Source organism: Lipophrys pholis, assembly GCF_963383615.2.
Source record: "Lipophrys pholis genome assembly, chromosome: 22".
Lineage (NCBI taxonomy): Eukaryota > Metazoa > Chordata > Actinopteri > Blenniiformes > Blenniidae > Lipophrys > Lipophrys pholis.
The window spans coordinates 2258000-2402178 of NC_137644.1; the positions used below are offsets into that span (position 1 = coordinate 2258000).

General features: G+C 45.1%; 4 protein-coding genes across 8 annotated transcripts; 2 read left to right on the forward strand and 2 right to left on the reverse strand.

The window, feature by feature from the left end:
• The first annotated feature begins 11617 nt into the window (after positions 1-11617).
• LOC308126935 (serine/threonine-protein phosphatase 6 regulatory subunit 2-like) lies at positions 11618-41855 on the forward strand. Of its 5 annotated transcripts, XM_080491636.1 has the most exons (24): positions 11618-11756; positions 13973-14142; positions 14764-15018; positions 16406-16592; positions 16668-16805; positions 16889-16954; positions 17040-17152; positions 17443-17556; positions 21331-21460; positions 21943-22095; positions 23452-23679; positions 23767-23831; positions 29953-30068; positions 30168-30253; positions 30993-31073; positions 32075-32172; positions 32376-32433; positions 32605-32732; positions 34986-35110; positions 35188-35332; positions 36558-36646; positions 36724-36895; positions 38214-38300; positions 40512-41855. In XM_080491636.1, exons 3-24 carry the CDS (start codon positions 14792-14794, stop codon positions 40561-40563), a joined length of 2658 nt encoding a protein of 885 aa, XP_080347762.1. In that variant the 5' UTR covers positions 11618-11756; positions 13973-14142; positions 14764-14791; the 3' UTR covers positions 40564-41855. The 5 variants fall into 5 exon arrangements, with proteins under 5 accessions (XP_080347762.1, XP_080347759.1, XP_080347761.1 ...); XM_080491633.1 differs by lacking the exon at positions 11618-11756 and having other exon boundaries at positions 14005-14142; positions 30135-30253; XM_080491635.1 differs by lacking the exon at positions 11618-11756 and having other exon boundaries at positions 14005-14142; positions 30147-30253.
• Positions 41856-44687: 2832 nt separating this feature from the next.
• On the reverse strand, positions 44688-99883 carry sbf1 (SET binding factor 1). The gene is given in 43 exon segments (XM_080491737.1): positions 44688-44952; positions 45042-45173; positions 45648-45735; positions 45825-46024; positions 46172-46519; positions 46607-46737; positions 46944-47070; positions 47161-47253; positions 47255-47347; positions 47559-47660; positions 47743-47919; positions 49208-49380; positions 50039-50113; positions 50321-50416; positions 50506-50643; positions 50893-51089; positions 51250-51457; positions 52168-52304; positions 52939-53114; positions 53277-53404; positions 53735-53927; positions 54814-54887; positions 54965-55137; positions 56342-56607; positions 56682-56843; positions 56921-56989; positions 57919-58068; positions 58226-58338; positions 58603-58810; positions 58878-58976; positions 59519-59647; positions 59737-59850; positions 60352-60429; positions 66032-66145; positions 68238-68346; positions 68478-68610; positions 69405-69510; positions 71453-71482; positions 75588-75698; positions 75802-75930; positions 77160-77297; positions 78751-78836; positions 99670-99883. Coding segments are annotated over 43 exon segments (5757 nt in total). The 5' UTR covers positions 99725-99883; the 3' UTR covers positions 44688-44853.
• A 22204-nt stretch (positions 99884-122087) lies between these two features.
• LOC308126874 (uncharacterized protein) lies at positions 122088-122372 on the reverse strand (the record flags this gene model as incomplete). The annotated part of the gene is made up of 1 exon (XM_080491564.1): positions 122088-122372. The coding sequence occupies one exon, from the start codon at positions 122370-122372 to the stop codon at positions 122088-122090; it is 285 nt and encodes a 94-aa protein (XP_080347690.1).
• A 772-nt stretch (positions 122373-123144) lies between these two features.
• On the forward strand, positions 123145-137725 carry adm2a (adrenomedullin 2a). The gene is made up of 3 exons (XM_080491869.1): positions 123145-123185; positions 124733-125057; positions 134993-137725. Exons 2-3 carry the CDS (start codon positions 124966-124968, stop codon positions 135408-135410), a joined length of 510 nt encoding a protein of 169 aa, XP_080347995.1. The 5' UTR covers positions 123145-123185; positions 124733-124965; the 3' UTR covers positions 135411-137725.
• Positions 137726-144179: the final 6454 nt, after the last annotated feature.

Consider the following 144179-nt stretch of genomic DNA (forward strand, 5'->3'; position numbering starts at 1 on the left):
AGTGTAAACATCTTTGTTTTCCAGATTGCTGTTGTACACGTTCACGTGAAATATAACCGTTTATTCAAATTCAAAATATGAGGTTTCTATATGTGTTCTGCTTCGTGGACTACCTGTGAGTAGAATTGTGTGTCTGATGACACTTTTTATTGGTACTGAAGATGATTCATTGAAGAATTATTGTCTTCCTCTGTGTGTTTGGTCTTCAGTGGACCTGAACAGTCTGATGTGACTCATTTGGATCAAGTGAGTATGAAAGATTAAACGTTTTGAATTTAGGGGAATTTTAAATATTGGATACAGTAAAGGAATTATAGCGTTCATGAAGATCCAGCATGGAGTTTTGCAGGATCTCCCTGAGGGTCCTCCTGTAATGTATACTGTTTAAATGGTGTACAGTGTTTTCATCCTACAGATTATAGGAGCCGATGTGACCTTTGACCCTGCTTCACCCGGGCTCCGGCCTCCATCAGCAGCTACACACACTGTGGAGGCAGGCCTCGTGCAGCGGTGTGATGGAGGCGGCGCTCCGGATGAGGCGCTGCAGCTTTGTGCACCTCGGTTCTCTCTGCCCAGCGACCTGTGAGCAAGCACATCACTGTGGATACCATCATGCTGCACAGCAGCTGTGAATCTTATTGGGACGTTTAAAGTTTCAATAGTTTCTCGCCTAAAAGATGCAACACATTCTAACAGTCGGCCTCCCTGCTGCTTTTCACTTTGGTCCCCCGGCTCGGTAAACTCCATCCAGGCAGTAGTGAGGTTTTTCACCCACATCACTAAGTGACGTCATAAATTGTTGTGCCGCCATTTTGGACATCCATAGTAGCAATAAACACAAATAAACGCTATCATACAAAAGGATAGACGACCCACATCTGTTCCCTCTTGCTTTGTTTACTGATGTTGTGAAGCGGGATGTAGCTGTGTCTGAGTAGCACCATCTCTACAACTACTCTGGTCATGGGGTGAGAAACCGAGTCCGGTGTGCTGCTTCCTGACTGCTGTGAATCGGGGAGTTAAACCCGAAGCCGAGGACGGCTGCGTTCCAGGAGCAGAAGCTCAGTGCATCACAAACACACGTCTCCAGCAGCACCAAGTTGGGGAAGGAGAAGTAGATTTCTCCTGGACTCCAGCTCGACAGGACTTGAAATTCTTCTTCCTGACGCCACGGGGACTTGAACTCTGGCACGACAATGTTTGTTTGAACAAATTTGTTTAGGATGATAATAAAGTATTTTCTGTTTACCAATAAAACTTTTCCCAAATTCTGATTTAGGTTCAACTGATTAATAAATCAAAGGGAAAAAATGAAAACACTTAAGGTCATGAAAATGAATCCAGATTTTGCATCATAAAGTATCGCACACCACTAGTAGATACTGGTACATCTCAGTATTCCTAAAGTTTCTCTGAGCCGCTCCGGGAGCCGCTAATGCCAGGATGAAGATGTCACCGAAAGTTTCCACTGTCCACGTCCTCATGTCGTCCTCCCGTGTCAGAATGGATAAAGGATAATGTAATATGATGCTGTCTGGTCGGCTCAGCTCAGTTTTTGTGTGTTCCTACGTTAATATCCTTGTAAAGGCGTTGTTTGTTATGTTCTATGGTAGTTTTATAGACAAGATAAGAAGAGGAATCTGCCGTTCACCAGAAGTCGTGAGCCATGAACAGAAGTGAGGGAGAGTTAAAAGTGGGCGGGGCGGAATAAGGTCAATTATTCATATCTTGGCTGGCTGAAATATTATATTGGTCTCCAAAAGAAAACGAAAAACTTGGGGGCTATAGAGTGTTATTATGTAGTTGTTACCAATTTGACGACATAAAATAAAAAAATGAAATAAATGATCAAATGAATGACAGTATAATAACACGTTGGACTAGTATCAGAAAAGCCAGATTCTTTAGGAGCTATACGAACGAGCAACAATAATGAGGCAGACAAAGAAATAACTTTAGCGTAGCCACTCTTATATTGTTACAATGAACCAGGATAATTAACAACTTGGAACAAAACGAAGCACAATTCACCCAGAGTATCAAAATAAAAGGGAAAGAAAAATGTGTGCACACAAAATAAAAATAGTATCGTCCATTGGGCCCTGAAGAAATGAAAATCGTTGAACCTTCACCTGTTTTTAAATGTTCTTGTGTGTACATGTCTTTCTCCTTGTTTATGTCCTTTCTGCCTTTCTTCAAGGTTCCAAGCTCGCCATCAGTCTCATCCGGGACCTCGTCCTGGTCCTTGGACTTTTCTCGTCCGTTCAAAAAAACTGTTCTGTGCTGCTGGAGTTCTTCTGCTCTACCTCTGGGATTCTATTTTATCCAGCTCTATTAGGATCGGCTGGTTTTAATCCACTTCTGTTTTTATGGTGGTTTTGATCCACTTTGGCTCTGATTTATTCATTTTATGTTTGTCCTGCTTTATGCCCTGTTGCCTACACTGTCAGCCTGTCCAGTGGGCAGCCCACATCACCTCGCCACCAGCTCGCATAGGAAACAGTGCAAACAACAGAAAGTGCAAAGGTAATCAGTGCAAATAACGTACTCGACGGACGTCTGCGACGGAGCGCTGCAGGCTCTGCAAAGTCTTGATTCTGATGATAACGGACTGTTTATGAGCTCAATTCTGTTCTGAAGCATCTTTTCACCGCTTCATCAAACCGCCTGCGATGCATTTTGAAGCCGTCACACACGCTGGCATGTGGATGGACGCACTTAGTAAAAAAATACTTTTTTTTTTTTTTTACTTTTTCTGAAGTGCATGAGGTTTTGTTTTTTTTAGCCTTGAAATTTTTTCTTCTAATACTCTAATACTTGCCCTGATACTCCTCCGGAGTGGAGCAGAGCAGGAGAGGTTTCATTTTCATTTCCTCTGTTTCTGTTTCCAACACAAACAACGGACGCTCGGCCATGTCAGGAGATCTATCTTGTTGGGAGAGTCTGGAGGCGGATATTGACTCATTGTTTAAGTTCTTTTATGGCATTTTACCATCTTGATGTTGTTAGATTATCACTCGCCAGCTGAAACTTAGTGTAGCTTCACACAGCTGATCGCTGCAATGCATTATGGGAGTTGGGTTAACGGTGTTCCAGATGTCTTTATTCGGGTTATATTAGGCCTGTTAGTGTTGGTAATGATTGTGTTGGGTTGTGTTTTTGTTGCTTAGTTCACATAGTTAGTTAGTTGATCTAGTTTACTTTAGTTTAGCTTGATGTTCAGCTCCCACCTCCTCACAGAGAGCAGAGAGGACTCTTGTTTTCACTGGTCTGGTCTTTATAAAGTTGACAACACCTACAATGTCAGTCAACCTCACTTCACTCAGAGGAGAGGTGCCTTGATGCCAGTGCTTCTCAGAGTATTACACAGCGTGTCCTCTCAGCATGAGGCCAGACCTTCTTCATGAGGCCCGGAGCCGTCTCCTCATCCCTGCCATGGCCTGTGCACCGTCACTACAAACACCAACGCAGTTCTCCCGCTTCAGCCCCATTCTCAGTCAGGAAGCTGTCCAGCGTTTTGAACAGCTCTTCAGCTGTGGCTCGGTTTCTGACACATTTACAAAAAAGTAGATCCTCACACAGGCGGCGTGTCGTGTCAAAACGTACATGAGCAATAAACAAAGAGTCTCTGCTGCTGGTGAAACGTTTGTCTTTGAGTTCATCTACCAGCTGTTCTAGAAGATCGTTAGCATTGTCATGTAGACGTCGGGCGATGGCGTCATTGGAACGGGGAGAGTTTGTATTTTTGCAGCACTTGTTTCACCCAGCATGACAGAGACCATGTGTGACGCTGCCGGCAGTATCAGCTCCTCTCCTATAGGGCGGGGTTTGTTGCTCTGAGCGAGTTGGTACGCCACTTTATATGATGCTAACTGTGCTAGCTGGTTTACTGACGTAGTTTTCACAAAGCGGGATGATTGTTGTCGATATTCCTCACGTTTTCGCTGAAAGAACCTCGGCGTCGTATCAAGGTGACGTAAAATCTTAATATGTTTGGCTTCATGCTGTCTGCTGCCAACGTTTATAACAGTAAACATAGCGGCCTTTCCTCGTCTCCCACCGTTGTCACGGTGAAGCCTAGCACTACGTACGCTTCGTCGTCTTAGCTTTCGGGAGACTTTGGTTTGTTTCTTTATCTCCGTCTCTCTCTGCCTCTCTTTTCGTCACTGTTAAATATCTTTCCATGTTGTTTCTTTAGGGTTTGTTTATGTAACAGGTCGGTTCTGGGCGTCCGTCTGGATCCGATTCCCGCCAACCAGCTGTCAGCGAGCTCCGTCGGATGCCATCACAATCCGGACGAGGACAGATGGTGATAGTGAAGCGCCACCTCCTTAGCCTATACGTCCTCACCTCGACCGCCGTCAAAAAAATTAGAAAATTTAAATATTCCACGACAACGATAGAAAATTCTTTTTCTTCTTTTCTTCTCTCAGTCAGTCGCAGCCTCTCGCTCGCTCTCCTCTTCCTCTCTCCTGCTCTGTACTGCAGGCTCGCAGGCTTGGTGTAGAAACCCTGCCACCTACTGTAGAAACACCCTGTTCTAGGGGGGCATCACCCCCCCCCCCCCCCCAGAAGGACTGGATTACACAGAATTTTTCACTCACCCAGAGAGTTTTGTGCTTTTCCTGGACTTCTACAAAACATTTGATACCGTTAAACATCCCTTTATAATTGAAACCATAAAATTCTGTGACATTATTAAAATGTTTTATTGAGATATTTACAGCGCTATGTCACTCAACTCTGGAATCTCGCTTCAAAATTTCTGGTGGTATTCATCAAGGATGCCCCTTATCCCCCAAATTGTTTATTTTAACAACACAATTACTTACATTGGTTATTAAACGTGAAGTGTCGTTAAAAGGAATTACAATATTTGACAGTGAATTCAAAATAAGTCTGTTTGCTTTTTTTAACAGGAAGTCTATGGTCAGTATCGCTCCTGGTGATATTTGTGTTTTCTCAAAGGGTTTTCCCTTAATATTAACAAATGTGAATTACTTCCCGTTCACTCCTGTGCAGATAAAGAAATCTCTTCAATTAAAGTTAAAACAGAAGTTAAGGGATTGTGATGTCTAAGATAATATTATTAAACCAACAGTAGAAATGAAAGCATCACTGTTGTGTAGAGACCTTACCATTCCTGGAGGAACTTTTATCAAACGCAGACGGTGTTTCTAAACTAATTCATCCATGTCATTCACTTTATGTTTCAAACAATAATATTAAAGAAGCCAACTCCATTATTTTTGATTTCATGAGGAGGAATAAGACACACAATATTAAAAGATCTCAACTGGTTAAAGATTTTAGAAATGGTGACATGAAAGCTTTAGACTTGGTCGGTAATATTAAAATTAAATGGTTGAAAATATATTTTTCACATCCTGACTCTATGTGGTTCCACATAAAAGAGCTCTTTTTAATTCAATTGGGGGTCTTGAATTTATTTTAAAATGTGATTTTGAAGTCAACAAGATTGTCTAACTTTTATAAACAGATTTTACTTTTTGGGGAAAATGTTATTTTCCCACAATTCTTCACCTCACAGCTCGACTCTGTGGATAAGAGGGTGGTAACGATCAACTGAAAATCAATATTCAAGGAAAAATGGCATGAGTAGGGTCTATACTTTGTGAAGGATTTGCTGGATGAGAAAGGACATTTTATTGATTTCCAAACCTTTATTAAGAAATATAAATTCAACTGTTCCTTGTCAGAACTTATCAAAGTATGTAAAGCAGTTCCATCACCACTGATTCATTTGATTCAAAACTCAAATGTGTTTCCAGTATTACCAGAACTATCAGTTGACGGAAGTAATTTGCAGGCAAACAGATGTAACATCAGGTTTATTAGAGACGTGTTGAAAATAAACATTTATTGCAACTACAAAGACAAATTCATGGACATTTGACGGACCTGGAAACTCCTTCAAAAGTGTTTTGTAAAATGTTCAGTTCCACCAAAGGTAAAGGAAACACATTTTAAAATATATTAGATTTATCCAGTTGGTGAACTCTTAAAAAAAAGATTTGGCTTTGGAGTTTATCCTTGTTCATTTTGAAATGAATCAAATTAATCCTTAGAACATTTCATTTTCTTTTGTCCTCCATCAAAACATTTTGGAGTGATATTAAAGATTGGATTTCTCTCAAGATTAATGATGTTAACAATTTAGACCTCTCTGACATATTGTACTATAAAAAGCATCCAGACCCTGCATTACCTCATGTTATTAATATACTTCTCTAGTTGGGAAAAGATCATCTACACTGTAATAAATGGAGGAATAAGAAACCCTCCGACTGTTTTAAAAATGAGTTTATTCTCTATTTTTCGTCTCTTAAATGTCAAGTGCTGTTTCTAAAAATATACAAAGATATGTCTTTTTCTCTTTTGATTTAATTCCAATATAAAAAGCCCAGAGTAAAATGTTTGAGATTGTTAACCTGTTTTAGTTTATTAATGCACATTTGACTGCTTCTCCCCCCTTGTATTTATGTTTGTTTGTTTGTTTGTTTTTTCTATGTTCTCTTTGTGATGGATGATTGCATGATTAACCACCACTACAGTTTGGAAATGTCGAAGCAGCTTTGTAAAACCTTGGAGCTTCGGTCCCAGCACTGCACTGCAGCGCCCTCTGGTGTACATTTTCTGTCATTACTTTCATCACGTGCCTCAAGTTACGAGCCAGACAATGAAGTATGTCAGCACACTTGATGTTGGTATTAATCCTAATCTCAGAGCTGAAGGTTCGTGGACACAGAAACATCTCAGCTGCAGGATTACGTCCGTCAACAATCCACAAGAAACCGAGGGGAAACAAAAAGAAAGTATCGCACAACACATTCTTTATTTTTAATGGAGGCGTCTGAAAAATTAAAGTGCATTATTATACAATTTTTGCATCCACTTTCATAAAAGGAACAAAAATGGATGGATGGATGGATGGATGAATGGATGGATGGATGGATGGATGGATGGCACTAATACTACTAATAACACTAAATCATTGTCAGCAATGTTCATGTTAATGAAGTTCAAGAGAGAAATATTATGGCTGTAAAACATAAATAACTAATAAATACAAGTATTTTATGATATCAGAGCATTTCTACACATTTAATAATAATAAATATCCAACACTGTATAGTGAGAGAGGTTTGATACGTCTGCCTTCTCATTATATCACGAGTAGTAATGAGATCTGTTGTTCCACCAACTAACGAAACCTATTTTTGTGGCTTGTATTAAGTGAGAGGACGAGTGAAGAACGTTTTCTATTGATTCATGTGTGTTCCGTCAGGTATAACTAGAAACAGAGGTCGGGTACCCGGTAATCCTGTGACTAAATGAATGAGAGCTCGTTGTAGAACAAGTTGAATCCTGAGGAATCTAAAGATGTTTGTTGGCGCCGCTGGGCCGTGGAGCTTTCCTCCAGATACCCCCCCCCCCCCCCCCCCCCCCCCCCCCCCCCCCCCCCCACACACACACACACACACACACTGCAGGTGGGGGGAGGGTCATTGGGGTTAATGTGAGGTTACCTGGTGTGAAGGTGAGTGTGTGTGGTTGTTGGTTTCTCTGTGACGACTGACTGGTCCAGGTTGTGCTCTGCCTTCCCCCGGAGGTCACGACCTCCTATCCCTGCACAGGATAAGGCCGAAGATACTAACTCATTAACTAATCACACTTTATCAGGTCCCTTGAGGAATTTCCTTTTTTCTGCACTGACCAGGTTGGATGTGGACTTGCAGCCACACGGTGGCGCTGATGCTCCATGGAATTCACTTATATAGCCTTTTCAACAGCTTGGGCCGTCCAGGAAGGCTTCACATCCTCAGTCACATTCACCCACTCACACACACATTCACACACCAATGGGGGCAGTCGCCATACGAGGCACCTGATCCAGCTGCAGTGCCTTGCTCAAGGACACTTGGACATGTGGACAGGTGGGGATGATTGGGAGACGACTGTTCTACCAACAGTAGTCCAGGGTCTGGTTCAGGGTCTGGTTCAGGGTCTGGTTCAGGGTCTGGTCCAGGGTCTGGTTCAGGGTCTGGTTCAGGGTATGGTTCAGGGTCTGGTCCAGGGTCTGGTCCAGGGTCTGGTTCAGAGTCTGGTCTAGGGTCTGGTCCAGGGTCTGGTTCAGAGTCTGGTCCAGGGTCTGGTCCAGGGTCTGGTCCAGGGTCTGGTTCAGAGTCTGGTCCAGGGTCTGGTCCAGGGTCTGGTCCAGGGTCTGGTCCAGGGTCTGGTTCAGGGTCTGGTTCAGGGTCTGGTCCAGGGTCTGGTCCAGGGACACACAGTGGTCACCTGACATCCATCCCCAGGATGAATGTATAGACAGAGGTATCACGAACCCCATCGCCTCTCCAGACCAATGGATGCCAACGACATCTAAACATTACTACTACTACTACTATTAAAAATACTACGACTATTATTGTTACTAAAACTACTAATAGTACTACAAATACTGCTATTAATATTGCTATCAATACAATTATAAATGCTGCTAACACAACAAACACTATTAATACTAATAATATAAAAATGTCCCTCTGGGGTTAATAAAATCTTTCTATACCATTCTCTTCATGCTATTGATACTACTACAAATACTACTACTACGAATACCACTGCTAATAGTACAGCTATTAATACTACAAATTCACTGTCCAAATATTGATGCTGGAAAACATAAACAACCAATAATAAGAAGAAGAATTACAAGTCAGCTATAATATCAGAGTACTTTTAATCATCCTCAACGTCCCACGCCTGTGTATTTAGAGAAGTTTAATACTTCTACCTGACGTTACATCACTAAATACGATGGCTGGAGTAAAAAGTGACATAAAGCCACTCGGCTGTACTCATGTTTGACCTCTTCGTTGTGTTTTACTCACGGTTATGTCCACCTCAGTTTTTTACTCTTTTTTCTAACTCCTAAATTATTAGAATACAGGCTGTATATTTTAGTGTACACAATGTACTTTTCTTTTTAAATGTTGTGTGAGAGGGAAATGCTATTTTGGTTCAAAGTTGGTGCCGTGCAGTGGGATATAAACAGTATCGATTAAGTTACATGGAAATAGTAATTAGTTACTGATTACTTCCCTGACAAAGTAACCCAGTGACTTTGCTGATTACCTATTTTCCAAAGTAATTAGTTACTTTACTTGAGTTCCTTTAAGTTGTTATTCACAAACATGATGCCCAGCCTGAATCCGCCATAGAGCCACAGAGCTCCCAGCCTCGTTCTGTTCATCCTGTAGATTCCTTCTTATCAAACATTTCAATCGTTCAGCTTTTTGCACGTTGAATCAAACAGAAGATAAATTAGACGCAACGTCTCTGATTTGTTGGAAGTCGTTAAACATTTAAACCTATTTTCTGCACATTGCACCATTACACCCCCCCCCCCCCATATTCTGTACATGTCCACACTTATAGGCTCTGTGTGCATAATATTTAATATTTATCTATTTCTATTTTATTATATTGTATTTTTTAGTTTCTGCTATGTGTGTTTCTTTTCTTTTTTACTCTCCTGTCTGTTGTACCACTGCAAATGTCTCCACATGTGAGATAAATAAAAGATATCTTATCTTATTTATTATTATTTATAATTATTTCTTCTGTTAACTTGTGGTTTTTCATATTCCACCATCCAAAATAAAACACTATATGTATCTGTACTCCTTCATTTGAATAGATACAGTAAATGAAGGAAATAATTCCAGCGGTAAAATCATTTCAAAGTTTCTCCTGATTGATTTACAAATTATGTAACATGTACATGTGTGTACAGAGTCTCAGCAGAGCGCTGCAGGTCCTTCGCTCTCTCCTGCTCTCTCTCTCTCTGCTCTCTCTCTCCTGCTCTCTCTCTCTCTCTGCTCTCTCTCTCTCTCTGCTCTCCTGCTCTCTCTCTCTCTGCTCTCCTGCTCTCTTCTGCTCTCTCTCTGCTCTCCTGCTCTCTTCTGCTCTCTCTCTGCTCTCCTGCTCTCTCTCTCTCTGCTCTCTCTCTCCTGCTCTCTCTCTCTCTCTGCTCTCTCTCTCTCTCTGCTCTCTGCTCTCTTGCTCTCTCTCTGCTCTCTTCTGCTCTCTCTCTGCTTTCTCTCTGCTCTCTCTCTGCTCTCCTGCTCTCTCTCTCTGCTCTCTCTCTCTCTCTCTCCTGCTCTCTCTCTCTCTCTGCTCTCTCTCTCTGCTCTCCTGCTCTCTCTCTGCTCTCTTCTGCTCTCTCTCTGCTTTCTCTCTGCTCTCTCTCTGCTCTCCTGCTCTCTCTCTCCTGCTCTCTCTCTCTCTCTCTCCTGCTCTCTCTCTCTCTCTGCTCTCTCTCTCTGCTCTCCTGCTCTCTCTCTCCTCTCTCTCCTGCTCTCTCTCTCTCTCTGCTCTCCTGCTCTCTCTCTGCTCTCTTCTGCTCTCTCTCTCTCTCCCCTGCTCTCTCTCTCTCTCTCTCTGCTCTCTTCTGCTCTCTCTCTCTCTCTCTCTGCTCTCTCTCTGCTCTCTCTCTCTCTCTGCTCTCTTCTGCTCTCTCTCTCTCTCTCTGCTCTCTCTCTCTCTCTGCTCTCTCTCTGCTCTCCTGCTCTCTCTCTGCTCTCCTGCTCTCTCATTCATTAAACAAGCCTACTGTTCTTCCCCACAGGCTTCAGGGCCACAATTAAAGTGTTTTCTATGAATTTCCTGGACATTGCATGGACGTCTTGTCTGAAAGTCATTTGAACGTCAATGCACAAAATAACCTCTGAAATACTTTAACACGCAACAAACCAATAACTGACACCAAACACCCATGACCATCAGAATAATAAAAAGAAAGGTCCAGACTACCAGAGCTCCAGTCCTCAGCACCATCAAATACAACACTGTGCTGGATATTAATAACACAGTTTATGGACATTACCTTCCAACAGAAGCCTCCACAGACCTGGACCAGCTCCTGGTGTTGCTCCTCAGAATCCCCCACATTATTTTTATAAGAAAATCCAAAGTTTACCGAGTTTCCCTGTTTGAAATTGAGCGGCTGTCTGATTTAATGTGACGTTTCAGACGAGCGCCCCCACACTTCAATGGTGAGGACAAGAACTGCATGCAGGCCGGCAACTTTATTAAAGTGAAAGAGTGGAGAGTCACCCTCGTGGACAAATAAAAATAAATACAAATAGCTTAATTTTCCACATGATCATAACAAAAGTGAAAACAATATTAAACACGCTCTTCCAGTGTGAACATCACTGCTTCACTAAAAGTTGCGTTTCTTGGAGACGTTTGGCTCCGTGGCACCATCTCGCTCTCCTGGATGTTACGCACACTTCGGCGCGCCGTCTCAAGTCGGCGCTCGTCCCCGGTGCAGGTCCGCTGCGCGCTCCCGTGACCATGTCGCCATTTTGATTGGAAAAATATGACTGAGTTTTTTTTCCTGCTTTGCGTGCTAAACTTCACCCCGCGCCCGAATCACTGAAATCCCGCGCGGCGGATCTGAAATAACACGCACCGCTGCCAGTGTGAGGGAGCCGTGGCTGCGGGGGAGCGTGCGAGCGGGGGGAGGGGGGGGGGGGGGGGGGGGAGGGTGTTCAGAGCCACAGTGGGACTAGCTGAGTTGAGCTAGGCTAACAGTAGCCTGACCCCCTTCTTCAAAACAAATCACTATCCAGGCTACCGCTAACTGCTTAGCTCCTGCTTCGCTGCGGCGCTGAAAACCCACCAACAACCAGACGGCGGGGACAGAGGAGACTTGTGAATCGAAGGTGAGTCGGAAATGAAGGCTCGTATTGAGTTTAAGGTGAACTCCGACAAAGTTGAGAGTAAAGTTGGAAGAGCGGGGTAAGTTAAGCTCACTCCGCGTTAACGGCTCGGAGCTAATTAGCCTTCGTGCTAATCAAGGGAAAGGAGGAACTAACGCTTCTAAGAACCGTCTGCTCACTTATCAAGTTTACAGCCTGAAAATCTACAGAAAGCGGTCAGTAAACCAGCTAACTACAGTAAAATAACGCGTTTAGCGGATAGTTATTCAGCTGGAGTGAACACAGCGGAGTCACCGAGTTTGATTTGTTGAAGATTAACCAGACTTGTTTCCTCACATTTCAACTCGGATCGTGTAGATTGTTCAGAAAAATCAAGCGTTAGGTGTTGAACGTGGAGTCGACTGGCTGAGGCCAACAACAACGGAGCCTTGTTCGAGTGATTTAAGTCCAAACTTCCTCCGCGAGGTGTTGTTTTACAGCGTTTGCACGCTCGTTTCTCGGTGTGTTAAAGAAGGATGTAATCTGGCGTTATTTGGTTTGTGGTGACGCTGCTGGACTCTGAAGTAAACAGAAATCTGAGCTCTTAGCACCAGTCAGTTGATGTGCATTTCTTGCCAAGGCTATGGAGGCTCAGTTTGCGTTTCTTTAGCTTTGACACCAGTGCATCACTCATTGTTACCGATAAATACTCAACTTTATTATAAAATGGTCACATGCCTTGTCTGTAACTTAAGCTGTCACATTCATAATAAACCATTGCAGCTGGTCAAAGTCTCAATTGATGCGCCCGTGAGACGGTTGAAGTCCTTCAAACTGAGCCATCATGGGAGTTAGAGGAACAGAAATTAAACGTTTCAGCCATGAAGGAGTGTTGTTATTGAACTGAAGTAAAACTATCTCTTGTTTTCTCCCCAAAAGAGCCCCCTTTTGTCTGTTCAACTAATTTTACAACTTCCGTGCATCTAAGTGCAAGTAAGCAGCCACAGGATGGGCAAACAGTGCAGCCTGTGTTTGCACGAGATTAGTTAATCATTTGGTGGCGCATGTCACCGGGTTTTGTAGTGCAACATCAGTTTGCTGTCACTCAAAGCAGGGCTCATGCAGACGTGTATTCGCCTCATCTCCCTGCTTTCTCAACTCGTCTAATTACAGACTGTCATCGACTCACAGCATCCACATGTGCGCCATTGTTCCTCTTTTCATCATCCGTTATATGTGCCTGCAGACTGTTTTTGTTGAGGCTGCCTCTGGTGGGTTCTATTTTGGATGTAAAGTCAAGCATTTGCCTTCCTGCTCGGTGTCCACAGGGAGCGTTCAGCGGGTTATTATTGCACTTGTGTACTGTGTAAATGTATGCCAGATGGACCTCGCTGCTCCTGCCGCAGCTGTATGTGCAAGGAAAGGTCCTCCTAGGCAGAAAAGGGGTGGGGCCTTTGAGTTCCCCCTTCAGTTTTACTTCCATGATCAACAGTGGAGAGTGTGTTGCTCAGAGAGACGTCTTCACTTTGACAAAGTCAGCACGTGTAATTGTTCAATGCCACTGCTCGCTGGTGTTGGGTTGTCTAGATTAGCTGCTGCAGTAACCACACAAAGAACTAAACACAGCTCTTTGGCCACGAAGGCATCAAATACATGTCACGATTTAACAGCAATTAAAAGACCTACACAATAATCAATGTTTGCAGTATAAATATCTTTTCCATGCACTGTGCCATGACAGAATTGTAAATAATAGAGAAAAGTACGATTAATCCTGAGCAGTTCACACAAATTCCATTTACCTAGGTTGCAAACTGAAAGAGCACTGGCATATTGAGAAAGAAATGTTTAGGCACAATCACTTTAACATCATCCAATGAAGTGTTTGTATGCATCACAAATCAACATACTTAACAGTATGTTTACCTATTCTTGTGCAATTCTAATTTGAAGTTCTGTATTGTAGTGCTGACATGAGAAACAAAGGCTGAATCATATTCAGTAGGTGATGAAATATGCACATAGCATTCAGCTTAACAGTTACCCATCATGTTCTCTGAGTATTACCCTAATGCTTTATACAAATCTCTCACTCTGACCACACCACGCTGCAAAAAGCCTCTGGGGAAACCTTCATCGTCAGGCTGGATGTGTTTGCAAAGATGTGAAATGTTGTTTCTGCTAAAACCTTGCTGATTAATACCCCCCCCCCCTCATCCACGGTTTTCCATGTGGTGCAGGTTATGGTGAGCCTCTCTGCGTCTCATCTCCTAAACAGGCCTGCGTTTTAAGAGGAGACCCATGCTGATAAATGCCAGGCCTCGCCACACTCTCTGTCGTCTGCACAAACACAAATGCCTGCCCGCCCGTGGGGGAGGTCTGAATAAAGATATCCACATTTCATCCACTGGTATGTCTCACTATTCTCTTTTTTTGCCTCTGAATGTATAAACTTTGACGACATCAATTTGGTTTAATCGTCCAACAATAGTTGTCATTGTCTCTGAAGTCTTGTTATAGACACACACACACACACACACACACACACACACACACACACACACACACACACACACACACACACACACACACACACACACACACACACACACACACAGTTTCTGTTCTGTGAGAGTTAAAGATGAGGTTTACCTTTGTGTGCCTCAACATGCAAATATCTCTCCAGAACATTGGCCATTTATTTCATGAACCGCTGCCTGTGTGAATGTATGCAAGGTTTTACTATGATTTTACAAAGTGTCCCACATTAATGCAACATGGACCCAGTCTGTTTGTTATTGACGGCACAGTTTTCTTCATGTATATCATTTGAAGTCATCCTGCTGTCATAAACTTCTTGTTTGTTTACATCAGTTTTCTCTCCCCTGCTTCCTTCCCCTCCTATGTGCCCCTTTCCTCCCTCTCTCCTTCATTGTCCATGACCACTCTGTGCTCCCTGCTCTTCCTCCGCCTCGCTCTTCCTCTACTTTTTTCCTCTTCTGTCTCTTGTTTCTTGTGTCCCGCGATGCAGGGCTGTGTCCACCGTCCCAGCGGCCACCATGTTTTGGAAGTTCGACTTGCACACCACGTCCCACATCGACCAGCTGCTGGACCGGGAGGACGTGACGCTGCGAGAATTGATGGAGGAGGACGACGTCCTGCAGGAGTGCAAGGCCCAGAACCGCCGCCTGCTCCTCTTCCTCTCCCAGGACCACTGCATGCAGGAGCTGGTCAGCCTCATCACCACAGAGCCATCTGCTGAGCTGGAGGAGAGGAGCCGCTTCAAGTACGACTCCACACACACAACACACACACTTACACTCATTCACTCATTCACACTAAACTGACACATTGAACCATCTCTTGAGTGATGTTTTTTACATAATGTCCAATCCGGGAGGCAACCACAAGAGAAGAGTTGTTTTCCTTCAAACCTCGCTCTGCTGCAGAAGTTGTGATGTCGTCATCTGTGACATCATTAGTAGTGGGACAGAGCGCCACGAGATGAACAAAGGTCAGGTCACAGATCAGCAGAAGCTCCCTTTGTTTCTGCGTCTCTGCCTGCTAGTGGTTGTGAGAGTATTGAGACGTTTGGACTGAGCCATGTTGAGTTGTACAAGATTCCCTTGGATCCTTCCGATGTTTTGAATTTGATTATTTAAATTCAAGGTCATGAAAAGGAAGTTTTGGAATTGCAAAATTGAGACATGGTGTGCAGACTCGTTCCTGCATCTGATTGGCTTAAGTCATGGATTCCGTCATGTCTCAGTCACATTTATATTATGCAAGAAAATGGTGGGGGGAAATGTAAGTTCAGAGGTGTTTGACTCCAGGACAAAAAGTCTGGTGAATGGCTGACTGTCGCAGAGAACAGTTATGAGGTCAGTTGCAAGATGTGCAGAAAAAAACCCTAAACTTGGCACAATGTGGGACAAAAACTGAAGTCTGGATAAGCACCGCTGCACTGCTCTCTGAAGTACAGCACAAGTGTAATGTAACAGAGTGATGGAGCGAGTGATGAGACTTTTAGTGGAAGCTGTTCTTCGTGGAGAAAAGACGATCGACTCACAGGGAACACATTTTCGAAGAGTGGCAGACACCACAGAACACTGACACCCCAGCTGAATTATCGGTGATGCTGCCATGAAAGTGAGCGACGTTGTTGCTATCAAACTAGCCTCAAGGCCATGCTGTCAGTGAGTTTTTAAAAACACCCATAATGCAACAGCTATAGGAGACGTTTTTTGGATGTTTCACTTTATTTAACACCAGAAAGTTTCATTAAAATTGGCTTTATGTTGAGATAGCAGGAATTGTTTGGTTTTGTGAAAATATATACATTTTCATCAAGTATACTCTGAACCACAACAAAGAAAAAGCTTCCATTTAAAGGTTTTTATGGCGCTATTTGTCCGGTCCGGTCCACTCAAGATGTAACTGGGCTGTTTGTAGCCCCTGAAGGCTCATTCCATTTTGGCCAAAGCTCCAAAGTTTGTGAGATTTTCTGGATTTCTTTTAGTTTACTTATCCTCTGTTCTGCTGTATGAAATGATGAAGTCTGACCCTTCTCACAGTGCTTAAAGCTTCATCACCCACAGACTGCACAAAACACGTCAAACGTATTGTGCTCAAAGATGTCTTCTGACGGTTATTCTGTCTTTTTTTTTAATTAGGTTTCCCAATATTGCTTGTGAGCTGCTTACTTCAGACGTGTCCATAATAAATGATAAGCTTGGTGCGGACGACTCGCTCCTGGAGATGCTGTACCACTTCCTGGAGCAGGACCCGCCTCTCAACCCTCTTCTGGCCAGCTTCTTCAGCAAAACCATCGGCAATCTGATTGCCCGGAAAACCGAACAGGTCAGCGATCATCTCAACAAGTGGGACACCTGTTTTCCCTGGGTCAGAGCATTGACCCGGTCTGTGCTTTCACAGGTGATCACATTTCTAAAGAAAAAAGAAGGCTTCATAGGTCTGGTGCTCAAACACATTGACGCCTCTGCCATGATGGACCTGCTGCTTCGCCTCATCAGCTGCGTGGAGCCGGCCCCCTTGAGACAGGAGGTCCTCCATGTAAGCAAGCTGGACACCTGTTGGAAAACGCTGCTCGTCTAAAGGCGTCATAGAATCTAATGTTTGAATTTCTTTGACTACAGTGGCTGAATGAGGAGAGATTGGTACAAAGACTCACAGAACTCATCCATACTGGCAAAGATGAGGAGGTGAATGGAAAGCTACAATCTGCTGTTGGTACTCCATTAGCCGTCTTTTCACTGCAGTTTACTAACCAAGACTTTGCTTTTCCAGAGACAATCAAATGCGTCACAAACGCTTTGCGACATCATCCGCCTTAGTCGAGACCAGGCCAATCAGATGCAGGAGAACATGGAGGCCGACCCGCTGTTGGCTGTGCTGGAGTCGTAAGTTTGCTGTTTGATTCACATCCGGGGAAGGAGTGCATGCTCCTGGTTTTGTCCGATGTTTGTCCCGTCATGTCCTCACAGGTAGAGATTGGAAACACACAGGGCTGAAAGGACTTCTTAAAAAACTATACTGCATGTTGCAGCGTGTACACAGACTTCTGTAGAAAAGCCTGTTTGACGAAGTCTTTCATTCTTTTTTTTATTTGTTGGACTTTTTATGGCCCGCAATAAAATAAGATAAAAAGTGACTCTTCCTGGTTTGTTGAACTGACGCTGGCGTCTTTCAGGCAGGAGAGTGTAGCGGGACTTCTGAAGAACATGTTCGATGGGGAGAAGAGCGAGGCCTCCATCGTTAACGGAACTCAAGTGCTACTTACCTTACTGGAGACCAGGAGGTCTGGGTGAGTTTTTATTGCCAGATTCCACGTTAATCTTGCTCTCTGGGCGTCTTGTTTGCTTTTGGTGCAGTGTCAGGTCTGTAAGTGCATCTTGTATTAGCTCCTTTTGTATTAGAGTGATATTTTCAGTCACTTGCAAACAAACTATGTAAAACCTTTGGAATTTTCAGTTTTTTTGTGATAATGACTCATAACATCTGATCTAGATTTAAGTCACATGTATAGACTAAAACAAACTGCTTAGCACACAAATGATGATGCTATATTATGCTTTTGTTGATCGGTTCTATTAAAACATGCACAGTGTTGATGAAAAATCCTTTGATTAATAAATCAACTTGTTGAATCTCCATTATCAGCAGTGACTTGGACCAAATGATCACAGTAGTTGCTGATGAGCTTTTGAGAAAACACACTGAATTGGTTCAGCTCATCCAGATCCTTATAATATCTGATGTGAATGGTCTTTTTCCGGTTATTCCTCAACATCTATATTACAGTCACATGCAGACTCTTGGCTGGGTCATTCCATAAGGAAGAATTTCTGTTTTTGCAGCCAGATTCGCGCCCATGTTTGGTGTGTGTTGTTGTGCTGTAACACCAGACCTCAGGTCAGGAAAAGCAGCCCAAGCCATGATGCTTCCTCCACTATACTTCCCTGTTGAGATGATGTTCATATATTAGTTTGCGATGCCAGTGTCACACCATCTGTTCATATGCTCCGTTTGCCAAATCAGTCTTAGGCCCCATTTACAGGCCGTTGAAAGTGAAACGGCATCGTTTTTCCGTTTTGCTTTAACAAAGGTTTTACCAAGTTGGATTGTTTCTACAGTGACTCTCAACTCTAAAACCACCAAGTCCCAGGAGAATATGGACTGGGAGTCATGACCTGACGGGGGCAAACGTTGTTATTATTAGGGATGACCCGATCGGATCGATGGACATTTGATCGGTGCCGATATTAGAAAATATTTATTGATCCACTGGATTTACTGGCTGATCACCTCACCGATCTTTTTTATGTCAGCTGCCATCTATTGATCCCCGTTTTCAACCTCCCAGAAACAGACGAGTAGCAATCAGACCGTTGGCAGCATCAACAACCCAGAACAACCCAGAACAACCCAGTGGCTTACATGTCAGCGGTCCAGAAGTATTTTAAGATGGACGACACAAACGGTTAAAGTCTCAATAAAATGTCATTTTGTGTGATGCAGAGAATAAGAAGAAGGCAATGAAGGACAGATGGATGTTGCAGCACTGAGGGGATTGGATTTGCACTTTTTTATCTTATCTCTTAAGACTTCTCTTTTCAAGTCAACCTGTTTAACCCACTTTCAGGTGGAATTGGGTCTTTCTGATCAGTTTCACTGAATACTGTTTCTGTTGTTTATATTTTAGTCAAGCTGTTTCACAAGTGGGATTCATGTTCACAATTTTAATTTCTTCCAACAATTCAGGTGAAGTTTTTTACTCCAGTTTAAGTGGCCCAGAGATTCCAAATGAATACGTTCTCTTCGTTATTACACAGCACAGCATGTAATTGAGATTTAATTTTTTTTATTGTCACTGAGTTAAAATAAACTGTTGCATCATTCTGATAAGGATTTGGATCCTTTGAGTTTTACAGTAATTCTAGTGAAACAAATATCTTCCAATGAAGCTTTTAGCTTTAGACAACTTAGTTTCTGCCACAATATACTTAAAGTATATTTGCAAATATAGCAATAGCAATGTAAGTATCGGATCGGCTGATACTCAAATCTGAAAAATCGGGTCGGCATCCTGGGGCCAAAAAGTGTGATTGAGACATCTGGAGCTGTAATTGTCCATTTACTGAGCATGTGCAGAAGAACTATTTGCTGTGGCCATCAGTTCAGAGAAGTTGAGTTTTCCCTCGTTTCCAGAGTTGGGAGTGTTTTAAAAAGTTCTACCTGGGGGGCCGTTTTCAAAAAGTAGTATTTTCAGTCACTCCGAGCTCTGTTGTCATGTAAAAGTACTGCCAAAAGTTGTGTAAAGCAGTGATGCACGCCACCATCGGGTTCTCCCACAGAGACAGAAGTTCCAAAAAATTAAATTTTTATTAAATTAAACAAAACTCCGACACTGCTCGCTCTTTCAGGCTCTTCTGCATGTCAGTCTAACTCCCGCCTGTCACCCCTGTCTCCGGGCAGAAACTCCTTTATAGGCAGAGAGGTGAGGCACCTGATGTGGATCAGGTGCCTCACCTCTCTGCCACAAGCATGTCTTGGTTTCATCAGTCAACACCAGATTCTCCATGTCGGTATGTGAAGACCGCGGCTGGTATTTCCTTCCCGATTCATGATCTGCATTTTGGACAGTGACGCGCTGCGTCTTACCCGGAAAATATGCATTCTGATTAGATAGCGTCCCGTAATTCCTCGGGATTCCCTCGAATTACGTAGTTGGGAAACTTCTCCTCGTCTGCCGTTTTGAATTTGCATAATAATTATAGGCAAATTCAATATAGATAATTTTTAAACTTATTAAAAACTCCCTCGACTTCAACACATAAAAACAACTTCAATGGATTAAGTGACGCTTTCGAACAGTAAAACCACGTATTTGTTAATATTTTGACTTTCTAATCCTGAAATTTCATAACTTTATTTGGTTCAGAACAAATGTTGACTGAGCAGGAAGAAGAGGAGGAGGAAGAAGAGGAGGAGGAGGAGGAACAGAGACAGGATTTGATTTGTTATTGACCAATACAATAAAAATACATGACACACATTTACCAGGTTATTAAGAAAAACATGTATATAAATAAAAAGTGACTAATACAATAAATATGGTGTGGTAGTAGGTAGTATGTAGTAGTATGGTAGTAGGGTGTGGCAGCGCCAATCTTAATACTGTCAAATTGATTTCAGACCAAGAATAAACTTAAAATATATCTTATTATTTGGTGTCATTTTCTTTGCATATTGTGACATCCTGAACGCAGATGTTCATTAAGTCTTCAGCTCTTCTTTTTGTGTATTTTGAGCATCCTGCATTAACTCCAATGGAATCTAAGTACAGGACATGATTGTTACCATTTGTGGAGGATCTATAGTTTTTGAGATTGCTTCCTAACTTCTGGCTTCATGCAGCTCAAAAGTTCTTGAGTGTAAGTTTTCAGAGCCCTTGTTATCTGCAGCAGGTTCTTCCTGTCGAGGAGATAGCATAGGTGAAAAGTTAAGTGTTTCTATCAGTCGGGGTGATTGTACACAGCACGTGGCCTAGAAAATACTGTACAGAAATGGTTCCATGGTTGCAATTGTTCCGTCAGTACTGTAAAACTGAGTTCATTATAACATGAAAATCATGAAATGTGTGTGTTTTGATCCAGGAAGCTTTATTTGCTCTGTATGTTAAAGTAGTAGTACGAGTTCCTAGACGTTGGTAAATCAAGCTGGTCAGTTTGGCTGTTTAGTAAAAGGTGAAGAGCGTAGGGGGAGTTTTGTGATCCAGCTTTTCCGTGGCTCAATCTTGTTTCTTTGGTTAGATTCAAGGTTTTTGCCAACTCCTGACTCCATTAGTTTTTTTTGTTGTTGTTTGTTTTTCCCCCTAGTCAATGGTCGAGAGGTTTACATGCTTTTTCCACCACAACGCTACATGGCTAACCACTTCGGCTTTGTCTCTACTTGTGACGTAGATGCAGATCAGAGGACGCTAAATGACCATTCACTGCAGAAAATGACTAAATTCATGTAGTTTTTCTTTGCACTTTGTTTTGATAGTCTAACGATTTTTCCTGCTTCTGTGTTCCAGGTTGGAGGTTGGGCTGATGGATCTGTATTCTCAGGGTTACGAAAGGTCTTACACTGTCAACAGCAGTATTTTAAATGCCATTGAGCCCCATTTAAAGGACTTCCAGCAGCTTCTTCTGGATCCCCCCAAGGTATCACCCACAATGCCACAGAGCCAAGTCTCTATCTCACTCACACACACACACACACACACACACACACACACACACACACACACACACACAGTTCCCTTTTTTTCCACTGCCTGTTTGAGAGGTGGTGGTTGTTTTTTTGTTTTTTTTTATTCCTCCTTATTGTTGTCTGAAAGCCACAGTGGTGCAACGTGAGGTTGTTTTTGACTGAGCCATCACCAGAAACAACCACAGAACTATAGCTGCTTTAGCTGCAATTAACAAAAGAAAAAACTGGCACAGGTTATTTTTTATTTTATTTTTTTATTGTATCGCTGCAGAATCCATAAAATATTTTTTGGGTTTTTCCCAAGTTGAAACTTATTTTCTCCACTCTGCAGATACTTTTTCCCCCTCTAATGTATTGTTCATGTATTTTTGACCCTGTCTAATTCAAAGCGTTTTCTGCACAAGTTTATACACGTCTCTTGTTCCTGCCACAGAAAAGTGCAATATTGACGACCGTTGGCGTTCTAGAGGAGCCACTCGGGAACGCCCGCCTTCACGTGGCCCGGCTGGTGGCTTCCCTGCTGCAGACCAATGCTCCCAGTATCTGCCAGGAGCTCTGCAATCTAACCACCATGGACCTACTACTGGTAGGTCCACACCGAACTCCTAACCCTTTCAACTTAAACAATAAAATTTCTTGGGCTAACTTTGCAAACAGATAAATATCCTAAAAACAAACTTCATGGCACGGGTTCCCAAGGACCGTGAAATTTATATGGCACCTTTTAGTGGATCTGCAACACGATTGAACACACATGTCAAATGCATGTTTCAAAAGGCTTTAAACAGTTAATGTGACCAACTCGCCCCGCCACAAAGCTACTATAACACTAGTTTTGTCAGGGAGCAGTGAACAATAATTAGTCTTTCTTAGCGTAGCTTGGCAACCGCTTTAGCATTTGACCAAACTTTAGGACAAACAACAGTGAGGCTGAAATTTCGAAGTTTGAGTTACTTACAGACATTGTCTTAGAAGAGAGCGAGGATAACAGGAGCGCTAACAACAGTTTCAAACAATGGCCACAAGACGTGTGGATGACGCTCACTTCCTGCTTCAATCACTTCCAGTGCGGCGTGACAACTTTGTATATAAAGAACCACAAAAGTGCCTTCCCTACATTTTTAAATAATGGTGAGAACACAACAGGAAATACTTGAAATGAACTGCATGTGCAAAGTAGAAAAAGGTTAACTGGTGTAGCTTGTCTGTTGATTTTGTTTGTGATGAAGTCTCAGGAGTCATCGTCCAAAAAACATATGGAGTCAGTGGATTTACCGTTTTTTCAGATCTTGTCCAATATAGTCATCACTCTCTAAGTACCTGATCTACTCGTGGTACAATTTCTGTTTTTACCCTCCTCTGCTGTTCAAAGCTCCCCTGTTGCCCCCATAAGACAAAAAGCCTGAACATTATCAAAGTGCACTGCTTCATGTGTCGCAGGTGAAGAAACACATTTTTATTTTGTGTTGTCGCTGTGATTTGCTCTGCGGCTGTTCACACGGTCACTCTCTGAGAACAAGTTAAAAATTAAACACACACGTGACGTCAGGATTGAAGCCCAATCTGACTGCAACCTACTGGGAGCAGATGGAAATCCGATTGGTTCAGATGTTTGGAACAATATTACAGCTTCGGCTCTCAGAGGGTTAAGAGTGTGAGAGAAGATGATTCTGGCTCGTTCCATGTATGTACTCTACCTTTAATGTGTTTCGTCACATTTGCCTGGTCATGAAACGGGGGCACCACTGATTATCTTATCACAGCCACTGACCAAAGTGCTGCGTGAGCGGTAAACTTCCTCTGCACAAAGCTGCTGATATGGTGTCATTTGAAAGGTTATCTGCACCGTGGATGAAGGATAAATGGAAGAAAAAGCCTGATAATTGAAGCACTGAATGTCTCCAATGTGCTCACACTCTTCTCCTGTCCTCCATCTGCACAGGATCTATTCTTCAAATACACATGGAATAACTTTTTGCACTTCCAAGTGGAGCTGTGCGTGGCAGCTATTTTGAACCATCCCTCCACAGAAGAGCGGCCCGGCACGGGCCTCCAGAACCACGAGGAGAACCCAGCAGAGTCCAACCCCGAGGCACAAAGCAGCGAGGGAGGGGAGCCAGGCCGGTCCAGTGACCCACAGACCTCAATCCACAACGCCCTTGTGGCACATGTAAGTGCAGCGTGCCAGGACTTTACCAGGGAGTGTTTTCTCTGGATTATCGCCACAGTCATTTAGTGTTTTGTTGGAATCTTGCAGCTCTTCCAGAAGTGTCGACTGGTTCAGAGAATCCTCGACGCCTGGGAGGAGAATGACAAAATCCAGTAAGTCTGCTTCATTTGCATGAATTACTGACTATCCGTCTTTTTATTGATGGAGTTTGCATCTTCTGTGCAGTCGATCTGTGTTGTTGCTTGTCAAACTTGGGCCCCGTTTACATGACGTCTTTCATTGCATTCCGGTTGCCGTTTTCACGGCAACGGTGCCCAGAGCCACTGAAAACACAGCTTTTTGAGAACGGTTCCCAAGGCTGAGCTTTCTGAAAACTGGGGCTCTGTCGTGTAAAAGGGAGAAAGTGCCACTTTGTGGAAAAGCGCATGCTCCGTCTCCATTCTGCTGCCAGAGACGCTGCTACACGGCCAGAGTAAATGGTTCTTCTGCACACGTGCAGGCAGCGAGACATTGATGGCAATATTTGCCTCCAGTGTGTCCAAATTCTCCTGGGACTTGGTAGTTTTATAGTTGAGTCACTTGTAATAGCAATATTGCTAAAGTTGTCTTATCCAGGTCAATTCACACACTTGTGAGTTAAGCAGATGAGAGGAGAGGACTCCGTCTTATCTCTTCACAAACTAAAGTTGTATTATTTTGCACAACGGACGCTTTGTATGATAACATAACAATATAATATTTGTTGTGTTAAAAAGTGAAACATTTCACCTTATAAGGTAATGACTTATATTGTTATAACGAGAGACTTATGTGTGAATGAGGAACCGTGAAGTGATTTGTAATTAGCGATGGTAATACCGTATACCTGGGATATTGAAACTTTTGTGATGCCAAAACACAAATAAAGCTGCAAGCAGCGTTGAATGGGTCCTTGCATGTTGGAATGTGGTGCATGCTGAGGTTTGGTGCACGTCACAGAGTAATGGAAATGTGGGCAAACGTGACATTTAAGTGCCATAATTGTGAAATTTCTGAGGGCGTGTTCACGTTCCCCTATTTGGTCCGACCAAAAACAACTGAAATATGATTTGACAATTTTATTTCTAATGTCTTTCAGGTGTCAGGCATTAAATAAAGAGTGTAAACAGTAGTGGTGTAACAATAAAACACTGTAAGGTGTCATATCTTTACATATGAAATGGCTCCTGTGATCCTCATCGCTCTTTTCCAGTTGTTGCTCAGCGTTTTTGTAAAGAACCTGGCCAAAGCTAGCGTGACGTCAAACACGGTTACGGCGGAGCTAGCATGCGGGTCGAGCTCGTGCTTCTTCTTTAGGTGTTCGTTGTGTTTCCAGAGTATTTTAACTCACACTGACATTGTTTGCATATGGAGTGAGTTTTGTCTGTTGAGCCGTCTTTCCGTTGGAATCCCAAATTCTTCCATACCGCCGATTTATTTCCAAGAAGTGGACATAAGTCGTCCTTTTTTTAGGCTGCTCGCGCTAGCCATGGCGCCGCCGTGCACGTTGTGTGAAGGCGGCAAGAGTGCGCAGGAAATGGTGACGCCGCCGTACAGACGTGCTACGTGAATTTCAAACGGGTTTAAACTCCCTTACCAAAGCAGCAGCGTCTCTGGGCGCAGTACTGTGACTCCAGAGCAGCACGATACCGAGTGGAATAATATTAAGTTACCTGATAACTGATTGAGAAAGTGAAAGTCATTAGTTTTGCTTTGAAAAGCCTAATTTAACGACCACAGAAGTAATTCTGCAGCAAACCGGCAGGTTGCCATGTTGGCTGACCAGGAGCCACCAAAAAGTTTTCAATTATTCAAGTGTTCGTCCTCAAAACAGTTTCTATTCAAGAAAGTGTGCTCATCTTTTCACAACAAACAGAAGATATGTAAAGGTAAACAGGAAACGGCCTGTAAGTACAAGCAGGTGGTCACAATGATCTGCCCTCCAACGGCATGCTGCCACACCAGAACACTTTAACAAAGATATCAAATCCTGTCATCATGCAGTCTCTCTCTCTCTCTCTCGCTCTCTCTCTCTCTCGTTGGTTTTAATGTTGTTGGGGGTTTTTTCCTGACTAAATATAAACGATTGAGAGGTTGTATCTGGCAGCATAAATCACTGATTGATAATAACTGAACAACCCGCTGGACCCGCTACTGAGTCAATGAGCAGACTTTAAAAAAAAAAAAAAAAAATTATGGTGCGTTTAGCCCCAATTAATCCCTAATACCAGGTTGTTTCCTACCTGGAGAAGTTTCTTCAGGTGAGACGTTGACACACTTTGTACAATGCAAATTGTCCCTCCCAGCCGACAGAGAGGTTAAGAACCTTTTTCTCACTTCAAAACAAAATGATGTCGGAGTTTCCAGCCAGAAAATGTGTTTCTTTCTCGGGGAGGAGCTATGACGAGAACAGCTGCCGGCAGTATCCATGGCAACGCGTCGTTTCAGTCAGGTTTAGTGTTGGTCTGCCTGAAAGTGTCGGGAAGCGTCGCAATGCCAGTGGATGGTGCATGTGTCGGCTGCATTTCTAGTTTATGCAATCTGATTTTCTATTGTAATCCCAGCTTTTATCTAATATACCTGTAACCAGATTACACATTTTTTTATGTACTGTAACGAATTACAGTTTAAAAAAAATTTGTATCCAAATTACGTAACACTGTTACATGTAGTCCGTTACTCCCCAACCCTGTATGTATGTATGTATGTATATATATATATATATATATATATATATATATAGGGGATATACCAGTATCGGTTCGATACCAGGCATGAGTACTCGTACTCACAAAAGTGCCACCGATACCACGACCTACCCGATACTGCTTTACGGCAGCGCGCGTGTTGTGTATTTTGACCTACTAGGGCTGCCGTAGTTGAGACGGACAAAAGGGTGTGTGTGTATGTGTGTGTGGACCGCAGCTCCTCCGTGTATGTTCTGTGTGGACATACAGTGGGGCAAAAAAGTATTTAGTCAGCCACCGATTGTGCAAGTTCTCCCACTTAAAATGATGACAGAGGTCTGTAATTTTCATCATAGGTACACTTCAACTGTGAGAGACAGAATGTGAAAAAAAAATCCAGGAATTCACATTGTAGGAATTTTAAAGAATTTATTTGTAAATTATGGTGGAAAATAAGTATTTGGTCACTTCAAACAAGAAAGATCTCTGGCTCTCACAGACCTGTAACTTCTTCTTTAAGAAGCTCTTCTGTCCTCCACTTGTTACCTGTATTAATGGCACCTCTTTGAACTCGTTATCTGTATAAAAGACACCTGTCCACAACCTCAAACAGTCAGACTCCAAACTCCACTATGGCCAAGACCAAAGAGCTGTCGAAGGACACCAGGAAAAGGATTGTAGACCTGCACCAGACTGGGAAGAGTGAATCTACAATAGGCAAGCAGCTTGGTGTGAAAAAATCAACTGTGGGAGCAATTATCAGAAAATGGAAGACATACAAGACCACTGATAATCTCCCTCGATCTGGGGCTCCACGCAAGATCTCATCCCGTGGGGTCAAAATGATCATGAGAACGGTGAGCAAAAATCCCAGAACCACACGGGGGGACCTGGTGAATGACCTGCAGAGAGCTGGGACCAAAGTAACAAAGGTTACCATCAGTAACACACTACGCCGACAGGGAATCAAATCCTGCAGTGCCAGACGTGTCCCCCTGCTTAAGCCAGTGCATGTCCAGGCCCGTCTGAAGTTTGCCAGAGAGCACATGGATGATACAGCAGAGGATTGGGAGAATGTCATGTGGTCAGATGAAACCAAAATAGAACTTTTTGGTATAAACACAACTCGTCGTGTTTGGAGGAAGAAGAATACTGAGTTGCATCCCAAGAACACCATACCTACTGTGAAGCATGGCGGTGGAAACATCATGCTTTGGGGCTGTTTTTCTGCTAAGGGGACAGGACGACTGATCCGTGTTAAGGAAAGAATGAAAGGGGCCATGTATCGTGAGATTTTGAGCCAAAACCTCCTTCCATCAGTGAGAGCTTTGAAGATGAAACGTGGCTGGGTCTTCCAGCATGACAATGATCCCAAACACACCGCCCGGGCAACGAAGGAGTGGCTCCGTAAGAAGCATTTGAAAGTCCTGGAGTGGCCTAGCCAGTCTCCAGACCTCAACCCCATAGAAAATCTGTGGAGGGAGTTGAAAGTCCGTGTTGCTCGGCGACAGCCCCAAAACATGACTGCTCTAGAGGAGCTCTGCATGGAGAAATGGGCCAAAATACCAGCTACTGTGTGTGCAAACCTGGTAAAGACCTATAGTAATCGTTTGACCTCTGTTATTGCCAACAAAGGTTATATTACAAAGTATTGAGTTGAATTTTTGTTATTGACCAAATACTTATTTTCCACCATAATTTACGAATAAATTCCTTAAAAATCCTACAATGTGAATTCCTGGATTTTTTTTTCACATTCTGTTTCTCACAGTTGAAGTGTACCTATGATGAAAATTACAGACCTCTGTCATCATTTTAAGTGGGAGAACTTGCACAATCGGTGGCTGACTAAATACTTTTTTGCCCCACTGTATATTAAAGGTTAATCGGCTACTGGAGTCCACATCCTTGTTATGTAGGGAGATACACTGAAGACATAATAGCGCGGTTTACGGCACGCCGCTGCAAGGCACGGTAAGGAGCGTACATCACGGCGGGCAATGAGGAGCGGTTAACTACCCCGCCTCACACCCGGTGTTAAGCAGGACATAGAACTCAGTTCCTGAGATGAACACTTGTTGTATTTATTGCCAGTTTGTTTTATGTACAGCTTCGTGCTCGACCTGCTCCATAGCACGCTCTCTCTCTCAGGCACAGTGGTCAAGCTAGCAGCGCGTCCGTTAAAGGGCCATGCACGCAATGTTTTCTAATAGTTTAAGTGGCTGTGTCAAAAAAGTCAGTAAATTTAAGTACTCTGTATCGGTCAGTACTCATACAGTACTCATTTTGGAAAAAAAAAGTGGTATCTGTGCATCCCTAATCTCTCTCTCTCTATATATATATATATATATATATATATATATAATCGTGGTTGTTTGCGGTTACCTATTAGCGATGAGCTAATTATCCTAGCCACCAAGGGCTAAAGCGGTGGGATTTCTTCTTCTGGTCTGGATCAATCAGTGAGCCGTGTTTCTTCTTTGCTTGCTCTCTGTTTCGAGCGACAGCGCCCCCAAACCAGCAGCTGTTGTAACTGCATGACGTTTTCCAGGTGGTTTAGTCCGGTTTCTAAAGTGAATGTGAACGCCACAGAACCAAATGGTGTGGGGAAATGGCGGACTTCCTGTTGGGTTTAAAGTGGCGCTACGGAGCCATTTTGCCAGACACATGTGCAATGACCATAAAATATAAAAGATAACGTAATAATAATAATAATACACCCACATCAAACACATCTGCAAGACCTCTTTCTACCACCTCAGGAACATCGCCAAACTCCTCCCAACACTCACTCTGGCTGATGCAGAGAAGCTAGTCCACGCCTTAGTCTCTTCAAGGCTGAACTACTGCAAAGCACCCCTCATGGGGAACTCGGGCAAGAGCCTCCAAAGACTGCAGTACGTCCAGAACAGCAGCCAGGATCCTGATGAAGGTCCGAAAACACGACCACATCACTGGCTCCCTGTCCAGCTCAGAATTGAGTACAAGGTGTCCCTCGTCACCCACCAATGCATCAACCCCCCCCCCCCCCCCCCCCCCCCTTACCTCCAAGAACTTCTCATCCCCCAGAACTGTGATTGTTCCCTCGGCTCCCTCCAAGTCCCCAGAACCAACCTCAGCACGATGGGTGATCGGGCCTTCTCCTCAGTTGCCCCAAAACTCTGTAACGCCCTCCCTGACCACCTGAGGGCTCCACAAATCACTGATGCTTTTAAACAAAAACTAAAAACCTATCTTTTAAAAAAAAAAAAAGCCTTTTTTAATGTTTTATGTGTCCCTTTTAAACTTTAACAGACTTTTCTCGCCCTGACCGACCTTTTCTTTTAACAATCTTTCCTTAAAAAAATGTTTGTATCACTTTGAGATTGTTTAAATATAAAGTGCGTTACAAATACAATTTATTATTATTATTATTATTATTATTATTATTATTATTATTATTATTAACATTTCCTTGCATTCCTATCAGGTGTCACCCAGCTCTGCTCGGGCTCGGACCTTAAAAAGAATGCGTTTTCACTTGAAACGTGGTGTTAACGTGTAAAGTGTGTGTGCTTGTTCATCTCAGGACTGACGGCGGCGCCAGGAGAGGTAATATGGGTCATTTGACCAAAATCGCCAACATGGTGGTGCAGAACCTGGAGAAAGGACCGGTACAGGCCCAGATCGCTGACCTCATCAAAGGTAACGACACACCCCTGCACTCCGAATTTTCCAAGTTTAAATTCTGACTGATTAAGCCTTTAAAAGTTAAAATCCCAGGTGGGGGTTCCCCTGTTGCAGAGCTGCCTGAAGACTGCAGAGGTCGCTGGGAGAGCTTTGTGGACGAGACGCTGAGAGAGACCAACAGGAGGAACACGGTCGAGCTCGTAAGACATTCACTTCAACCAGTCTTAAGAAAAATCGCCAGTTCTTTAACCAGCTTGTTTCCCTTCTTCTCTCCTACCTCCAACCCGATACGCCGTGCAGGGTCAAGCGTGTGACCACACAGCTGAGGTTAATGTCAGAGCAGGATATGTGAGGCGTGTCTTCAGATTCAAATGAAATAAAACTTACAAGCAACTAAAGTCAGATGTGTCAGTTAATTATTAGAACTGCTTGATGTTAACTGTACCCAAACCATATGGATATCCATCTATCCTCTATTCTATATCCTTCCTATATATATATATATATATATATATACACACGTCTCCTCTCCTCCTGAAATAATTTACTGTATGTTTTGTCTCTCCACTTTCTAAAGACTGATGAATTTATAACAAATAACCTGCTTTATAATTGTGAAAACTTAAAAGGAGTTAGTCTTGAAGTGAGTAGGGTTGCTGGGCTCTCCCTGGAATCTGTGGTAGGAAAAGAAAATCCACTTGACGGTTTCTTTTTTACCACTTTATCTTTCTTTGAGCATTGAAAGCGTCCAGTATTCCAGCGAACGTGGCAGCGGCCTCTGGGGTCATGCTCATGGTCTCACAGCAGGAGACGACTCACTGTGTCTTCAGATACATTTACACTGCTGATAAACTTATTTGAAGTAGTGTAAGAGAGTAAAACACGTTATAGAACAGAAGCACACACGTTTGTTGACCAGATGTCCTGTAACATCAACAGGTGAGCACCCACAACATGCACTCGTCCAGTGAGGACGACGACATGGAGAGTCCTTTCCCCAACGACCTGTCTCTGCAGCAGGTAAGATTATCCTCAATGAAAAGTATTTCACTGTCAGATACTCCAGATGGCCGTGTCCAAAAAGAAGCAGAGCCTGTAAATGATTTGAATGTTTTTCCCGATCACTTAAGTCTGTCAGTTTTTTTTAATACGTGGTTCTGTCCTCGTCACATGGTGTCCTCGTCACATGGTGTCCTCGTCACATGGTGTCCTCGTCACATGGTGTCCTCGTCACATGGTGTCCTCGTCAAGGCCTTTTCATATGCCGTCCTGCCGGTTCGTGGAAAAATGCTGCTGCTTGAAATCGAGCCGACCACCGCTTCACATGACAGCGGTGCCCGTAGCCACTGAAAACACTACTTCTTGTAGTGGAACTTTTTAAAAATGCTCTGACTCCGTCTCTATGGAAACGGATTAAAACTCATTCCTCAACATTCTTGAAACGCTGCTACTGCGCATGCGCACCACGGTCGTAGTCAATAGTTCTTCTATCCTGGGGCAATAACAACTATGTTCAGTGTGCGGAGTTGCAGTCTGTCTTGCCACACGAATGTCCATGTACTCACATTGTTTATGTTTAGAAATATAGTTTATAGTTCATGAAACCACACGTGTGGTTTCAAGAACAAACAGCACCTACTAGTGGTCCAAAATGAAAACTACATAATTTTTAGCTTCTCTCCCGTTTCTGTGTAAATAGACATAGTTTACAAAACATTGGCAAACAAATGCAAAACCTTTCTGAAATAAAGATGCAAAAACATTGTTGTGTAAACTGAGCCTGAGGTTGGGGTTAGTTGTACTCGTTGGAGAAACCACTGCTGCTATTAAACCAAACCATTCTCCTGACTTCTGCGTCATCGGCGTGTCAAACATCAGCATCCCACACGTGTTTCAAAAAGGCGTGTAATGCATGTCGTGTCGTGGACGTCACACCCGATCTCCAGGCCACATTCCCATCCCGCTGAACGGTTGGTTATAAACACCGAGAACAACATGAACTTACGAGTTTCCTTCCTCAGGCGTTCTCGGACTACCAGATCCAACAGATGACCGCCAACTTTGTGGATCAGTTTGGGTTCAATGATGAGGAGTTCAGTGAGCATGACGAGAATATCAAGTAAGCATTCGAAGAATTTAGTTTAGACTTTTAAAAACTCGGGTTCAGAACTCAACTCAAGACGGTTTTGTAACAACAATTGGTTAAAGTGATAGTTTATTGGTTCACTTGTAATTGGTTGTGTTGTAGTTAATAGATGTGTTCCATCCTTTTATTGCTGCATGTTGTTTGGTGGTTGATCAGTGTGTCTCCTCTCTTCTCAGCGCCACATTTGACAGAATTGCCGAAATAAACTTCAATCTAGATGCTGATGATAATAGTGTAAGTGTCCAAGAATCCTGAGTTATTCCTCCTTTATTCAGTTCTGATTTACAGTTTTGAATTAGAACAAATAATAAATAATGTGTCCATTGTGGTTAAAAACCATTTATTTATTAATGCTCGTCATGATCCGAGGCGTCATTCAATCCTGAAATGTCTCTCCGCCCTCAGGCCAATGCGGCTGCTTTTGAAGCCTGCTGTAAAGAGAGGATACGCCAATTTGATGATGCTGAAGAAGAGGAGGACATTTGGGAGGAGAAGGAGATCAACTATGCAACACAAGCTAAATCCAGAACGAGGTAATCCTGTAGCCATCAGAAGAACATTCAGTTTCTCTGTGGCAGCGACAAATGAAACTTAAAAAGGGCGAAGCATCCTGGTCAGGTGGTAAGAACCTCAGAGGAGTAAAGGAGTACCTGGAGAGCACCATGAAACCTAGCACATAATTAACATATTCTCCAGGCAAGTCTGTTTTAGTTTGTCTGGTCATGTGACTTATACTACGAAGCCACTTAAAGGCCCCATATTGTACAGTTTTTCAACAATGTCGTGTGTTTTTTGTACAACATTGTGTTCCAAGTGTGTTTCCTCAAACCCCAACTCGGTCCTGAGTTCCAGCCAGTCTGAAAGTCTCTCCTGTGAGCGCCACAGACAACAGGCTGTTTCTGGGTCTCTGAGCTGCGTCGGTCCGTGTGACTCCACGCTCCTCCTGTGTTGCCAGATTGGGCAAGTTTCCCCAAATCCCCTGTATTTCTCTTTCCTTTTTTCTTTATTTATTTCGTGCAGTTTTGTGTTTATGAGTGTGTGTTCTTTAATAACTGTAGGGTTTGACATATGTTTCTCTCGAGGTTGAGATTTGGGCTGGTTTTTATTGAGAGGTATACGTTGTGTTTGAGCTGGCAGCAGTGAGTCAGATCTGGCAACCTCAGAGAAAAAGCCGGCTTCTTGCGATGGTGGTGTGATGCAGTTTACATTGCGACAGTAAAATGGGTGAAAATGAGTTTTGGCAACAGGATCTGGAGACGTAGTTCCAGCACATTGAAGCGTAGTTCCACTTGTGCGGATTACGGTGGATGACACAAAGTACTTTCATGTTGTCATGGCGCTAGATTCATCCACCACTCGCAGGGTGATGGGACTTCTGCGTGACCCACCAGCGTATAAGAAATGCAATGCTCTGAAAACCCAACGTCTTCTGTCCCTCCACGGCTTGGGAGACAGTCGGCCCGCAGGACTGATGGAAAACAAGCTGCACTGCTTGGCTCAGGTGATTCATCGTTTGGTGAAACTGCTGGAAGAGAATAAAAGATGGACTGGACTCCTCCGTCTGTCTTGTCTTTCCTTCTTCCACAGCGGTGTATTCATCGCTATGTCTGAAGCAGAATGTGACCCAGGAGAGGCTCCTGGAGAAGTTCAGACTCTATGCTTCAGTTTGGTTAAAAATATTATGTCTGAATGTCAGTTCTTATGACACTTTCCCAGTAGTTCCTCCTCAGCCCTACTCGCCTCGCCATTGATGTTTTTCCGTAATGTGTTGGAACCTGGTACCGCATCTGGTACCGTACCAGGTACTTTCATGGTTCTTCTTGCCAGTAGACAATGTGATGTCGGCAGACGGCAGCTGCTGATTGGCTGAAGCATTATGACACAGATGAGTCAGTGGGCGGCTCATTCACCCGCCATTTTTTAAACCGGATCACAACAAAAACCTTCACAGAGATAGACGCGCAGAAACGAACCCCGTGGAGCAGCAACGAGCTGCAGACGTTTTTCTGTCTGGTGGCGACCGGAGGATTCAGGAGCTCCACAGAGCGCCACGCTGTCCGAGCTGTGGATACTACCGGTGTTTTGGATTAACTGCTTTCCTTGTCAACTGGTGACCAGCTTCCTCCGGTGTCGCCTTTTCACAGCAGATGTTAAAAACCCCAACAAAATCCGTAGCTGTCCTGATGAATGGTGTTTAACTGCATTTCCATTGAAGTTTAAAGTATCCTACCTTTAGTTTGTCTTATTTTAACATCAGCTGCTGCTCACAGCTGGTGGCAGAAGTCACCAGTTAACAGGGGCACCAGTGAAACCGAAACACCGGACCGTGAAGCATGATTGTAACAATCCACATTCTGTAATATTGTTAATAAATAAATGAAAATATACAGACCCTTTCCAAAAAAGTAGAATATAATGCAAAAGTTGATCTATTTCCATAATGCCATTCAAAAAGGTAAACTTTGATAGATTACAGATTCAGGGCCCACAATTCAAACAATTTCAAGTATTTATTTGTTTATTTTGACATAATTTGGGCTTCCAGCTCATAAAACCCATGAAAACAGATTTGACTGTTAAAAATCCATTACAAGGTGAATTTTGCATAATATGGGACCTTTAAATGTCAAAATATACTGATAAGTGCCACTGGTGACCACGAGATGTCATTGTATGACAACTACAAGCTGCTGCAACACCACAGATAAACTGCCATTACTACTGGATTTGACTGACGGCTTGAAAAGATTTCTGATGTTAATCCCTGAGTGCTCCCTCTCTGCCAGGTTCGGAGTGTCACAGTCCTCAGAGGGAAGCTCTAGAAGCAGCATGGAGAACGGAGGCCGGGAACGGGACCGTAGCTCTGAGTCCGATGAGGACGAAGACTCCGGACAGAACACACCAGAGATAGGTAGAGCAGAGCCCAGCCCGCACGTCACCTCTGACCTGCCAGACAAGAGCTCACCGTCAGACCCGTGTGGTTCACAGGTCCCGGCTGGACGGCGAACTTCAGGGATTCTGGAGGGACTGGGCTGTCTCCGTCCCCAGCAGGCTGGGAGAGCGCAGCGGAGGGCGGAGCAGACACACAGGGAACTGGCTGGGCCAACTTCACAGAGTTCCAGCCGTTCTCCGGGTGAGGAGATGACCGGATGAACAAACGGGCCAGCATGGCATTGGATTAGATTAGATTAGATTAGATTAGAGTTGATGCCTACATGAAATACAATGGAATTCTGTTTGGCTCTCTGACAGCAGCATGACGGTCATGGTGGGCATTGGAAGTCACAAACAAGTTTAGAATATATATAAATAAACAACAAATGACTTGATATGAACATAAGTAGCAGCATGGACGTATAAACCGTGAGGTGGAGCGATGGAGTGTCCATACTCTGAAAACAACTTTTTGAAAACGTTCCATGAAAACTGGGGAAACGCAACTTTTCTGAAATGCTGATTATGCACATGCTCAGTCAATCAGAACAGTTTTTTTCTCCGTGGTGTCATGACTCCCAGTCAGTAATCTCCTGGGACTTGGTACTTTTATTTTGACAGTCACCGTATTAGTAATCTATCTTGGTGGTCTGTCCACTAGAGTGTGAGAGTGAGAGTGTGGTTTCATTACAAAAACAACTAATAGCAGCTTTTCGTGGCCTAACCTGCCAATTACATCATTTTCTTGAGTTTCTGCCGTTTCCATGGAAATGGACATTGTTTTCAAAACATTGCTGTGTAAAGGCCAAACTTTTCTGAAGCAGAAACATAAAAACGAAGTGTTTTCATCGTTGTGTAAACGGGACCTGGTAGTTTGTTAAACTGTGGAAGACTTTTAGTCTCAATTGTTTGTGACGACTAAAGGACTTAAGGATTAACTACCAAATCCTTCGATTAGTTTTGTGCAAGTTACTGAAAACTACCAAGTGATTACTATTGCTACTGCAAAGTGTATTTTAATGTCTTTATGAGAATGTCCATATATTCCAAATGTGCCTGCAGCTTGTGAGGTTTAGCTGTCCTCACAATGGAGACGAGTCTGCAGCTCAAAAAGCCCAACATGACCCGTTAGTCTGTTTAATGTGGAGTGTCTGGGTCTCCACTGTGTCCTGAGCTCAAGGTGCTGAGGCGCCGGAGCTCAAACCAGAGAGCTACAGGAAGGTTCTAGTTTGTTTGTTTGTTTGTTACTGAGATGTGCAGGGGCGGAGTCCCTCAGAGCTCCTGCCTCATCGCAGGGTGTTTTATTACGCTGTTACTTTTCACTTCCTGAATTGAGCTGAAAACAAACCAGATCAGTGAAATCCAGTCAGAAGCTCCGGCTTGTTGGAGCGTTGATTTGAGACGGTCTCCCCTCTGGTCTGCAGTACAGAGAGGAGCCCCCGGTGCAGCTCTCCTGTGGACTCGGGCGGCGCCGGAGGACAGAAACAAGCCAAACCAAACCACGACAGCAGTGGTGAGCCATGTTCTGCTCTCACTTTGTGGCCCAATGTTTCCTCAGGCTTCAGCGCCGCTCTTCTTCCTGTCTGTCAGCAGACGCCGGCGCCCCCTCTGGTCCCCACCCGACTGCAGGAGACGGGACGGAGGCCTCGGACAGCGGCTCCTCGGGGGGGTCGGACAGTGAAGGGGACGACAAAAACAAGGCAGCAGCTTCTCCCGCCGCCTCCGAATCAGCCCCCGAAAGCAAGTCAGCCGACCCCCAGAGGTAGTTACTTTTCCTCTGCTGCTGCTGGACTCAGGAGGAGTTCTGCTTCCTGTGGTCTGGTCTGGTCCGATCGTCTTCGTCAGACTAGATGTTTTCTGGTCTGCAGGGTTTGTTGAGCTTTACAGTTGAGATGTTTACAATCCTGCAGGTAAACGTCCTTCTCAGCCAAACAACAAGTACAGAGTACTACGGAAACTATCACATCAGTTTACAAATGTTTCTCAAAACTGATCAGGGGTCTAGACTACACAGTAACTTCAGGATTAACTCAGGTTTTCTCTTGTCTAGGTAACTTCAGGATTAACTCAGGTTTTCTCTTATCTAGATAACTTCAGGATTAACTCAGGTTTTCTCTTATCTAGGTAACTTCAGGATTAACTCAGGTTTTCTGTACTACGACCCTGGTTCACTTCTTCCCAGGATAAATCACCATGGTAACTGACTCTGAATGTCTAACCTGCTCCGGAGCAGGATACGTTCTAGATAAGATCAGTGAGTGTGAAGCTCCGCCTCCTGACCAATCAGATCTCTTGGAAGATGCCCCGCCCTTTTCTTAAATGATGGTGATTGGTGGGTTCAGCGCTGAGCTGCAGCGGAGAGGAGAAAGAATTCAGAACAATCTTTTTGACAGAATAAAATAAATCCTGGTCTCTGAGCTGAAGGAGGTTCTGGTTCCAGGTCTGTTCATCTGGAATAATGAGGTTCATGATCAGAACTGCAGGAACATGAATTTATAGAACACAGAACTCCTCCTGTCGTCATGGTGATGAATTAATATTCCAACACAAAAAACAAGAGAAACTCAGCCTCCAAACAACCGGAGGGAAAATCTAAAATAAAAGAGGAGTGAGGAAGCTCAGCCTGAAACTTTCAGTAATCTGTAATCTGCTCTGCAGGGTTTCTCCCAGTGTGATTGGTCAGACGCTGTAAGCTCCGCCCCTTTCATGTGAACGTGCACACGTAGGTCTGGGTTGACCCAGCGAGTTGAGAACCTGCTTGGTAGTAAAGGTGATCAGTTAACCAGGAAACATCCTGGAGGTTTATCGCCGCTGGTTCGAGGTCTGGAAAGACTTTTTGTCTCTTAGAGACGACGTCTCACAGAGAACTTCAGTAAACGTGTCAAGTCTGTTTCTTCATAGAAATGATTTTAGTCTGATTGTGTTTAAGCTTCTTTAGAAGCTGCTGTAGTTTGATTCCTCCACCTGCTCTGTCTCTTCAGTGGTGCTGCCACCTGCTGGTGTGTTTGTGTCACTGCTCATAGAGCTGCTTCAGTCGGTGTGGACCGCTCACCTCTGTGTTGTTGTTGTTGTTGTTGCAGTGAGGAGAGTCCGGTGTCCCTGGAGAAACTGTCTCTGTCAGATCCTCCCGAAGACGACTCGCCTGCAAACTCAGCGACGGACAGGAAGTAAGCGCTCACACTGACCGAGGCGCCGCGCCGCCGCGCCGCGCCAACCAACCTTGACATGATAAAGATGTGAAACGAAGACGATGCAGCTCATCGAGTCGTGTTTGTTTAATATTTTAGTGGATTTAGATTTTAATTCTTTTAGGGGTTTTCACTCTGGAAACGTTTTAAATCAAGATACAGGACCTGTTAAAGCAGTGAGCGCTTCATGGAGCCGCTACAGAGGAGCTGAGCAGCCGCAGGCTGAACTCCAGTGACCTGCTGGGGAATCGAACACGGTGTCTGGGGCTGGGGCGTCACACATAAGACCTGCAGACTGAGGGTCCACACCAGAACCGGTTCACGTAAACGAGCCGGTTTTGGCCGATGGTCCACACGAAGCAGTTTTAGAAGCTTGGAAACCTTTTATTTTCTTAACACGGGTCCCAGAGTGGAGACGTGGTGGAACCCAGGCTCGGCTGTGAGGAGTGGCGTTATTCCTGGTTTGTCCACTGGAGGGCGCATTGCAGTGAGATCAGCTGAAATGAAGCAGGATGAAAGGGGACGTCTGCTTAATGTCTCGTGACGGAACAGGAAACCGTCTCCAGGTCCGCCACACGGGGAAGTTCAGTCTCAGAACCTCAGAATCAGTCACACTGATTCTGAGGTTCTGAGTTCCTGGTTCTGCAGGAGGCTTCAGCCACATGTGGAACTCCTCACTGTCCTAAAGCAGAAGAGACAAAGACTTTTCAGTTGAGGTTCCAGTGTCTTCCTGGTGAGGAGCAGCGCCCCCTAGCAATGAGGAGAAAACAGATTATTGCAGACTTGATCAGCACTTTTGTTTCTGTTTTTGGTTGTTTGTGGTTTTATATTTGAGTTAAGTAGTTTTCTGACCCGAGGTCGGGTCCAGGTTGTGATTCAGGTGCAGCCTTGGCTAACGACCAATCAGTCAACATTGATTGTAATTTAGGTGTTTTTCATATAACAACATAAACAAACAACTAGAAGATATTAAAGCCATAAACACTCCAGTGGTCTGATCAAACCTCCATAATATCGTAGTTTAACGCTCCAGTCTGTTCATACCTTTAAATACTGCAGTATTACAGCTCCTCCGTACTTCCTGCAGACCGTAGGGTTTTATCCATACGCCACTAAGAACTCACTTCCCTCTGTGGAGCTTAACGTAGCATAACATTGTGTAGCGTAACGTAGCATAACATTGTGTAGCGTAACGTAGCATAACATTGTGTAGCGTAACGTAGCATAACATTGCGTAGCGTAACTTAACGCAACGTTGCGTAGCGCAGTGTAAGTAAGTAAAGTAAGTAACCTTTATTTATATAGCACCTTTCACAGACAAAAAGCCACAAAGTACTTCACAACACAATTCAAAAACACCAGAAAATACACAGAATATAAAAGGCCGAGACAAAATCCCAGCAGCCCAAAGGGGGTCCATTCAGAGCCCGAGGACAGAGACCAGTCTAGAGTTGGTTCTTGAAGGAGTCAGACAATTGAGCACAAAGAGGGAAGGAGATCATTCCAAAGCCTAATGAGCGTAGCGTGGCGTAACGTAGCGTAGTGTAACGTGGCGTAATGTAGCGTAGTGTAACGTGGCGTAATGTAGCGTAGCGTAGTGTAACGTGGCGTAATGTAGCGTAGCGTAGTGTAACGTGGCGTAATGTAGCGTAGCGTAGTGTAACGTGGCGTAACGTAGCGTAGTGTAACGTGGCGTAACGTAGCGTAGTGTAACGTGGCGTAACGTAGCGTAGTGTAACGTGGCGTAACGTAGCGTAGTGTAACGTAACACAAATAGCTGCACTCCTCCTCTCCTAAAGAAGTTCTTTTCACTGCAGGAGTTCTGACCCTCTGGATCTTTATTTGCCTTGAAGCCGATGGTTCAGACGGAGGTTCTCCTCCCGACACAAAGTACTGAGGTTCCTTTAAGACGGGACCCGTTATTTATCTGGTCCATGGTGGACCCTCCAGACAGTCCCTTGGTTTAATTCTTTTATCTATTTCATTTATTTATAAGTTCTTGACGTTCCAGGTTCAAAGGTAAAAGTGAGAAAGAAGTTTATTACATGTTAAAGAGTAAATTTGCATCATTGTGACACTTTATTACATTAATTAATTAATTAATTAATTAATTTGGTCTCATAAAGACAAACATGGTTTAGGAAGTGTGTTGCTGACTCCTCCCCCCTCCCCCCCTCTGCCCCCCCACAGAGAAGAACCAGTGCAGCCGCCACAGGAGGTGTCGGTCAACGGTCCGGTGTGAGGAGGAGCCCCCCCACCCCCACCCCACCCCCCAGAACCACCGCACTGCAGCTCCAGTGTTTTTACCCGATGGATCACTCTGCCACGTTATTGGACCTGGACACTGCCAATCAACACCAATAATGAGGCAGCGGACTTGTAAAACGACAACAATTGAAAGAGAGGATGAAAAAAGAGGAGTGGAGGGAGGAAGAGTCCCCCCCCCCCCCCCCCCCCCCCGTGTTGCACATCGTCACGTTTTAATGTAGCAGCGACAGAATCCCCGGCTCACGCCATCCTCATCCTTTATTTTTTATGTCTGGAGAGATCCCCCCTCAACCCCCCTTTCTTTTCTGTTTGTATTGGCCCCGCCCACATCAGGACCCCCCCACCCCCACCCCACCCCCCCTCCCCCGAGCGGAGAGCACAGGCTAAATAACGATGCCTCAACAATAAACCTGATTTTGAAAACGTCTTTTCCACCTTCTCTCGTCAAGCTTTGGACAAAAAGCACTTATGCAGCCGTTTTCCTGTCCATTATAGCACAATGTGAGTTTACCCCCCCCCCCCCCAACCCCCCCAAGTTAGGGGAGGGGGGAGGGGGTCCCTGATCAGAGCTCTATAGTATTACTGTCTTTTGCTCATGTGCAATAATGTCCAGTAGCCATTTTATTTAAGGAAACATTGAAATTCAGCCTCTTCAGTAAATCACTCGTCTGGTTTTTATTTAAATTTTTTGGGCAAAAACAAATTTGGATCTAATCTCCTGATGTTTACTTTATTTTAATCTTCTGTCTTTCTTTAGTTTTTCTCTTTAGTGCATGTATAACCGCTTGTGTTGACCGAGCTCGTGAGCTGAGACCTTCTGATTGTATTAAGTTCTTACTTCCCCTCTCAACCAAACATTATCTACCTATATACAAATATTATCCACATTTAAAAGTAATTTTACAGTCTTGAGATTCCTGTTGCTGTCTCTTCTTTTCTCTCTCTCTGTCTCTCTCTCTCTCTCTCTCTCTCTCTCTCTCTCTCTCTCTCTCTCTCTCTCTCTCAGGGCGAGTGGCCTCTGGAGCGACACTGTATGTTTTTGTTTTTCCACCTCCCTGTTTTTTTTTGTTTTTTTTTTCTTTTTAGTTTATTTAATTTTATTTTCTCTGAGCTGCAGGATTGGACGGAGGGCAGGTCTGGACTTCAGGCCTCTGGTGTTCTTACTTAAATCATTTGACAGCCGTCAGGTTCCACCATCATTGTTAAAAAAAAGAATAAAAAACAAAAAAAGTTGAAATTAAAGTGTCGGTTGACCACATTCATACCAAGAAGCTTCCTGCTTTTTTACTCTCTGTGCTCGGAGCGGCGACCCGGCAGGGGGGGGGACGGGGCGGGGCGGAGCGGTGACCCTGTGGGGGGGTGGGGCGGAGCGGCGACCCGGGGGGGCGGAGCGGCGACCCGGGGGGGCGGAGCTAAAGAGGGAGGTTGAAAGAAATCCAGCAAACATCCTGTGAATAAAAAAGCTTTATAGGCGTCATCATAACAAAGGCGACAGACGTCACATGTCTCCTCCAGTCTGTTTTCAGGACGCGTCACTTGTTCTACGTTTTCACTTTCCTCCATCTTCCAGAAAGGTGGAGGCAGCATGTCCGTTTATATCTGGCGTGTTTCAGGTGGAGAAGCAGTGTGTCGTCCTGGTTTTAGTCTTTTGTCTCGTTCTGTCGTCGGGACAGATCCAATATGTTGACATGCAGAGGACGTTTAGCACAGTTCAACACTTAAACCTCAGAACTCAGCGTGAAGTTGAATTAACCCTTGAGCCAAACGTTGCTGCCCTCTAGTGGCGGCTGAGGAGGATGACGGCGTCCTGTTGGGCCTGAACCGGGCCTTTGTTCTCTGCATCCAGGCCGCGGTTCTGACTGAAGCTGTGTGACGTGAAGAACGAGCTCGAGAATCTAAACTGCTGAAGCAGCACAAACGAGACGCACGTCAACATTTAAACCCACAGTTTTTATTTGGATTCTAAAAACTATATTGACATGATTGACAACAACCCGGCTCAGAAGGTCATTTTCTAATAAAAAAAAAAAAAACAAATAAATAAAAAGGATTAAGCAGTATTGTGGTGGTTAATGTAACTTGCAGGGTTACCACAGAGAGATGAGTAAACTGCAGAGAGAAGCTGCGCCGAGGCTGCAGTCCAGACACCAGCGTTCAAACCCCCGGAGGAGGAGGAGGAGTCGATGTGCGGAAATGTTCTGGGACCAGTGGGCGGGGCTAAACGGGCTGGAAACTCGCCTCAAATCCTGATTTTGGAAACCATAAAGTCATTTAATGCTGATTGAAGCGGCATCACAGGTCAACCAGCTACTTCATCAGCTACCGTCAGTAAATCTCCCAGAGTGAAGTAAACAACCTCATTAACATAAGTGCTATGATGTCACAGGTGGGCGTGGCCAGAAGTGTAAACTCAGTTAACGCTGGGACTAACTAGTGAAAAGGAAAGTTTAGTGAGTTTGATGCACTTTACCAACAGTCTAGTTATTATCTACGGAGCCGTGTGAAGCGTCTGCTGTGTTTGGACTGCAGTCTCATCCAGACCCCCACCACCCACACCCCCCCACCCAACAGACCACCGCCCCCCTCATGAACGAGCTGCGTGGGATAAAAAACAGCTGTTTACAAAAAAAAGTCAAACGAGGGTTTAACGTCTTCAAATAAAAGAACATGAAAGCATTAGTCACATTAATACAGAAATAAACAAAATGGCACATTGAATTCCTAATTTCAAAACGAAGTGGTGCTTCAGGAACTGAGGAGACGAGTTAAATAAATTACTACCATAAACGTTACATACAAATCTGGAGTAGTATATATATATACAAGGAGTTATTAGACACAAAGAAAAAAATCTACAATTTCAAATTTTTATGTTCAAATGTTCAAAGACAGCAGTACAACCGTATCTTACAGAGCGGTGGGGGGGTTGTGAGTGTGTGTGTGGGGGGGGGTGACAAGGTGTGTGTGTTTGGGGGGGGGGGGTGACATGGTGTGTGTGTTTGGGGGGGTATTAAGTGTCAGAGTGTTGTGTGGGGGGGCATCATGTTGGAAACCTTCAGGCTGGATGAGCTTTACACACACACACACACACACACACACACACACACACACACACACACACACACACACACACACACACACACACACACACACACACACACACACACACACACACGCGGCTCATTAAGGGTTATTTCTGCTGTTTGCGTTTTAAACGTACTAATTCCTCGTCCATGCAGCAGGCGGCAGCACTGAGTCACTTTACCGGTGACCAGGGGAGATTTGAAGGTGACCAGTTCACCAAGTTGCATATTTTCCACTAGAATGACTCACTTGCACCACCTGGTGGCACAGGATGGAACTACAAATGTTTGTAAACTTGAGTTTAGCGACGCCTGGGAAACGTCTTCACTTTGCTTTGAGCTGAAAATGACGAACTTTAAAAATCTCCTGTAGAGAAACGCGTCTTTATACCGTCGTTTAGTTTTAGAGATGAGAGCGTTAGATAGCGTTCAGTCACCAACAGCAGAATCCTCCTTCATGAGCCCCCCCCACCCCCCCCCCCCCGTGTCCCGGACCCCCTCCATAAATAATCTGTTGTTCAGGACCGTCGCTCTTCTTCCACATGTTTTCTTCAGCTACAAAATAAATCCCTCGTTTCCTTCAGTGGCCCGTCAGTCTGACGCCTCCTAGTGGTTGAATAGAAACTTGTGTGTGTGTGTGTGTGGGTGTGTGGGTGTGTGTGTGTGGGGGGGGGGGGGGGGGGGGGGGGGTGGGTCTGTCCACTTTGTAAACACTCTCAGTGACAGTTCACCGACACTCTCAGATACCTGACGAGTCTTGGCCGGGGGTCAGGCTTTCGCAGTACCCCCCTGGATTTTAGAGGAAATCCTTCATGAACCGTTTGACCCCCCCACCCTACCCCACCCTACCCCCCCCGCACCCCCAGACTCGTCTGCAGCTCCTCCGTCATTCCTCCCGATGAGGTTTAAAGGGCGTTGGCGGCGGTGGAGGTTCTGGAAGGATCTTCGTGCTGCAGGACGTCAGGGAGGCGGTTCTCCGGAACCGAATCTTTTTTTTTTTCTTTCTCTTTTTTTTATAACAAAAACACTGAAACGTTGCGACTCGCAGGTTATTAGTTCAACACTAGTGAACAGATCCGAGCTGAAAGTGGTAAAAAGGCCCCTTCGTCCCGTTCTCCTTCCTCGTGCTGCTCTCCATTAAAAAAAATAAAGAAAAACAAGAAAAGAAGTCCCGCCTCCTCTCAGGCGTCCGACAAGCAGCTCTGCACACTGTCCATCCACACCTGAGCGTTGGCGCTGTCCTGGGCGCAGAAGTTATACACTCGTTTAGTCGTCTTGAGCTGCAGGAGGAGAGGAAGAGAGGGGAGGTGAGCAGAGTTCAGATCAACCCTCGCCGCCGCCGCCGCCGCCGCGTCGCTCCTCCACTCACATCAAAGAAAGCTTTCTCCTCGATGTTCTTGGGCGCCCCCATGGCCGGTGTCCCCGCCGTCACCAACTCCACGTCCGCCAGCTCGATCACTCCTTTACAGTCCTTGTCCTGCCGGCTCTCATAGTACCGCAGCTGTGGCAGAGTGATGGTGTTAGAGGAGGAGGTGGAGGAGGAGGAGGAGGAGGTAGAAGAGGAGGAGGAGGAGGAGGAGGTAGAAGAGGTAGAAGAGGAGGAGGAGGAGGTGGTAGAGGAGTAGGAGGAAGAGGAGGAGGAGGAGGTGGAGGAGGAGGTAGAAGAGGAGGAGGAGGTGGTAGAGGAGTAGGAGGAAGAGGAGGAGGAGGAGGAGGTAGAAGAGGAGGAGGAGGAGGAGGAGGAGGAGGAGGAGGAGGAGGTAGAAGAGGAGGAGGAGGAGGTGGTAGAGGAGTAGGAGGAGGAGGAGGAGGAGGAGATAGAAGAGGAGGAGGAGGTAGAAGAGGAGGAGGAGGAGGTGGTAGAGGAGTAGGAGGAAGAGGAGGAGGAGGAGGAGGTAGAAGAGGAGGAGGAGGAGGAGGAGGTGGAGGAGTAGGAGTAGGAGGAAGAGGAGGAGGAGGCCAGCGCTCCGCTCACCTGATGTTTGGTCTTGTCCAGAACGAACCACCGCGGCTTCCAGGGTTTCAGCAGCGCCCCCTTCTTGAACAGGATGCCCTCGAAGCTCCTGGTGGGAGAAGACGACCAGAGAGTCACCTGGGAGGCGAGGCCCCGCCCCCGCCACCGCCCCCGCCCCCCCCAGGTGTTGGACCTCACCTGTTCTCGCTCTCCGTGCTCTGGAACTGGCTGTACAGGGTGCTGGTGCTGGGCCGGCCCGCCACCGGCGTGGACGTGGCGCTGGCCTCGCAGTCCAGGGCCAGGTTGATGGAGGAGCCGCTCTCCTGCAGGTAGACGCCCTGCGAGCGCCGCTGGTGGCTCAGGTTGGACGACATGAGCAGCGAGCTGGAGAACGACGGCTGGCGAGGGAGAGGAGGAAGATGAGGAAGAGGAGGTCAGTGAAACGCACCAGGGACTTGAGCTGAAGACTTGCAGGTTGCATTCTACTAATTGACCAGCAGAGGGCAGTGCAGCTCCACGCTCCAGGAATCGAACCGCTGGCCCACCTTGCTCTCCAGCTTGGCCTCGGTCCTCTGGGCACTCTTCATCTTGTCCCAGGTGTCCTTCCAGCGGTCGGAGGTCTGCCCAAGCTCCGCCTCCAGGTTCTGCAGGTCCTGCAGCAGCTTGCTGATGGAGTCGGGCACTGCCTTGCTCAGAGGGTCGTAGCACGGCCAGACCACGCGCCGCTGCGACTTGGGCCCGCCGCCGCCGTCCGCCTTCTCCCCCGTGTCGTCGGCGAGGCGCTCCTGCCGGCCCCTCAGCTCCCAGTCATACGACGGTCCCTCGGACAGCGTCTCCTCCGTGTAGAAGTCCCAAACCTTCAGGTTGGAGACGAAGGCGTACGGCCGCAGCACCTGCAACACAAAGCAGCCCGCCGCTGATCCACTGCCGCCATCCAGCTCACGTCTCCCTGCTGATTGGACGAGAGACCAGCCGCTCACCTCCTCGTCCTCCGGAGAAAACATGTAGTTGTAGAAGACGGGCGTCTTTTTGTGCAGCCGGTCGATGTAGTCCCACACCGACTTACACACCTGAGGACTCTTCCTCTCACCCTTCTCCTCGTACAGCACGCCTAACACACACACACACACATCAGCAGGGAGCACCACACACACACACACACACACACACACACACACACACACACACACACACACACACACACACACACACACACACACACACACACACACACACACACACACACACACACACACACACACACACACACACACACACACACACACACACACACACACACACACACACACGGCTCACCCAGCTCGATGCGCTCGTAGTCAGAGTCCAGCAGGAAGGTGCGGAAGCGGTTGGAGACGTAGTGGTAGGCCAGGAACTTCAGGTAGTACTGACTGAACTCAAACTCCATGGGGAACTGCAGGTGGATCTGAGGGGCAGCTTGGGTCAGTGTGTGTGTGTGTGTGTGTGTGTGTGTGTGTGTGTGTGTGTGTGTGTGTGTGTGTGTGTGTGTGTGTACCTGGTGCACACAGTCCAGGAACTGCAGGAAGACGGGTGTGAAGCCGCTGCTCTGGCTCCCCAGCGTCTGGGCGCCACGGTGGCTGAAGCGATGGGCCGAACGACAACCACTCCTTCTCCACCAGCAGCCGGAAGCCGTCCAGCGTCCGGTAGTACGGGTCTGACAGCAGCTGCACCAGAGACACCACCTGCACACACACACACACACACACACACACACACACACACACACACACACACACACACACACACACACACACACACACACACACACACACACACACACACACACACACACACACACACACACACACACACACACACACACACACACACACACAGCGTCATGTGTTGCTCCACTGACTCGTGGACGAGATGCAGCAGGTGTGTGTGTCTCACCTGTGTGGTCACGTCCCAGCCGTCCTCCAGACTGACCATCACCGACGAGCCTGTGTCCAGCAGCTCCACCACCAGGACAGACACCTGCAGCACCCTGTGGAGCTGTCTCACACACACACACACACAGTGAGCACCAGCCACAGCCCGGGCCACCCCCCCCCCACACACACACACACACACTGACCAGGGTCATCCACTCTGAGTCCTCCAGGCAGCGCAGGAAGCTCATGTTGGGGTCAGAGGTCGACGAGCTGGGCACGCAGGCCTTCATCAGCTTCTTGAAGCTGTTCTTCACCTGTCGCACGTCACACACCTCGATGGGAACCACCTCCCACTGCTGGAACGAGTCCTGCTTCCCCCCCTGGAGGAACCACATTCTTCATTAGACCACTGGGACAAATTCACTCCTTTCTCCTCAGTAGAACTCAGACATGATGCTCATGGAAACAGTAGATTTACTGATGAGCGGGTTCCTTTAAATGTCGCCACAAGGAACTGTGGGGGAACATGAGCTGGTCTCCTTTGGTAAAGGAACCATCATTGGTTCCTAGGCTGAAGGAGGTTCTAGAGGAAGCAACGAGCCTCCTTTCCTTTGCTTATTGAGAATCCAGACAGTTCTTATCATGGCCGCCACACAGAACCCTTCCGGGGTGAAGGAGAGGTGGATGGAGAAGAAGTTCTGAAGCCACATCCACACGAGCCAAAATGATCTTTTTTCTCCCCGAGGTTCTCAAAAAGAATTCCGTCCACACCTCACTGTGAGCTCGGCTCCACACGAGGCTTCAGGGCATGTAGTACATACACCAGGCCTTTAGGGGCGCTGTGACTCACCAAACACAACAAAAACGCAGAAGACATGGCGAACAAAGAAATTTAGAAGTAGAATCCTGCTCATAGACTTGATAATGACTGAGTCCTACAGGTCTATGCTCCTGCTCTTCCTGCTGCTCGACTGGAGCCTGCAGGCCGTGATTGTTGTGGATATTAGACGACATCGCAGACCGCGGTGGGGGGTGACGGGGGTGATGACGTCATCGTTTTTCCACAAATGATGGTCTTTGTTCTTAGAATTTCCCCACTCTGGGACTCTGGGAGTTTTTGGGTTTCTAAAACTGCCTCGTATGGATGATCGGCCAAAAACGGCTGGTTTACGTGAACCGGCGCTCTCGTGTGGACGGCCCCTAAATCTCCACTGTGGCCGGAGTTTCCAGGAATAATCGTTTGTGGCGACTCGTAGCTGAGTTTATGTGTAAATGCAAGAAACAGAGAAATATCACCGTTTATTAAAACCCCAGGTACGTGGAAACTCGACCTTAAACTTTAAGACTGAATTTTTACTGTTAAATCCAGAAGAAAATAAACATTCAGGCCTAAAATGAAGAAAAAAAGAAAAGTAAACATGTAAATTTCACTATTGTTCTAAAAAAAATAAAGAAACGCATAAAGATTACATTTTTATACAAAGAGATTAAAATGTGGTTTTAATGGGAGGTAATGAGGACGAGGGTCCTATATTAATATATGTTAATGTGGAAGTGGACATTTGGAGGCGGTTTCCAGGAAATCCTCACTTGGACAGATTCTGAAGTCACTCAGTGTTCTGGTTCTAGTTCCGCCCACACACACTCAGGAACGTTTTCCCGGCTCACCTTGAGCTGCGCCTTGTCCCCGATGATGTAGAGGTAAGCTTTCTGCTGGCGGAGGAACAGCGCCTCACTGGGGCCGCCGTTAGGCTGCGGGGACTCTTTACTGGCCAGACGAGTCCCAACGTCCGGGTTGTAGGCACTGAGACGGCCGCTGCCTCGGATACTGCCCCACTTACCTTCAACACACACACACACACACACACACACACACACACACACACACACACACACACACACACACACACACACACACACACACACACACACACACACACACACACACACACACACACACACACACACACACACACACACACACACACACACACACACACAGAGTCAAGTCTTCAAAAAGGAGTTCCAGTCAGAAGTGTGAATCAAACGATGTTAAAAAGCCACACAAGGATCATCAGTCCAGTTTATTAGGCAGCCACAAGATCCTGTAAGGTGTGTGTGTGTGTGTGTGTGTGTGTGTGTGTGTGTGTGTGTGTGTGTGTGTGTGTGTGTGTGTGTGTGTGTGTGTGTGTGTGTGTGTGTGTGTATGGCCATGCTTGGTACAGACAGGCAGAGATCAGAGTCGCCCCGCTGGCTTGGCTACGTCTAATGGAGCTACGTGATTGGTCGACACTGAGCAGACAGGAATCGAACAGGAGGACGTACGAGACGTCAGCGTGACGTCGGACAGGCGAGCTGCGACAGCATGCGCACGCACACACAGACCCCCTCCCGCCACATACACACATTAGTCCGCACTACCAGGGAGGACGGCGAACACACAAACGTCTGATTGGTTAGAGAGGAGTGGAGGGGGGGTGGGGGCGGGACCTACTGTACCTCTAGGGGGGTTCCTGGCCTTGCCAGACACTTTGGGCTGAGAGAGCGAGATGACTTTCGCCCTTTGACCCAGAGCTGAGGTCAAATGACAGAGACGGGCCGTTAACCAACAACGCCACACACACACACACACACACGCACTCACGCGCACTCACGCACGCACACACAGAGTTCACTCCTCCTCCTCCAGCTCCACGTGTCACACAGTTAGTTGTGGGAGCTAACAGGAGCTGCAGGAGGCGAGGCCTGGCCTGTTGGGGCGTGGCCTGGCGGTCTCCTCACCTCCTCTGCTGAACGTCCCGGGAACGTCTTCCTTGGTTCCCATCACCTGCTTCATCAGAGCGCCGATCTTCGGCTGCCGCAGCTTATCTGACGAGTCTGATGAAGAGGAGAACAGCTCAGTGTGAGAGTGCGTGTGCGTGTGCGTGTGTGTGTGTGTGTGTGTGTGTGTGTGTGTGTGTACCCACCGGAGGTGTTCATGTGTGTGGAGGTGAAGCCGCTCAGCGTGTTCCTGCCGCTGCTCTCGCTGTACGACGGCATGGAGCTGATGATGGCCTGGAGGTACTTCTCCTGCTCCAGACTGGTGGAGTCTGCCTGGGAGGGCACTGGGGGGGGGGGGGCAGCTGAATTTATTCTGACTAATAATAAAGACTAATCGTACAGTATTCAGATTACAATAGTGACACGATTAGAGCAGCTGTGTTGACCAGCCACACTGAACATAACGGTGCAACGCGCTCCAGAACGATGGCTGCTACATCAACATTGTGTGTTTCACTGACGCCTCCTGGTGAAACGTCCAAACAGCTGGACACTTTTCATTTGTAGTTATGAACCCAAAGTGCGTTGTGTACCTGCAGTGGGGGCGTTAGGCGACTTGAAGAAGCCCACCACGCCCTTGGCGTGCAGGCCGGCGGAGCGCAGCAGCACGGCTTTGGTCCGGGAGTTCCTCCAGCACACCACGGGGAAGCGGTTCTGCCGGTAGCAGCGGCAGATCCTCTGGATGGTGGAGTCGGGGATGCTCTGAGGCACGATCAGCAGGCCGGGGTAGCTGCGAGGGCGGGGGGGAGGGGTCAGCACAGTGTGTGTGTGTGTGTGTGTGTGTGTGTGTGTGTGTGTGTGTGTGTGTGTGTGTGTGTGTGTGTGTGTGTGTGTGTGTGTGTGTGTGTGTGTGTGTGTGTGTGTGTGTGTGTGTGTGTGTTGCGTCTCACCTCCTGCAGACGGTGTACATGCGGTTGGCGGTGGAGATCCTGAAGGGCTCGTTCTTGGAGCGGGTCAGACTGTTACTGAGCGTGCCCAGACCGAGGCGCTGGTAGTCGCGGCAACAGGCGCGCTCCACCACGTTGCTCATCGTCTGGCGGTCCGAAGAGCGGATGGTGGAGGACAGAGTGAGCGTGCTCTGGTCCACTTCCTCCGACACTGTGGAGGAGCAGCACAGCGTCATGAACATGATGCTGCTTTTAATGTCAAAGTCTGACAACTTAGAACTGTTTACATTTTATATTTGGACAATCTGCTGTACATTTGATCATTTTCTATTTAAATTCTGCTGAGTACAGACATTTTTCTTGCTCTGTCAGTCAATCTGTCAGTCACTGGAGGTTTTCAATCATAATAATGCATAGGTTTTATATAGAGCTTTCCAGGACACTCAAAGACACTTTACATTCTTCATTCACTCCATGGGGGTAAACTACGTAGGTAGCCACAGCTGCCCTGGGGCAGACTGACGGAGGCGAGGCTGCCATTTTGCGCCTCCGACCACCACCAACTGCATTCACACAGGCAGTTCAGGGTTCAGTGACTTGTCCAAGGACACTTGCCATGTGGGCAGGCAGAGACGGGAATCGAACCTGCAACCTTCCAATTGGGAGACGACCGCTCTACCAACCGAGCCAAGATGTGCCGGCGGCATGAAGCTCGTTAACCCGGAGAAATCCATAAATTAGCTGCACCGTTGTTTAACCCACAGGGTTTGAAGCGTGGGGGAAAAGTAGTGGCTTATAGTCTTGAAACTACGGTAATCCACCTTTTTCTTCTGATACAGAACTTAATACAACAATAAAGGAGCGGGTGCTCTGGGGTTTGTTCTCTCGTCCTCCTGAAGGCGCGGTGCTTCGACAGGCTACCTGAGATCTCGTCTTCGTCCAGCTCCGACTGGAAGCTGCTGCGGTTCTCCCAGGTCGGCGCAGAGTACTTCTTCCTGGTCACGTACTGCCGGCCGATGGTCCTCTTGGCCGTCTTCACCAGGTGTTTGGAAAGCGTCCTGGAAGAACAGAACAAAGTCACCTGTCTCTTTCTCCCTCAACACATCACTCCAGACAGGAAGTGCCCACAGTCACTTCCTGTGAAGCAGTTCCAGAAACAAACAGCCTATTTCTCTCACGAAGCAGGGATTCACTTGTTGTGCTGCTGTTTGGAGACAGACAGACAGACAGACAGACAGACAGACAGACAGACACACTTTGTACATAGTGTTGCTGTTTAGTAGATTAGATCTCCGTGTTAGACGACATTTCATACTTGAATGTGTTGATTTATGAGATGATTTCTGAATTATTTATGAATTAATACATTTTGTTAATAAATGCCAGTTAGCTGAATTGAACGATTCATGGTGATTATTGTGTATTTATTGTTGACAATTCACTGGTCTGTGCTCGGATCTCACACCTTCCCTTTTATTTAAGATTGTTATATTTTACACTCTTTTTTGTTGGAACATGGAGAGAAAATTGCAGAGCTGAAGGTGTAAATTAATGACGGTCAGAAACGGGAGCAGCAGCTGGACAAGCAGTAAATCCAGCTGATGTATCGCGGACGTGTCGGGGGGGTCAGAGGTCAGGGGTTGGGGCTGATTAACAGCCTGTTTGGTGTAAAGGTGTGGGATGCCTCCTCACTTGAGTGACTGGTTCTTGTCCTTGACCTTGTGCTCCACCATCAGCTTGCTGGACTGACCCACGGTGAAGGCGAAGGTTCCCTGGACGTGCTGCGGGTAGCGCAGCTTGTGCATGTGCTTCCTGAACACCTCGGCCAGGTCGGACGCCACCTCCTCGTCAAAGGCGATTTTCATGAACTGCACGCAGAAATAGACAGGTGAGAGGAGGTTTCATCTCCACTGTGTGTGTGTGTGTGTGTGTGTGTGTGTGTGTGTGTGTGTGTGTGTGTGTGTGTGTGTGTGTGTGTGTGTGTGTGTGTGTGTGTGTGTGTGTGTGTGTGTGTGTGTGTGTGTGTGTACCTGGAAGGTGCACGATCGTAGCTGAAGCCCCTCCTGAACAAACTGATCCATGGTCAACATGACGGAGATTCTCTTCTCCTTCGTCAGAGAGGCGATGGGGAACGAGCGAGTAACGATCTGCTCACCGACTGAACACAGACACACAGTGAGAACAGACACTCCTCTGAACCCCCCACACCTCCTCTGATTCCCCCCAATAGGTCCTCTTAACCCCCCATAGGTCCTGTTAACCTCCCCACACATCCTCTGAACCCCCCACACATCCTCTGAACCCCCCTATAGGTCCTCTGTTCCCTCCATAGGTCCTCTTAACCCCCCATAGATCCTCTTAACCCCCCCACACACCTTCTGTTCCCCATATAGGTCCTCTGAACCGCCCCACAGCTCCTCTGAACCCTCCCCCCAGGTCCTCTGAACCCCCCCCCCCCCGCAGATTCTCTGCAGGTTTGACCTCTCACCCAGGGGGTCGGTGGGCGTGCCCTTGAAGATGAGGCGGTAGGTGGTGAGGAAGATGGCGCCCTCTGCAGGCAGGAGAGGCGGACCTCCCATTAGCCCCGTGGCCTCCTCGCGGCCGTCCGGGATGAGGTGGACTCGCATGCCGTCCATCACCAGCTCCTCACCAGGCAGCAGCGTCGGCCTCAGCAGCTTGGGCTGCAGCGAAGAGAAGGTGAGAAGGTTAGAGACACAGCAGAGTCCAACACACTGCTCAGAATTGTTCATCTCATTCATTTCAAAACAAATGTTCCAGGCTCACTGATGCTAGTGTTAAATTACTAAAGTACACGCACTTTTCGAAAGAGATGTTTCTGAAGGATCATTTCAAAGAAAACTGCTCATGAACTTGTGAACTGCTTTAGGTTTATGTGAAAAATCTTGAGTGTAAAGTTTATTCATACTGCATTTACTCATAATGATAGAGTTGCAGGGAACTGCAGTAAACTGTATCTTTGAGAGGTAAAAGAAAAGTAGCACTCCAACTCTCATGCCTCCACAGCCATGCTGATGATCCTCACAGGCCACAAGTTCGTCTGATGTTTGTCATCAAGCCTCTAAATGTCAGGAGACGCAGCTTCGACTTCCAGTCATGCAGATGAGACACAGCTGTGTATCACTGCTTCCTGATGACACAGGGTACCTTTAAAAACTGCATCTAAAACAGTGGGTCACTTTCTCTCTGGTGAACACGGAGCTGCTTTGATTTCCAGGATCTTGTCGTTGACTCTAATTTAAATGTTTCTGCCTTAATGACCTCCTCTCTCTGTTTTGATCATGTGAAACTATTGACGCAGGTTTACTGGCGTGCGTGTTAGGAAGCGTCGGACCGTGACCCCGAGCCCTCTCCGACACACTGCACCCTTCACACTGAAGGCACGCTGCTCCGGAGAGCCATCACCCAGCATGCACTGCTCTTCCTGCCTCCACGTACCTGCCGTGACAGCGTGAGCCTGAGCTGAGGGGATTGGTGGAGAGGGGGGCCGGCGGGCTATCGGGCGAGGCCTTTGTGGTCCAGCTGGATGTAAAAATAGGAATTGGTTACCTTTTGTATGGGAGGAAGTCTTTTACTCTCCCGGTGGACCGCGTCCAAGGTCTCGATGTGCATCTGAACGATGTCTGAGGAGAGCGAGAGCGAGGATGAGGAGCGGAGAACTGGAGGAAGCACGTGTCATTACGACGAGGCGAGTGCGTACCTGGGATCATGGTGTGCAGCGCCTTCAGGTGCTCGTTGGTCACGCCGCTCTCGTTGCACACCTTGTCCACGAAGCGGTTGATGAAGCGCACCACTGAATTGGCCACGTCCGAGCTCTCGGCGTCCTCGAAGCCGCTCTCCGTGTCGTAGCTCTCCGCCATGCTGCCTGCAATACTGACACACACACAAACACATCGCTGTTAACTTAACACACACTGAGAAGGCCACGGCGTCCAGATTGTAAAAGGTGATTAAAATGAATTCAGATGACACAGCGACTGTCGTTATGAGATAAAAGTAGGAATTTGAATCTGACGGCTAAATTTAAAGAGGCCGACACCCAAACGACCAGTCAGATAAACAACCTTCTTTCAAATCTGCGAATCCTATCAATCCCATTTGGAAGTTTTCACATTTATTGGTTGAACTTTTATCCATTGTCTATAAGTTTACCACTTTCTGATGATAGATTTCATTTCAACTGTGAAAAATTATCACAGAATATAACACCATATCTCACCACCCTTAGATTCACAAGTTTAATGTTGTTACACCACGACACCCCTCATGTCCCTCATGTAGCTTCAAATCTCGATGACGACGCTTTTGTTATTTACATTGTTACACTGAAAAAAGCTGGATTGGTTTTAATGATTTTTTTTCCCCTGAACATTATTTCATATTTAGTAAAGCTTGAGAACTAAGCTGTTATATTGTTGGTGGGGGTGTGGGTGGAGGTGGGGGTGTGGATGTGGGTGGGGGAGTGGGTGGGGGAGTGGGTTTCAACACCATTCAACTTATAAGTTACAGCTGCTACACAACACTTTTTCTTTTTCTTTCCAATCTTTGTCTGAAAATCATAATCGGAGTTCAGTAAATAAGTACATTAACACTATATTTTCTCATCGTCTTTTTGTACAGTGTGAAACACCAATTTAAAGTTTTGTAGCTCTGCTAATCAAGGTGCTGGACACAACCAATAACATAATAATGGTGAAAAACATGAACGATGTGACCATTGTCGATGTGATATCGCCAAGAATAAAAGTAATTTTCATGTGACTGAGGCTTTCCCAGTGGCAGCCTAACGGCTGGTCAAACAGAGCTGAAGGGCCACATACATAGAGTAACCTCTTATCTAAATTATAAAGAGAGATTATTCAGTTAAATAGTATCTTAAATTATATTAAACCCTTTCAGTATAATTTCTGGAATTCTGTACAATTCTGCTTTGTTCTCTCTTTTCCAGATGTAACTTGTGCACATCTCAATGTTTCCTGTTAATAAAATCTCCACAGCAGCAGGAGTTGTGCAATAAGCAGTTTACAGGCGACCCTCTCAGATGTCTGGGCCTCCCAGACCCCGGAGCGCCTCCCACCTGTTTGTGACGTAGCTGTTGCTGACGCTCTCCACGTCTCCGAGGCCGGTGCTCCTGAGCAGCCGGTTCTTGCTGGTGTCGAGCGGCAGCAGCAGGTAGCTCATCCTGTTGGCGTAGTGGATGGCCTGGCTGAACACGGTGCTCTCCTCTTTCTGCACGCGCTCTGACTGCAACTCTTTGCTGAGCGTGGGCCACAGCCGGCTCTGCTCCGAGGCCAGCTCCAGGGCGCTGATCTCCCGCCCTCCGCCTGAGCCGTCCTGCTGCTCCTGAGAGGGAACCAGAGGGGTTACAGATCTCGTCGGGCCGAGCTAGAGTCTCCTCCTCCAGATCGGGAGCTCACCTGGTTGTTCTGCTGCTCTCCATCCTCCGTCTCCAGGTACAGCGCTCGGATGTGGTTCTGCACGTCACTGTAGAACATGGCCTCCCAGAACTGCATGTTGGTCCACACCATGTGCTCCTGCACGCAGCTGTAGGCGAACTGAGTGATGCCGGCGCCCAGTTTCTGTCACACAAACACATCCCGTCAAGAATTCACTCCAACCATCTCTAACAAAGTAATCAGAGTATTTCCTGACTCACTCTGCAAAAGGCCGTGACCAGAGGAAGGAGGGCGGCTGCAATCCCGTGTTCATCCATGTGGGAGCAGTCCTGCAGAGAGCGAGCGAACAACAGGTCAACATGGACATGAAGAGCAGCCCAGAGGCCTGGACTATGATGCTGGATTTGCTCTTATCCAGATAACTTTAAGGATTAACCCGAGGTTTTCCATACTACGATGCTCGCTCTCAGGATAAATCACCATGGTAACTGACTCTGAATGTCTAACAGGATACGTTCTGGGTAAGATCACAGTGAGTGTGAAGCTCCGCCTTCTGACCAATCAGATCTCTTGGAAAACGACCTGCCCATTCTTAATTGATGGTGATTGGTGTGCGGGATAAGCACTGAGCTGCAGCTGAACCGGAGAGGAGAAAGACTTTAGAACAATCTTTTTGACATAATAAAATAAATCCTCGTCTCTGAGGCTTTGAAGGACGTTTTTGTTCTTGACTTGTTCCAGGTCTGTTTCGCTCCACGAGGGTTAATCTGGAATAATGAGGTTCATGATCACACCTGACAGAACTGCAGAAATGTGAATTTATAGAACGCAAAGCGACTCGTGTCGTCGCAGTGATGAGTTAATATTCCAACAGTAGCAGTAGTGTTGGTAGTGTTGTTGTCTGTATTGTTGTTTTATTAGTGTCGGTACTGTAATGCTGTTGTTGTTGGAATCATTAGTAGTGTTATTGGTGGTGGCATTGGTGTTGTTATTGTTAGTAGTGTTGTTATTGTCGGTAATGGTATTGTTAGTAGTGTTGTTATTGTCGGTAATGGTATTGTTAGTAGTGTTGTAGTTGGTATTATTAGTAGTGTTGTTTCGGTGGTGGTGTTTTTGTTAGTGGTGTTGTTATTAATGTTGGTAGTGTCGTTGGTGGTGTTGGAGCTGTTGTTAGTATCATTAGTAGAAGTGTTGTTGTTGTGGTGGTGGTTGTTGGTGTTAGTGGTGGTGTTGGAACTGTAGTTGTTGTTGCGCTGACCTGCAGCGTGCAGTTCAGCATGCGGACGATGTAGTCGAACTGCTGGTCGTCCAGCACGGCCCGGTTCTGCAGGACGTGCTGGTTGAGCTCCTGAGTTAAACAAACTCTCGCCGCCCGTCCTTTCAGCGCCCGCAGGACCGCCGGCATCAACTGGAACACAAACCAGGATGTTCAGTACAACAATGGAAACATGGTCCATGTGACACTCCTATCTGATTAGTTTGGTCAGAACTGTGGTTGGACTCGGATCATGTAAACTCTGCCTGAATCATGTGAAGTTTGGAACCATACACGTTTCTGTTTTTACCTTCTTGGCCTCCAGCATCTTGTTCTCAAAGATGTACGTGATGCAGTTCCTGACCACCTCCAGCCTGCGGGCGCTGTTCGCCATCACGTTTCCGTTCCTGTCCACAATGTCTCCTGTGGAGACGGAGGTTGTATGAGACGCTCATCCATCACAGCAGCTTCACTCTCAACAGGATTTTAAACTGACACCACACACAACTCTATCAGTGTGGCAGAATATCTATCGACGTCGTCGTGATAAATCTCTTTAGCTTTTGTATTTGTGCTCTGGCTTTTGTATTGGTCTTGGGGCTTCAGCGCTTTGCCTTCATGTTGTTGTGTGCTGATGAAATGAAGTCTCGTCCAGCAGCTGAGCTCCTCTCGACCCTCCTCACTCACCCAGCGGCGGTCCGGACGGTACCATGCCCTTCAGCTCGGCCTTCACCACAGGAGGTGCAGTCTTGAGTTTGGCGGCTGCGTGATCGATGAAGAGCTGCACAGCGACCTCGTCAAGCGCCGGGAAGGACGTCCGAGTCTGCGCGGCGCTTTGGCTGCTTTCTGACGGCCGCTGCACTTTGTGCATGGCCACGGCGGGGTACGGGTTCTCCTGCGGGGGGCACGAGGGGGTAAGGACGGAGACACGTCTCATCTGTTTCAATAATCTGAGGACGTACGTTTTTAAAGAGCAGCTCCGCCAGCTCCTTCACGTGGTTCATGACTTTGTGTGGACACGCCTCCTCCTGCCGTATCCGCGCCACCTCATTGGCTACGAGCTGCGGGGAAACCAGAAGAAGACACCAGCCTAAGTTCCAAGTCAGAGAAACGGTTCCCAAACACAGAACATCTGATACAGCTAGAGAAATAATAAATACATATTTATTTTAATTCAACTGGCTTTAAACCTGCGCATGCATGTCATGTTGCTGTGTTGATCCACTTGGAATTTTCCTTCCAGAAAGTTGAGATTTTAGTAATTTATACAAATGCTTCAAACAAGGTTTGAACATGTTCTAAATTTTTCTATATTTCTCTGACAGATAAAAAGTCAATGTGTACACAACAGCCAGTAAAACACAGTTACATATAAATTTTTTTAGAAGTCCTCTTTAGAAGTTGTAAAAAAATGCATAAAAGCCAGTTTTACGAGCTCAATAATAGAATAAAAATCTGTTATAAATCTGAATTTATAAGAAGAAATGCATTCAAATCCTGTGTCAGATGAGGGAAACGCACTGGTGTTTTACGACTGAAGAAGTATGTTTATTCAATCTGGTTAAAATGCAGAACGTGCTGTGCTGCTGTGACGATGACTCACGTCATCAAAGAGGTCTGTAGATCTGTACGGAGGACCCCGCTCCGATACGAAGCCAGCGAACGCCATGCCGTCCAGCACCTTCATGAGGAAGTCGTCTTCGGACAGCGCGCGCTGGCCCAGGAAGGCCGCCTGTGGAAGAGCAAGTCAATCCACTGAAACTGGAGCCCGAATCAAATAGCAAGACGCGAGCTCTGCAGAGGCTGCTGATGCTGCTCTACCTTGTGGAAGCGGATGACAGGCTCTGGGTGAATGCGGATGATATGTAAACACCAGCGATAGCCCTGGAAGAGCCGAGCAAAGAGCCACAGGAAGACTCCCCGGATCTCCTTATCCTGAAACAAACACAACGTTCACACAACACATCAGTCGTGGCGTTTACAGTTGGAGTTGGTTCTCTGAGCTGGAAGCCTGACCGACTGACTGACTCTAAGATGTGTGAAGGATTCAAACCAGCACCAGGAATTCCAGTTAGAAGAAATTGTGCAGATCCTAACAAACTCTGTGACATCCTGTGTTTGGCTCCTGCCTCCCTGCTGCATCCACCAAGACCTGCATTTCTATAGCAAACTTAACTAATGGACTACATTAACAAAGTAATGTTACCGGAGTTTGTTTCTGTTGGACCAAATAGGATGAACGTGAACGCACCCTAAAACTGAATGAACAACTGAACCAAGACAGTTAATCCATTGTTAAAAAGATGCAGGTCAGGTCAGGCCATTGAAGCTCACTCGGCTACAATTCATCCATTCACTTTTATCATCTAGTTTGGGTGTAAACATTCACTAAAATAACAAAAAAAACTCAGTGACTTGGTTCGTGTCTTTTCTTACCTGGATCTTGAGTGCAGAGGGTTGGGTGGATTGTGGAGGGAATGCATGATCCGACACCTCCAACTCTGGATCCAAAACCTGAAAGTAAATAAAGCCTGATGGTAACGACTACAGCAAAACTAAATGAGTCAAGAGTGAGTGACCTGGGGCAAGAAGCTTCTTGACTCAAACATTTTGACTTGGTAGGGTCTAGGAGGCATCTGTTGATGTAAACTATGCCTCGAAATGGTGGCAAACAGTTTTACACTCATCTCCAAGACTTCATCAACCCTCACAAATCTGAGCATTTACTAATGTGGCTGTTCTCCATAGAAGTAGATCTGTAGCCACGTTGAGTCCAAAGTTAGAACTTAAGAGAAGTTTAGTGAGGTTAAAAAAAAAAGAAAAGTAAATGTTAAACGTGTGAAGGGATCATTGAAAGAGTATTGACATGAGAACATGATCTCCACATAAAGGCATGGTGGAGGGAGCATCATGAATTTGGCGCTGCTTTGCTTCATCAGGTCCAGGACTTGTTCCAACATTGATAGGAAAAATAGCCTCAAAACAACTGGATAGAAAATATAAACTAAAAGAAGAGCAGTGAGGAAGTTCTGCCTGAAACGTTTCTGTTGTAATAAAGTAAAAGTGAATGATCACAGTGCTGCGCCATCCGTTTTTATTGATTTGAATTTTAATGCATTAATATCCTATAATCTAACAAAGTCACGTATTGACTCGTCAGCAATGTTCTGACTTATGACGCGGCAACAGTGTTGCTTTCTGCCTGGTGGAGGTGTTTTAATTCTTCATATTCTCTGAGAATAATTACTCCTTCAGTAATCTGTAGACTGTTCCACAAGGTTTCTCTGTGTGTGATTGGTCAGACGCGACAAACTCCGCCCCTTTCATGTGCCCTGATCCTGAAGGGAAACCTCTGGGTTGAACTACCGATTTGTTAACCTGCTTTGTGTTACGACTTATCAGGAGCCAGAAGGTCTGGGTAGGTCAACCCAGGAAACAAGAGATACCCTGGTATGTTCATCACGGGTCGTCGTAGCCCAGGTCTGATCAGAAGCTTCGAGAAGAACTTGGTTCAGGTCACTGCTGCCAAAGAAGCTTCAACTCATTAATAATTCAAAGGTTCACCTCTATTTTTTTTGTTGTTTTAATCTAAGCAGTGCCGTGAACCTTTACTGACTGTGTGCAATAAAGACATGAACTATTTGGAAGGTTTGTGTGAGTTTAGGTTATGAACATTGTGTTTGTCTCTGGTTAAGATTTAGATCCAGATCAGATGACCAATTTAATGGTACGATATACAAAATAACAGGCAAGTTGGTGGCATGCAAAGGCATGCAATGTTTTGCAATGTGAACTATCCTGTTGAGTTGGTTAAAAATGTACTGTACTTGAAACTTTTGACTTGACTTCAATGTCACTTCAGCCATTAAACAGATGAAGAAGCAGCTTCTGAATTCTAGGAAACTACAGGGAAAGGCAGCCAAGTGTAAAGAGAGCAGAGCAGCTGAGCTCTGGTTCAGGGTTGATGTCCAACCATCTACAGCAACACTAAACAAATCAAACAATTCCAATCCGACCACACAAACCTCATGAAGTATATTAGAGTTTACATGATTTGAGCTAGTGGCCTGTCCCCCAGTGAACCTACACCAACAAACAGTCTCCAGGTTATAAGTCATAACACAGAGCAGCTGGTGACAGGAAGTCAACAACATGAGGGAGGATTCCTGGATTTCACAACAAAACTTTCCTCATATTGCTCAGATGTGTTTGTTTATAGGCCGATGCCCTCAGGCAGTGGGTCCGAGTTCAACGTCTCACTGAGTGACTCGGACACAATGACCGGTGTGGTGAGAAACTCCTCCACCTCAAAAACACCGGGAACACGTGGGGTTTAATGACTTAGAGGTAAACAAAGGGCATCAGCACAGCGACAACAACACAATTAGAAACACAATCAGATGATGAGATGAGACGGACAGAAAGAGTCGACCGACTCAATCCAAGAGATAACGAACAGGACAAGACGTCAGACGGGCTTGAGGACAAGAGGTGAATTCATTCCCATCAACTTCAGATACTTGCGGTTATTGTCGGTGAGGTTTGGCCTCGCCCACTCCTCATGCTACGTGGACTTTGATTCTATGTCTTTATGGCTTAGGGGACTTGTACTATTATCATTTTCTGGATTAACTTAACCAGACACCAGCAATCCAGATATGCTGTATAATGAAGCTGGTTATCAAATGGCTGAATCAAGCAGGGGGTTTACAATCGAACTCTGGGTGACTCTACATGACAGGAGTTTGATGCATATGACCGATCGCAGCAAGTAAAAATCAATCAGTTTCATACTTCACCATGAAAGTGCAGATCATTATGATTATTATGACCTTCACCCAGTGTAGCAGGGTTTGTTTAGACGACCAAGGTGCCAAAACGATGCCTCTTCACTTGAAACGCTCGTTCCAATAAGTTTGCCCATTTTATACTGCAGCTCCTTCAAGGACAAGCTGTATGCTTCATGAAGGGCTTCACGAATAAAATCAAGAGTACTTCTCTCACTTTTCTACTTCCTCAGGATCCTCAACATATGAACAACCCATATTCCAAGAGGACGAGCTGGACCTTTACGTCTCATCCTGAACAAGTATCAAGTTACTCTGGTGATCTCCCTCGAGAAGAACTTGACCAACGTACTGAAACTCAGAAGTTACCAAGTCAAAATTCCACTTCATAGAACATAGAGTTTCAAATGCCTCCATGATCACACACAATGTCCTCGAGTCTTGTCCAATGGCATTTTGGGATATGAACAGGAGGACATTGGAGGTTGAGTTGCCATCAGGGTGTGGCTGATTGAGTTCTGGAAATGATCATCAAGAACCTGAATAAATAAGGAAGTAACTGGAAAACCGCTGGGGGAAATTCTTTGTAGTGTTTGTAGTGAGTCCATCAACCTGTAACCACAAAGCAATCCCTCTTTTATCAACCACAATCGAGAGAGTGAATCACTGTTTTGAAAGTTCCTGCAATCATGACTGCAGTAACGTAAGCAGACACCAGCGCTGACTCAGCATCACAACACTGCTTTCATCACAGCTCAGAGTGTAAACCAGAGTCCAGAGGGCCCAGTTTACTTTAGGTTTACGATGTTTGTGCTCCAGCAGATGTTTCTTGAGTCTAATGATCTGAGAAAGATCACAGTCATTTCAATAAATCTATGAAATCGTGGTCCTTGTGTCAAATACAGTAGTAATGGAGTTTTTTTCTTTAGCAGTATTCTGTTGTCATACAGTGACACCTAGTGGCCACAAATTGTCATATAGAATAGAACAACTTTATTAATGACAGAGGGAAAATCTTTGTACTGGTATATTTTATACATGAAACCATCCATCCATCTTCTCCCTCTTATCCGTTTCCGGGTGGTGGTGGTGTCAGTCTGAGCACCGTCACCCAGATCACATCGCACCATTAAGAACCTTCCTGCAGGTGGAGAGCCCACAGGAAGGTGGCGCTGGCGTGGGACATGAACCCTCTACCTTGAGATTGCGAGTCTCATGCTCTACCAACTGAGCTGGCCGGGGGTCTTTATACATGAATATATAAGTAAATTCTTATCATAAGTCGTATGATCAGACATACAATTCAAAAAATCAGGACATCTAGTCTGGAAAATACAGTAACCGTTACCCAGTTTCCCTTAAAGACATGACTCAAACTTTCCTATTCAATAAGCTTATATTATTTGGCCGCACGGTGATGCAGTGGTGAGCGCTCTCACCTCACAGCAAGAAGGTTGTGGGTTCAAATACAGGGCCTTTCTGTGTGGAGTTTGCATGTTTGCGTGTGTGTGTGTGTGTGTGTGTGTGTCTGTGTGTGTCTGTGTGTGTGTGTGTGTGTGTGTGTGTGTGTGTGTGTGTGTGTGTGTGTGTGTGTGTGTGTGTGTGTGTGTGTGTGTGTGTCCTCCAGGTACTCCGGTTTCTCCCACAGTCCAAAAAAACATAGCAAGACCCCCCCCCCCCCAGCTCTCCAGGACAAACTTGTAAAATAAATTATTAATCCCAATGTGGTTCTCCTGGCTAAATAAAGGCTATATAAAATTTTAAAAAATATATATAGTTATAACCAGTGCAAAGACCATGATTGATGTACTTGGCCTTCTCTTTCTTATTGTACTATTGGAAATCTGTATCAATCAAGTTCTGTATAGTTTCAACCAGAAAAACTGACAAAGATAAAGAATTAGGAAAAGTCATTCACAATAACGAGACATTCCAGTCACCTTGAGTCAGGTTCAAATTAATGACAATGTGATGATGAAAACATGCTGAGTCATGTAATCCTTGACAAACTGATGAGTATATTATTGGGATTATGTGACATTAAAGGATAAATTCCTAGTTTACAGTTTCATTTCAATGATTCTGCTGTTTCTTCATTTCTGCTTCTTGTTATACTGGAAAACCCACCAGTAATTTTTATTTCACTTGCACACCCTGTTTGAGTCTTTACTCTTAAATCCAAGTCAGAATACTTTTGCCACGTCCACACCGCAAAACAATAAAACCTTCAAAAGCTGTAAATACTTAGTATTTTATGGCTGCTGTATAATCCTATAAAAGAGATAGGAGTAAATTACAAACGGTGTGAGTGTGTGTGGTTTACAGCTCTGCAGCATGTGAGCTGTCAGCAGCAGGAGACGAGGGAAGATTACACTGGAAATCAAAAGCCTGGTTAATACCTGACTGCATGGGGTTTTGTATAACTGGGGTCACAATTTACAGAAAATCCAGTAATACAGTTCCTTGTAACAGTTCCTCTTCCGGCCAGATCAAGACTCCGTGAATGGGTGTGCCTCGTCACGCTGTGTAAACACAGCTTCAGTACACCAGGAGTGAGACATGTAACCTCCTTTCTTGACAAGCGTCCAACAGAACCACATGTGATGCTTCCAGCTTTTGCCCAGTAGGCTGCAGTGCTGTTAAACACACATTTCTTGAAGATTTGAAGTCACTGACACAAAAGTCAAGTCATAAAAAGCAAAAACACAAGGGAGTTCCTTTCCGTCCAGCCCACATGAACCCCTGGGGGTCCCGAGCCTTCAGCCACTCGGTCCCACCAAACATCTGGAACTCTGCAGGTATCGTCATCAGTGATTCACATACACACAGACAGACATAAAGCATTTCTCAGATTGGGCTGAAGTCCTGAAGGAAGCTGCAGCAGCACGATAGGAGTACTGCCATCTATTAAGACATCTCTTACTACAAGCACCAGGGATTCGGTTCAACAAGGTAAAAAAAAAGCCTAAAGTTTGTCGGCACTAGTTTGAGCTTTGAACGACAACCAGTTGCTCTGGAAATGTTTGTGAATTTGGCTTCTGCAGGCAAACTGGTGGATTACAAAACTACAACCCGGCTGTTAATCCCCAGTGAATCGAGTAGCTAAATAAGGTGGTGCATTACGTGCATCAGTCTCAATCAAATTGAATAAAGTAGAATATTCGAATATCCAAAACAGGCAGATTGCCAAGCCAACAGAAGGAAGCAGTGCTTCTGAAAAGCTTCCTGGCACATGAAGCCATAAACGGGTGCCGGGGGATTTATTGCCTGGTAGAAACTGAACCGCTGGGGGATCATGTGATTTCCATTCATGAGGATGTGATACCTACCATGGAGAGAGCGGTGTGGGTCTGCTGGAGGAGCGGCTCCGGCAGCGGGGAGATGTGGACGCACTCAGGGATGGTAACCGTGCCTCCGTCCAGGTCGGCGATGATCACGTCCAACTGAACACAACACACACACACACACACACACACACACACACACACACACACACACACACACACACACACACACACACACACACACACACACACACACACACACACACACACACACACACACACACACACACACACACACACACACACACAGAAAGAGCTCAATCAGCAGAAGCTCATTACACCACTATCAAAACAACAAAACACACCTTTCAGTGCGGGCAGACGGTGACCTCTGACCCCGACTCCAGGCCAGGCTAAACACGGCCAGTCATATATAGCCGAGCATTCATTATGCTCTCATGAGACTTTAATATGATTCCTTTGATTAGGAAATCCAGACACTAATCCTCATTGTAGCTATAATTTATGTTGGAAACGTTTGTGAAGATTATTGTGTCAGAACGTCCTGAATGTGAAGGTATGAGACAGTCACATGGCAGGAGAGACGGTTTAATAAGAAACAGACCAACTTAACGGGAGAGTTGACAAGTAAAAATACCTTCTGTAGATTATAATGTAAGGAGAACTCAGCTATGGTCAGACTGTCTGAACGCAACAAGGTACGTTAAATTGACTGAAGGTTTTCTAGATCTATCAAGTTGTGTGTGACAGTTGAGTGTGTGTGTAAAACCAAGTAAACAAGTGGTTTCATTAGTATTTAAAGTGGTCAGTGGTAGAGTACTGACATAAAAGGTCTCGGGTTTCAATCCCGGTTGCAACAGGAAGTTGATGGTATGAGTACTGCGGAGACCCACTCAAAGAGTCCAGCTACGTTTCATATTTACTTCCCCAACTTCTGAGTAAGCTACTAGGAGTTAGCTTTGTGTTTGTTGGTGTCGACACTAAAAATGAAGATTGAGACAAAGTTTTCTATTAGAAACTAATTCTGTCTTTCTTTTTGGGTACATTACTACTCCGATGGTGGGCCTGCATGGGTGGAAATGGAGAAGCTCTGTTGATTCTGTCACTGGCAGGTAGAGTTGGTGCATCAATTCCACCTACTGAAACACTGGCAAGTCGTTTCCCCATCGTTCATAATTCTATTCAAATTTGCTGACATTTTCAAAAACACTTGAGGATGGAGACGTAGCGACGCGCCTTATACGGCTGTGTTCTCAGTTTGCGAGATGAACAAAGGATCAATCAATCAATCTTTAAAAGATGAGACTGTTCAGTCCAAAAGCATCTCACAAGTCTTTCTCTTTCAATGCAGGATGCCACATTTCATGGGTGGCAGAGATGAGGACTGAAAATTTGTAATTATCTCTTTATTGAGAACCAATTTGTTTCCTTTGAACAGTCTGATAAGTACAATTTGCCAGCTTCTTAATTTTTTTCTGATATTTGCAGGTGAGGTACTTTATTTTGAAGGTCAATGTTGAGAGTTCAACGTTACCTGCTGAGGTGAAACAGCTTAATGCCTTTAGACTTTGTTGGCACGATGCCTGATCCTTCTGAAGTGGAGGGATGCTGCCCGCCCAGTGTCACGCTGGATTAAAGAAGCATTATTTCATCTCAAATTGGAGAAAATCAGGTTCGGCTTGAGAGGTTTTAATTTTGTTTCTCTGTTTGTAGTTTTGCTTTGTTAAAACTTTAATAAATATATGAAAGAGAAAAAAGAAAATAAAATGTATCAGGAGTGTGTCAGGGACATCACCACCGACCTTTATTAGCTTTTGATCATCCACAAGCAATTTCCCATCTGTTGACCTTTCCTGATTAACTCCTCAAAGCATGTCAGTCAGACCCACAGGACACACGTGTTTCTCCTCTTTGTGCCTCTAGAAAACTTAAAATGACTTTATCTTCCAGTTTTATGACTAGAAAAGACAAAGCAGCTCTGTGTAGCTTTATTTCTTATTTTAAATAATGTAAACACTGAAACAAACGGAGTTCTCAGTGGGGCCAGGTTAAGACACAAAGTCAGTTATGATCACTGCACTGCTGTATATTGGAGGAGTTCAGCGGTTTGTCTTTATGACAACAATTCACTTGTTTGGAGGACATTAGGAAAAGTTCCTCTCCCCTGTTGTGCTTCAGTGCATTGCAGCCCAGCAGATAGAAGATGTTTCTGTGCAGTAATCAAACCCACCAGCTCCTGCGTCTCAGAGCGAAAGAAGGAATTGACTCCGATGATGAAGGGCGTGGGCGTGCTCAGGACCTCCAGGAGTTTCCCCGGGAGGATGGGAATGTAGGTGAAGCTGAAATGACACAGACAGGCGGACGGGTCAACACATCGGAGGAGGAGGAGGAGGAGGAGGAGGAGGAGGAGGAGGAGGAGGAGGAGGAGGAGGAGGAGGAGGAGGAGGACGGGGCGACGGCTCGGACTCACCTGTATTTGAGGGGGAACATGATGGCCAGCAGACCCCGGCAGGCGTCCGTCAGCCTCTGGTAGCTGCTGGACAGGAACAGGATCTTGTGCTCAGTGAGGGCGGCGCAGAACAAACAGAGAACATTGATGATACCTGAGAGAGAGAGAGAGAGAGAGAGAGAGAGAGAGAGAGAGAGCGAGAGAGAGAGAGAGAGAGCGAGAGAGCGAGAGAGCGAGAGAGAGAGAGAGAGAGAGAGAGAGAGAACCAAAGCCAGTCAGGGGGTTGAACCCACAACCTAAACTGACCTGATATCACACAGCACATTTCACAGTGGCCGATAACCACATGAGTGAACTCATTATGAGGGAAAAGGCTGAAAAACAAACATTTGACATGTAGAATGAGGTAAAACGTGGAGCTTTGCATCAGCAGGAGCAGGATACATTTGTCTTTTCTCATATGACTCATACATGTGTACTGGACCTCACCTGCCATATTTACAAGATGGTTTTTTTTTTAATGAAAATGTTTAACGAACAAGTTTGATTTGGCAGCATTAACACCTCGTCTTGAAAGGTAAATGGAAAAAAGCTTTTTTTTAGTAACATTCAAACTCAACCAGAATCAAACCACTAAAATAATCTGTTTTAGCGAAAATGTCACAAATCTTTCAGGTTTGCAAACAGAACAACTTTGCTGTTTTGTTTTGTTTCAGCTGTTCAGAGGAGAGATCAGGCATCTGTCTCTTGACACTTTGATCCTCTCATCATTCTTCTGTAATCACTTCAAAATAAAATGCATTTTCATGTGTGGAAATTTAACTATAGGCCTTCATTTGTTACAAATTCCAAATATTGTAATAGTACACATCCCATGGACGTGTAGTAGACATGAGCAGACCCTCGGTGACGATCTAAATGATAAAGCCACCCAGTGGGAAAGCGTACCGAGCTGCCTGAAGAGCTGCGCCACGCTGCTGCCGCTGACAGGCAGCGAGTCGTTGATGGGCGTCTGGATGACTTGGCGGTCGCCGGCACCGAGCGTGATCGTCCTCTGTGGATTAAGAGAGAGGAGAGGAGAGAAAAGACGGATTGGTGAGTCGGTGACAAAAACCAGCAAGCGAACGGGAGGCCGGGGCGGTGTGATTTAATCTGAGCGGAGAGCATCCACAGAGCAGCGTGAGTCAGAGGCGCAGGAACGGAGGATCCCACAAGCTTAGCAGGTACATGACAGATCAAACACAAGCCATTCCAGCTGATTGGGTTCGGGAGGCGCCGGGGAAACCACCGCACTGCAAAACAGCCGGCTCTCAGAGACACGGCAGGTGGGATGGAAAGTCATCAGGGGAGTGCGATAAGTATCGATCTGTGTGCGGTTTGAATAACAAGCGCATCCGGGAGTGGACGCCAATGATTTAAGCTGCAAAATCACAAATCAATGCAACAAAGCACCAACAGTTACAGGACGAGATGAAGCAAGACAGCTCCACCATCACTGACGGCAACAAATAACACAGGATTTCTTCTCTACTTATGAGACTTTGTTGAAATGAAACTCCAGATTTCCTTTGTCAGAAGGGAATCAGGCACTTATGAGTGTTAGTTTGATTGTCTCATGCTCGCAGCAGCAGCCACAGGTGATCTGTTAGTGGTGATCCAACATCTGATCATTCAGTCTTCGGCTCACAAATGTTTGTTTCTGCACATGTGCATTATCTGATTGATGTGGAACAAGCCAGTTTTAATTAGTAAATAAAACAAGTTTGAGACTAATAAATTAAACTAAACTATATCAATCAGGCTGAAGCACGCTGCTTCGGACCAGTCTGGTAACTACTCTTATCATACTTCTCACATCTCTCGAAAAGCTGTGAACTTTGTTTTAGTCAAGCTTCATTCAATGTGAACATTGTGACCTGATAGGTGGCGCTGTAACGCAGCATCAGAAATACACCAAAAAACAGGGAAGAAGCCACGGAGTATAAAAAAACTGAGAAAACGGCAAATCCAGTATTTCGCCTGATCAAAGCAAATAGCATCAGTAGCTTCTGAGGCACGATCAGGAGCATGTGAGCCGCCATAGTTCTCGTTGCTAATGACGTCACGGAGAGGGTCGCGGGGTTACCGGGTCGAGAGGCGGGGCGATGACATCATCGTTTTCAGCAAATGTGTGTCTTGTCCGTCGACACATCACAGCCAAAGCGGCGTTTTAAAATTTATCCACCTTGGAACGTGTTTTCCAAAAAACGCATTTTCAGGTTCCTAAAACGCGGCGCCGTGTGGATGATCAGACAAAAACGATACGGTCACATGAAACAGCGTTGAGGTGTGGACAGGACCGTAGTCAGCATGCCCGGCCAGAAGTTGGCATTATCGTTGCGTCTGCCGAGGAAGTAATAAAATCATCGGTGTATATTTATATTTATCTGTCTGTATGTCTGTTAGCAAGATTACGTCAAAACTACAACGATTTTCCTCCGTCTACATGGAGCTCGAGCGTTTTCGAAAAGTTCCACCCTCTGAGCTGTTTACAAACAGTTGCGTTTTCACTTGATGGTGGCATTGTGTGAAGCACCTTGAATCATCGACACAGAAATGGTAAAAAAAACACTCAAAATTATAATAAAAATACAGAACAATATTTGAATGAATAACTGCTCGTTCTCTTCTTGGATTTCTTCATGTTTATGATTTTGAATTCACAACTCATATAGTTTATATCCATTAGTATGTTTTTGCAGTAGGTGAGTGTTGGTATTGCAGTGATTCCTAAATTTACAAATATAAGCAAAATTGTCAGCAGTGAGTTATCTTTGTTTTCTCATCACATGTGCAGTCTGTAAGAGAATGATCAGTTGTTGGTCACATGTTGAACATTGAAGCGTTCTGATTGGTTGTCGTGCTGCGGGATGCGTGATATGGAGGAAACAGAGTCAAGAAAAGGATAAAAAGGAAAAAAAAAAAAAAAGACTAACGAGCGAGTCGGGCTGGCGTACCAAACTCTCCTCTTTCTCCTCCTGGCCCGGCTACACAAGCACAAAGCAAACACACACACACACACACACACACACACACACACACACACACAAGGGATAAGACATGTTAGAAACGGTGGTTTCTGCTTGGACAATATGACGTTCATGTATCAGCATGGCCACAAAAGCACCATAAACACTGTCCATTCATATGAACTGCTGATGATGACAGACACGCATGCAAAACAAAGTCATTCGGCAGCACAGGAACAATAAGACGTGTTCATTATTTAAACTCAAAATACAGTGATAAAAGAACAATGACTGATCCTTATGCTGTGACAGCAGCGGCAGCGGGAAACCAAGGTAGTGAATGACATAATGACTTTTACAGTGGCTGTTTATTGTAGGTCTCACACACACTCACAAACACTTTGTAGCTTGTAAAAGGGAGTAAAACACAAACTGTGGATCTAATAAAGCCATCAAAAGACCAGTAACTGATGGTTAAACTAACTGTTCCTAACATCTCTCTACTCGAGGAGCGCTTCATTAATATTGAACAGACTCTTCACTCAAGATCATTTATTCATCTATCTAACACAATGCCATTATGGATGAATGCGTCACGTTAGTGGCCTCCAGCAGAGCAGCGTCTCATAGTCTGACAGTAGTTTTCTTTACATTTCCTTTCTCTGTCCAGGTGATTTGGAGAATCAGAGACTGGAATTACTATTTTCCTCTTTATAGAATTTCTTTCATTGACGGATTCACACACGTTCCACTTGAATTTGATCCAAACTAAACAAAAGTCACATGTTTACAGAGGAAATCTCTCACAGAGCGTGACGAGCAGGAGGACGGGTCGAGGCTTCCCTCTCTTTGACCCCCCCCCCCCCCCCCACACACACACACACACACACACACACACCCTCCGTCCTCATGGATCGATTCTTCACACAGCAAACAATTCAAAACGAGTCATTTAACGAGGATCCTAAGTCCACTATTCTGCGTTCAAGCACAAAACGCCACAGTGTCAACAAACAACAAGTACATTTCAGCCGGTAGCTAACCAGGTAACGGTCATCAAGTCGACATAACTTGGCCCAGTCCTGACCGACCTGTGGGTCAACATGTAGGAATAACAAACAAACAGAGCTCAGGTACAGATTGTGTTGTTCATTCTGACCAGGATGGAAGCTTCGACACACAGGGATCCATCTTTTCTCTACATCAACGGGAGCTTTGCTTTAGATCAACACAATGAGGTCTGTGTAAACTACTCAGCTAATCGTAGTAAAAATATCCTCTCCAGCTGAGCTTTAAGTGTTCACAACTGTTTCACAAGTATGACAAGCAGAAACTGAAGTAACTTGGCCACCTGTGCTTTTCTTGTTTGCCTAATTCTGTGTAAAATAGGTAGAAACTGGCTGAGTCAGTCAAGAGAGCAGCCAGAGGTCAGCTCAGACTGAAGTGGGCTGGACGAAGTGTAACATGGTAGTAAATGTTTCAGCTGCTCACAGTGGGCTGTAATGGGGCCGCCTGGGGTTACCAAATCAAACACTGAATAAAAGATTGGAATGTGTGTCTTGTAACTGGAGAGTAAATGGCCACTTTGTTAGGTGAATCACATATTATGACTTCTGACCAGTTCATCTGCTCCAATAGATTACTGCTGTAAGACACAAGCTCGTTTACCATACAGGCCAGCGCTTGCAGCCTATCTTACAGAACCCTTTCCTCAGTTACCACAGACATAAATAAACAACATGAGGAGGAAATACCAGGCAATTCAAAGGAAACATTCACAGTTTTACCTTGTGTCTATACATTACGTGCTTATGAATATCTCAATGTCTGGCTACTGTTTCCAATAATAATATTTGTAATTAGTACTTCTTATCACAACATAATGAGCCCTGGAAAGGTTTGATCAAAGTAATTGGCCAAAAAGTGTGTGTGTGTGTGTGTGTGTGTGTGTGTGTGTGTGTGTGTGTGTGTGTGTGTGTGTGTGTGTGTGTGTGTGTGTGTGTGTGTGTGTGTGTGTGTGTGTGTGTGTGTGTGTGTGTGTGTGTGTGTGTGTGTGTGTGTGTGGCAGCAACATAGCAGAGCTGATTTGTCTCCCACGTGACTGCAGCTGGCATGCTGTGTGTAAAAACACTGTGGTATTGACAGAGTCCTGTGTGATTACAGGCTCACAGGAATGTGTGTAAGTGTGTGTTACTCTCTTTAAGTGTCCTGCAACTCCTCTTGACTCTGGAGGACAGGACTGTGATCGGCTGTGGGGAGGCAGCGCAAACTGAGGAATGGTTCGACCTACATGCGTGTGTGTGTGTGTGTGTGTGTGTGTGTGTGTGTGTGTGTGTGTGTGTGTGTGTGTGTGTGTGTGTGTGTGTGTGTGTGTGTGTGTGTGTGTGTGTGTGGGAGGGGGGGTGGGGGTGTGGGTGGCGCTGCGCATTAGCTCTGCTGTTTGGGTCTGTATGTGTGTTAATACTGATTAGATGTGATTCTCTCATTCAGACTTCAATGTAGGAAGCCATCTGCCGTCCCATATGGTCAACTGAACCTACACAGAAACACCTTCTAGTGTGTGTGTGTGTGTGTGTGTGTGTGTGTGTGTGTGTGTGTGTGTGTGTGTGTGTGTGTGTGTGTGTGTGTGTGACAGAGGCAGAAGCAGAAGCAGAGAACTATTGAGACGCTTGAAACGATTAACGTGATCCTGCTGTGGAAAGTGTTTGATCACTAAATGCACCAACACACACACGGGGGGTGGGTGGGTGGGGGGTACGGGACAAAAAACAGCCGAAGCACGATCGGTCACATGTGATCTGAAATGACTGTGAGAGGAAACACATTCCTCAGAGAAGGGAGACAGAAAGAAAAGACGGCTGTGTGATCAGCACAATCAAACACATGGAGCTGGTTGTTGATTGGAGAAGCAGAACGGAAGTAAAGTTTACCTGGAGACAGGCCAGCAGCCAGTCACAGGCCTGAGGAGCTTTTTCTAAACTACAACCTGGAGACTCATCTGTCTGCAACACAGAGGAACCAGTGCACACACATCACACACATGGCTCACCACATCTGGAAGCCACAGCTGGCGAGCGCTCCAGAGAGCAGACACTTCCTACTGTGTGGCTACTGTCATCCTGAGTGACTGCTTCACTTCCACGAAGGGGGTTGGGGTTGGGGGTGGGTGGGGGGGACAGAAACCCACCTCAACTTTTACACACAAGAACAGAGGCGTCTGTTAAAGTTACAATATAGATTACTGGTTCCAACTCTGGATCCCCTTTGAAGGTCCCGATGGCCCGCGAGACAAAGAAAATATATTAAGACACTTTCAAATGTAGACGTGGGAACCGTGCTTTTATTGTGAAGTCATTTGAGAACAGTGTAATAAAATATATGAGCAAATTTCATAAAAACATAATTTAATAATTATAATACTGGTACCGTAGTAAGTTGCTTTAAAAATACTTCGAAGCTGTAGTAACTGCACCTCATGATACATAAGCAGGATTGCATTTTTTTGGAAATAGAATATTTTTTTTGTTGATAGGTTTAGTGTTTATCACAGTGATAATATTTACTCATTACAAAATAAGCTGCACATTCTCAATAGTGGCTCTTTTTTAATCATTCACATTATTGTCTTAATTATATCTAAAGGGATAAAATTCCAACACTGCTGGCCAAGATTATAAAATAATTGCCGACACTCCACCAGTATTTGGCTTCACTTGGTAAACAGTGTTTCTGTTTGGTAATAAATAAAAGGATTGTTCTTTGGTTTGTGAAATGTGATGACTCGGTATTGTTTTAGTAAAACTCGGTTGGGTGTTTCGAGTGTTTTTGGTGATATCGTGACTGTGATTGAAGAGAAAATACTGTTAAAACAGAGACTGACGTAGGCCGAGTCGTCCATGACACCGGCCCTGAGAGACGGACTCATAAAGCCAGTCCTGTGAAGAAAGTAACCCAAACATTACTCAGGTACTCGCACACATTCCAGCATATTAGAAAAGGTTGTGTCTCTTCAATACACGGAAACGCAACAGAAACGATGGCTGCTGATGCTAAACCAGCTCATCCACACTGCATGAGCAAGGCGTGAGACGGTGAGAGGGAAGAGAACGAGGGGAAGTTGTACCTGGGAGCCTCCGGCGATGGGGATGACACATGTCAGGAGATTTCCAACCACCGTTTCCAAGGGGGCAGTGAGGCTGTCTACGTGGACCGTGTAGACCAGACCCAGGCAGTTCTGTCCAACCAGGAAGCAGGGCAGAGTCACACAGGTAAATAGTTACTTTCTGACCAGAGTAATTCTATTCTGTGAGCTGGTGTGAAACCGCCCTGGGACTTACCCTGAAGACCTCTGTGTGATCGAGTCGGGACACTAGCACCAGGCTCTTGGGGGCGAAAACTTTCGCCGACTGGACGACGGCAGGCTCTTCGTCCGCCTCGTCTGCGACGCCGGCGTCGGCCTTCTGCAGCTGAAGGTACAGCAGGTTTCAAATGCAAAACTAAATGTGCAGGAGGTCTTTGAATGACCTTCAAATAAAAGCAGGTTTTGCTCAATGAGCCACAAAATACCACGTTACACATCCAGTACTTGATTGGTTCTATTGACTCACTGAGGGAATGTGATCCCTCCCGTGGGAGGGCATCAGAGATCAGAGGCTTTAAAGGCTTTGAGTTTGTCGAGCCCAGATCTGCCCACATTAAGAAAACCTTAACAACACAGGGTCTAGGATTTAGAACAAACCTGTGAAAACTGACTGAGAGTTGGGAGTATCTACCAGAGTTTGGCTTCACTAAACAGAGTGGAGAACTGAGTGGGATGTTTTTCACCCTGCATCCTTTCAGAACCTCATGGAGTAAGTTGTACAATGTGTAAAAGTTTCACCATAGGAGCAATCTTTACTTAACCAGCCTATAAGAGGCTCCCATCCGGACAAACCGCCCCGCAAAGGGTAAACATTTCAAAGTAAGCATTTATACAATTTTCTTAAGAGAAGCAGACAACACAATACCGAGACCGGACCTGAGGTATCAGTCATGTTACCATGAACGATAGCGACCGAGCATTAGTGTCAAAGTGAAGCTGTCAGGGTGAGTTTGTAAAATTACCCATAATGCAACTGCTGATGGAGAACTTTTTTTGACATCTTGCACCAGAAGGTTTCATTAAAATTGGCTTTATGTTGACATTGTAGTCATACCTTTCTCTACCTCTCTCTCTCCCCTCCCTCCCTCCCTCCCTCCCTCCCTCCAGGATCTCTGACGGTGGAAATGGGATTTGGTCATCTGAACCCTCCTTTTGAATGGAGAACCCCCTACTCCAACCAGTTTCTGAATCCCTACCCGAAGCAGGGTTTGAACCCCGAACCCAATCTGTCTGTCGGTCTTATCCTCTCCTCTCCTCTAGCCTCACCCCAACCACTATAGCAGAAAGCCGCCACCTCTGAGCCTGGTTCTGCAAAGGTTTCTTCCTTACATATTACTTATAATATTGACATTTTCATCACATATACTCTGCACCACAACAAAGAAAATCAGTCAGTTGCGGACTCTAAATTGCCTGGAGGTGTGGGTGGAGGGCTTGACCCACAGCTGGCTGAGACCAGCTCAGGCACCATGTCACCCTGAACTGGATGCAGTGGTACAGAAGATGAAGGAACGCTGTGGCTCGGGATGAGTTCTTGTGCTCGGTTCCTCTCACCTGCAGGTTGTCCAAGCCCTCCCAGAAGGTGAAGCAGGCACAGTAGTGACGGTCCGAGTTGATGTCAGTCAAAACCGCAACGAAGAAGGAGGCGGGCTGCCGCTCGGGGACCAGCTGCCACCCGCTGGGCTGACAGAACTGGAGGAGGAGGAGGAGGAGGAGGAGGAGGAGGAGGAGGAGGAAATGTTATAGTTCATACCAACCTGTGACATACAACAAGGTTGCATGTTGCTACCACACCTCATGGTGAGTCATGCCCTGCTGGGCTATCATTAACTCAAACAGGTTTGGAAAACTTTCCATTTGCATTAAATTTATACCAACTCCACAAAAGCTGGGCCATGAGTGACAGATGCTGCGTTAAAGAAACGATGGTATGCAACATGCCAGTATTTGCAGCTGAAACATGAATCGTTAACAGAGCAGTCCATTGTGTGACAAACTGAGGTGAACAAACAGCAGGAAGTAAATATTAGCTTGAGTTTTTTAATGTTTTGTCATTATTCATTAGACTGCGTCTCTGATCTGAGTTGTTCAGTAACCACAAATCAGAAAGAGAACAAATTGGTCGGCGCACTTCAATCTGGAACGTTATCATGATGAGATCAATTAAAGAGAAGCTTTGGATCAGACTTTTCCCTTGGTGTTTTCTCCTCCTGCGTGGCTTCGTGATGATCGACCTGCTGAGCTTTTATGAAGCTCACGTTGCTCAGAGAGACGCTTTCAGCTCGTTTGTGGTTCTGGCGCCTCTCATGCTTAACAGCAGCCCTCACATCGTCTGCAGGGTTCAGGTCGAGTCAATCACAGCTCAGTAATGCTAAGGTGAAGCCGTGATGAGGAGTTTTGATCCTGGGTATACGTGAAAAGTGCTACTGGAAAGGGAAAACTTGTGTCTAAATGAGGAAACAGTCATTTAATCTAAAATGGTCCATCTGCATACTTTTTTTCTATAATTACTTCTATGATTATTCAGAAAATGTAGATTTAACCTGATATAGTCAAACATTTTCCACAATTTGAATGACGACATTTAAAAACACAATCAAAGCCTTTTTGACAAATCACAGGTTTTAGCATCAACATTTGAATTTGAGACGATAAACAATCCACCGTTCATCAAACCGCACAAACAAACCAGAAAAAACTTAACGATTACATTATTGTGAATAAAGATGAAGGGGTTCCCTAACACACTGTGCACGTCCTGCTTAGTCATCAATCACTGTGATGCACACACTGATGGGTAAATATTCCTGGCAACAAACTGGGCTTCAATGGCTCCCGAATTCCAAAGTTTCCCCACTTGTGGGTGTAAGAAAAATGTGTTTTCATTTCTATAAATAACCCAGGCCCAGAGGGAAAGAAGCTCAAACAAATACACCAGAAGACAGCCAGGCTTTAAACACACACATGACCCCTCGACTCATTTGTAGTTTAAACTGCAGGTTAAAGTGCACAGAGAGCTCCAAGTCCTGTTAAAATGATGTAACAGAGACAGTTGCTGGTGACTTACAGTAATCACAGAGAATGGGTGAACCCTGACAGGGTTAAGTGCCTTGTTGAGACCACTGAGGTACACAGGAACACTTACCAGCTCTATGCCTTGTGGGAACGGGCTGTCCTCCCAGTCTTTCTCAGGAAACCGCTGGAGAATGCAACCTTGACCTTCACCCTCCACTGCAGAGAGACAGAGAGAGGGACGAATGCAGAGGTCAGTTTGTGTTATTCGGGGTCACCGTTGTCTGTTTATTTCTACTTGTGAGCTCCACAAGAGTCTTCTATAAACCCAATCGGAACGCTGACGTCTTTTACGACTTTGTTTTTTGTTTCAGCTCGGCTATTTGGGACTACAAATAAACTCTAGAGTCAAACAAGATCATTTAGGTTTGGATGCAAAATGCTGTCATGATTTTGGAAACTGGCCTCTATTCAAAGTAAAACATCATGTCTTCATAGTTTAGACACAGACAGATTTGATGAAGTTTTATATGAACTGCACATTCTCTAGGCACATAACATGGTCCGACATATTGAGCTATTCACATACACTCACATAACAATGCCTGTAATTCAGTCAATGTCCTTCTACTGATCGGAAAACGCGGATTCTCACCTGAACCATGTGACAAGTACAATAGAAATGTGTGTAGGCCACAAAGAGATATTAAAATGTCCAGAATAAGACGAATGGTTGTCTGTGAGCTCAGTCCATTCACTGAGTCCACGTGTTTGGTGAAACAAGGGTGTGATGCGTCCGAACGCCTGCTTGCTTCTGGTTAATGAGGCCCTGTCCGCAGCCGGCCAGAGCCCGCCTTGCCACAGCGCCACAATGACACCACAAAGGGGGACTTATGCAACCACCACAAACCCTGTCTTTCAGCTGCGCCCTGACTGAAGCTCTGCCGGCCGCTTAAAGGCGCCATTCATCCCCACAAAGGAAGTCCGCGCAGAATAAATCCGCGCAAATCAAAATACTGTTTGGCGCTGAATAAAAGAGAGGGATCCACCAGTGTTTTGTACCAAACTGTATCCTGGAGACCAAAAAAAATCTATCAGGCCTGGTGTGTTGAGGGAACAGAAGCACAGACGATACACAAACAGAAAGTAGGCCAGCTCCCAAAACACACAGGGAAACACTGAAGATATTCCCTGTTCCTGGTGGGCTGAGATAAACTCTGAAAAGACACAGGATCACGTTTCCTTCCACGGTAAACTGTTAAAACATCACCTGGGAATATACAGATGTAAAGGGGAAGGGTGTCTTTCATTAAGCATCATTGCATTTTGTGATTTGATGCAAGCATTGGCTCATGATTGCTCATGATCAAAATGTTGCATTATAGTAAATTAGATTAAGATTTAATAATGGGGACAGGAAACACAAAACAGCACGCCCCCAGTCGCATCAATCTTTTACATTTGATGCATTAGTGATCGCTAAATATTTCAAAAGACTTGAAGCCGGTGCAGATGCAGCACCAGCTTCAACTCCCCCACCCCCCATCGCAAACGGTCCTAACGGTTTGAACTTCTGTTCAAACGTTCTTCAGCCGCAGGGAAGAGCGGTTTGTATCATGGGAGAACTTCTGGAGGTGGCAGCTGTCCCAGTTGTGATGGAAATCGGTGGTGTAGAGGGAGAAGAGGAAGGGAGCGAGCACAGAGCCCTGAGGAACCCCTGGACTGCAGACTAGCACATCAGAGACACAGCAGTGAAGCCTCACATACTGCGGTCCGTTGGCGAGGTCGTCGATGGTCCAGGCAGTCAGGACTGTTGACACCCACTCCCTCTAACTTCGCTTTCAGCAGACGGCTGGATGGTGTTGAACGCGCTGGAGAAGTCAAACAGCATGACCTTCACCGCACATCCTGAGTTCTCCAGGTAAGACAGGGAGCGGTTTATTAATTTGTCAGTTGTCATCCATGGAGCTTGCAACGCGGTCAGCTAACAGTTGGGAAACTACCATTTCAAGTTGAGAGCGTCACATAACATGGTTTTAGGCAGCGAGCCATCCAGCCGTCATTTGGACGGTCACGCTGCAGATACCACGTGGGATATACCTTTTGAAAGGCGGCCTCTTCTTGATGCCTTCAAATGCTGAAGCAGTGAGGAGTTTTGCCAGAATGGAATCAACACATGGCTGTGTTGCCGCTCATCTATAGAGTGACTGGACTCGCTCATTGGACTTTCATATGGGCGAGGAATTTCCTTTCCAAGATCCTGAGGAATTCTATCTGCAGAATCCACACAGGTGGTATTAATTCTATGGACCTTTGATCGGTTTAATTTTTCATTTCCAAAATGTTGACACATATTTGTATATCTGTACATCATTCATGTTTTTCACTGAAGAATAAAATATTGACAATCATGCTTGTTCCCTCACCACTTTAAGTATTTGTGACTGACATACTCAGGCTGTGGGACCGAGCTAAAGGTGGCATGCAGATAACAAAAAAGCAAACAATATTCAATCAAAAACTAATGAGAGGATAATAGAAAGTATTTCAGTTCAGAGTCTACAGGTACAACATTTAAACTAAGCAAGAAAGGATACAGGATAGATCAGCAAAATACATAATTCACTGAATAGACTCCTGACCTTCAGTGAGAAGCTACAGATAGTCAAGAAAATATAGACAAAACTTTGAATAAGAAGGAATGTCCAAACTTTTGACTGGCAGCATATATCTTGTGTTTTTTTAATCAGGTTTGCAGGTGACATAGCTTTATTCACTATCAGAGATAAATTGTACCCCTAATGGACTAAAACAGAGGGAGGCAGCAAACAGGACCCTATGAAACGTTAACATGTCTGAAAATATGAACACAAAGTATTACTATGCGGATGAGTGCAATTGTTTTATTACTAATGGTATTACAATTTATTTATTATTTGAGAGGAAAACTTTGTCAATTTTCTTTTCTTTTATTGTTTTCGTATTCGTATTCGAAATAAACATTTCAATCAATCACAATGGAGACGGTCATATAAAGAAGTGAAAGCTTATTGTTTAGTTCCACATGAAGGCCGTGTTTCAGTTCAGATTCAACTTCTACACTTCCCCATCATCATTTAAAAGCAAGAAGCACAGAACAAGAGGGACACAGTGTACCTGATGAAATGTCCCTATTGGTGTCAGACAAAGTGTCTCCAAACTGACCATCCAGGCACTGTCATGTGTATTTGCCAGTTCACGCTGCTTGGATTGAACCACCCGTTATTAAATCTCATTCTTTCCAGCTGCAGCAGATATTTAACCAGACACCAGACACGGGACATTGCACGTCAAACTCAAACGACAACGTCATTAACATATTAACATTAAATGAGGATCCAAGTTCCATACAAGCTACGAGGTCTGGAAAATATCTTGCGACAGAACAGCAGAATGGAGTCTGATAACCACCAGTTGAAGCCTCCAAACCGACCTGAGGAGCATTGAAACTCCTGAAAATCCAACATACCCCTGTCCACAGGTCAAACATGTGGCATGTGGACAGATTTTAAAACAGAAGTAATGGTCGGCTTTCCAGGGGCCTGTACTACGACCCTTGATAAACAAATCCAGGATCTGTTTCCTGGTTGACTGATCCAGACACTCTGGATCCTGATCACCGTTACTACCAAGCAGGTTATCAACTCGCTGGTTCAACCCAGACCTAGGTGTGCACGTTCACATGAGAGGGGCGGAGCTTGCAGCGTCTGACCAATCACACACACAGAGAAACTTTGCAGCGCAGTTTACAGATTACTGAAAGAGCAGTTATTCTCTGAGAATATGAAGAATTAAAACACATCCAGCAGGATAAAAGCAACACTGCTGCTGCAGCCAAAGCCAGAACATTCCTGACTTGTTAATGTGTGACTTGGTGAGATTATACAATATTTATTCTCCAGCAATATAAAAGCACAGCCCTGTGATCACTCAGTTTCACTTCATTACAGCAGAAACGTGTCAGGCTGATCTTCCTCACTGCTCTTCTTTTACTTTATATTTTACATCCCGTTGTTTTGATGGTGAATTTCTCTTGTGAGAGTGTTTTGTGTTGGAATAATTAATTCATCACCGTGACGGCACAAGTAGTTCTGCGTTCTATAAATCTGCAGTTCTGTCAGGTGTGATCATTAACCTCATTATTACAGATTAGGGTTGCAAATCGGCGAACATATTTCGGAAAATGTCCAGAAACTTTCCATAGGAAGTTAAGCTGGGGACTTTTGGAAATATTCTGAATTGGAAACTTTCTATGGGAATTAAGGGACATTGTGGGAATTATTGAGAATTAACTGGAAATTTTGGGTAATTTAAACAAACTGTATCATATACAAACATAAACGTAAATATTTGTGTTTTGTCATAAGCAAACATCCATGTCAAGATGATGCTAAAATATATTTTCCGCAACTATATTTAAGTTCCCTGTTGAGGGCCAACCTTCAACTTTGCAAATTTCAGTTTTATTCCCATAGATTCCCATTAATTCCCATGGAAAATGTCCAACTTTGAAAATTCCCAGAATTTTGCAACCCTATTCCAGGTCAACCCTGGTGGAGGGAAACAGACTTGGAACAAGTCAAGAACAAAAACATCCTTCAAAGCTTCAGTGACCAGGATTTATTTTATTACGTCAAAAAGATTGTTCTGAATTAATATATCTCCTCTCCACTGCAGCTCAGCGCTGAACCAGCGCACCAATCACCATCATTTAAGAATGGGCAGGTAATTTTCCATGAGATCTGATTGGTCAGGAGGCGGAGCTCTGACCTCTTATCTAGAACATAACCTGCTCCAGAGCATGTTAGACTTTCAGCGCAAGTTGCAGGGGTGATTTATAATGGTGAGAAGTGAGCGAGCATTGTAGTATGGAAAACCCAGGGTTAATGCTTGAAGTTATCTTGCTAAGAGAAAATCCAGCGCCACAGATGTGCTTCAGTCTGTGAACAGCATCTCATCTCAGTGCAAATCTGATATTGTAAAAACATCAGAGCAGGCAAAATCTCTCTATCGCCTCCAATGACCTCTGGCGCCCCCCCAAGGGAGTCCCTGAACTCGCTTTGGGAAGCAGTTATTTACATAGCTGTGAGTTCCACGCTGGGCCCTGTGACAGCTTTTCCTCAGTTAAATTTTACATTGTTTGGGTGGGTCTGAAACCAACCGATGATGATGTCAGGGCTGCTATGGAAGAAATCAGATAATCCTCCGGTTACTGCAGGTCACTGTGTGGGGACCTTGGAAAGTTTCAGTTTAACTCACGGTTTAGATTTTAGTCAGTACCTAACATGCACACACCCAGTGAGAGTCTCTGGAGATAACTCATTCTATAAAACTGTTTTCTTGGATATCGCTATCATAACAAAAACTTTTGTTGCATGATGATCTCAAAGTGCAAAATGATTACTGATATAGACAAAACACACTCCTCAGGTCATCTGGTTGGTTGACAAACAATCCTTCAGGTATCTACATCTGAACATGATACTGCAACATCATAAAATGTGGTTACCCTGGCGATTACATTCCTGATTCATCAGCTACCATGACTCGGCAACTTCTTCAATGTTGCTGATCTTAACAATAACTTCAAACTGGTTTTATATGCAGTCACAGTGGAGGATTTTGACAATAGCCATGTTGATCCTTCGATGTCGGCTCTTCCTATCATTATGAAGCAGAATTCACCAAGCATTGGATTGTTCACCACTAATAGGGAACGTGAGCAGGGATCACACCGTCGTGAGACAGGTTAGTTTTACCCTACTGATGATGTGTTGTTGTAATAGTCAAAACAAAAATGCATCATCTCATTATTTACTGGCACAAGTTAAACAGTTCAGAGAAAATCCTCATCAAACCAACGCACCTCAAAAGACTTTAACGTTCAAGACAAACAGTCCAGACAACAAGCATGAGAAAAAGGTAAGGAAATAGCTGAGTGTCTGTTCAGGTAGCAGAAAACAACCGGCAGAGCCGTTGCTGTGGGAAGACAGGGGGTTTTAAAGGGTCCTTGTTAGGGTTGTGTGGTATACCAGTACTGTATTGGTATGGCGGTACTCACGCCTTTAAAACGATACTATACTGGGCCCGGCATCTTTTTTTTTTTACGTCGCCGCGTAAATTACTGTTGTAATTTGCACCGAGGAGAGTCGTCAGTCCCTCTGTGGGGGAAGCGTCGGCCGGCTGCTCTTCTTTCTGCTTTGCTTTGGATGTTTAGGACAATCCAAAGTGCGGAAAACAGCGCTCCGCTTTCTTTTCTTTATTTTTGAGAGAGAGAGAGAGAGAGAGAGAGAGAGCGAGCTGCTACATCCACAATGCCACAACTTGTAGAAAAAACAGGTGCTAGAAGTGCTATATGAAGTACTTTGCCTTCAAAACAAAACAGCACGTTGTCTCCATCAACACTGCAGCTCCACTGAGCAAACAGTGTTAGAGAACACGTCTGGCCATGGGTGGAAACACTACTAACCTGCTACACTACTAACCTGCTAAACACCTGAAGGCCAAACACCCAGACCTGCAGAAGGAGTTCAAAGAACTACAGCTAGTAACTTATATACCCATGAAAATATAGCTCTGGAAAAAAAATTAAGTGATTATAAATATTAGTATTATAAATATAATGTAATAAATAATATGAAAGAATATAATATGAAAATATGTGATTTTAGCCATTTAATGTTATAAAGATTACTTTATAGTATCATACCACTTGAAGACATTGGTCCTACTTCAGACAGTATGGCTCTAATGACATTTTCTGTGTTCTCTTTTTATTTGGAAAAGTATCGAAAAGTATCGAAAGTATCGAACTACATGGTGGTATCGGTATCGATACCAAAATGTTGGTATCGTGACACTAGTCCTTATCAGTCTGAGTAGTTATCAGCCAGACCTGTTGTGTAACAGCTGCAGATTAGTGACCAGGACACTTTTGATTTCATTTCAGGGTTTTATTTCAAGCTATTGTGCGTTATGCACATCTGTGCACAATAAATTCTTGTAATACAAATTCTTTTCTTGAGCGTCCACGCAGGCACGCGAGTGTTTGGGGCTCAGGATGAATGTGTCTAACCTATCAAACACTGAAATTAGAAATAAACTGTTAATGCTGATTTCAAACCAGGGAAAACAATGAGGCTGGTGTTAAATGACATCTTCTCAATTGCTGTGAATGCTCGGTCTGGGACAAGATCGCATCTGTTGATTACATCATAACAGATATGTGCTTCAAAAAGCAGTTAATTAAACTAAGAGGCTGGTGTCAAATTACAGGCTACTGACTGAATATTCAGTTAAGATACAGTGATGGTGTGCAGGAAGAGCCAGTATGAGGTTCACATGGATAAGCTCCCTCCATTTCAATCATGGGAAACTATTCCCAACTTGTAGAAATACATACAAACATAATAACTAAACAATACCTCGAACAGATTCAACAAAAACAACCAAATACCACAGAATGGCCATTTCTTTTCATGAATAAACATTGTTCAACAGAAGCATGGAGTCTGAAAAACCTAATTAGAAAATAGTCCTGAAAATGTGCAGACTGAGCAAAATTCTTTGAAGCAACCACGGACGACCTCGTTGGTTTGTCCTGCTTGCGACTATTGATACGCGCAATTAATCGGTCAAGCGATTTAATTTTCACCAGCAGCCACAGGGTGGGGAAACAGAGTCACCAGACTGTCCGTGCACCAAATGGATTGTCAGAATGATCATCTAGAAATAAAAAAACAAGGTAGCACGTAGGCTAGGAATGCAAAGGTTCTCGGTAAAATATGGAACCGTTTGGTTCACCTTGCATGGTCCAATAAGCCCTTATGGACCGCAGCTTTTCTGTTTTAAAATTAATCTAGCATTAATGCTTTACATGTGTGTTTTGCCTGTCGATCAGCCAAGTCAGCCTGACAAACAAAAGCCCTCCCCTATGAGTTCAATCACTGTTGTGGCTCCGCCCACTCACCCCCTTCCCGACAGCTGATCGGGCTCAGGGCAGAAGAATGATATGTGGAGTTCATCATATTGTTGCTCAGCCAGGTCTCAGTGAGCAGAAGAACACAGTATATACCACATGCAGATGTCTTTTAGAAGTCAAATCTCCCTAATGCTCCCTCGATGTCCGGTTCTAGTCCTGCGTTCTGGTTCCTCAGAAGACGTAGGTCACGGGCGCCGTATTTCAACCTCGGTCTGCTGCGCAAACTGCAAGTAAAAGTACAAAAATGGTACTACGCTAGTTGGGACTCCCGGCATGTGAAGTCGCCGCTGCCATCTTAAAATCGTAAAACAACTTCATACAAATCTCTGGTGTGGGGCCACTTCAGTTTCTCTGTTGAATACAACAACGAGGGAATGAAAACACTTAACAGAAATTTCACTGTCTGCAAATGTGTCTTGAAACATGTCCTATAGGTAAAAGGGAACACGGACATGATCTCCAGCGTAAGCACCGTGATGTAACACTTCCTGACAGTCGAGGACGCAGAAGGTAAAACCAGCAAAAAACTTTCTGTCTTCATAATCTACGCAGAGTGTGATCTCACCTGGTTTGACTTGGCTCATTGACAGGGACCTTCAAGATCTACTTCCATCTAACTTTGCTGAACATAAAAGCTTAAATGAAATACATCACGCTGGCATACACTCTTTTATATTTGAACAGTGTCCTTATGGTTTTCCTTTTGTTGACCAGTCAAGTAACCTTGATTAAAATCTTTGAATCCCAGTGAAAGCAAAGAGGGCATCCGGCGTAAAAACCTTCCAAGTCTTCCCGTTGCAATGACCTGTTGTAGTGAAAACAAGGAGCAGCAGAAAAGACACTGTAATGTGAAAATAGACGTGAACTGTGGTAACGTAGTCTCACGTTTTATCACAAAACGGACCTGTGTGACTCTATACATCTTGTGGAACATATGTGAAGGTAAAAACTCACTCTGATGTAATATAAAAACTCATAGTAATGGTTTTACGTTAGCGTCTATTAACTTGGGGAGAAATAATCCATACAGGTCAAAAGTAAAGACTCTATATAAAGGTTACAACCAGAGCCCTCTAGAGGCCTGCAAGCAGTGCCAGGCAGCGGAGGAAATGTGGGTCATATGCCAGAGCTGGCGATGACTCCTCACACAGATGATGAGCAGCGGTGACACAGAAGGGAAGGATCACGTGACATCTGATGGAGGGCGACCGCAGTCCGACTGCAGCTCGGTGTGTGCGTCTGTCTGTGTGTGCATGTGCAGTGTGTCGTGCTCTTGCTGCTCAACCAAACCACAGCTTCTCCTTTGCAAGCGACAAGACCACAGTGACACGACATCAGGCCGTTTCCATGGCGACTGCAGGCAGCGAGCCCCGGAGAGCTCAGATTGGTGTGCGCTGCTTTTATTCTGAATATTTTCCAAGGGGTCACAAAGTGTGGTCAAAGTCAGCTCCATCTAAAGTAAGATCAGCGTATCAGGTCATGGCATTACTCTGCTATCCCCCTCTGAGCCTTACATTTTAGAGGCCTCTGTGTTTTGTTTTTTTACAAGCTGCCATAGTATTCCACACTGCTGTCTAAGGGTGTATGTATATGGTGATATTATGATATCTACTACTGTTCATGTCACAAGTAGTGGTATGGGAATACTGAAATGAAGAAGTAGGTCAAATTGGTGAAGAATAGGGACGTAAAGATTTTGAAGCAATCTAGAAAACCTCAGCTTAAAAGAAATTTGGTTTAAATGACTAATTGTCCTCCTGAACCTGGTTTTGAACCAGCCCACCACATGGCAGCCCTGTGTAAACACTTTGGGTCCCTGAATAAGATCAAGGATTATGGAAGTCGTACCTCAAACGATGCACACTAACACGTCTGGCAAAGCAGCAGATTTTGATTGATGTTGGACTTTCTGGAGAATTTCATATTGAAAGTTTGTTGTTGAAGGATGTTGGAATCCACAGAGAAGCCTCATCAGTGGCATCCAAGTTAGAAGTTTTTACTTTGAAAGTTGGGGATTTCTTGTGAAAAACCTTCAGGACAGGAAGCGTACAGATGTCAATCAGAAGGAGCTCCACTACCACAGAAGCCCACCCAGTACTGAGAGCTTAATAGGCGTGGTGGTGGTGGTGGAGGGAGCAGGTGAGCGAGGAAAATCTGGGCAAAGAGGAACCAGTGGGTGACAGCTCCATCACATCGGGGGGCGGCTTTGGCAATCATTCTTAAAATGTTTTCACCTGGATTGGCTGAAGCAATATGCCTATCATTAACAGATGCTTTGTCAATTTGTACAGAGAAATTTCAACCAGAGAGGAAGACGCCAAACAAACCAGGAGCATGACAAAAAGCACCATGATATGTAAGAATAAATCTCCAGAGCACAAAGATATCCCCATCATGTATTTTAGTGTTTATTTATTGCAAGTTATATCGCTATCACAATACAAGACAACATAATGCATGTAGCGCATGTTCACGTACCATCATGAAGCCTTACTGGGTGTGTATGCATGTTGTAACTGTAACTGATATGGCAGGTTGATAAAACAACAATTGTTTTATTGGAGATGGCACGCATTCACTTTTGGTTTCACCGTCAGTAGTGGACACACCCATTGCATCCATGGCCAGTATGGAGAGTGGATCAATTCATGAACACATCTCGAAAGAATTCAAGTTTTAGGGGTGAAGCGAACAAAACTCTGAGATGATTACACCACACCCTCTGACAATGTGCTCCAAAGCAGTCCACCCAGATCACAACTACACACACACTCAATACAAAGTTTTCACCTACGCACGCACGCACACGCACACACACACACACACACACACACAGGAGGGCAGTGCTGTTGTGCAACGACGAGCATGAATCATCCTCTGATTAAAAGCAGAGCTCGAGACCCCCACTGGGTCAGAGGGGAGACCAGCGTAGTCACTGAAGTTCAGCACATCAATAAGTCATCCCTGACATTTAAGGCCATCTGAAACGGGTCTCAGATGACAATCTTACATGAATGAATGACTCAATCCCTGCTCTGAATGGACGAGCTGGGCTAAGCTGCCATTTAGTCACAGAGACTGAGGGGGAAGAAGAAAAAACTCCATCTGGCAACTGCCATCACCCCTGGAGACAATGAGGGACGTTTTCTTTGTGCAAAGCTCTTCAGCAAACTCACGTCCTTCCTGCAAAACTAATGCCCTTCCCAGCTCCTCCCTCCTCCACCAGCTGACAGTTCCCCCCCCCCCCCCAAAAAAAAAAAACCCAAAAAGGAAAGGCTTTCCAGGAGAGGAAGCGGCCTCAGAGAGGGACACGGCAGCCAGACTGAACCAGCCAACACAAGGAAACGTTACGTGCCACTTTTGCCCCCGAAAGAACCCGTTTCTGTCGCAGGGCTGGGGCAAGGGCGGATTATTCTCCCCAGAGGTTGTGTGAGACTTTCTTGTTGCTCTCATTTTGATTAAAAGACATCTCCAAAGATCTGCCCGCAGTAATACAATCTGTGCAAATTGACACACAGGCTTCGGAATTTTCTGTCAAATACTCTGCGATATGGTACTCGAATTGTCCAGTTCAAAATTTGAACGACCACGTTTGACTGACATTATCATTATTTGAGATTGGTACGAGAGTTACTACAGAGACATCGTCAAAACTGCATACGTATTTCTATTGGATGTAGATAAACAGGCATTTGACATTGTTTTACTAGCGGAGAAAAAAAACTGTGACTCAAAAAAACCTTCAAAGTTTTGCATCTGACAAGTATCTGACAGATCAAAACAGGAACAGTCAAAACCGAGACAAGACTAAAAGTGGAGAAGTTTTTTAGTCTTTACCCAGGAACCTTCGAGAAAAAAATAAAACTTTAGAGCATTTTTATAAAAGACCAGCACAAAACGATCTACCATATTTAATACAGCTTATAGTTCATGGACATTTTCCACTCGTGCTCATTTAAATACCTCAACAAACATGCATCAGGCAGCTTTAAAATATGTCAGGTACTCGCTCGCTTCTTCTTGACAGCACACTGTACCGGAAACCTTCAAACATCGAATACAATCATATACTAACCATCAATCAGGATGGCACCTACACAGATTACTACATGTTTCTCACCCATCATCAGCTGTAAGCTACAAGCAGCAACCAAAGACACGGTTAAAAGCTAAAAGTGTTACCATGGAAACACCAACGCTGTCACACCTCCACCACACTTGTTGACTACACAAACCAAACAATTACTACATTTGTCTAAAATGCTTACAATGATTCTGACCATGACTGCGTAGTTTGTGTTTGAGGAGGAAAGACCTCAAACTGGCCGTTCTGTACGGAAAACCGATCACAAACACATTTTGAACAAAGCGTCATCCACCTGCACCCGATTTGAGATCGAATGAGAAAACTAGAACACTCATTTGGTAGAGTCCACACCTTCACCAACGCCACATTTGTCACCATGGAAACCAATGGATTACAAGGTTATTTGCTCCACCACACCACTCCTTCCATTATCTGTCATGGTTGTTTGACACTGATGTACACATATTGTATTATAGTAGAACCTGTGAGGAGCGGATCCGGTAAGAGCTCCACCCTGTACTGGACACGTCACTGTGCACCGACACATATTTAACCGTTAACGCACCTTAATGAGGACAACCTGCCTGATGTGGACAACAGACAGGTTTCCCTGGCAAATTTCAAGCTGAGCGACACTGAAATACTTGGGCTGGACCCGATTATTAGAATATTCAGGCGTTGTGGTGTCAGGAGATTAGGTTGGAGATCTGAATACTCGCCGCTGCTCCGTGAAGCTCCTCTCCGTCATCCCTTCATGCTCTTCTCATTGCATGTCCGCAGACTGTGCGCGGGCGCTACAGGATTGCATCCATACTTCACCCTGGGTTCACTTCCTTAACGTTCCATAACGTAACACAAGGATCCTGAAACTATCTCCACTCCCGCTGCCCGGCAACCTCCACCTTTCCTAAAGTAGTTTATGTTTCAATTCAGGAGTTCTGAGCCTCTGGATCTTTATTTGCTTTTAAATTGAGACGGAGGATCACCTAAAACAAGCACCCAGTCGCTCTGCTGTAACACAGGGGAGGTGGTGTTTTTTGTGGGATTACATCAGATATCAGAGCGTGGCCAGAAAAGAACGTCTGGCAAGATCACTTGTGTCACGAACACAAGTAACAGCATGGAGGGAGAATCCCTACGGCTTCTTTGGGAGTAGTCAGTGAGGGATTACCTAGAGAAAAGTTATTGTTAAAATGTGTCCATACAGTATGGCAACACACAGAGTTTTAAAGCTGAATTATAAAACACAGCTTTACAGGTTTAGAAAAAAGGCAATGGATAGCTTCACGGTAGATTTGTCCCTTCAGTCGTGTCTCAGAGAGTTTCATGCACTCGCTTCATATCTTGAGTCAGAGTTACCATGAGACATGATGATGTCAGGAACACAGTCATCTTTTACCACGTGTGCAGATTTGCTGGAGTGCCAGGAGCTTTCCATGTCAGGACGACAGTCACAAAAGGAAGGCAGCCTCATCACCGGCTCACAGTCACACAGAGAAGGGGGAAACTGACATAATGCTGATGTGTGACTCGTAAGGAGCATGTCCTATATTCAACTCTTCATTAAGTACATATGTTCTAAATATTATTTCAAAATGTTTCAATCACCTTCTTTTCACTTTTGCTACACCGAAGGTGTCTCTACCCCATACCGATATAATGCAAATATTCAGTGCAGTGATGGGTGTATCAGCAATCTTCTTCACCACCAACACGTTCAGAAACAGGAAACTTGAGCTCAACGCATGCAGCCTCTCCACAACGAGACGCAAACTGAACTTCCGTGCGCTTCCCCAGAAGATTGCAACAGGAAACGTGATATCTGCGGACAAATGCATCTCAACCACTACTTATCTTCTAGCGGCCAGAGCCTTTGTCTTCTCTGAGCAACACATCCCTTCTAATCACTTCTCCTCCTCTCTCAGCTCCACGAAGTTCTCACATCAGCATGAATCAGTTCAAGCACACAAAACACTACATGTCACTTATATTCATGCATCTGATGTTCCACCTCATTAACTCATCAACCATGAGTGGTTGGATCAAGCAAAGTGTTATGTTTGTACAATTACCTGTATAAATAAAGGTCAAAAGCAAATAGCTCAAACCATTAAAGTGATGTGATCGATGCAAAAATAATCTGTGCTGATTGTATCTCCAAGAACAAGATACAAAGGATGTACAACCAGCTCCGAGCTCTTCAGCAGTGATCTTATTTACTACTGGGCAGCATCCAGAAATAAACATTAAGCAAGGTCCAGACCAATGACAGTGCTTTAATCTGCATATTCAAACCAACCCCAGGCTATGTGAAAGATTAGAGCCGTCACAGCGGGGGCATCCGAGATTTTTCTTGTTTGTTTTTGAGTGACAGGCCTGGAGGCCATCTTTATAAAGATGACGCTCTAGTGCCAATTATTACAAATAGATGGAGCTGCAAGTCTGATTTGGAGCAAGTCGTGATCACACCTCCCAACCTAATCTCCTGTTTTATGTCAGAATATCACATGTGTTTTTCCGTGCATGCATGGTGATGTGTTGTGATGTGCCACCAAGCCTCCAACAGGCTAATCCTGAAAACCCCTCCGACCCTCTATCGTCCAATCAAAGGAACTCTGGACAAGCTGGAATCGCCCCTCTGGGATCTGAACGATTGCTCCCTGGAGCACCAGCGGGGCTAACCACGAGAGGCACTGACTCAGCCTTTGTCCTGCGAGGGGACAGAGGAATTCTCTGAATTCCAGAGGAACCATCAAAGCACTGCGGATGAGGGCATCCCTAACCACCACACACACACACACACACACACACACACACACACACACACACACACACACACACACACACACACACACACACACACACACACACACACACACACACACACACACACACACACACACACACACACACACACACACACACACACACACACACACACACACACACACACACACACACACACACACACACACACACACACACACACACACACACACGAGTTATCTCACACAGACAAGAACACACTCAGAAAACAGGTTTAATCTGTATTAGTTTACTTTCTACCCTCATGTGTAACACTGCATCAGTGTGGTGCGCCGCTATCCTGGAGACAGCCAGAGCAGGAAATGTCATTAGCAATGCATGTTTAAAGTTGCACATTGACTACCACATCTGTCTCTCAGTCCAAATCTAGGGCAAGGCATCCAGCTTTTTGTTGCCCCCACCGCCCTCTTGCCCCCCTCCTGGGGTGCAGATCACAGAGTCTTAACAGCAAACATGTACACACACACACACACAGAAGTGTGTGTGTGTGTGTGTGTGTGTGTGTATATCTGTGCAGTAGGAATGAGGGCAGGGTTGGGGCCCCGGGGCCATCGTCTCCCTCATGAATAACAAGCATTCAGCACAGCAGACAGACGGCAGTAATACACACACACACACACACACACACACACACACACACACACACACACACACACACACACACACACACACACACACACACACACACACACACACACACACACACACACACACACACACACACACACACACACACACACACACACACACACACACACACACACACACACACACACACGACATTTTGCACTAACCTCAGTGTCATAGCAGCTATCGGTGAGAGGTGTAATGACTTTGTTTCATAGTGCACAGTGACAATACGCTATCATAGAACAGATGTAGTCTGCCTTGTGTTTCCTCGTGAGTGCTAATGGAAAGTTTGTGTGGCTTCTACTTCTACAACGTTTCCTACAGCTCACTGTGGAACCAGTGTGGGTGAATCCTGCTCCGACTCTTCACATCAAGACAATTGTGTTCATTTTCAGGAAAAAACAAACCTGTGTGTTTTTTCATGGTGACTCTTGTCTGGTAGATTGGTTAAGATTGAAGAAACATGCCATTCAGGCAATTTACTCATCTGCAGCTCATCCCACAAACGTATTTCAGCCACAAATTTGGCAGCATTTAAAGAAAATTTAAATGACTGCCTGGAGATAGAATTGTACTGCTGTACTGTACTGTACTCTTTCTGCTTTCACTGTTTTGATATGAAAATGTGGGCGACAGGTGAGTCGGAAGCGAGCACGGTATCGTGTGAGACAACTTCTAGTCCTAGAAAAAACCAAAAGCATCAAAAGTATAGGAGCACGACCACGATGCACTAAAAGGAAAACAAACAGGAGCTGGTGAAGATTCGCCGATAAAAAAGGAAAAGATACCCTAAGCAGAAGTGTAGACCAGGATACACGCGGGTATGTGGCGTATATCCAATTATTTTTCAGTCAGCATAGCGTACACCCACTTCAAAATCCGCGATACGCCACTAAGCAGTACCCACAAGTTAGATTGCCTATTTCTTTCCTATAGGATGATGACTCTGTCTCCTATTGGCCAGTACTCACTGATCCGCTGATCTAATTGGTTAATGTCTGTGTTTACTGTGCAGCATGAGGGCTGACAAGCCAATCAGAAGCAGAGTAAGACGTGTCATTATGTAGTATTGCGACTCGCTAAATTATACAGAATTATGTGACAATGACCAAATAATATGGACGCATTTTCACTACATTCAGTGTTTATGCCCAAGGACCTCAATGAGTGGACAGGGAGAGATGGGGGATCAAACCACCAATAATAGGAATGAAAGGTGACCTGCGCTGCCATTTGAGCCTCAGTTCTTTCTCATAAAACTGCGAGTGAATCTTAATTGTGTACCAAATGGTCAGTATGCCACAAGTCCTCATCACAGCCCGCAGGCCACATGGGGGGAAACGTTACCGTGGTAACGCAGCAAACACACAGAGACAGCCACAAAGAGGCGAGCGAGCCGTCACAAGCATCAGCACCAAATCAGCACTGCTGCGACGCAGCGTCGCTCCGTCCCCCCATGAAAGGCAGATTGTGAGGGCTATTTCTGGAGTGTCTAAAAGGCTGCAGCTCTGCTCTGGAGCGCTGGAGGAAGTGGCTGCCCACAGCCAGCCCTGCTGGCAGCATCACTCACACTCTCTCTCTCGCTCTCACACACACACACACACACACACACACACACACACACACACACACACACACACACACGCACGCACGCTTTTTCCCCTCTGAGCTGCATGCACCATCATGTCTGCACTCGCAGTGACACTCTCCACTGAATGCACCTGAAAATACTGAAGAGACCAGAAGTCAAAGCTCTCGCAGCTCTTTGAATCAGAGCTGTCACGAGCCTGAACAACTTTTCCTCTGCATGTCGTGAAGATGCAGTACAAAAACAAGTGTATGTGAAACATACGTGTGTACAGACAAAGCTACACTGAAGGCTGCAGAAATCATGCAGGTGAACAAGCAACACTGATCTGCACCAAAACATCTTGTAATAAAATGTTCAACTAGTTCAGGTTCTACAGAGATAGTTTTAATTAACAGCAGTTTTTTGGTGAACAGCACTTTTCTTCAGGCCACGTATTACATAAAATCAATCAAATCTGACAGCACTAGAACCCTGCAGCTGAGATTCTGAGGGCGACTGATAGTGACTCCACTTCTCTGATTAAAATCTGGAGCTGTTCTCACATTGAAAACTGAGATACAGAATGATGCCACAATCTCTGCTATGTAACTGTCTCTGGTTTTTGCTTGGGTTGCACCGAGTCTTGTTAATGACGTCACGTGCAATTGTGATGCAACAAGGGGGACCTGGATAAACTCGTGCAATCTGGGCGGTGTCCTCGCTGGCCTTTCATGATGTGAATGACCCAGGCCAGGCTGCAGGTTATATGTGTGGTGATTCATGCATGCGTGTGCAGGGAAGAGGCTTGCTAGCTGAGCTGTCACTCCAGTCTGAAAACAACCATCCTGCATTCTGTTCAGGGCCACGGCCGCAACGACCAACACCCTCAAACTGCAGCGCCAGAGGCACCGAACGAAGCCACAATAGAGTGTGTGTGTGTGTGTGTGTGTGTGTGTGTGTGTGTGTGTGTGTGTGTGTGTGTGTGTGTGTGTGTGTGTGTGTGTGTGTGTGTGTGTGTGTGTGTGTGTGTCGCTATCCTGAATGAGACCGCCTCGCACATAAACCCAACACGGCCCTTTCCTGGTTTTCAGACATGCATGGGAGGGACAATCTGGATTCTCACTCTAAACACAAGTCTCCCTCAGGCCCTCTCTCCGGTTTCCTGTTTGGGCCTCGCACTGTTAATCCCATTGGCTACTGGCTTCTCCACGCAGCGGAGGAACCGCTGTCAAAACACGGCGACGCGACACGCAGCCGAGCTCATCAAGAGACCCTTCGCCTGGGACGACCACTCCCTGGCAACCGTGGACCCTTCCCCAGGCCGCAGAGCAAGAGTCCAACATCTAGGCTGAGCACAATGTGAGCAACCTGACACTGACGGGAGACAAACGGGAGACGATGAATGGGAGAGCTGAGTCTCTGCCCTCAAGGCAAGCATCTGCTGGTCCACAAAGCGGACGCATCGGCCCTGTAAAGTTTCTCTTTAAAAGCTGAAAAGAAGACGCCTGTCCTGCAGCACGCTCAGAGTTTCTCTAGGTGACAGCAGATGAGCAGCAGTGACGTCACTGCTGAAAACCTGTCAGTGCCCATGCCTACCGAGCATTCCACCAAGCAATGACAATCTCTCTCACACACACTCACACACACCCACTTGCACACACTCACACACACAGTAACAGGATGCATGAAATATTTAGACACAAGAGGAAACTCCACTGTACAGCAGAATTCCTGGTATTCTTAGGATCGAGGACCGCTCGTTCTTGTCAGGAAGCCAAGCGCTTTCTTTTTCTAGTGGCAGCAGACCACAGCCAAGGGAAAAAAATGATAACACAAGCACACAACTTGTGGCACACATACAGTTCATGTACTTGGGTAGACTTTTTATCTACGAACAGCTTCTCACTTTTTCTCATTACCTTTACAAATCAGATTTGTTACTGTGGAGAGACGTTTTGGTTCTCCTTCAGAGTGGTTGTAAATTAAACACTAACACAGGGAGAAGCGAATCCTTCTTTGGATCCACCAGGGCTCACACAGGTAACAAGATGATGCAAAAGCCAGGACAGGCAAGCAATGCAGCAAGAAGAAAAGTTTGCCTTGGTGGTGATATCAGTGACACGGACAACTAGTCGCTACATGTCTGAGGGGCACAGATAACAGGAGACGCAGCAGATTCTCCATGCATGACCCTACTTATATAAAGACATCCTTCGAAAAAAGTTACACTTCGCTGGAATGTATTGAGCACAGTTTAAAGTATGTTCCGTTGTTGCTTTAGCTTGAAAAAGAAAAATGATCTGTACTTCTACTGATGTGAAGAATCTATGTACTCTTATCTGGAGTGCGAGACTATAAGATCCACATCATCTCTGTAGTAACACTGATTGATGATGAACTCTTCTAGGAAAAACATAGAAACACTAAACATCCACAACACTTACATATTGGCAATAACGTGCAACGAATGAGTCGAGATTATAGAATACAACTGCAGAACCAGATTGTAGAAAAGATATGATGACCACAATGACACAAGTCATAAGAAAGATTCCGCAAAGGGAATGTTTACAATAAACTCAGCATGGAGCGAGCAGAAGACGAGGGCCCACCACTCATCATCACTCTTAAGTGTGTGGCTTTTACGAGCAATGGGAGCCTTGATCCATTAAAGCCATCGAGGCTTTATGTCTGGTTCCCAGATGCTTTTTTACAAGCCTGTTCTGCACCAAGCTGCATTCAAGGCAGAACAGGAAGGAGTGTTTCTGCAGCGTTTGCAGCGTCCACGTTATAACATCCTGTATTCACACCCCCACCTACTGAAAAGAGAGGGAGGAGAAAAGATGCAATAAGTGCAATCATGCAATGTAAATAGGAGAGTGATGTACTGTTACTCTTGCATGATCAGGGTAAAAGCTGCAGCACGGGGCTTTCCGTGTCACAATTTGCCTCCTCTGAATAAATCATGGGGCAAAAATCCACTCTGAATAAAAAAAGGCTAAGGTATGTAACAAGTTGCACACTTTCCCCGGATAGGAGAGTTGAATATTTCATGATTAAACGGGCCATTATACTGCACAGATCTAGGCCAAGGCTCAGGCTAAAGGGGGGAGGAGGGGGGCTCAGATAACGGTCCAAACCCTGTCCCAACTACCGCAGCTCCGGTCCAAGGGGGCTCAAGGGAGGGGCAAAGCCATCTGGGTTAATCCGCACAAAACGCAAGGAAAACAATCAGCTTCTCGGACTGGGCGAAGCAGCGACCTGCACTTTTAAAGAGACGCTTTAAATGAAGTCCAGGTGGAGATCAGCCGGGCTGTCGCCGTCTGCCTGTCCCAAGCTGCCGCTCTGCACCCTGCAGCCACAACACTGGCGTTCCCCGGGCTGCCCCTGCTCCGGACCCTGCCGGGACATGTCGCTAACAAAGCACACCAGGACCACGGAAGATAAAACATAGAAACGAGTGGATAAATCCGTCTTAGGTCACGGCCAACCAAACAGCCAACAGCCAGCCAAACAGCCAACAGCCAGCAACCCCCCCCCCCCTCCCCCTCCCCTCCGCTAGCCCGGCTACTAGCTGCTCGTTGCTGAAGTTAGCCCAAGTTTGCTGTCAACACGGAGAAATTCTTCATTTTCCTGAAGATAAAATGTGTTTAAAAGGTTGAGGGCTGTGCGCCAAGCGTCCGTTCAGTGTGCTCCCAAAGCAGAAAAGGGTGACACCAGCAGAGAGCCCCTCTTTCAAGTTCACTAATCCCGTGGGGCCTGCGCGTCCCCGGCCTCGATTTGACGGCTCGCAGGCGGCTGACAGCGCCTTACGCAGCTCAGCTGAGAGCGGCAAGCCGGCCAGTCCCCGCCTCCCTCCCCGCCTCCCGCTCACCCACTGAGGCTGCAGCTAGCGGAGCGGGCTAACCCGAGCACCCACCTCGCTTGTCGAGGTCGTAACCGACCACGACGAAGTAGTCTGCGAGCCGGGCCATGGCGGAGCTCACGGCGACGAGCCTTTCTCGCTAATTCCTCTGGTGGTTTCGCCGTCGATAGTCCATTCACGTCCTACCGGCGACAGACACATCACGGGCGACAGTAGCATCCTTCCAGCTGCACCCTGCCGCCATACTGTCAGTGTGCCCGGCCCTGACAGCGGACAGCCGGAGTCTGCGCACTGAGGGACTTCCAGGGAGGGGCCGCCCGGCGAAGAATGTCCCGTGTGGGGAGCCACACCGGCCGAGGGCCCAAAACTCTCACCAAAAGCGATAAAAAAAAAAAAACCGCTGAAAGCTCCACAGAGGCGGTCCTGGAGGGACCCACAAAAAGATAGACTCTGAAAAAGTCGTTTAAAGTGTAAATAAAGCTCCTGCAGGGGGTCACATCCAGAGTATTAACACTTAAAATTCCACTTTTATCTGTTTTTCGATAGATTCTATCTTGTCTACTCATTGATAATATATCAATATTTACATTTTGTTTTCCATTTTTTTATAAATATGTTTTTACGGTCCTGTTAACTAATAATAATAACTAGAAAATTCCAGAGAAAATGTGTGCCTGCCTCTCCTTTGCTGTCAACGTCTCCCTGGCATCAGAGCTGATCTCCTCTGGGCCTCTTTGATCTCCATTCATCTCCATGAGGCCTCTCTTCCATCTGCTTTGTATGGGTCATTTTTTTTAGCAGATTTTTGTGATTTTTTCACAAAAGATTAACCAAATCGTTAACTAAAGTCGTACAACGTATTACCGAACGTTCTGCACATTTAGATTTTTTTTGCTTTTTTTGTCCTTGCTCTCAACGGACGCTGATCTCCTGTGATCACCTCCATGAGGCGCCTTTTCCATCCACTTTGGAATGGGACATTTTTTCACAGTTTCTTTGGAATCATTCAGAAACAGTTTGGCGAGTCCTTAACAAAAGTTTGGATCAATCTAATCGCGAACGTTCCGCACATTTTTATGTGCTTTTTATGTCTGTGCTCCCAACGGTGCGGGACTAGTTACGCAACAGAAAAAAAATGCCAGAACAATAATAAAATTAAATGCTGCCAAGGACACAAAGGCAGCAATAATAATATTAATCATCACCATCAGCATAAAAATATTAATAATAATCATAATAATCATAGTAATCATAATAAGAATAGATGTTATTTATAAACAAGGAAACAAAGGTTTCTTTATTTACTAACACAGGCCCTGTTTATGTGACAACATTTCAAGTGAAAACCCGTAATCTTTGCATTTTCGTTTCAGCAGAGTTTTACGTTTACATGTCCATGTTTTGAAAACAATGTCCATTTACACAGAAACACTGAAAGCAATGTAGTTAGCATGTGAGGCCACGAGTTGCCGCTGTTGGTTGCTTTCGTAATGAAACCACACATACATGAACGCAGAGAATAATATGATATAAACGTTAACAATGGCGAGTACACAGACATTTATATGGACAGATAATAAGAGAATATGGACTGGGAGTTATGCCACTCTGGATTCCATCCAGTGTTGTTATTGTGTTTCTCACGCCTGTACAGAATGATTTGCTATGGCTGTTGTGCACATGTGCAGTAGCAGCAGCATTACAGAAAAGTTCCATCTTGGAAGCAGCTTGCATAAAGTTGCGTTGTCAATAACTTCAAGCATCGTTGTCATGTAAACGGACACACAAAACAAGTAAACAAACAAAGTAACAAAGTAAAGTTTTCTGTTTTCACTTCAAAACGTTGTCAGAGGCTGAGATGTGTTCATGATGATGGCTGATAGCAAACACAGTCATCTTTGGAGTTGAGATAAAGAATAGGAAAGAAGGCGTTCTGTGTCTTTTTGATCACTAATTGAAAAAAAAAGACCTTTAATTCTTTTCTCCTAACAAACAGGCTTAGGGCTACCCTCACACATTCAACTACTGGAAGTAGTAGTAGAGGTGTGAATACATTATGAAGTTTACCTTAATGTTACACGCGCACACACGCACACACACACATGCACACGCACACACACGCACATGCACACGCACACAAAGCCATTAAATCATGCAAAGAGGTTTAACCTCAAGTATAAACTGGTTTATGGGAATTTGTTGAGGACAATTGCAATGTGTGTCAAATATACAACAAACATGATTGGTTCCACTTTAGTTGTGATGTAGATCAGTTTTAACTTTTTGACTCAACATTGTGTCGGTCCTGCTTTTGGTACCAAAGCAGCCCTGACCCATCGGGGCATGGACTCCACGAGACCTCTGTATGTGTGCTGTGATTTTTGGTACCAAGATCTTACCAGCAGATATTTTTTAGCTTTTAAAGCCACACGGTTGGACCTGTATGACTATTTTTAGAGTTACACATCCCACAAATGCTCAGCAAGTATGAGTCCTGAGGGAAGGTCAACACCTCAATACATTCCTAAATATTTCACTTCCTTATATTGCTGAAAAAAGACACTTTTATCAGGTAATAGTCTTTTAAACGATATGCATAGTCTGCAACAACGTAAGGCAGGTGGCACATTACATGGATGGCAGGAGTCAAGGTTCCTGGGACATTTCTGAAAGTATTACACTGCTTCCACAGGTTTCCCTTCTTCCCAAACTGCATCCTGGCTCATGTGTTAGCTTACACACACACACACACACACACACACACACACACACACACACACACACACACACACACACACACACACACACGCACACACATCAAACTCAGGATTGAGACGAGGTCCCAGCTGAAGCTCATCCTTAAGAAGTCACCAGTCATCCATCATAAGACAAAAACAGAGAGACAAACAACCACATGTTCATATTCACACCAACACAATGGTAAATGATAAATGATTTCACTTCTATAGTGCTTTTCAACTGCTTGAGCAGTCCCAAGGCGCTCACATTCACCCATTCATAAAGCACACGCATTCGCACACTAAAGGAGGCGGCGGCCCTGAAGTCTTCTGTTGGGAGCAGAAAGTCGCCAATTAACCTTAATGAATGTTTTTAAATTCTGCAAGGAGAACTCAGGCCCTGTTTACACGACAACGTTTCATGTGACAACACCTAATCTGCTAAAAAAAAAAGAAGTGTGTTTCCACTGCAGCAGCGGACACAGAGACAACGATGTAGTTAGTCTGCCGGGCCACTGGAGGGCGCTGTTGCTTGATTTTGTAATGAAACTACACAGACGTGTGCAGAGAACAAAACACTATAAAGGTGAAGAAAATGGAGAGAACCTGACATCCTAGTGGACTGATGAGGAACCGGATGATATCAGGGAGAGTCTCAACTATTAAACTACTGATCTGGACCATAAAACTAGAATATGGACCGCGGGTCGTACCACTACGGGTCGTACCACTACGGGTCGTACCGCTACGGGTCGTACCGCTACGGGTCGTATCGCTACGGGTCGTACCGCTACGGGTCGTATCGCTACGGGTCGTACCGCTACGGGTCGTACCACTACGCGGCCGCCATGTTGGTTTACAACTGGAGAGCAGGAGGGAGGGGGAGATGAGCAGTAACAGGCTCTGTAGCCTCCATCAGTCTCTGCAGGAGGGATTTGCACCATGAAAGAATCTTTCCACCTTGAGAGCCGGATTAAAAACTTCAGGATACAGTGGATCAGAACACTGGTGTCGTGTAAACGGACCCCCCAAAAGTGAAGAAAGTTTTGCTGATACACTCGAATTCGTTGTCGTGTAAACGGGGCTTCAGAAAAGATGTATGCACTGGGAGAACATGCAAATTCCACATAGAAAAGCTCTGAGCTTTGACGAGACTCAAATTTCTTGCTGTGGAGTGAGAATGAAATCCACTACGTTACTTTGCAGCATAAGCAGCTCTATGCACAACAAGGTGCACTGTATATTCTTACGTATTGCGATCAGAACCAGCATTAAGGTCTGCAGCCGTTGGTCCATCTTCACTCCCCACATCCATCATTAAGTCCCTGATACTGTAGGTACAGGCCACTGCAGACCAGGAGCATCCCATCAAACAGCAATATGTTCTTTGTCAAACTCCCTAAACCCATTTTGTTTGCCTCTATTTCTCCTGTGTGAAACATCAAAGTTGACTTACTCTGCACTAACAGATGCATTGTTAAGGAAATGGACCTTGGTGACGTCACCAGTGGTTACGTCATCATTGATTGGATATTGATGAGAGATCAGCTCCTCCCGTGTTTTGTTCAGGAGAGCAAAGAGTTGGAAACAAGCAGAGATTCGACAGCACGGTTCAAGCCAAAACTGCAATCTCGCGATTAACTGAGTCTCAATCTTTAGTTTTCTTAAAGCCCAAACCCTCCAAATTACTTATGTTAATAGAAAACATCCCTTTGCAGCCCCAAGAAACATAAAATGCTACTGCAACAGCTTTGGCAAGCTGCTTGTGCTGCCTTGAACTATGTGTCTGCTGCCAAATCATTTCCCATCATCCCACCTGGCTGCAGCCCGCCGTAGTGAGCTGAGGTCGTCAGTGAAGAACCTGGAAACAGTGAAGACCAGGAGTTAAAATAAAGATGCATTCTTGGCTGTCCGTTTGAATGTGCAGATAGCAGGTCGGTGGGATGTGAGGGACCACCTCACATCCTCGTGGCCTGTCCTTGGCTGTAAACGCCATCGCGGCCTCCAGAGAATTCCAAGGCTTCCTGCGCTCTGACCTTTGACCCAACGTGCTCATCAGTCTCTGGTTGCAAACAATCCCGAGCACGAGATGTCAAATATCTTGTTGAAGAGCTTTGTTTTCCTGACGCTCGGTGAAAGACTCTCCTCTCAGTTATCTGTGACTCCAGGAGGGCTGGGCGAGAGCTGCTCTTTGATAAACACCACAGACTGTGTCACCCAGAGATAATATGTCCAAGTCCGTTTGTGAATGTGTTGAGTTTTCCAGGGAGTCATGCTCAGATCACCACTGTGGTATCGATTCTTATGGTTAACTGTATTTTCAGACCCTCGAGCAGCTGCTCTGAGTCTTCCCTCTGGACAAGGCTGCACACTGTACTGCACGATAAACCAGCAGTCTGTGAAACACACTCCTTATGCTTCTACTTCTGTTGTCATAATAGGAAGACCATGAAACGCTCCTTTATTCTCGCCTCAGAAACCTGTTTGGATTGGTTACCCATCACATATCTGCCTCATCAGACACTGGAGTTTACGGTTTTCCTCATTTCCTCATTGCTGACTTCTTAGAAATAATACATAGCATCCATCCTTCCATCCATCCATCCATCCTTCCATCCATCCATCCATCCATCCATCCATCCATCCATCCTTCCATCCATCCATCCATCCATCCATCCATCCATCCATCCATCCATCCATCCATCCATCCATCCATCCATCCATCCTTCCATCCATCCATCCATCCATCCATCCATCCATCCATCCATCCATCCATCCATCCATCCATCAGCTAAACACAGCCCCCTTTGGTTATCAGGCTGAACCCATCATAACATCATCACCACCTTCTTAATATTGTGTAGTCGGCCAATACACTATGACCTTACTGTTCTATGTATCCCACGTTCTCCAGCAGAGGAGGATAAAATCCATCCCATCCACACTGAAGTCTAGTTAATTACTGGATTTCCTGTATTTTCACATTCTGTTCTATTCTACTTTATACATTTATTACCAGGTACAAAGCAGCTATTTTTTAAATTTGATTAAATTCTGCATTAAAATACACAGTCAGCTAATCAGTAGACAGTCCAATACATTTGTAGACAGGTGCCAGTTTCATTCTTTTGCATTGAAAGTGAAAGTTAAGACATCTATTTGTACTCAGCCTGCGACGATAGAAACTGATTTGTGTGTCACGGTGCTCTAGCTCATTTCCATTTACACCTCAAGAGGCTGTGTTTAATTTAAGAAACGTTTGTCTGTTACTTATTGCAGAACCTGACCCACTGCTTTATCACTGATAGATGAGCACACAGTATATTAAGCCTGAGACAGAAGTACAGACTACTCCGTAAGAAAGCTTGTGCAAGCTAAAGTGATTTGGTTTTTGCATATTGGCACGGCGGTCTTCTGATTTTTCAGATTTTCTGACACCTGTTATTTTGAGTATCAGCAGGCGGGTCGGCGTCCTGTCACTGATTCTGTGCTCTGCAGTGCATTCAGACCACAGAGCCACTCTCTGCAGGATGCAGCAACCATGTGACTTCCTGTCGTCTACCCGGCACAAGGAACTGGTTAGATGCAGGGGTGTCAAACTCAGGTCCTGGAGGACTGCAGCCCTTCATGTCATCCATGTCTCCCTTCTTCATCACACCTGAATGTCCTGATGGTTCATCAGAGAGCCTGATAACCAGCTGCTCACTGCCTTCAGCCGTGTTGAAGCAGAGAGACGTGGAAAACATGAAGGGCTCGGCCCCCCAGGGGAGTTTGACACCCCCGGGTTAGAGGGCCCATGCAGGGTGCTGATCTTCACTGGGATATTTAACCAGCAGTTAACGTCACCTCAGCTGAGACGAAGCGTTCTGTCCCGTCAGTCTGTCTGTGGTGTAACTGCACTTCCTCCATGTTCCATACAGATGTATCAGAACACTGTGTACAGTAAACTGCTCAACCACCTGAGCTGCAACACTGTGTTTTGACTCACAACACCTGATATGCGCCTTGTGTTGTGAGACAATAACCACGTGTCAAATGGAAAGTATACAACCCGGCTAATGTTCGCAAAGCTTTTTGTAAATGGGCTTTTTTCTGAAATCGCTCCACAATTTCCAAACATAGTTATGTGCTGAAGACACAGCCATCCTGAAATACTCGTTGAATACCCATTCGTACTAGTAACCTGCAAATTAACCTGTTTGTTTGGAAATTGCTCATTTCTGTTATTGATCCTGCGACAGTACCACTGCCATTCATTGCAAATTGAGAAAATATGCTGCATCATTTCTACACTGATGTAAATAGTGTGACCTGGAACCAACAGAGAGTGACGGGTCCGAATGGAAGCAGCACAAGCTGGGATATTTCCTCTGAATCTCCCACAATGGAGCTTGATAGTGATTTATCATCAGAGTGTCGCTAAATGGCCTTGCAAGCGACGCAGCCACAGTAACTCGAGCTTCCTGTTATCAAATTTGTGACCTCCAAACGCAGACATCATCGCCATGACATCACTGGAGGATACGGTTTCAGGCAGCAGACACAGACGAATAACAAGTGCTTATACGTTTAAGCTGTGCTTTGGTCCGTGCACTCAGTATTACTGTGGAGCAAAGCTGCTTTTAAGGTTGCTTTTTGTTCCTCGCTCTCATGGTAGCAGGTGACATCAAGTAAGAATGAACTCAGATACTTAGATAACTCTGCCAAAACACTGTCATGACATCACTGAAGGACAAACAGCAGATAGACGTTAAAGAAAACAAATTGTTTACCAGATATGCAGCATGCGCTCGCTATTAAAGTTGTATGAAGCTGTTTAATGACTGCATATCATATTAATTAGCACTAAAAATATTCTAGAAGAAAATGGCTCCACACTTACAGTATATGTGAGACTGTGACTTTATGCTGAACAGCGCTCCCAGTGGCTGCGCACGCTGATTACAGCACAGCCGTAATGGTACAATACATACATTCAGTTAATCAGTGAATGACTTCAAATATTTAAACAGAAGTAAACGTGTGTGGAAATACGTCAAGCTGAACAGCTAAAACTGTGAGGACTTGTCTCATAGTACCATCGGCTTTAACGGTTCCAACATGACACCAGTAACTTCTTGTGAAGAGAAGGAAACTCAGAAACCCAAGACATGGTTCTTCGGTTTCAGTAGAGAATATTATCTATTTCGGGTTTTTTGGGGGGTTTTTTGGGGGTGGGGTCTGTATTCAAATAAATACTGACTTTTTCTTTTTTTAATTTGCTCGTTCCTCTTTGCAGCAAGAGAAAGACTCAGTGTCATTTAAAGATTTATGAGGCTATAATTGTCCACCTGGGAACACTTGTCCTGTGTGTGGACTGAGGTGAGTCAGACAGCACGCCCAGGGGTTTTCCCACAGCAGACACAATTAGCATCATTTTCTACTTTTGTTAATGCAGTTTAATTTACTCACTTTCAGTCTGCTGTACAATCAGAGCTGCCAACAGAAGTGCCAATGCATTTCACTAATTTGCAGGTTATAGAACAGATATTGTGAGTTTGGCTCGTGACTTTTATCGTCTGTGTAGTGATATGGAACATTATTACACCATTTGGAGGAAAATACAACAAAAGAAGACTTTTGTACAGTGAGTAGATTAATAATAGTTTCAACAGCAACCTTTTTAGTGTCTTCTTTAGTTTTATTCCACATATTTCACCAATGCATTTGTTGCTTTGTTCAGAGGAAACTCCACCCTCACATCCGTCACTATCAGCGAAGAACAACTTACTGCAGTTCCTATGAATAGGTTGATGCATTTCGTTCTGTTTCAAGAACACGTTTCACCTGAAATTAGCATGCAGGGTATAAATATTGATCCTTAAATCTACGTAATCAAGGTATTTTTGCATTGATATCTCTAGTAGGTTTGCAGTACTGCACTGAAGGGAGCTGGTTAGTCTGCACAGAGAGCAGCACACAGGAAGGATGAGACCACAAACTACCTGAAACATGACAGTTACTGTGGTATGAAAGCATAATGGGAGCAAGGCGAACGTGCACCCAGCATTCACAGCCAATATTAGTTTTTTTAATACCACGACATAGGACAGGACTCCAATCCTCATTCAACAAGTATCCACCTTGGTAGAGATCCCTGAAGGAAGGCACAGAACTGCACCGTAAGTCAACTGGAACAGTGGAACGGGTTTTACTTTGTGAAGAAATCAGACTGGGGGATGTTTCCACTGGAATTCATGAAATAAAAAGAAAAATAATGAGCTGTTATCTAATATCTATTTCATGAACCGATTTTTTATTTTCTTTAGAACTTATTGTAATGTGGAAAGATTCTTTCACGGCCACAAATCCCTCCTGCAGAGACTGATGGAGGCTACAGAGCCTGTGGTACGACCCGTAGTGGTACGACCCGTAGTGGTACGGCCTGTAGTGGTACGACCCGTAGTGGTACGGCCCGTAGTGGTACGACCCATAGTGGTACGGCCCGTAGTGGTACGACCCGTAGTGGTACGACCCGTAGTGGTACGACCCGTAGTGGTACGACCCATAGTGGTACGGCCCGTAGTGGTACGACCCGTAGTGGTACGACCCGTAGTGGTACGACCCGTAGTGGTACGACCCGTAGTGGTACCACTGTGTCATCAGTCCATACGGATGTCAGGTTCTCTCCATTTTCTTCACCTTTATAGTGTTTTGTTCTCTGCACACGTCTGTGTAGTTTCATTGCAGAATCAAGCAACAGCGCCCTCCAGTGGCCCGGCAGACTAACTACATCGTTGTCTCTGTGTCCGCTGCTGCAGTGGAAACGCACTCCTTTTTTTTAGCGGATTAGGTGTTGTCAGGTGAAACGTTGTCGTGGAAACGGGGCCTGACAGACTTGCCTCCAGGAATGCTGATGTCTCATGTAGATATTTTCTGTAGTTTATTTCCTCCATTTTGTCTCGTTGGTCAAAATCCTTCCCACACATTAAACCCATGTGTATGAGATTAATTAGTTAATTAGCCCATAGTTGTGATAATCTTTGAGAGACGACCTGTCTTTGTTGATTTTGCCCATAGTCGTCTACGATGGACAGTCTGTGTTGTTATAAAGTCATGAGCAAATCCAGGTAATCTTTTAAAGAGGTGAGGAACAAAGAGTAGAAGTTGGAGGACCAACCACCAACATAATGGAAATAGCTGTCACTAACATCTTTCACTCTTAATTGAAACCTCTCAGGAGTTAAAAAAAAACACAACAAAAACAACTTTCTCTGTCAACATGAATATTTGGTCGGACATGTCTTTGTGGTTACATTAACCTCTTCTTCAGAGCAATTAGGAAATTATCAAAATTAACCTGCAGAGCACTATTTAAGACAGTATTTCAGTATCGTCCCTTACAGTACAAAACCACATAGTGTAACATTTACTTTTGTTCTTTACACTAAAAAAGAATATAAATATTAATCTAATATTAAATCTAAAAAACAACATCGTGTCAGTTATTTCAGGAGAAATTTGTGAACTTTCTTCCTCGTGTCTGCAAGACATTCCACTCCGTACCACTAGATGGTGCAGTGAGTTGCTTGGAAGCTGTGAGTTTTTCTTCAATGTTGAAGAAAATGTGCAAGTAGACAACAATGGCTGCAAGCAATGGAAACTAATTAACGGGTAAATACTGGAAAGTTTATTGTTGCAGCCTACAGGCTGTATGGCCCAGCCTCTGTGTGTGTGTGTGAGTGTGTGTGTGTGTGTGTGTGTGTGTGTGTGTGTGGTTTGACACTAACCTACCTTCACCGCCCTCCTCCTCCTCCGGTCCTGATGTGGAGCGTGTGGATTGGAGGACGGCGGCTGATTGGCTGAGCTCCGCCACCAGCTGAGGCCACTCCAGCAGACTCATGGTGGCGGCTGATGTGGGAGGAGTCTGATCAGTCTGCCTCGAACAACCTTGGTGTGTGTGTGGACTAGTTTGTGCGGTCGTTTCACCGCCGCTCCATTCTAATCTTTGAATATTGGAATCTTAGGTAAACTTTAGTGCACTTGAACCTTTGTCCAGCAGTTTGAAGGTACCGGCTGCTTTGTTTGGACTTAGTCAGGCATTTTTGTTTGTTTCTAGTTTACCACTTGGGTGTAGTAAATTTAGTTGGTTGAAACTTTAGTTAATGGCCAACTAGTGAAGAAGCTGCCCTTTTGTTTTAGTAACTCTCATTGTATAGTTAGTCAACAGGTAATGTTCGGTATCTGTTTGACCCTCCTTTTGTTCTATCTGTCTATCTATCTATCTATCTATCTATCTATCTATCTATCTATCTATCTATCTATCTATCTATCTATCTATCTATCTATCTATCTATCTATCTATCTATCTATCTATCTATCTATCTATCTATCTATCTATCTATCTATCTATCTATCTATCTATCTATCTGTCTATCTATCTATCTATCTGTCTATCTGTCTATCAATCGATCTATCTATCTATCTATCTATCTATCATCAGTTTTTCTAAAAATAGATGATCGGCTCCTTTCCCTCTTTTTCCCACCATGAAATTCAATCCCTGGTTTGTCCACAGCACTGTCCCTTTGGCTCTCTCCTCACACACACACACACACACACACACACACACACACACACACACACACACACACACACACACACACACACACACACACACACACACACACACACACACACACACACACACACACACACACACACACACACACACTCACACACACACACACACACTCACACACACTCCCTGGCCCTGGTGTGCAGCCATGCCAAACAAACTGGGCCGAGACAACAAGACGTTCAAACAAACCCATCTGCACCCCGTCCCAAACGGGCCAGAGGAGGGGAGGCTGGCGGGCAGGCCAGAGGAGGGGAGGCAGGCCAGTGGAGGGGAGGCTGGCGGGCAGGCCAGAGGAGGGGAGGCAGGCCAGTGGAGGGGAGGCTGGCCAGTGGAGGGGAGGCTGGCGGGCAGGCCAGAGGAGGGGAGGCTGGCGGGCAGGCCAGAGGAGGGGAGGCAGGCCAGAGGAGGGGAGGCAGGGGAGGCAGGCCAGAGGAGGGGAGGCAGGCCAGAGGAGGGGAGGCAGGGGAGGCAGGCCAGAGGAGGGGAGGCTGGCGGGCAGGCCAGAGGAGGGGAGGCAGGCCAGTGGAGGGGAGGCTGGCGGGCAGGCCAGAGGAGGGGAGGCTGGCCAGTGGAGGGGAGGCTGGCGGGCAGGCCAGAGGAGGGGAGGCTGGCGGGCAGGCCAGAGGAGGGGAGGCAGGCCAGAGGAGGGGAGGCAGGCCAGAGGAGGGGAGGCAGGGGAGGCAGGCCAGAGGAGGGGAGGCTGGCGGGCAGGCCAGAGGAGGGGAGGCAGGCCAGTGGAGGGGAGGCTGGCGGGCAGGCCAGAGGAGGGGAGGCTGGCCAGTGGAGGGGAGGCTGGCGGGCAGGCCAGAGGAGGGGAGGCAGGCCAGAGGAGGGGAGGCAGGGGAGGCAGGCCAGAGGAGGGGAGGCTGGCGGGCAGGCCAGAGGAGGGGAGGCAGGCCAGAGGAGGGGAGGCAGGCGGGCAGGCCAGAGGAGGGGAGGCAGGCCAGAGGAGGGGAGGCAGGCCAGAGGAGGGGAGGCAGGCGGGCAGGCCAGAGGAGGGGAGGCAGGCCAGAGGAGGGGAGGCAGGCGGGCAGGCCAGTGGGAAAATGATCCCTGCTGGATTCTGCAGCTCAGTTGTATAACACAAGTGCAACATGGAGTTTGTTTTTGCTGCCCAAGATGAATGCTCCTCTGAATTTTCATGGGAAGCAAGTTGACAGACGCTCTCATCAGGAGGTGCTGCACGTGAGCTTCACCAGGGGGCAGCAATGAGTGGCAATTATTGGGACTTGAATTCTCTTTGAAAAAGCCCCGGGACCAGAGGTGGGCAACTTATTGTTCTTTATTTTTTTTTTCTTTAGAGAAGACCACATGAAAAACTATTAAGTAGGGAAGTTTTATTCAATAAGAATGTTTTTAAAAAGCTTCCTAAGTTGTTCGGCTCCTTTACATTCATGTTCCTGCAGTAAAGCCTTCAGGCTGCATGTGGCCAGCAGGTTGACTGTCAACGGCACAACATTGTGGATAAAGGAGCAGATGGTTAGGCAGAGGTTTGAATAGCCAGGGTGAAGATATCTGTTGGAAAATATTCATCAACTTTAAGTCTGGAGCTTGTTCTTATAATCAGCGCAGGAACAGACAGAAAGTTCCTTGAAGATGCAAGACGAGCTTAAAAGTTGACATTTCCAGTGCGATCAGGTGCTCAGATGAGACTGGATGTTCCCTCGGCGGGGCTGTGCGTCCTCCTCACGGCTGCAGGTGTCTTTTGTTTGTCTGAGGAGTCCTTCAGTTCAGCCACTTCACTTCACGCCACATCTGCCCTCTGGGAAATGAATCAGTAGTTCTGTGTCGCGGCCTCGCGTTACAACACTTCACTATCAAATCTTTCTTTAAGGGGCTTTTACTGAAATCCACACAGGAATTCCAACACGTGCTGGAACTGTTTGCTATAAATAAAGCTTTGGTTCACGTTGAAGGTGGCTGCTGATAGTGCCGCATTCTGGTTTCATTTGTGGAAAATTTCATTTGAGACGCCAATTTTGAGAACATTTATCCAAACTTGCTGGTTTAACTTGAAATAATTCACAACCTTTTATGGCTTAAAAACATTATTAAGTTTGCTAACTGAAGTTTAACCAAGTTAATAGATTTAGAATATGTTAAATGTAGTTTTCTTTTAACCCTATTTTGTGCATGTTTGGTAATTTGTGCATCACTTTGTGTCGTCTTAGAACATCACTGTGTCCACTGTACACACAAAACTACTGCAGGTCAAACTGCAAGATGATCGTATTTACTCTACTTTTTTGTAAATATCAGTTTGTATTGTAGGATAGCAGTGTTCAATAATACATACTCTATCTTAAAGTAGAGGGCCTCAGCCCCTTTAGAGGTTTTTTAAACCAGAAATGTTGAAATACGTGTCAGTTTCTCACCACTTTGTGAAAACTTTGGTTGTGTAAATGACATAATGGTGTGTTTTTTAATATGTTAAAATCTGGATAGAAATATTGCTCCTCCGCATGGTTAAATGTTTAATGGCTCATTTCTTTGTGCCATATAAAAGGTTAAAGTTTATTCAACAAGATATGATTTAATGTTGCCTAAATCCTCATTCGGATAACTTCAACTCCAATTTCCCCAAAAGATTGGGATACTGATCAATATTAAGAAAGACAAGAAATGTTGAAACTGAGATGTTTTGTCATTTCTTTAAACATATTAGCTCATTTTGAATTTGATGGCAGCAACACATCTAAAATAAAAAAGATCTGAAACACAAAGAAATCTGCACATTCATTAATGGACCCTACCGACCAGCAGTTCTGTTTCTTGGGGGAAGTTCCCCGAATGTTTAAAGGCCTTTTTACCTGAGATCATAAGATTTATGTGGCGTCACACAATATTTACGGACTGGATTCACCAGTAGCTAGAGCTACACTCGGTAGAGCGCAAACCTTCGCCAACGCCACATTTGTTTGTGGAACCAAGTTAGCATCGCTAGCATGATAGCTATTAGCTCATATCGATGCTAATTAGCCTGTCAGGGAGCTACATCACTGTGTAACACTGAGCAGGGAGCGTCTCCATGGCAACGGACGCTGATCCCCTTTGATCTCCTCCATGAGGTGCCTCTCTCACCTGCTTTGTTTGGGACAGTTTTTCATAGTTTTGGGGGATTTACTCAGAAACGACTAGCCGTTAACGTCCCACAAGCTAAAGGATGATCCTTGGAAGATGACAAATCATTCCTGGAAATTTCCTGCAATTTGGGTGAGTAGTTATTGAGAAAAGTTGGTAACATACATACATACATACATACATACATACATACATACATACATACATACATACATACATACATACATACATACATACATACATACATACCAAAACATAAGTTTGTCACTAAACTTTCATTGACAGGTAGGGTAATAACGTTAAGAGCCTCTGTGGTCAAGAGATCTTCTGAAATATTCCCTGGGAAGCATCTCTGGATGGATGGATGGATGGATGGATGGATGGATGGATGGATGGATGGATGGATGGATATTAAGCTATTTCTGGTGTTTACATACCTGAAATAAAGTGCTGACTCAACAATCTCGCATTATGTTGTTCTTGTTTATGGCAGCAACCTCATTTCCATTTTAGGAGACATTTTGAAATGTTAATCTGTCATTGGTGCTTCATCTTTCTTATCTTCTTCAGATCAACTTTAGGATTGTAAACCCGTCCTGAAGTGAAGTGAACATAAGCTTCAGTTCTTTTAAATGTCTCGAGAGACTCCCCAGAGTGAGGAGAGGGACTGTCCACAGGACATGAGCAGAATTGACTGATCATCTGAAGTAAAGGATCAAAATCCAACACTTTATTTAGTATTTAGTTAGATAACAATGGGTCTTTGTTAGTGGTCAGATGAGACATCTTTGGCATGATGTCAGCCATCTGCAGACAGAAGCAGGTTATGTGGTCGATGGCACCCACAGCAAAAACCTTCATGAATAAATAACGTGGATATGATATTTTGTTTTTCATTTTCTGCAGTCTCAGCGTTTTTCAGTGATCCAATCATCCATTTGCGCATACAGAACGGCCCGGTTTAAACCACAATGGTTCAGTGAAGAAAATCATCATTTTTGTGTTTTTTTCATGTTTACACAGCAGCGTTTTGAAAATGTTCTGGATTCTTATTATGGTGAGTCTCATTTATAAAATTACCAAGTCCCAGAAGAAACTGGACTGGGAGTCATGACACCACGGAAGAAAACCTTGTTACTGGGCATGTGCACAACTATTCACTGCAGCCGTGGTGCAGGAGCAGCATTTCAGAAAAGTTGGGTTTCTAGGGAGACAGACTCTGAGTGTTTTCCAAAAGTTCCACCTGGGAGGCTTTTCCACCAGAAAGAACCAGGTTCTAGTTCGGGTCCAGGACCAGCCTTAGCACCAGTTCTTTGTCTTTCCACTGCCAAAGCAACGGCCTATCAGGGGCTAAACTGGTGCTACGCTGGCTCCACTCTGTTGCTGGGCCAGAGTGGGGCCAGAGCGGGGCCAGAGCGTTGCCAGAGCGGGGCCAGAGCGGTGCCAGAGCGGGGCCAGAGTGGGGCCAGAGCGGTGCCAGAGCGGAGCCAGAGCGGGGCCAGAGTGGGGCCAGAGCGGTGCCAGAGCGGAGCCAGAGCAGGGCCAGAGTGGGGCCAGAGTGGGGCCAGAGCGGGGCCAGAGTGGGGCCAGAGCGGTGCCAGAGCGGAGCCAGAGCAGGGCCAGAGTGGGGCCAGAGTGGGGCCAGAGCGGTGCCAGAGCGGAGCCAGAGCAGGGCCAGAGTGGGGCCAGAGTGGGGCCAGAGCGGAGCCAGAGCAGGGCCAGAGTGGGGCCAGAGCGGGGCCAGAGCGGGGCCAGAGTGGATCTGACATGTCATCAGCTGGGGGCGGAGTTATCACTGGAGTTATCGCTACCTACAAGGAGGAAGAGGTGCTGAACCGGCTTTCAGTGAACACAGAGCCCTGGAGTCGTTATAGAAAAAAAAAAAAAAGTAATGCGTGGGAACGAGGTAATAAGTCGTTCCCCCAAGTTAATGATATGAGGGAACGAGATTATTTAATCTGTGATCGTGGAGCGGCGGCTCTCGAGATGCTGCAGAGCTCCTCCTGTCAGTCAGCTGCATCGATATAGAATCTAGAAGCAGTTTTTCACTGTCGTTTTTTTCAGGCTTTTCATCATAACATGATAGTAACTAACTTCACCTCCAGGTCTTGTATCACGTTCTGACCGCAGGCTGAGGTCTGCATGAGGCAGCAGGGGGCGCTCCGCTATGAGACGCTCCACAGAACTTCTTTATAATGAAGCCAGACTTCTGGTTCATCAGGAACTACTAAACAAACTACAAACTACTGTAAATAAAAGCTTGGAGTTTTTAGACATAAAATGAGTCTTTTAATGGCTTCATGTGAACGAGAACTTTAATCACTTGGATCCGTTAACGGTGGAAAAAGAACCGGTTCTTTGGTGGAGCTCATTTAAGAACCGGCTCTGGCACCGGCCCTGAACTAGAACCTGGTTCTTTTTGGTGGAAAAGCACCATTTGAAAGTCGTTTTTCAAAAAGTTGTGTTTCCAGTGAGGTGGTGTGAACGAGGCCTGTGGTGGTGGCGGCCATGTGACCACCGGTATCCACCTGGGGTTCTGGCCCAAGGAGGCTTCGCCACAAAGGAAGAGCAAGATGGCATCAGTGGGATTCAGAAGATGAACTGAGTCCCAGTAAAAAGAAAATACAGAACCGTCCTGAGTGAAGACCTCTTGTCAGGATGTAAAAGTTTGTTGTTTATCTTCGTGGTCTCTAATGAAGTGTTCAGGCGACCTTTAGATCAGACTGTGTCCCAGTCTCAGCTCCTCAACAAGTCATGTCATGAACACGCCACAGAGAACAGATCAATCCAAGGCCCTCTGCTCTTTGATCACTTGACCAACTTTTCCTTTGCCGACATGTTTCAAAGCCGCGGTCGGGGTTCTAATGGACGGCATTAAGCCAACATGTTTGCTAATTGCTGCCCAAAACAAAAGTAAAGGCAGGGCACGACTGACGGATCAAACCAGGCGGGGAAGCCTCTGATCAGCGCTGATTCAGGCTGCCGCCAGAGGACTCTTACATAAACGGGTCAGAACCGAGGTTCTGTGAAGTGACCTGTTTTCTAGGCCAAGTCTGGCTGATAAATGACTGACTATCAGTGGCCGACGTTAGGAAACCTTTTATGATTCACTGTGGTGGGCGGGGGGGGGGGGGGGGGGGGGGGCTGGAGATAAAACAAACATACAATTCACACAATGAATGAACCGAGGCCAACATTGGGGGGAGGTGAAACATACAAACAAACACAGATCCTTCAAAAATGTCACATTTTTTCATGTCAGAAGATGTTTGCTGAAGTTTGGAGGAAACTTATCATCATCTCCCAGAATGAAACGAAGCCAGAATCAACATGCTCGTGTTTCCTCTCATCTTCTTCTTATCAGGATCTGCAAACAGTTTGAGTTTAAATCTTCATTTCAGCTCCGCCTGCCTCTGCAGGGATCACCGACAGAACACTGTTTCAGGGATAACCTACTCCTGCTGGGTGAAACTGCAACTGAATCCACCCTTTCTAGCATAATTTATATTACTGTAAAGTACTACATGGACAACCTTATAACCTCTGACACTTTGTACTTTTGTGTTTCATGGATCCAGCATTGGAAATATCCCTTTATAAACGTATGTTTCTCTGTAACGTCGCCACTTTAGGCAGTGAAATCTGCAGCAGTTACTGAAGTTTTTAAACTAATTCCTCCAATAATTTGTCCCACTGTCCTGGTCTCTGAGGACAAAGCTGTTGTCCCCACACACACGGGTGTCAGATGTCTGACCAGTGGGTCAAACAGACCTGTCGGAGAATTCCATCAACTTGTAAAGTTGACCTTCATTGCAGCATGTTGAAATGAGAACTGACCAAATGAAACCAAGAAGGCTGATTCACTAGAGGTTTGCAGATATAAAGAATAGGTGCAAACGAGATGTTGCATGCATAAACACATTACACATACACATTTACCATCCTGGAGTGTAATTGAAACTTCATAAATGCAACATAAGAAACACGTTATGTCAGATATAAAAACTATATATGAAACTTTAAGAGCTGTGTTCGCCTCATTTTAAAGCTTAAACGTTTTTTGTGGATCCAGTTAAACTAGATTTTGCTGGAAAATGACAAAAACAGCAGTTTTGTATGTCAAGACGACCAGGTTGGAATGTTATCACAGTGACTGTCAACTATAAAACCAGCAAGTCCAGGAGAATTTGGACTGGGAGTCCAGCTACTGAGCATGTGCAGAAGAACTAGTCCCTACGGCCGAGGTGGGCATGACCATTAGCAGCGTTTCTACTGTCAACAAGCATTTCCAGAAAATCTTGTTTTCGCTCGTTTAGATGGCGACGGAGTGTTTTGGAAAACTTCCTCCTTGGAGTCGTTTTCAAAAAGTTCATTTATTTTTCAGTGACTCTGAGCGCCGTTGTCATGATGACAGACGCCCAAAACACGTGGAAAGTCTTGAAATCGCGTCGCAAAACGTTCCGTAGTGCAGGAATGGAGGCTTATATAAGCTGCACCCGCTGCTGAAAACAAATCGAACCAAAGAGTGTGAGGTTTGTTCCCCAGCTTGGATTAGTGTGTGAGCAGCAGGAGATGCTGAGGCTCGGCCTCTGAAGGTATTACAACCTCTGGGTAATTACATGAGATTAAAACAGCAGATCCAAGCTGTGAGACTTCACGACCAAAGGTGCAAATTTGGCAACGATCACAGACGAATGTGTCGCAGTGGATCTCGCTCTCTTTGTTCACGAGATCACAGAGCGTGTTGAAGCTCAAACCCAGCACCCAATCAAAAGCCTCGGAGCAGACGTGATGCTTCAGATTACTGCCAGTGGTTTGAAGCAAGTCTCTTCATTTACACAGTCACTTTTAGGGTTTTCTGATTTCCTGTCGCGGTTCCAGGAAGTGTAATCTCTGTTAAGTAAAACAGTTAAGACTATGAGAAGAAGGCTGAAGCAGTGACGTGATGCGTCCTGAGCAGGTGCATGAGCTGTTGACAGATTTTCCACCGCGATATTCAGAAACCACAGCTGCTCCAAACCTTTGTGCTGTTTCCAGAGTTTCTTTATTTTTGAAACAGTAGTTTTGCACTTTTGACAAATTTGTCCGAGCACATGTAGGTCAGTATTGCTGAAAATCCAACTACTTTCATCTCAGTGCATCTTTTAATGCAAATGTCTGCTGTTTCGGTGTGTGTGTGTGTGTGTGTGTGTGTGTGTGTGTGTGTGTGTGTGTGTGTCTGTGTGTCTGTAGGAATCCCAAAAAACTGTGAAAAAAGTCCCGTACAAAGCGGATGAGAGAGGCACCTCATGGAGGAGATCAAAGGAGATCAGTGTCTGTTGCCATGGAGACGCTCCCTGCTCAGTGATGTAGCTACCTGAACTACCTTGTATTGATATGAGCTAACGGCTATCGTGTTAGCGATGCTAACTCGGTTCCACAAAGAAATGTGGTTTTGGCGAAGGTCTTGCTCTACCGAGTGTAGCTCTAGTTTATCAAGTGTTTCCTTTCAACATTGCACAAGATCATTAGGCCCCGTTCACACGACAACGGTGCTCACAGCCACTGAGAAAGCAACTTTTTGAAAACGGCACTCAAGGTGGAACTTTTTGAAAATGTTGTGACTCTTTGTACAAACGGGGAAAATGCAGCTTTTCTGAAACGCTGCAATTGGCCATTCACATCACAGCCTTAGTAACTAGTTCTGCACATGCTCAGTAGAGCCAATCGGAACAAAGTTTCCCCCATGGTGTCATGACTCCCAGTCAGTTATCTCCTGGGACTTGATACTTTTATGACAGTCACTGTAATAACAATCCAACTTGGTAGTTTTATTTTGACAGTCACAGTAATAGCAATCCAACTTGGTAGTTTTATTTTGACAGTCACCGTAATAACAATCCAACTTGGTACTTTTATTTTGACAGTCACAGTAATAGCAATCCAACTTGGTACTTTTATTTTGACAGTCACCATAAAAACAATCCAATTTGGTAGTTTTATTTTGACAGTCACAGTAATAACAATCCAACTTGGTAGTTTTATTATGACAGTCACAGTAATAACAATCCAACTTGGTAGTTTTATTTTGACAGTCACAGTAATAACAACCCAACTTGGTAGTTTTATTTTGACAGTCACAGTAATAACAACCCAACTTGGTAGTTTTATTTTGACAGTCACAGTAATAACAACCCAACTTGGTAGTTTTATTTTGACAGTCACAGTAATAACAACCCAACTTGGTAGTTTTATTTTGACAGTCACAGTAATAACAATCCAACTTGGTAGTTTTATTTTGACAGTCACCATAATAACAATCCCACTTGTTGGTCTGTCCACTAGAATGTCCGTGTCCTCCAGCTGGTAATGTTTAGAGCTCATTGTTCTGCTGCTTGTGTGTCTGGTTTCATTACATCATTTTCAGCGTTTCTGCTGTTTCAGTGTAAACTGACACATTTTTTGAAAATGTTGCCGTGTAAACGTGAAACTTTGCCGAAACGAAAACACAAAAAAAATCATTTGAAATGTTGTGGCGTGTACAGGGTCCAACGAAACTTCACATCCAGCTGAACCATCATCCTTCAGTTGTCCCACCAAACAAGATAAACACAAACGTTCTGGACGTTCAGCAACCAGGAAGTAAAAGAGGGTCTCTTCCTGACTGGAGACGCTCCAGCGGAGCAGACGCCCTCTCTCACTCTCACCAACACAGAAAACGCTTTCAAACAACTTGAACCTTAGACTGTGGACTTTTCTAAGCTATAGTCAAATATCACCTGTGGCTTCGCAAACATCCTATAAATGCATCGTTCTTTACTCAGGATTTGTTCAGACAACCTTCTTTACAAAATGATCACATGTTGGGATTTTTGCTTTTTTTTCAAAATATCAATCAAGTAATCAGCAGGAGTACAGTATACAGTATGTACTGTGTAACGTTCAGAGCATTGTTAGGACGTCCAAGTGAGAATTTGAATATATTCAGGGACAAATGTCTTTAATTCTATATAAATGTCCTGTGTTGGTGTTAATGTTGACTTTAAATGTTACAAACTTAAAGTATCTTTAAAAATACCAATGATGAAAACACTGAAATGATCTGAGTCTGAAGGTTTGACTCCTCTGGAGTTACAGGACGGATTTATAAACTCATTAGAAATGTTACTTCTGATGTCTTCGTCTTTCCAACATGTTATAATGGACCGTAATGTAATAAATCAGTGAAATACTTTAATATCCATAACTGAGCGGCAGTGCTGCAGAGTGTGTCCGACATGAATGAATATCAGCACAGTATCATCCACGACACATATTTCAAAAGTAAACTGGAACAAAAGCTGAAAAAGAAATTTTTCATTATTACAATATTGGCTGCAATCATTATATTCTCAAAGGATTTTATTTTGGAATGCTCTGAAACCACTTTTATAAACTACGAGTACAAGTACTAACCTTTCGCTACTCACCAATAACAGTACGTTTAAGAGCATGTTCCATGTGCAAACCATGTGCCGAGGTTATGTGTTGCTTCTTTTCTTGGTTTATTTGCAAAAACATATTAAAGTAGTGGCTCAAATATCTGATTACAAGACAGTATTACTGGATCTAAGACTATTATCTATACGTACTGTTTATTTCCTAACAGTGTGTGACATACAGTATGTAGAACATCTGACCATGAAGTTTCAGCTCATCTCTGAGACACGAGTCTAAATGTTTAAAACACTCATACTGTGTAACACAGTCGGCTTTTTTCAGGTATTTAGCTGCTTTAAGTGGATCCAATCCAAACTCCAGGGCTTTTCTACGTGAATCTACACGTTGATCGTTGATGTGTGTCGGTTATTTCCTCTGAAAGTCAGGTGACAAATTAAGTTGCCACAGAGGATTTTGTGTTTGTCTGCATGTATTCATTTATTGATTCATTGGTTTGTATGTACTTATGTATACATTTTACCAACTGTTCGCAAAAAACTACAAACCCAAATTGCATGAAATTTTCAGTGTTGATTCGTCATCATCCAAGGACCAATCGTTTATATTTTGGGACGTTAACGGCCGCAACCGTAACCGTAACCGTAACCGTAACCGTAACCGTAACCGTAACCGTAACCGCAACCGCAACCGTAACCGTAACCGTAACCGCAACCGTAACCGTAACCGTAACCGTAACCGCAACCGTAACCGTAGCCGCAACCGCAACCGCAACCGTAACCGGAACCGGAACCGTAACCGTAACCGTAACCGCAACCGTAACCGGAACCGCAACCGGAACCGGAACCGGAACCGTAACTGTAACCGTTTCCAAATAAATCCCTCAAAAATGTAAAAAACATTCCAATCCAAAGCGGATGTGAGAGGCACCTCACAGAGGAGATCAGTGTATTGTAGTGCGTCTTGTAGGAGATTACACAGTGACGTACTGTAGCTACCTGACCTACCTACTGAGCAGCTATAGGAGCTAATGGCTATCATGCTAGCGATGCTAACTCGGTTCTGCAAACCAACCTGGCGAAGGTCTGCGCTCTACCGAGTGTAGCTCTAGTTTGTTTTATGGGTAGAAATACGTGTTTGTGTAAAAAGAGGATGCTGGACTCGTCATCTGCCTGCTGAATCGTAACTGTTAGCTGGAGTCTCAGCTTCCCTCCAGCAGCAGGAAGGGCGTCTACCCAACCACCAGCAACCTGCCCAACGTCTCCTCAATGAGCGTTGCATAACTGCATCAGGTGTCAGGATCAGCTCGGGGAGCTGTGGCAGCCAGATTGCGAAAGAACTGGGGAAGTTGGACGGGGAACAAAAAACTCCTTCCTGATGAGAGGAAAAGAGCTGATCCATCTGAGTCACGGAGGAAGGTGCATGTTTGAACGTGTGAGATGCTGTACCTGCGCCTCGTTTCTTAATAAAGGTGGAAAAATGATGGAGGGATGAAGCAGTGACAAAGAATCCAAACAAACTTATGTTTTACGACCACTGACACAGCAGGAAAGAGCCGAGGTGAATACGAGAAGGAGACAGGAAGCTGCATGGGGGGTTTCCAAATCTTCTCATGTACTTTTATCAATATTTGACACACTTGACTGACGGTGCTGATAAGAGACACGCTGGAGAAGCTCATACAAACTGGTATCACATTCCGGAGAAAGCACATGGTGAGTTCAGATCAACCTGCTCATGTTTACAGGGTTTAAAGTAAAATGTCACTCAGGTTCGTGTTTATTGTTTCTCTTTACGTGGTTATTGTGCAACAGTTCTGATGGTGAGATTGTAGGACTCACCAAAGACGGTTAAGGTGGATCATATAAACCCTGTGAGGTATTTTTAGAGCTTCACTAGTTCATATCTAACCTAAAGAACGTAACAGAAGCAGCAGGATGTTATAAAAACCCTCCAGAGGAGCAATGAAGTCGATCTGGATCCATGTGACACAGCAGAGCGGCTAACCTGCCAGACAGAGGATTGTTTTATTGGAATATAACTCCAGGTATCTCCAGGCTGTTTTTAGATTTCCTGATTGGTCTGAGTGGCTATTTTGAGAAAATGAAACCATGTCTTTAAAAAGATGTGAACTCTATAACATATGTGATTAATTCATGTTGTAATCAGAAATGATGAAAACAACCAATGCTTTTGATATTTGAAAATCTAAAACTTCAATCCAAAACTGTTTCCTACCAAAATAGTCTGATATAATGTGTGTTTTGCAGAGCTGACTCTGCTGAGCATGTTGAATATTTTACTACCTGGGTTAGGGTTAGGGTTAGGGTTAGATCGAGCAGATAACGATGTTATAACGATGTAACTAAAGGGACGTTTCAAACCTATTTTTATTGATTTATTTAACAGTGAAGCAGTAAGAATTGATTTCCGACAAAAACTATGGACCAATTTATTCAAAGATACATTTTTGTCACTGGATTTTGCTATAAGTCTAATGGGAAGGGGTTAGAAGTATAAGATAAGCTTTAGTTTTCACAAATGATCTATAATATTAAACATGATTATATATAAAAAGGTTCCAGGCCCCTGGAATGTGTGGATGGGAGTGGATATTGAACTCATTCTTAATTCTAAACCTAAAGTACTTTTTTTTTTCTGCCTCCATATCTTTACATTATTTTCTCAAAAGACCAAAACTAAAAACTAAACACATCATTTTACACTTGGACACCATCCCTTGGAGTTCAGTCACACATCCCATAATGAGCACGTGATCGTCCTCCAGCTCAGCTTAGGACATCCCCAACGTGGGAATAAAACTCTTCCCGCACCTTTGGCTGTGAAATTGCCCACCGGCACTTCAGGCACCGTGAACAACTCCGCCCACTCGGTATTTAAACCCACAATGTCACCCGGAGCGCAGCTTCACGCAGGAGAACCTGATCTTGACCAACACGTTTGGATTCAAGGGAAAAAAGGCAACCGAGTCGTGATTCTGAGCAGGAATCGTGTGGAAGGTAAGGTCAGGGTCTTCTGAGGGAAATGAGGGTTTAAAGGGCTTTTTAAATTTCCCTCTGGTGCAGGGGTTAAATGAAAGTTGCAGGAACTTTAAAATGCAGGAAAAATGTGCGTAAAAGTTCGTCTTGAACCATTTAAGAGTTTAAACTGAAGTTTAATAACTCGTGTGGTGTTTCTATAATTAATTTCACTAAGCAGCCGGTTAATCCATCATTTATTCCCACTTTCTTTCTCTCCAAAGGTTCATCTGCATTCTGCAAAGCTTGGATATCAAACCCCACCAGCAACCTTTTTTTTTTTTAAGTTAATTTTTTTATTTTATTGTTGTTCTATATATTTTTTGAAAAATTTTTTTGGGTTCCTCGCCCGCTCGCTTGATTGACGCCGGTCCTGGTCCCGGTCCCGGTCCCGGTGAGGTGAGGTCGCCCCCTCCTTTCCAGAAAAGGGGTGTTGAGTGCAGCAGTTGGCCCGGAGATGCGGTCCTTTCTCCCGCTGGCTGTGTGTTGCATCAGCCTGGTTTCCCTCCAGCTGCAGGCTGAGCCGCAACAGGAGCGTCCCAGGAACAGGTAGGACCAGCCCGCCACTGCTATTTGTACTACTACTACTATCACCACCAACAATAATATTATTACTACTACTGCAATACTTTATTCATAAAACAAAGCCGGCGCGCTGATTGGCTCTTTACGCGTAAATACAATCAAACTGCGTCACCGACAAACTTCTTATTCCGCCTCAGCATTATAGTGAACGACTTGTCATTGGGCTTCCAGGTTGCATTACATGTCAAATGACGATTAGTAACGGTCACATAGGGACACTTTTCTTCTAATCGGAAGTATTTTGAGGATATTCTCAAGTCTGTTGAAGTATTCCACCGGAAAGTAACGCGTGTGTCGCTTGTTGTAATAGTATTGAGGTGAGAAGTCACTGGTGCGTGTGTGTGTGTGTGAGTGTGTGTGTGTGAGTGTGTGTGTGTGTGAGAAAGTAGTAGTAGCAGATAATGTGCAAGGTCAAAGGCTTTCCTCTGATACACTGAACCACTTTCTCTTTCCTCTGGATTACGTGTCATTGCTGGTTCTCATTCATAAATTACATTTAATAAGACAAACATCTTATTTCTGACGTATTTCCTCTGAACCTGATATTCAGCCTCATTAATTATTTATTGACTCTTGGTTCTGTCTGTTCAAGTGAAAACTCGAGCGCATTGATTTATAATTGAAGCACTAAAGTGGAGATTTGTTTGCTGGCAGTTTTAGTTTGTCTTTTTTTTTTTTAATCCTCTTTTCTCATTTCTTCTTGCCCCTCTTGATCTGGCAGTCACATGACTAACTATTTCTATTTCTCATGTGTAAAAAAAGGTTATTTGCAAGGTGTGGGAACCAGTTTGTGTGTGTGTGTGTGTGTGTGTGTGTGTGTGTGTGTGTGTGTGTGTGTGTGTGTGTGTGTGTGTGTGTGTGTGTGTGTGTGTGTGTGTGTGTGAGCAGAGCGGCTGTAAATACCTCCGTGGGGCTTTTGTAAAAGATGTGAGCCAGTGAATGGGCACCTGTATTTTTCCACACTTACAGTGGCAGAGGTGTGTGTGTGTGTGTGTGTGTGTGTGTGTGTGTGTGTGTGTGTGTGTGTGTGTGTGTGTGTGTGTGTGTGTGTGTGTGTGTGTGTGTGTGTGTGTGTGTGTGTGTGCGTGTGTGTGTGTGTGTGTGTGTGTGTGTGTGTGTAGGCTGCCCTCTTCTGGTGGGTTTCATATCCTCAGATTCATTGACTTTAATATGTTGAATTTCCTTTTCATTCATTCACCAAAAGTGAAATCTTGAGAACTTTGGATTGAGAAACACTCAGATGGTTTTGGTGACGGAGGTTTAATCTGTTCTAATGTCTTTCGGTGTCTCGGAAACAAATCAGGTCAAACTTTGTGTTGAAGATAGTTTGACCTCAAGCCACTGGGAACTGTGTAGTGACAGTAAAACAGAAATAAACGTACTTAAAAGAACATTTTCTGTTTGTTTGAATCCATCCAGACTATCACCCTCATTAAAGTTACACACACTCACTTTCACACTTACTGGCAATTTAGAGTGAAAGAAAGAAAAGTACTTTTTACAAAACGTATTCTGAACAACTTAAAATTATATTCAGTAAAAAGTTGAATGTGGAGTCCTCTGTCCTCTGATCACATAGATTTGATGATAATGTAATGTTTTTTCATGGTAATCTGAGGTATCTGGAGTATTTGCTTGTGTAGTTCTGGGTTTCAGGGTCAGTTTGTGTCTGGCCAATAAAGCAGGAACAGAAGTCTGAGTTGTTGTTAATGTCTTTCTTTTAAGACCCTGTAAGCCCTTTACAATCCGGCCTGATTACCTCTTTTCAAAAGTAACTGCTGTTCCTGGTTTGTCCACTGGGGGTGCAATGTTTGACTATGGTAGAAGTTGTGAGGCGTTGGTGAGACTGAGCTTCACCGTCGGTTCCCTGAACACGACCTTTAACCCCAGCAAAGGTTGATTTGGGGCCTAAATATGCTTCCATCACACACGTAAATCTGTCAATGAATTTCAGACGTTGTCTCCCTTATGTTGGCGTGGTTGTTAATCCATACATCCAGTAGGGGGCAGTGCAGGCCACATTTATAATGCAAACAAAAGCTCCATAACTACTAAAATAACCATTTGTGTCTTTTCTCGTGTTTCACATTTGCTGTGGGGGAATAAATCGTTGCGTTACATTTCCAACGTTGCGAGTGAAGAAGTTAATAAACCGTGGACTCGTCTGAAGCGTCTTGGTCCTGCTGTCCAGCTGAGGACACGTTGGACGGTTGTTTGTATCCACACACTTATTCACACAGTCCTTCCTTGAAAACATCCTGACTTCAGCTGCCCTCTGCGGTCTGTTTTCACGAGCTCAGACTAATGTTGACCACGGAGTTCCACAGGGTTCCGTCCGCGGACCTCCTCACTATGCTCGTGCTCACTCACGTTGAATTGGTGGGTTTTTCCTCTGTAAAAGTGTGTTTGGGCTAGAAAGACGTCCAGCATACAATCAACACACTTCAAGGTGTATTTGGGTTCCATCTGACACAACCGAGACCAAACTGTCCACGGCGCTGGCGGCTTTGCCTTGGCTGTGTTGGAGACGTTCCTCACAGTGTCGCCGTGAGGAAATGAGGTAAAAAGATCCGCGGGAGGGATTTTTCTCTACCTCCACACAAGGACGCCTCCTGATCTGACAAACACCTGCTGCTGAAACCTGATCGGAGACACAGGGAAGCTCGCCGTTTGTGCCGACTAATCCCCCGTCGGGCCCGTCACTGTGGAGAGGAAGGGAAGCGGCAGCGGCTCAGCCGGCTTCTCGCTGGGCCACGTTTCAGAGCCGCTCCAGAACATTCAGTTCACCCTCCGTCAGACGAGGGACCGCGTGTCGTCGAAGGAACCGTCCAGTCCAGTCCAGGGTAGCTTCATGTCAACTAAGAAACTTATTCAGTTTAAAGATTTTCTCACGGTGTGAATTCCGTCATGAAGCTTCAGCTGGTCTCGAACTGGGGAGTCACAATCTCACCCGTTTCTTCTGGTGGTGAGAGGAAACCCAAGTTTAATGGGAAAAAAAAGGAGAACATGCAAACTCCACATACAAACGTCCCATCTGGGTCTTCTTTCTTCTCTAAGGCAAATCAAACCTTCAAAATAAATCGACAGATCAATGCCATAGCAATGATTTAACTTCGTCTCAAATCTTAACATTTTGACTTTGTGGTGATTTTGATTTGAAAGTGTCACATTGCACTGAACTACAGTGACTTTTTCAAACAAACTGACTTTATGTGACGTTTTGTACTTTTTTCTTGACATTTTCAGAAATTTGATTGACACATTTTGTCAGCATTAATCTTAAACTTTAACTATTCCGCCACATTTTGACTTTAATCTGAAGAGGTTCACTGTTAAAACTGAAAACTGGACGTTTACATTTCCCACTTTTCTTTTCACCTTTTCATTATTCCCTCATCATCACCATACTTCTGACATGATCTCCTGACCTCATCACCGAGATTCTATCTTGAAAACTGCTTCCGCGGTGGAGCTTTTTGAAAATGCTCGGATTCTGTGAAAACGGGAGAAAACGCAACTTTTCCAGAACGATGCTTCTGCACATGCACACCTCGGCCGTAGTTACTAGTTGTGTTGCACATGCTCAGTCGAGCCAATCAGAACAGTGTTTCCTCCGTGATGTCATGACTCCCAGTCCAGAGTTTCCTTTATTTTGACAGTCACCGTAATAACCATCCAGCTTGGTGGTCTGTCCACTAGAATCTCCCTTTGTTCTTGTTTAGAGCCCGTTGGTCTTTGCTGCGTGTGTGTGTGCTTTCAGGACTAAAAGTAGAGCTACACTCGGTAGAGCGCAGACTTTCATCAACGCCACATTTGTTTGTGGACCCGAGTTACCATTGCTAGCATGTTAGCCGTGAGCGCAAATCGATGCTAACGAGCCTGTCAGGGAGCTACATCACTGCGAAACACTGAGCAGGGAGCGTCTCCATGGCAACAGACGCTGATCTCATTTGATCTCCTCCATGAGGTGCCTCTCTCATCTGCTTTTTTGCAGTTTTTTGGGGATTAATTCAGAAACGGTTACACGTTAATGTCCCCAAATCTAATGGATTGGTCTTTGGAAGACGACAAATCACCACTAAGAAGATTTCATGCAATTCAGGTGAGTAGTTTTGGCGAAAAGTTGGTGAAACACAAACATATAAATAAAATAAAATAAATAAAAACAAATAGATAAATAGATAAACAAACAAACAAATAAATGAATAAATAAATACAGACGAAAGCATAACCTTCCAACTTTCATTGGCAAAGGTAACAACAGCGCCTACTAATGGCCCAATATATTTACTACGTCGTTTTCAATGTTTGTGCCATTTCTGTGTAAACAGACATTGTTTTCAAAGCATTGCTGTGTAATGCAAAACTTTTCCGTGAGGAAAACACAACAACGATGTGTTTTCACTTGAAATGTTGTCAAGTAAACGGGGCTCAGGGATACAAACAGGAACATCTGGCAGTTTCTGTAGTTCAGTATACAAGGATTTTTTGTCTCCTCATCTGATTCCTGTCCACACACACAGGATGTCTCACTGCCGGACGGGTTTCCCTTTTCCACCACTCGTCTTGCCTCCTACGCCTCCTACGCCTCCTACGCCTCCTCGCTACTCAAATGGGAGCTCATGAGCGTCTCGTCAAGCTTTTATGAGGACAGAAACTTCTGCCTCTCGTCTCGGCTCCTCGAAGCACGTCCCGTTCTGTTACCGTCACACGCTGACAGCGTGATAATAGACATGACCGCTCAGTTTTCTCTGTGTTCCTCTGTGTGTGAGAGTCTCAGATTTCTGTCATTCCTTTCCAGTCCTGTGTTTACACTCATGTTGTCTCCGTGTGTCCTGATAAGGATACGACAAAACCCCGCAAAGAGGCTGCAACAACGCCTGACCGAGCTTCCCAAACAAGGAGAAACCGTATGTTCCTCCGATCACACTGTTGTTTCACACGACATCTTGAGGCTTGTTCTCATGTTCGTCAGGTGTCCACAGCCAAAAAGTTAAATATGGCTTCAGCAGCTGAGCCAAAAGTGGAAAGCATCTCATTGCTCTGAGTTAAAGCTCTGATTAGTGGTTGAGTTTTGTTGCGTTGACCCACTCGCCTCATGGCCGGGCCGCGGTGTGATGACATGATGAATCTCTATATGTGGCTGAAAACTCCTTCATGGATCTTCTTGCCAAGGAAATTCTCGTTTGTTCTCCTGTAGAGTGAGGATTGAGATGTCTGGCATAGAGACGTAGAATTTACCTGTAAAGCAGACTGGACTCGCTGCGGCTGGATTTCCACACCCTCAGTCCATCGCGGCCATTTGTTTCTTTTATTTTGGGATATTTACGCCTCAAGCAGGAACAACAAGAGCACTACTCCCTCTGTACTGTGTATACTTTCTCAGAAAAGCACTTTTATGCCTGCAGAATGATTGAAAACAGGATTAGCGTTGCTGTAAATCGTCTGGAGGAGAGGTCTCTTCTCATGCGTCCTCCTCCATTAGTACCGTGTTGTAAACAGGGACTTTTGGCTCAGGCTGCTCGGGACGTGCAGTACATGAAGCCATAAGGCTCGACGGGGGGAATCTGTCCCCACGCAGGCTAAAGTTGAAGTGGGTGAAGGCTGCAAGCGAGCAGGCAGAGAATTCCTGTGTGGATTATTGTCTAAGACCTGAATACCGAGCCCTCACGTCTTGAAGCAGCAGGTTTCCGCTCCAGGTTCAACGTATCCCGAAACACAAGCGCAGCGGCTTACAGTCGACCAGGAGCCAGACAGAGGAAACAAAGGCAGCTCCTGCAGGAAGAGCAAAGCTCCTGTCATTCGATACGAGCGTTTTGACTCCTCGCCTCACCATCATGTCGTTTCAGAGCGAGCGTGCAGTTTTTAACTGGTCTATTTGTGTGATTCACTGGCTGGACGGCTTGTCGAAGGCAGGTTATGAAAGCAGAGCGGCTCTGGAACAACAAGGATCAGTACGTTGTGGGAAATAAATTCACATTTCCTTTATTTCTGTGCTGCTTTTTGCAAACAACAATCTCCCCACTGTTACCTGGCAGGGGATTACAGACCAATGGGCCTTATTTGCTGCTGATTAAGGCTGCGCTCGGTAAGCTTCAGCTTCTCCGGTAATCATAGTGTGTAGTGTGGTATTGGAATAAAGTGCCTCTTAAGTTTCCAGCGAGGATTTTTCTCCTCAGATTGTCAGAACTCACTCTGGTGTATTGAGATGAGGACGATGTGAGAAAGGCCTGAAGCCCACCAGAACGGCTGGAACCTCGGGTTCTACAGGGTTAAGACTTGCACCATTTTGTTTTCCCCCAGCGAGGTTTTTGTTTAGTGGTCTTGACCTTAAAAAAATCCCTAAATGAAGCAACTCAAGGATTTTTTCAGATTTTGAGGTATTATTTTTTGTGTTTCCAAGCCCCCAATTCTTTGAAATGTCAGAGTTGATTTTAAGATCTTGAACCAGGAGGTGGAGATTCTAATGAGGCTCTGAGGGCTTTACGAGGGGTCCTCATCCTCTGAACAGTTAAGTTTGTGTCTCCGGTGATCTTTAAGCTTGGGTCTCGGATGAAGCTGATCTTTCACGAGGGTTGAGGTGGTTTCATCCTCGGAGGATTAGGGCTGAATGAAGGATGGACTTGTTCTGGGGTTTAAGGTGGCCTCATCCTCTCACAGGACGCGAACAGGTTCAGCCTTGATGGGTTTAGGGTCTTAGATGATCTGGATTAATGCCCAGAATGAGAGAACACGAATATTTGCTGTGTTTTTCTTGGTCTGAATTATTACCAATATCAGTGTTAGGAGGATGTGACTCCCTGAGCGTCGAGCAAGGCTTCCTCAGGATTACATTTTGCATCAATGACACATATTCCACTCATCTTGTAGCCAAGATTTGACCTTAAAATCTCCCAGGCTCGTTGTAGGAGTCTCTGAAATCTGTACTTATGCGGTAAAATATGCGAGAAGACGCTCAGCGCCTGTCCTGACCACCTATCAGGAACCAGTCAAGCGCGGCAGGTTAATCCAGCTCTGGTTTAAAAGTGCAGGCAGGACGAAGTTCTTTCACTTCAAACTTCTGACCTCCCGGTTCAAAACAAAGAGGAGGTCTGGAGTCGGAGCGCATCCTCAGGGAGTCCAGCTCTAGATCATACAGTACAGAATTAATATTCCAATATAGGGTCACCAACACCACAGATTACAGCTCTGAGCTGCAATATAGTCAAGATAGGAACAGGGTCAATTTTAAATGCAGGCTTGGGCAGCCATTGTAAAACAGAACGTGCATGTGGTGATTGAGCTGTTTGGTTATTTCTCGTTCAGTCTCGTCACAAATGAACTGGAAGTCAAGCCGTTTGGTGCCGTTTTGCCACATGTGGCTGACTGCTCCGTCCAGGTGGGTGTAGCCTGGTGATGTGGCACCAAGCTACCGAGCCGGTCCTGAAAATAGTGCTGGCCTCCGTCTGTGGCCTGCCATCACACAACAAGCAATTCAAGCGCCGCCACTGCTGGACTGCAGGTCCCTCTGCAGGCTGCCGAAGCCTGCCAGCAAGTAAACCAGGCGCTGCATGGAAAAGTTCACATTTCACAGTGGAATTCCCAGGCTGACATGTCAACCTCCAGTCTGGAGCGTTTGTGGTGGAATAAGTCAGCATTTCACAAGAGGAACACATATTTTATAATTAGATGGGCTGTGGCCTCGGCTGCTCGGGAAACGGCAAACCAGCTACTGCGGAATAACTTCACCTTCCTGTCAGAACAGAAAACAAGGCCGATGTATCGGCTCTAATGCTGTATTTAGACAGAGTGACCAGACTGGACGTTCTGGTTAACAGGTGACGATTCCACTCGGGGGCTTAGTCACACTGAGCTGCACAAACACCATGTGGCCGTTAGTCGAGTCAGGTCTTCGTCAAACAGTGGACAGGTGGCCAATCGCTCCACATTGTTTGCTGAACTTGTACTTGCCGCTCCGCCACACCGCAGAGCGGAGCATGTCCCGTTTTGAACATGATGGAGGCTTTTCGGAGAAGTGCTGATCACACGAGACCAAAAATATGTCTGCAACTAGATGGAAGAAGAAATGTCCTGTTCTTCCTGAACGGGTCTGGTTCACGTCTCAGCTGAGATGTTAGTGGAACGGGGTCGTCCTGCTCGCGTCTCCCACAGCGTCGGTTTGTGTAAGCTTTCAAAAAGGTTCATTGTGTTGTGCAACAATGGACTTGTTGTTTTAGACGACCCGTTACCTTTAATGTGGTGAATTAAGGCCCCGTTTACACGACAACGAATTAGAGTGTATCCGCAAAACTTTCTTCACTTTTGGGGGGTCCGTTTACACGACACCAGTTTGCGGATGCACTGTATCCGCAAAGTTTTTAATCCGGCTCCCAAGATGGAAAGATTCTTTCACGGTGCAAATCCCTCCTGTAGAGACTGATGGAGGCTACAGAGCCTGTTACTGCTCATCTCCCCCCTCCTGCTCATCCAGTTGTAAACAAACATGGCGGCCGTGTAGTGGTACGACCCGTAGTGGTACGACCCGTAGTGGTACGACCCGTAGTGGTACGACCCGTAGTGGTACGACCCGTAGTGGTACGACCCGCGGTCCATATTCTAGTTTTATGGTCCAGATCAGTAGTTTAATAGTTGAGACTCTCCCTGATATCATCCGGTTCCTCATCAGTCCACTAGGATGTCAGGTTCTCTCCATTTTCTTCACCTTTATAGTGTTTTGTTCTCTGCACACGTCTGTGTAGTTTCATTACAAAATCAAGCAACAGCGCCCTCCAGTGGCCCGGCAGACTAACTACATCGTTGTCTCTGTGTCCGCTGCTGCAGTGTAAACACACTCGTTTTATTTAGCAGATTAGGTGTTGTCACATGAAACGTTGTCGTGGAAACAGGGCCTATGACGTGTCTGGCGTTTGCTCAGTTCTATAGAAAGTCAGCCGGCGTTCAGAAGAAAGTTGTTGGCTTATCAAAGCAGCATTGTGACGTTAATCAGATTTCCAAGGAGTGACCCACAGCAGCTGGATGCATGAGTGAAACACTTCAATCCAGAGTTTTTCTTCCAGTTTTCCGAGCGACAGCAGCTGCACTGAAACGGATCAACAGATCTGATGTAATTAGACATGTGACATCATTGACATTGTCAAAGTTGATCTGAAATAGGTTGTCAGGCTACAAACAGACCGATATTGGAAATCGTCTGTCAGGTTGAGTTTGAGGAAAAGATCGATTGTAACAAAATAAACATTTAGATTTAGGTCTTTAAAACTTTCTAAATTTGATTGAGTACAACATTATTTTTGTTTCTACCAACTAAACTAATTTGATATTTTACATTGCATTGTAAATGTATGTTGTTTAATTAATCTTTTAAAAAACACATAAACCCGTGAAAGAAGCATAGCTTTTATTGAGCTAGTTTTAGGCTTTTAAATGGAAGTTCAGATGATCTTCATGTATAAAATGAGTAACTGCTGTCACACTTAAGGGTTTGTTCTCAAGTGAAATTTATTGATCTAATTAATCTAAACAAATCCAGTAATGTATTGATTATTTGGAATGGATTCACGGTGATGTCCCTCGTTACCATGAATTGTCCTTTAAACCTTGAGAGTCACTCCCTCAGTCTATCCTCTAACATATCCTCCTGATCGGGACTTTCCTGCAGTCATAATCCCATCGGCCACTAGAGGGTGCCTATCTCACTTTTTCGCAGAAGACTGTGAGGCCAACTGACCAATGTGAAGCTCAGAACCTAAAACACCTGCCTCAGTCCCTGGACGCTCATGGCTTATGATTGACTTTATGTGTTGTTGTTGAATTTCTGGTGTTTCTCAGGAAGCAGGTTGTATTTAGACTTTGATTATTGATGGTCAGTCATTTGATTTACCTCATTTCTCTGTTCTCAGGTTGGACTTCCTCTACAAGCTCATCGGCCAAAGAGGGGACGTCTTCTTCATTCCAGGTAGTCAGACCGACAGCACCGCCCTTCCGCCAGCCTCCAGCCAGTCCTCTACATGGCCGCCTGGTTTCCAGAGACGCCGGCCCGCGGCCGTAGCGAGGCCGACCTCGCCGGGCCTGGCCTGGGCGCGGCCGGACGAAGCCACGCCGATGGAGCGGAGGCCGCTGAGGGCTCGTCGACATGCTCACAAGGGATTGCGGGGGGGCCACCACTACCCCCACCACGGCCAGCTCATGAGAGTGGGCTGCGTTCTGGGAACGTGCCAAGTGCAGAACCTCAGCCATCGGCTCTACCAACTCATCGGCCAGAGCGGCAGAGAAGACTCGTCGCCCATAAACCCCAAGAGCCCTCATAGCTACGGTTGAGTTAGCAGACTCCTTCAAACACCCTCAGCAAGTCTGTCTAAATCTCATTTATTTATCTCTTAACGTATTACTGCTAGTCTTTGCATTGATAGGATCCATAATTTGAGTTATACTCATCCTAAATGACTGTTGCTTTCACTTTCTGTGTGTGACTGATGACTTTGGAGACTGAATCCACCTTGAACCCCCCAGTCTGAGTTCTCCCACCATCCTGAGAACTCCTGGCTTCTCAAGTCTCTTCAGTTTTTGTTCGTAATAAGCCGAGAACCTTGTCGGGACATCTTAATCCTGTTCATGTAAAAAGTCTTGATTTCACCATCATCCGGCGGCCCGGCCCCGTCGGCCAACTGACCCCCTCAGCGCTGGTTTTCCCATGGCCTGTTGATCAAACACTTAAGCCCCTGATGTGGATTTCAATCTGAACTCTGAGCCAGATCCCTGTCAAAACCTATATAATCCCAGAGAACTTTCCAAATGACCCAACTGACACTGTTGCTTATGTTTTGTCCAGTTCAGATACGGTATGAAGAGAGACGCTTGATTTGTCCACAAGTCTGCAGCTGATATGAGTCATGTGACGTGTGGGGACGGAGTTTAAAAGCATTCAGAGTCGCCACACAAAGTCCATGCAGAGGACAGGAGGATCAGCAGCGTCCAGCGCTGTTGGAAAGGAATGCAAACAGAAAGTCAGTCCTCTGAGGATCAGTTTCAGATGTGCGCTGCAGCGGCCGGCGCAGTGGGCGGCAGAGTGAACTGTGGAGTCATGGATCAGCGCGCCGCCACACCACTGCAGGGGCTCTCCTCCCCCGCCGGAGGCCGAAGGCTGAGATATGAGCCTTTTCACGTGATTCATAAGTCCCCTCCACAAGTCAGTGCTTTGGGCTGACAGCACTTTAATATACCTGAGCTAATGGCTTCAGTCATATGTGCGACCGCAGCAGGAGCGGGAGGCGGGGCTCCGCCCCCTCACGGTCCTCCCACCACACAGGAATACAGACAACAGGCCATGGGGATCTGCACGCATGCAGGCAGAAAGTTTAAAATGCTGGTTCCCTGTTCCTTCTTGAAGATCCACAACATGATGTTACTGTCGGATATTATTTATTACTTTGTGTCGTGATGCCTGCAGAAAGACAAGTCACCTCTACTGGAAAGAGCTGAAATCAATGGAAAACTGAATTAACCACGAGAAGTGATGAGCAAATTCATTGAGCTGGATTATGAACATTGGGATGAAGAAATACAACAAAATGTAATTTTTAGACTAAAGGTGTGATATGAATACAGACTATGAAGTATGTTAAGATATTGAGATTCAAGAACACTTGTTGACGTTAGAGAAAAATACTGTACAATTGGAAAGTCCCATTTTTGACAATAAATCATTAATGATAAGTAATTATAATAATGACTTAATATCAAGACTGAGTTAAATTGTTCAAAATCAAGTAGAAACTGGAACATTAACGCTCAGACTTTTCAAATTGTCTTCAAATGTTGAAAATAATCTGAAAATTTGGACAAAGATGAACACTGTGTCACTGGGATGATCTGGCCCAATCTTTAAAGGAAGGACACGACGTGTTAGTTGATCTCCGAACGCATGAAAATTGTCTGAAAAACCCCTTGATAACGTTGTGAGGTCACGCTGATACCGTACAGATCCACAATGGGGCACATTTTCCTTTAAAGTCGTTGGACCAGCAGATTTTTAGAAAAGACTGAATGAAACGAGGTCAAGCCTGCCGTGTTCCCACCGCAGGCAGCGCTGAGCAACACCTCACGTTGGCACCTCGCCGCTCATTTGTTCTTCTGACGGGTTTAAGGCAGGCCTGAGATGACGGCTGTGGGAGGCCGCAGAGACCCAAAATGTCCCCGCTATTCTCGGCCCGTCTCCGAAAAAGGTGGGCGAGAATAACTGAGGTCAGCGGGCAGGATTAAAAGCTCTCCAGAAGTCTGGAATAACCCTCATTTCTGGCAAGAAGCAGTTATATTACATATTATTTACATACTTCTTCACTTCTATTCTGAGACTTTCTTGCATAATGGGCTGCTCTTTACATGTGGGGGTGGTTTGCAGTAGGAAAAAAGGCCACTTTTAGTTTTGTTTGATTGTTTGTTGTGTCGTTTAGGGTGTAATCTCTACAGATGAAAGTAGGAACTGAAACCCACCAAATACCTGATAATACTTGACAAACGGAGTGACTTTACAGCATGCCATCCACTCGTACAGTTTCTCTTAGAGCTGAGTGTCTTGACTTTATTTTTCCTTCTGCAGTTTTTATATTAAGTCTCTTTTTCTGCTTTGTGTGTAACGGTGGAGGCGGGGGGTGGGGGTGGAGGCGGGGGGGTGAGGGTTGGGTGGGGGTGGGGGTGGGGGGGTCTAATCTGTTCAGGGGCTTGCTGAGGTGAAACATGCCTTTACTCTGCTGTAACGGAGCTGATCGATCGCATCATTAAAAGGCTTTTTAAACGCTCAAACAACCCGGGTGGATCTCTCTACTTCTTCGCCGTTTTCTCCACCGTTGTTTGTAAATGTTGTTGTGTTGATGTTATCGCACTCTGTGTGGCCTCACGCCACCCGCACCTGTGAATATATACATACTAATATATAAATATATATTTAGCCAAACTATTTAAATATGTTTCTGTGTTTAAGTTATCTTTGTATGTTAATATTTATACTTGACCAAAGATTATTTATCTCTTCTTTAAACTTGGTAGGAAAGTAAATCCTAACTGTAGCTCAAATATTACTGTGTGACAATGTCCTTCACTCTGTAAAATAAAGAACTATACTGTAGTTTGATGGAGTAAAGAGTGTCATTTATGACTGTTTGTGTGTGTATGTGTGGATATAGTCTGAAATATAATCTGACCAGCCACATTAAATACACCTGAACATGACGGCAATGCGGGCAGACATGAAGGTTAAACTGGACATCCAAATACTGAAAATAATACTCAATCAAACCCTGCAGTGTTTTCAGAGAATGATGTTAAAGGGAGAAAATAGCAGCAGTTCCGGAGAAAATCCCCAGATACAGCCGAGATTTCCATAAGATCACCTTGAGAGTCACTCACCAAGAAATAAACAACAGAACATTGGAACACATGATCTGTTTGTATTTCCATTGTCGTGGTTCAGTATGAGGCTGATTCTCTTTGGGGTGCTTCGTCCCAACTATGACAGCAATAATCCAGATATGAAGGAAAAAGATCTGAAACGTTCCTCTGGCAGGAGGAGTTTTATTATTATTGTCTGATGACTTTTTCCGTCTTTGTCAGTTTGCTGTTGCAGCATGTCACCGTGGCCTCGGGCAGCTGGTGTGACGCAGCAGAAGTCAGCGAGGTAAATCATTACAAACCGACAGAGTTAATGAGTGACCAAAGGTAAGGTCAACATCACCAACACTAGTAGTTCATGCAGAGCCTGCAGGAAGAAGAGGCCACATCATCAGATTACTGCCCGGAGCTTTGGCTCGGGGGTGTTTCTATATGGAATCTGCATGTCCTCTGAGTGCCTGTGTCACTGAAAGCACGTTATAGTAGTGTGGTGAGGCCACAGTGGCCCGGAGTGGCCTGGTCTTCTCACACTCATCAGGACAAGAGCGGGTAAGATGGACTCAGTTCAGTGCAGCTGTGAAGATTTGAAAGCAAAACTTAAACACAAAGAATGTGTCTGAGCGACTGCAGTTCACCTCAACGTCTTCAAGTGAAAACCAGGAGTCTGTTTTACACGACACCGACGCTCAGAGTCACCAACTTTTTCAAAAAATTTACGTACGTACGTATATATACAGTATATGTATGTATGTATGTATGTATGTATGTATGTATGTATGTAGCATCTGTTGCCATGGAGACGCTCCCCGCTAGTTAGCGTCGATATGAGCTAACGGCTATCATGCTAGCGATGCTAACTCGGTTCCACAAACAAATGTGGTGTTGGCGAAGGTCTGCGCTCTACCGAGTGTAGATCTCGTTAGATTGGATTGGATCAGCTACATTCTCATTGATAACTTTGGGCCAAAACCTTTGAGGGGTTATTGTTAGAGCTGCCATACAGTAGAAACGCTTACAGTAAATACAAACAGACAGATTCAAGAAAAAAAAGACTATTATGGTACAGTTTCCTGATCCACGCCAACTTCTACTGACAACTTTGTGGAAAAGTTACCCTATTGTAATGTTTTTAAGAAAAAGTAATAAAGTGTAAAATGAAAAGCACTGATCTGATTAAAAAATGCTGAGACTGCAGATCAATGTAGGCACACATACAGTATAACTACTGTTTGTCAAACCGTGTTAATGTTCACATGGAGACAGAGACTCCCCCCCCTCCCCCTCCCCCCCCCCAAAAAAGCGTCTGCTCTAGAGGCTCGCAAAGCCGATGTAGTGAAAACAAACAGCCGAGACGCAACTGAGGTTTACACCCGAAGGCCTTGTTGTGTAAACGGGGCCTCGGATAACGTCCTGACAGGTGATTAAGACGAGTGGGACTCTGCTCGAACCTGATCTGGACGTCATCATCTGAATCAGCTGCTTCATCCAGTCTGAAGCAAGCAGGTCGTGATGTGATCCACTCGTCTCCCTGAAGGAAGGAAGACTCCAGTGGTTTAACGCATTAAAAGCTTCTCACTTCTCACTGATACCTTTCACAAGTCTAGCGTTTTTAGTGTAAACTCTTTATGTTTGTATCTGTTTGTCAAGGAATTATCAGTAAAATCCAGCAAAAATCTAAAGCCCCGTTTACCTTACAACGTTTTCAAGTGAAAACATAAAACTCTCAAGGGTTTCAGGTAGGAGGTGTGTACCTTTCACCTTTGAACCGATACCCGGTACCTGAGAATTGATACTGGTACTCAATGGTACCAATTGGTGAAGGGTTAGGGCCGACCCGCGACCAGGTGGTTCTGCTTTACATGGTTTACCAGGGGCAGGTTCCATTGACCTGAGCTGGCATCTCCACGGAAGTCCAATGATGATGATGATGATGATGATAATGATGATGATGATGATGATGAAGAATAGCGATATGAAGTCACACCCCAGTAAATGGTAACTTCTGGACCTGTTCAATAAAGGATGTCCATGTCTTGCGGTATCTTTATTCGATGGGTTTTCACTTGACGTGTAAACGGGACCTGAGTCACCTTAACTTGACTGCAGATCCATACGTACGTCCAGGTAAGGTTGGGACAGAGCTCCACAAAAAAAACAAGAAGGAAGAAAGCTTGTTTTTGCCGTCAAATTCAAAATCAGTTCATATTCTACATGAAATGATCAAATGTCTCAGATTCAACATCAGACGTGTTGTTTATGATCTATCGGGGATGAAATGGGTCCGTAGGTTTAGAAATAACTCAACGGTGTTTTTATTCACATTAAATAAAACAGAACACTTTTTAGTGAAACGGGGGTTGTAAAAGAAAGAAAAGTATTCAAAAGATGAGCTCGTCTTGGGGACATTGTTCTTAAAGTAAATACATTAAAGTGTGAAAAGTGTCAGAACATTTTCTCCAGTCTCGTTTTGTTTGAGTTTTAGGGTCACATTCTGAACTGACCCACTTTAAAGTGTCGATGTGAATGGAAGCAGCAGGTATGAAATGACCTGGGTACACAGTGACCTGTGTCGGCCTCACAGCCGTGATTCAGGAGTTTCACCACAGGTCGGATTATAATTTAAACCCAGTTTGAGTTGAGATGTCGTCTCGGGGCGAGGCGTGTCCAGAGAAAGGTTCCTTACCCTCCAGGTGGGTTTGCTTCTTATTACAGTTAAAATACACACTGCGTTCCATTGTTTGTATTCCATTCTATTGTCGTGGTGAACTTGTGTGTTATCACCGTGTCAATACAAACCACCAGCTAGTCCCCCAGCGGGAGGAGTGTTTCCTGTCTTCTGCTGTGTCGACTCTCCGCCTCCAGAAACTGTGTCGCAGAGCTTCAACTTTACAATTTAAGATTTTCGCTGACTCTTGCAATCTTGATATAATGAGAGACACGTCATCCTCCAGACCAGAGGAATAACTATCATTGTGAATGTGGCCAGAGTGGAGTGAGAAAAGCACATTGTGTCCACACTAAACTACGAAGGGTCAGGCAACAGTACAGGAATGATTTAACGCAGCAATTTCCTGACTGGAACTCAAAGTAGACCTGATCCGCTCTGTGCTTCCTGTTGGTTTGATCTTTTAGGCAAAAACATACAAACGTAACTTGAGTCACCTTGTTGAGTTCAGGTAATGCCGCTGCGCTGGAACAGCTCATAATGAAATGTCTTGTTTACCTTCAGACGGAATCCACCGATGGATACCAGCTGGAGATGCACCATGATATCGGCACAAGGTTTATCTGCTGATAAACATAATAATTACTTATATTGGCATAAAATGCAGATGATTTTCTTTTGGTAGATTTTTTTTGGAGCATGCTACACTAGGAGTGTTCCACAAGCACTATGAGCATGCTACACTATGAGCATGCTACGAGCACTATGAGCATGCTCCACTATGAGCATGCTACGAGTACTATGAGCATGCTACGAGCACTATGAGCATGCTCCACTATGAGCATGCTGCGAGCACTATGAGCATGCTCCAGTATGAGCGTGCCATGAGCACTATGAGCATGCTACGAGTACTATGAGCATGCTACGAGCACTATGAGCATGCTCCACTATGAGCATGCTGCGAGCACTATGAGCATGCTCCAGTATGAGCGTGCCATGAGCACTATGAGCATGCTACGAGTATTATGAGCATGCTACACTATGCGCATGCTACGAGCACTATGAGCACGCTACACTATGAGCGTGCTACGAGCACTATGAGCATGCTACGCTATGAGCATGCTACGAGCACTATGAGCATGCTACACTATGAGCATGCTACGAGCACTATGAGCATGCAACGAGCACTATGAGCATGCTACACTATGAGCATGCTACACTATGAGCATGCTACACTATGAGCATGTAATGAGCACTATGAGCATGCTACGAGCACTATGAGCGTGCTACCAGCATCTAGGCCGTTAAAGTAAAACAAAGCGACATCATTACGTTGAAAAAGCAACAATCAAACATGTGTGCTGTGTGGAGATTTTGTACATTTCTAGAAACTGATCAAAAAATAAAAAGTCGCCGTTTGCAATGAATGTTCAACGTCGGTCATGTGAGTTCAAACCCGCCTCTCCTTTTTAGTCCCAGAAATCCAACCAGCCTCGCTTCCCGGTTCTAGTCCACGTCGCTCGCTGGTAGCTCCATGTTCGTCCCACCAACCAAGACTTATCCTTCAAGTCTGGGTCAGGCTTCCTTCCCTATTAAACAGCGTTTAGGCTGTCATGTTTTTGCCTTTCTTTTCTTCTGACGATGAGGCATTAACTAGCTTTACTGTACAGCCAGTCTACAATAATGACAATAAAGTTCCCAATGAAGATGTGTGTGTCCACACTGACCACCAAATATTAATGCTGGTCAGTGTCCACACTGACCAGCATTAACATTTGGTGATCATCTGCTCTCGGCAGGCCCCGTGTGTTTGGCTGCATAGAAGCTCCTTATTCCCTCAGATATAAAAGGCAAAACAATATCAAGGCCTTTTCTGGATGAAGTGAAAAACATTGGTGATCTTGGTGGTTCTCTCTCTCTCTCTCTCTCTCTCTCTCTCTTAGGCCGCAATGTTTGTTTTTGTTTGTGTACTTGGGCATGTGCAGAAGACGTATTTACTACAGCCGCACTACGCAGTAGCACGTTTACATGGCAACGGAGCCCGAGCCTTTTCGAAAAATTCCGCTTTGGGAGCGAGCCGTTTCCAAACAGTTGTTTTTCCAGTCACTCCAAACGAACACTTGAAACCGTTGCAGTGTAAACCGGCCCCAAGCTGGTGGGACGAGCTGCCTGATCTGATGGGAGACCACTGAAGCTGTAGTTTGATAGATTTCCTGCACCAAGTGTCACTGACCTGCTCATTGTCGCCAGAGAAGCGCTTGTGCAACAGTTATCCGTCAGCTGACAGCAGTTTGAGTTGCAACAACAAGATAACTGCACAACAAGAGATCGGGTTCAAGGTCGTCGGCTGGTAGTTTGAAACAGTGGATGATTCATATTCATAGGCTGTCCAACGGTTACTCTGGTTGATGTTTCTGAGTAAATGTCAGGAAATGAAGCTGAGAGGCGATTTTGTCATGAATTGACCTCCATGTTGAGGACAATTTTTGTACAACAGTCAACTTCAAATAAACCAAAGCTGATGGAGGAACCTTGGAAGAGAGAACCTTCCGGAGAGCCAAGGGCTGGCCTTTTCCAAAAGTGATCGTCTTCTTTTCAATTTTTGTTTTTTAAGAATGATTCATCTGAATTTGTATAGTAACAATTAAAGCAAGTTGAATTAAGTTAAAAGCCTCTAACTAACACAAGCAGGTTTATATTTTCATTTTCACAGCTGTTAAGAGTTTGAGGGACACAAAGTGGTTTGATGTCTGTGACGGGACACAAGTGCACTAATACATTTGGTAATTAATATTCTCTCCCTGTTGGCAAACTGCCAGAGACTGAGGCAGCGTCAGTCACATGTTGCTCCTCAGAACGTGGCACTGGGCCGGATGTTGTCAAGTGGCTACTGTTTTCATATCATGCACTAGTGTGGTTAATCTCACCAGTTCACCAAACAGTTTTCCACTGAAAAGATCTTTGACAAAATCACTGAGCTCTTTTGTAAAAGTTGCAGTTTCCTCTGGTGTCTTAACATTTGCGATTTCAATTTGAAC

Excerpts from the sequence above, each read along its gene's own strand:
- LOC308126935 (XM_080491633.1), top strand. The coding sequence starts at position 14,792 with ATGTTTTGGAAGTTCGACTTGCACACCACGTCCCACATCGACCAGCTG. Across the intron at positions 35,111-35,187 it reads ACAGAACACACCAGAGATAG|GTCCCGGCTGGACGGCGAAC; the intron begins GTAGAGCAGAGC and ends TGTGGTTCACAG. Across the intron at positions 35,333-36,557 it reads GAGTTCCAGCCGTTCTCCGG|TACAGAGAGGAGCCCCCGGT; the intron begins GTGAGGAGATGA and ends TCTGGTCTGCAG.
- adm2a (XM_080491869.1), top strand. The coding sequence starts at position 124,966 with ATGCGGTCCTTTCTCCCGCTGGCTGTGTGTTGCATCAGCCTGGTTTCC. Across the intron at positions 125,058-134,992 it reads CAGGAGCGTCCCAGGAACAG|GTTGGACTTCCTCTACAAGC; the intron begins GTAGGACCAGCC and ends CTCTGTTCTCAG.